The 124390-nt window shown below is 38.4% G+C and overlaps 1 protein-coding gene across 3 annotated transcripts; it reads left to right on the top strand.

The window, feature by feature from the left end:
- Positions 1–26677: 26677 nt before the first annotated feature.
- ppfibp2a (PPFIA binding protein 2a) lies at positions 26678–76267 on the top strand. Of its 3 annotated transcripts, XM_037539752.1 has the most exons (28): positions 26678–26694; positions 27666–27823; positions 33873–33977; positions 39567–39772; positions 43918–44004; positions 47782–47895; positions 49937–50068; positions 55554–55646; positions 56644–56772; positions 58263–58374; positions 60632–60664; positions 61317–61378; positions 63436–63511; positions 63719–63813; positions 63922–63989; positions 64178–64238; positions 64346–64375; positions 66894–67011; positions 67882–67914; positions 69328–69463; positions 69561–69689; positions 70867–71017; positions 71450–71561; positions 72164–72252; positions 72366–72488; positions 73839–73964; positions 74286–74474; positions 75571–76267. In XM_037539752.1, the coding sequence occupies exons 3-28, from the start codon at positions 33914–33916 to the stop codon at positions 75772–75774; spliced, it is 2772 nt and encodes a 923-aa protein (XP_037395649.1). In that variant the 5' UTR covers positions 26678–26694; positions 27666–27823; positions 33873–33913; the 3' UTR covers positions 75775–76267. The 3 variants fall into 3 exon arrangements, with proteins under 3 accessions (XP_037395649.1, XP_017564530.2, XP_037395650.1); XM_017709041.2 differs by lacking the exon at positions 56644–56772; XM_037539753.1 differs by lacking the exons at positions 26678–26694; positions 27666–27823; positions 33873–33977; positions 39567–39772; positions 43918–44004 and adding an exon at positions 49640–49708 and having other exon boundaries at positions 47840–47895.
- Positions 76268–124390: the final 48123 nt, after the last annotated feature.

Below are 124390 nucleotides of genomic sequence, written 5' to 3'. Positions count from 1 at the left end.
ACTTCACATGCAAGTACTATTCCAAATAAATAAAGGATGAGACAAGCAAACAAATAAACAAACATGAGCTGCAAATTGAAAACATAAAAAATAAAAAAAGGAACTAGAGTTATACGCAAAAGTTGGAACACTCATCAAACTGTATGTTGAGCATTTTGCGAAGTTATTACACCCTTTAAAGGGGCAAGCTTAAATATGATATTTTCTGCACACGTCAGTATTTACAATTTCCACTTATTTGCTTGGTTTAACAATGAAAAAATATGAATAACATTGTAAAGCGCAATTTGCTCAATTTACAATATTAAACAGCAAAAAAAACATAATATATACAATATACAATTACTTTTACACAGGTTGCATTTCATGATCTATCTGTTTATTTATTCATTGACAATATGTTAATTGCAGAACAGTAATTGCGCATAAAATGTGCAGAAGTGTGTTCTCTGTAGTGTTTTCACTTTAATAGGGGTGACCAAACTTTTGCATGACTGTGTGTACTAATTAGACAGTTCAGACAATCATGCAGTTCAGAAATGAACCAATTTTATTACTTATTAATCATTTCTTATGACTTATTGCTAATTATTTGTCTTTTTATAATAACTGTAAATTAGACAGCAGATTGCCACATATTTTACATTCACAGCCTGATGCATGATATATATGTATAATGTTTGGGCTAAAACTCCACATGAACATGTCTGGAGAACTCGGTGAGCTCAGACACACATTCCAGTCAGCTCTCATCTTGCTCTTATCTTAGACATGTGCATTAGCATCTCCCCAGTATAATTACAGCTCTGCTGAGGTTGCTAAATCTTGCAAAGGAAACACTCTCCAAGGCCGGCATCATAACGTGTTCATAGCTATCAAAATCCTCACAGCTCATGCAAGGGTTTTTTAGGGCATCAAAGAAATGGATACATGTCCTTAGACAGATAGTATTACCTATGTCAGCCAAACACAGTGTAATTTGGCTCCAAAGTGAAATCAAGAAAATAAGACAGGGCTTTAAAAGTGTATTCATGTGTTGTTGTTTTTTTTAAATAATTCTGCATTTGTCAATCATTAAGAAGGTCATTCAAAGTGGTCTCATGTGAAATGGTTCACTGTAGAGCTCACTTACCAGATTGAATTTCTTTACAATAGTGGTGACAAGAATCAGGGGTCTCAATGTGTATAGTGTAAACAGAGTTATTTAATGTATCCAAAACAACCAGTGTACATACATGTGTTCTGAGCTTCTGTATGCAGTGTTGATAATGGTAAATTAGAGGTAAATCCAACAAAAATCCTGCACTTCTACATATACTGGTATATAGTATCAAGTTCAGCTCCATCCTCTGGAACTGCCGATTCAAACCAGTGTCTGTTCTAGAATCTTACTTACTTGCCATATTACCCCACTTATCTGACTGTCACCTCATTGACCCCTTTCTCTGCCACTATACACCCTTTAACTGCTGCTGCACTCAGCACTTTAACTTTAGACCCATACTTTTCACATTGTAAGGTTTACAGGTATGAATGTGTGTGTGTGTGTGTGTGAGTGAGTGATGGTAGGAATGTATGTTTTATTTTATTTTGTTATATTTTATATTTATTTTATCTTATTCTCTACATGTGAACGTCTGTCTGATACCATGCACCGTGACCAAAACCAAATTCCTTGTATGCGTAGCATACCTGGCCAATAAAGCTGGATTCTGATTACGAAATAAATAAATAATAATATTTGGGGTACAATTTGCCTTACAACAGCCTGCATAGACCTTTTCACACAGGAAGGTACTTTTAAAACCATGTTTAAGGCCAACGTATTATTTAAAAACTATCATAAAAAATGTCTCTGGCATCAGGGAGAAAATTCATAACCAGCATATCTTCAAGCCAGTTTTTAAAAGCATTAAACCTTTCAGATGTCTGGCTCCTATCACCACTGCTGTTGACATTTCTGACTCTGTAAAGTTCTTGAGAATGGAGCATTTCACATGAAACCATTCTGAATGACTTTGTTGATAAATTAAAGGTTGAATTATGCAGGAAATTTGACAAATTGGTGGAATACCCCTTTAATAAAATTCAAGGGCCTGTATGTGAGCCCGACCGCTGGGATAGGCTCCAGCACCCCCCTGCGACCCTGAGGGAAAAGCGGCTTAGAAAATGTGTGTGTGTGTGTGTGTGTGTGTGTGTGTGTGTGTGTGTGTGTGTGTGTGTGTGTGTGTGTGCGCGTGTGTGTGTGTGTGTGTGTGTTTGTGTGTGTGTGTGTGTGTGTGTGTGTGTGTGTTAAGCCCACACTTAAATTCCTAAGTCTTATGACCACATAGCTTGCATAGCTTCACAGTAGTTATAAAATCATTGCTGCTGGAATTAAACCTTGAAAAAAAGTTAACTTTTCAGAAGAAGGGAAAGAAAACATTCTCAACTTATGATGGAACTTAACATTCTTAACATTTTGTTTCCCATGTAATTTTGAACTATTTCTATGGCCCATTCATTGTGAAATGTTCACACAATACAGAGATCAGCTAGTGTTTATAAATTATGTAAGAAAATAAAAAATGACAGCAATGGAAATAGAAGGTGTTGACAGCAACAAAACAATACATGTTACTCACTGGAGAAAACATCTACAATGAGTAAATCTGTACATACTAGTAGTTTCTCTGTAATAGTAGACTAATTAAGAAATAGCACGTTAAATAGCACGTTAAATAGCACGTTAAATAGCACGCTATCGTGCTAGAGAAAAGTGGCACCTGGAAGAGTGATCAATGCCACTGGAGTAGTGGAAGTTTGATCCTGCTCCACTGTCCTTTACACATCAGCTAATCAACTCGTGTTGCTAAAGGTGGCAGCTCCATCTAGTAATTAACATTTTTTGTTCAAATTGAAAGAAGGAGCGCTACTGAGTGACAAGATAAAAGAACACCTAAAATATGGTGTTCGTTAGCTGCTGTGAGTCACCCTGTTAAGCCTGAAATAATACTTCAGGATAATAATAAGTCAGAGGTGTCGGGTCAGATTTCACGGGAGTTTCTGGACCACATTTAATGTCTTTAAATATTAACATTCCATGCACAGGTTAAAAAAGAAGGTCTGGCTTGATGTTTAGGCCTCAAATGCAAAATCAACATTACATTGATAAAGACATGCTTACCACAGTAGATAATTCACATACATGCTTGGAAGACACATCCTTCAGCAGGTTTCAACTTCTTTTTGAATACTTTTTCAATATGCTTTTAAACATCAGATTCATCCAGGGGCACAACCAGCATTAGAGAATGGTCTTCTGCACATTGCATGCGATTACATTTACTATACATTTTGATTTATACTATACTATACTATACTATACATTTGGAGACAGAGAGGTCTCCAAATCCCCAAAAACGTCTGTCTGTCTGATGCTCAATCGGTCGGTCGGTAGGTAGGTCAGTAGGTAGGTAGGTAGATAGGTAGAACTTTGTTGATCCGGGAGGAAAAATGCACTGTAAGACATATAATTGCACAAAAACTTACATATACTATGCAGAAAAATAGTAATAAATCTAGACATAAGTTAAAGTACAAGAGAAATGAAATAAAAATAAAAGTAGTGCAGCTTTAAGTAGATTTGATTTGATAATAATTATGCACTTACAATTATTACGCTCTAATATCATCCTGCCTTTTCTTCACATGACCAAACCTTACAAAAATAAGCCACACATCACAATGCAAGCCATGATGGAAATAGCTACACTCAACTGCTCAAACCACTGTTTTGCTGACCCAAAGTCACTAAAAATGAGTCAAGCTGGTCCTGCTATCATATTTCAGCCCACTGCCAAGCGATATCTCACACTGCATAGATACTAGAGGATGGTTCAACCCAGATGTCATTTAAACATGAATGAAACATGAGGATAAAATGTTGAGCATATATATGCAAACCGCAGCTTTTCACAGTTTCACAGTTTTTAAACAGAAACAGTTGTGTTATGCCCTCTTTGCTTGAGGTAGAGTTGTGCTTGTGACACAGAATAAGAGGATAAACTCTGTTGGAGACACAGAAAAACTTCCTCAATCATTTCCCAATCAGTCTGATTGTGTGGTTACTTGGCTATTAGTATGTTCCTCCTAAGCCAGAATGGTAGGATTGGACAGAGATCAAATTTATATTTAATAAGACTGGGTCAGCCATACTGCTCCATGGCAATGTTTCTTTATTCCTTCCAATTTACATGATAAAGAGAATTTAATTTCAGGGCCGTTTTCCACACAGGCTCTGCTATCAATAGGACTCTGAAGTTTGCTGCTTATGTGGGACTAGGGTGGGAAAAATTGTAATCCGCTTTGTATCTCCTCATAAATTAGATTTTTTTCATATCATATCATTCAGACATATTTAGATTAAAAAGGTGGCTCTACATAAGCACTGAACGTCACAGCAGCTCTAATCTCATTGTCTTAAATTAATGCTATTTATTACAGAGTATTGTCCAGGGTAATAGTGTCACGAGTATCATCATTATGTCTGTAGTGACAGTCTCATGGGCTCCACCAAAGCCCTTTCATTTTTTCGCACAGCCTTAGTGTGGTCAGAGAAGCATCATTATTTGCATATGACCAAAGCCCAAGTGAACGGCCAGCATGCCAAACTGTGGGCTCAGCCCATACAAAAATGAGAGCAATGAGAGGATAATGAGAGTTATAAATATGCCACTAAGCTTTTCTTGCTATGCCTAAAAACTGAAAAATATTCATCTGACCCCAATAAAGGCATGAAAGGCATGGACCCACAGGAGCTAAAGGAAAGAACCTCTTGAGTTCTGAGTTCAGAAACTCTGTTCAGAGGAATTTCACTGTTACTTCAGTGCATTTTATTTTTTTCCCTGAGGTTCACTTAGGAATTCTGTGTACGTTTACACAGACAAAACAGTCACAGTTATTTTTTTATGACACTAAGCAACCTCTTATTGATTATAATCAAAAGATATTTTGGATTTTTTGTTCCTTTGAGACTGATATATATATTTAAATCAGCATTGTGATTGGATGTCCAGTTTTGTTTGTCATTCAAAAAGTAACCTATGGGTAAGAAATAGTCTTCGAGGCCTAGTCAAGCCAGAGACCAGATTAAGACTTTTTTTTTTTTAGAATGAGTTAAATTTGTTTGCAGTTAACTGTACATTTACTGTCATGAACTATAAATGATATATGTACAATATTACATTTAGAATAACATTACATAAAATATAGCCTAGAACATTATTAAACATTATTATATTATATTATAGTTTTCTAGAATGTGACTATTGCACCTTTTAAAGCAGAACATTTGGAAAGGTGGAAAATTTGGTGTATGGTCTCAAGACCAAGACCGGACTGCAGTATTACAACACTATCCCACATATGCTGAGACCTAGTTTATTTGAAAATGGATAATAATTTATTTTTTTATTATTTTTGGAAATGCATTCATATATAAAACTGATCTGCACTATTAGTATTTGCATCATTTTATGTATTTAAGCTTGTAGATCAAATGTCTTTCAGATAAAAACATAGATTCAGTCAGGTTTGTCGAAACTTTTTATTGGTAATTTATATATAATACATATTGAACACATTAGTATGCACAGGATGTTAAGCCTATGTGTAAAACATATGGGGCAAACACTACATTGGCAAAAATATGTAGACTCTCACACATCATATCTGTATGCTCTTGATGAATATTTAATTCCAAAATGATGGGATTTAATATGGAGTCAGCCCCCCATTGCTACTGTAACATCCATGAAAGGCACATTTTATTTAGCCATGAGAGCATTAGGGGATCAGGAACTGGTGTTGGGCAATAAAGCCTGGCTTAACGTTAGAATTCCAATTCATCCCAAAGGGGTTCAATTGGGTTGAGGTCAAGACTCCATGCAGGCCAGTCAAGCAGTGAAATTCTTCCACACCACATTCAGCAAATCATTTCTTTATAGACCTTGCTTTGTGCATGGGGGTATTGTTATGCTAGAATAGGAAAGGTCTCACAAACCTGTTTCACAATGTTGGAAGATTTCAATTCTCTTCCACTCCTCCACTAAACTTTACATTAAGCATTTAAGGAGGTTGTGGTCTCCTGGCATCCATCAAACTCAGATTTATCCATCAGACTGCCAGATAATAAAACTAGGTATATTGTGCTTATGTTGGAATTTGGTTGTCAGCATTGCTACTGAATACAGATTATTTTTAAGCTCTGCTTCTCTTCTGTCAGCTTCACAGCTTCACAGCTCACTTGTTGTTGGTAATATACATTTCCACTTCACATTAACAGCACTTACAGTTGGCTGGGGCAGCTCTAGTATACCAGAAATGTGATGAACTGGCTTGTTGGAAAGTTTGCATCCTATATGTCCTATGCATCCAGTATCATGCTGAAAGCTTTCCAGCACTTTTCAGTCATTGGACAGTTTTGGTCTTTAGAGAGTTACATGTCTGTTCACTTGATTTAAAATCTGTTAGCAACCTGGGTCTGTCTGAAATAGCCAAAGCTACTATTTATAAAACCACTAATAATAATGTGTTAATATATACAATAATGCATTTCATCATGTAGTGTATGAATGACCCCATGTCCTGACAAGGTATAAAAACAACGTGTGTGTGACTGTGTGTGTGTGTGTGTGTGTGTGTGTGTGTGTGTGTGTGTGTGTAAACTCTTATCAGCTTAGCAATGTTAATTGTAATTCGAGTCACTGCTATTATGTTGTTCTTGTTATGATTCTAATTATCACCCTGGTAAAATTACAGCACTCATCATTATTAGTCATGGACATAACCATCATCAATGTCTATTGTAACCTTAATTAAAAGTGCCATTTGAAACTGCAGCCAGTGTTTTGCAATACATAGACTGCCACCTTTGCTTCTGAAAATACCAACCATCGTTAGCATATTATTCATTTTGGGCCAGCTGTCCAGAGACTGACCAAACCTGATTAAATTACTCTTTGACAAGTGATGTCCAATTAAAAGCTAGAAAAATGTCCAACCAAATCCTCCCTGTGTTTTCTTTGAATGGGAAAATGAACCAGATGCACTGTGTCCACTGAATTTGTTTAATTACCACACAAATCACCTTTTGCAAAGGTCACAGCCATATTTCTCTTGAGATTACACATTCTATGTATCTGGAAGCCCTCACTACACATTTAATTATTAGCTTAACTGAACGAGGGAGACAGTTAAGAAACGCTAAACATACTGTTCTAGTCTATGGAAAAAAAATGTGACTGTTCCTTTGTAACGGGGAGCGAGGAGGCGGACACACGTGCTGAGATAAGCGAGATTTATTATGGGCAAATCCAGGTTCAAGTAGCCAACACAGAGAGAGTGTGGGGCAGACATGACAGACACCAGAACTCAACAGAACAAGCAGAAGAGAACAAACACCACAGCAGATAACGCCAACATACACCAAACAAAGATTCAAACAACAGCAAACAAAGACCAGCCAAGACAAGGTGCAAACACAGGGCTTAAATACACATGGAAAACGAGGGACAGGTGGAAAACAGGTGGAGACAATCAGGGGCGGAGTCATGAAAGGAGGGGGCTAAACCAAAACAAATGCACATGGGCACATGAACACATGGACAGGACTGGGAGGGGCCAATCATGACAAACTTCCTTTAACATTCCAGGCTTATTATACACAAAGGCTTATTGTTCAGTAACCACAGGGACTTTAATGCAAACTAATGGAGCTATTTTTAGATTATATAAGCGTGTAACAAAACTTTGGGCCTGCTGGCGGGCAATCTTATGAAAAATCAAATTGACCCAATTTTGGCTTACCCCAAATGCAGTCAATCAGCCAAGAGAGTTTTTTCTGTCCATAGCTTGCTTTTTTAGTTTTGTTCTGTAGCTACAAAGCCAATGGAACTAACAGGCAATGAATGTTTGCAAGCAACCAATTATTATTTTGCAAGTTACAGGCCTAAATCCTCATAGTATGGGCCCACCTAATCTCAAGTAGACTTGGTATATGGTATATGGTATATACCTGTCACTGTTTGACATACTGTTGTCTAAAAATTGACCCACTTTGCCCATTTTCATAGATTATTTTAAGCCATACAGTGCCAAAAAGCACATAGGCAAGTCTGTTTGAGATTACTTAGCCACTTGATATGGTTTGTGTGAAGATTTAGGTATGCAGCTTGCACTGTGCTAATTGCAAGCCAGAGTTCTGCCTATAATCAGAGAGTCTGGTATGCTTTGTCTCTTAACATGCCAAGAACTGCCTACTTTAAGAGGAAAGGGCCATCCAACTGACCTGCAGAATAGCCAACAAACACAGTAAACATGCAAGAATATTTGTTTAAAAGCTACTAAACGCTTGAAAGAACACTCATGAATAACTTTTAAACACATTTTGCCATTTTGCCTCACAAACTGTTTTCAATCTGGTGACTATATTTTGCTTTGAACGGCGCAGTGATGGCATGCAGAGATAACTGCTTGCAAACGTTTCCCATTGAAGTCCTTTGCATTGAACATGCATACACATGGACATCAGTGGTGCAGTACTAAGAAAAAATGTGGATATACAGCCCAGCACACACACTCAATAAATAAACATATATGCAGAGCTGTACAGAGAGACAGAGAGAGATTTGAATGTTTTCAGATACTGAAATTGAAATACCAAAACACAGTTCTTCATTATGCATACAGTTTACTCTACAGCCATGGTGTTAAATGGGTTTGCATCTCTGTGACAGTGATCCATGAACTCACATAAACTACTCTTCCATTCTTCCTTCTATTCATTTTTGGAAGGATACAACATGAAACAATTGCAAAATAAATGGTTAAATCTGAGAATGTAATTGTTCACATGGTCCTACTTAGCTGCAAAAACATTGTTCATTATACAAATACATTAGCAAATCTTACCCAGATTAAAAACTCGTATGCAAGACTAGCATGGCTGCTAATATTTCTCAACATCAACATTTACAACAGTTTTTAATCATAGTGTGTCTGGTTATACCTGCCATCATGTTGACTGTCTGAGACTCAGAAACCTACAAAAATGAGCCAACCAATATTGTTTATTAATCATTGATATAAATGGCATGCTGTTTAGGGAGTTATTTAAGATTAAGATTAATTTAAGTGACCCACAAGTGACCCACAAAGTCCCACAGTGGGGAAATTTCACCTCCGCATTTAACTCATCAGTGAAGTGAAACACCACATACACACTAGTGAGCACACACACACTAGGGGGCAGCGGGCACACTTGCCAGGAGTAGGATATATGTAATGAAACTTGAGAATACGGAATGATATGTGATGTCATCAAGGTACTTGCACCATCTTCGATGTGAGGGCCAACATAATACTAAAAAGAAACATGCCTTCCACCTCACAGAAGCAGCCCACAAGCAGCCTAGAGTGCAGTAATGTCACCCTCCCATGTTAGAAGAGGGGCTGTGGGGATGGGATACAGTGTTGGGGTTTAAACGTCACTTTAAATTAGATCTTATTTTTTTTTGGCTGCAATAATTAGTCAACTTAGTCGACTAAAATTGATTAGCTGGCAATTCATTTAATGGAAGTTCAGTTGGTGACGTCATTACGCTCTCACTAGGAATATGTTGACATTACTGCTTAGTTGTTGACAAAAGCACAATGGCAGCCTGGAAAACAATGATTGATACATATTATATATTGTACACACCAGTTGCCCTTTACACTATATAAAGATGTCATAACAAATGGACAAATGAGTCACAGAAGATGCTATACAAGGCAGACACACAGACATATACACAGCCATATACAATAAATCCCAGTAGTTGTGATCAATTAAGCATGCGAAAGATCATATGCACTGAGTGGAGCATCTTAGGCTGACACCACTGTTTTGTAAACTTTGCATAGCTATATTAGCCTCATAGCTCCACCGTAAAAATAAAGAAGCACATTTTAGGCACCAAACATATTAACTGTTTAAAACTATAATCAGGAATCAGTGCAACTCACAGTTCAGTTTTATCTCCATGTTTTCCATGTTCTCCATTAGCTACACAGGTGCTATTTCAGCAGTCTGGCTTTCATATAAGGATTCCTTTTATTTATGAATGCTAAATTGAGGCCTGTGGGTCTGCTGAGCTCTCCTTACTCTTTTTGATTGTAGATTATTAAAGAATGACAGTGTTAAAATTGACTCTTGTCTATATCATGAAGTATGAGGGGTATAGGAATAATGTTGAAAAATCCTATGACATTTTATATTCATTTTCAGTAGGCAGCTTTTACTGCTATCATATACTAATGGACAGCAGTAGTATACCTAAACATAACAGGTTTGATGGCTTGAGTGGTCAGAATGAGTAATGTATAGTCAGTACTTCCATAAATTCACTTGAGACATTCTTGTGGCCCTAAGTACCACTATTGCTAGCTACAAATATACTGCTTAAAGCCTATATGTCATTCACTACTAAAATCAAGTGATATACAACACAGCAGCATGGGGCCTCTATAGCCTAGCCACTTTGTGTGGTCAGTGAGCTGTTGAATGGAGCGGCTCATTGATTTCCTCCCCTCTGTGAAGACTACATTAGCGAGAGCACATAATCAGAGAGAAGGTCAGGTGCATCAGACTGACAGAGTGCCAAGAAGAAAAAGGAGCAGCAATGTGCTCAAGAGACAGTGCTCAGCCTTGAGCTCAGAAACCACACACACACAACTTTTTTTAGCAGACTGATCAACAATAAAATACATCATCCTGTATGAATGGGTTAATATGGAACATTTGATCACAATCATAGTTCGCAAATGCTAAAATATTTTGTTTGTCAAGTGAATGGGTGAAGATTGTAGGTAGGGATTGTAGTGGGTTCTCCTGTGAAGTGGAAGGCATGTCTCTCTCCGCATTAATGGTTGCCTGATTAACGGTAATTGCCTGGCCTGCGAGGTTCACTGCATTCTTCCACAGTGAAACAGTGAATAAAGTTAATTGAAGACAAAACAGTATGATACATTTTGAACAGCTTTTAACATGCTTTTAAACTTATATATATATATATATATATACATATATATATATATGTGTGTGTGTGTGTGTGTGTATGTTTATGTATTATATATAAACGGATTGATTATATTTTAAAACAGTAGAATTATGTAATCGTGTGCTGTGATTATTTTTCTGAATAATGTATTTAAACACTGTATTATTACTGCACTGCATTCGATGCTTCTGCACTACGTGTGTTATATATTTGTTTTGGAGGATGTTACTAGTATAAAACAAAAGTACAGTGTAGTATGTCTTTCAGTGGAAAATGGAATTGCAGCATTTGTTCATAGCAATGTACCTATGAAATAAGTATGTCCGCATTTATGCTGGATTGACATTTGCAAAAAATCATTAGTATTTTTATGCTTATTGTTGGTATTATTGATAATATTGATAATAGATTGTTAGTTAAATGCCAATCAAGCATATGATAAAGGTGAAACTCATGAATAACAAAACAGTTGGTGGAAGTTGCACACATTCTTTTACTGAAAGATTTGACCGTGCACAGCTTTGATGAAGAAGGCTGTATCTCCTATAGGATTGTCTTGGATTTTGTTTATCTGTCCAGGAAAAATGAATTTCATTCCTGGACATAAAACGAATTGTTTCTTTATATGCAATCAAATCATTTGCATACAAAAAAATGTGTCACACTGAACGTGAGAGGGACAGACTCCAGAGCTGTGACAGAATGGGACTGATTGGTTCAGACTACCCTCAAGGTTGTTTCTGAAAGGTGAACAGTACTCTCTTTAAAAAGGTGGCTCTTCAAGGGTTCTTTACTAAAATAATGGTTTCATATAGGACTACAAACACTCTACATAGCCTTTACATGATTAAAGGGTTCTTTTTCTGAAAAAGGTTCTATATAGCACCAGAAAGGGTTATTTTATTGTTACAATGTCAAGCTTGTAATAAAAATGACCCCTTTTTTTGGTGCTGTATAGAACCTTTTCAGATCAGAGGGACAGTGAAGGTGGAGCAGTTTGGAGATAAAGCCACAGAGGCCAGGTTGAGATGGTTTGGACATGTGTTGAGGAGGAATAGTGGATATATTGGGCAAAGAACGTTGGAGATGGAGCTGCTGGGTAGAAGGAGAAGAGGTAGACCTCAGAGAAGGTTTATGGATGTAGTGAAGGTGGACATGGAGATGGTTGGTGTCAAAGTAGAGGAGGCAATGGATAGGGCAAGATGGAGGCAGATGATCCGCTGTGGCGACCCCTAAAGGGAGCAGCCGAAAGAAGAAGAAGATAGAACCCTTTTCAGAAAGGTTCTATATAGAACCATCTACAGCACATTGTCCATCAAACTGAAAAACCTTTGTTTTAATGGTTCTATATAGAACAATTTTCTTTACCTAGTTACTAAAGAACCCTTGATAAACCATTTTTAAGTGAGTAGGTAACTGCAATGCGTTAACTTGCTGAACTGACTATTGATTTGAGCTGGTCTACCTTAAACTATATTTTGAGCTCAGCTACTTTTACCTAAAAACAAACAGCCGATCATATGGCTGTTTATTTCAAAATAAAGGCATGTCACCCCTCTGCCTTTATTCTGAAGAGGACAACCAGTTGGATTATTAACAGCTAATGTTATATAAATATCTAGCCAATAGAAACAGTTAAAAACAGTTTAGAAACAGCTGCCTTGAATACATGTTTGCCCCACACATCTGTGCTAGGTATTCAGTGTTATTAATGACTTAGTTCACGTGTGTTTGGTCCGAGCACCCTAAGAGCGTAAAGGTTGAGCATAGCCTTCTCCTGACTATCTAGTATCTTTCTGTTTCTACTTTGACCTTCAGTACAGCATGAATTTATCTAGCCGTGGATTCTAGAAGACACTCAATGCGTTGTGCACCAGTGTTGCACCATGTGGAAATTATTGTTGTTGCAAATTGGATGGCAGCGCATTCTTGCTGTGAACAGCTCTTTCCACCTTACCCCACAGATGCTGGTTAGAGTTCAGGAACTGTAGATGTGCTGCAATGCATAATCACTGTCATGTTTCTGGAATCATTCAGTGAAGATACATGCAAGGTGAATTATCCTGCTAGAACTGTTCAGCTGATTATTCTACATAAATTATACCAATGAAGAGCTGAAATTCAGCAATGATGTTCAGATACAAAATGCTGTTCAACGTTTTTTCTAGTGGTACTAAGGTTCCTGTTGTGTGCCAGGAAAACACACACCCCATCTTTATACTGCCATCACCAGCCTGTACTGTCATCAACAAACATGGGCTGAGTGCATGCACCAAACTTTGCTGCTTTCATTAGAATACTAAAATGAACCTTGATTCATCTGACCAGGTGATATTTTCTTATCGTTTTTCAGTTTTCTATTCATGGTCTCTGCTGACAACAGCATCTGACAATGTCTTTAACCATTGTAGCCCATTCCAGATAGAGATTGATAAGTTGTGACGTCTAAGATTACATTCTGCATTCGGTTTGACTGGTAGTGACCCATCTGTTTGCTTGCATGATTCTCATAATATTTTGACCACTCCGATCTGCAATATACAAAGTATCACCAATAACTTAACAATATTTTTTTTTCTTATACACTATTCACAGTATGTCTTTTTACAGTTGTATGTCAAAAGTCCCAGATAGACAGGAAAGACAGGCTTTTGGGAGAAAGCAGAACCAGAACATCTCATGCTAACTATACCATAACTCATACCAACATCACTAAGGTCACTGGTTTGGCTCATCTGAGTGCTCAAATGAACACAGACTGATGCTAGAAACAGTATTCTTCCTGACTTATACCACAAACCCATGTCACATGAGGTAGGGCGTCTTGGAAAGTATAGCGTGTATCTCAGTTTTTAAACGTTACTGGAACAGAATCACCAATTTGTGGCTCAAGTAACATAACTAATCTTCAGTGGCTGTAGTTTGTTCAAATCCATCACTAGTGTTTTCATTAAGATTCATATTGCTAATTTAACCACTATGGCTCTGCACACCACAAATCCATTAGGAAAATGAACTAAGAATGAAAAGTATGTGATAAAATGAAATGATAGCTCTTCATTTTCATTTTCCAATATTTTTTTTCCAGGGTTAATGATCCCAAGTAGTTAAACTCTGTTATTCTGCATGCTCCCTCTTTTACATCTAAGGCACTACTGACTTTAATGGTTGTGCTGTTTGAAATAAGTGAGCTATCAGAATGTGCCCTGTGGCAATGCTAGGATTTCCAACATTAATTCTCTATATATCTTGCTCAGCTTTTCATTATGCTCATTTCTAATTTGATGCTGGGGAAAGAATGAAAAGAAATCCATATTTTATCAGTGTTGCAACGAATGGCACAACACATCAGGCCAGTGACATCTGACAGAATCAAGCGAAGACTTGATTTTACTAAGATATAGAAGCCATTATGTAAAAGATATATGAACAAAGTGTGTTTATGTGCTTCTTTGTGTATCTTTGTGTATCATTTCAGTTTTTAGTATTAGCTTATATGAGGTTGCAGCCTCATTGTGTTCACAGGGTTTAGTTTCTCCATCAGTTTATCCATGGACAAGTTCTGCTTACTGGTTAGGATCTCCCCTGAAGAGCTGAGGGCTAGCATATTCTTCCTCCAACACATGTGAAGCCAGCCACTGACAACTCATGCTCAGCACGCTCATCAGAGAACACTAACTGCCAACTAACAGATGCCCAAGTTGGTTAGTATTTTCCTTACTGCTGGGGAGAGATAGAGGGCCATCCTACTACTCAGAGAGAGAGAGAGAGAGGCCAATTATGCTCTCTTAGACTCCCAGCACAGATTGCTCACATTCTCTTGATAATAGGGCCAATGCTTAGACGATTGTGCCACTCAGGAGCCCACTGCTAAGAGCAGTTCTCTCAGAGTTGACTACAACAACAATGTTTGAAGTGAAAAGAACAAATGTACTTATAACACAACTATTTACATATAATGTTCATTTACATTTATTGAACAGATGTTTTGAACTATCCATTTCAGATAATTTATTCAAATATCTTATGCAATGATGCATTTACAAGCCAAATCAACTTCATCATCTCCTCCATATAATGCATAGGCAGATCAGAGAGCGTGGCCATTTCCCATTAATTACCAAAAACTGAGAATGCACTGATATGAGAATCGTGGGTGGACATTTTTCATGAACATAGCTGCTGATGATGACACATAGACATTTATAAAAAGATCATCAAATGATATTTCCTTGGGCACAAATGTTTTGTTGGCCCCTATCTGGAACCTTTCTGTTTTTGGTGATCATGGACATTTCTAAGGTATCATAACAAGTAACATGATATCTTTGTAGCAACACAACGCCAGCACACTCACAGGACAGTTGGGCATCATCTTTTTTTTCTTTTTTGGAAAACATTTGTGAATATTTCAACTGTTCTCTTGTTTTTGCCTAAACAGTTCTAGAAACAAATCTCTTGATTTGAATAATTCTAATGTGGCTTAACATAAAGTTAAATTATTCCTAATTAAGTTGAAATGTCTATTTAATATGATGTTTAAACTGTATTTAACTATACAAGTCAATAAATGTACACAATAAAATCTAAACAGGTAACATCATGTACCAGGTGTGGTATTAGTAGACTAATACGGTTATTATCTCCTCATCCATTCTATCCAAAAGGATCTGTGTTGACCTGAAATAGTCGCATATAAACCATAACAAGTTACCAGACATTGCAGGTTTCAAAGGCATTGTGCCACACAGCTGAGATGCAACAAAAACAAAGGCAAAAAAATACAGCAAATTAACATAACCATCAAGCATCCAGGCTAAAGCACATTGGCACCATGGGTATGAAGAATGCTAATGGAGCATTTATATTGTACCTTTGGAGAATTTATATGCTAGATAGATTTGTATGCTTTATAGACAGTTCGCTGATCACTGCTGAGGTTTTTCAGTAACTCAAGCTAACATTTTTCATGTGTTTGTGTGCGGATTTGGAAACTGGCATCTTCTTTACCCCAAGACATTCCATTATCCCCCATTAGTTGTACTTTATCAGGCTATCAGGCCTCGTTTTCACAGATCCCCCAGGCACATCTTTTGAATATCGTCACTGCTGAAAGAAAAACAGGTATCTCTACTTTTTTATTTTTCTGCTTCATTTGAGCAAAGCAGCAGCCCTTTACATCATGTCATAACTACATGAAAAAAGACCAGAGCAGAAATGATCTGAAATTACTTTTAAAAAAATTATTACATTAATTTTCATTAAAAGTAAAGAACATTTTTGTCTTCTCCTGTAAAGAAGTTCATTTTGTAGATAATCTTTTTTTTTTTGGACATCGACAATATCTGGAGCTTCAAATTCAAAATACATTAAAAAATACACCACTTAAAAAAACTGAAAGCTTGACTAAGGTAATGGCAGATCATGGGACGGTGGCTAAGTGGTGATAGGAAGTGAAATGAATGATGTTCTGAAATGACAGAGCATCAATTGAAATTAGTCTGTTTTTTCATTGTGCCACTAGAAAAGCTGTTTAGATTTTGGCATAATTGCTCGTGGGGACCCTCTAGTGGCCCGGGCTCCTGGGCACGCACCTGTAAAACCTGAGATGATCTAGGCCTGAATTGGTAATTGGAATTGGAAAATGTAACATTTAATTTTAGAGAGTTATGAATGCAGTTTGTTAAAAAACCTAAAAATGAAAATCTATTTCCAATTTGCTATTCCGCTCAGTATGTCTGAATTGTGTGTAAGTTGAATACATTTTGTTTAGACTGTTAATGCAATTGTTTCTAAAGGATTTCATGGTATAATCAGTTAATTTATGCTTACCTGTGAACAAATGTGAGCTTTAAGAAAGATAAATGATCATGCATATTGCTGCTGTCAGAAGAAAACCTTGTATCTCCATTTTTTACGTTTTTCAGTTTTTGACATAATTTGAAATTGCCTGTTACCTTTTACTTTGTATATAAACTCCATGATGAATGGACTAAAAGAAATGACCCAGAATGACTTGGAATAATTCTGGTTCCATTGACTTACATTAAAAGTAAAGCAGGTTTTTTCCTTTTTCTGTTAAGTCATCATTTGAAGTTTTCTTCTGACAACAGCTATATTTTACTTTCTTAGAACAATTGTAGATTATTGATTGATCAGCTGCATTCACCTGTGTTGTACTTCTTCTCTTCTTTGCTTGAGACTAGAGACAAATGCTGATGACATCGTAATGTTGAAATATATCCTTGTTTACTTTTCACTCCCAAACTCTATCAGTTATCAAAGTGACCTGCAGAACTGTATTGCTGAATGCTGGTTTCTCGTATATTTACTACATTGGAGCTCAGTTTAACAGCAGAAGGCTTTGCATTTATTTTTGTGTAGGTATCATGCTCAAGCAAAGCATCAATCTAACTTTTACTTTGTTTTTGTTTTCTGGCTACAGAGAGGGTCGTGCTGGTCCCTAGTGAACACCTGATGGACAGAATGTGAGTTTTCATGCAGAACTGGAGGCAGCGCACACTCTAAGTTCCAGTAGATAGATAGATAGATAGATAGATAGATAGATAGATAGATAGATAGATAGATAGATAGATAGATAGATAGATAGATAGATAGATAGATAGATAGATAGATAGATAGATAGATAGATACTTTATTGATCCCGAAGGAAATTTAGGATTCATCCAGCATCATGTCTGTGTGAGACTCTGGACTCAGTGACTCATTATTCTTGATCAGCCAGGGCAAGTGGTTAATTCTTTTCATTTTTTTATCCATTCCACCTTAGATTGTGCTTTATATATAGACAAGTTCTGTTTTTTCAGCATCTCAGCACTACTTTGTCAGTATCCTGGACATTTTATTGAATCATGTAAGAAAAGTTTTTTAAAGTTCATTACTATAGTCTGTACCTTGGATTGTAATGGATGTTATTTGTTGTTTCCTTTGTAATTTACCATAAACAGTTGCTGACTGTTAAATACATGCTAACTAATTGTAATCCCTTATGTACTGTATTTTTTTTCAATTAAATTCTGGCAACTACAGCTGCTGGTAATTTGCTGTATACTATAACTATAAAATACTGTAATGTGTCATACAATTGTAATTATAATAAAGACTGTAATTATGTTAATACTATATCTGTTGTTTTCAAAATAATTTACTTTATACAGATTACAGAATATGCTTTTTTTCACAGTAATTACCATAAACAAACAACAGTTCTCAACAGAGAAATATATGGTTGAAAAGCATACCTTAATGCCTTATACTTTTCCATTATATATTTTTACTGCGAAGATCTGGCAACCACAGCTGTAGTAAAGTGTAGTAAATATAAAGCAGTTTTCACCAGATATTTTGTAGATGTAAATACATTTTCCCCAGATATTGAGTAAATATAAAGCAATTTTGCTCAGACTCTTGGTAGTTATTACAAAACTTTGCCTTGTTAAATTAATGTGTATTTAATCAGCATTTGTGGGCTACATTAACTCATAATGTGGCATACTATTACTAAGTACAACACATTTTAACTGTTGTATTTATTAACATTTACTTTTTTTTTTTTTGCTTAAATTTAGTTCACTTATTTAATGCATTTTAATCAAAGTTTAGGCAAGTAAAATCTATTCAATTATGTGTCACTTGTTGCCATAATTTTTTTAAGCAACCAATTAGTATGTTTTTACAGTGTGTTTGGCTGAATCACTTAAAATAAATCCCCAATCATTCACAGAGCTGTGAATCGTTGAGACAGCTGTGAGATGATGATGTCAAGGCCTGCACTGAAAACGTTGAGTCTAAAGTAACTTTTGGTGTCAGGTAAACATTCTCTTCACAGATTTGATGGAAATGGCACTTTGTCCTCATTTCTCTCGAATCCTGAAAGGTTCCTTTTACTCCCTGTTTTGTAGCTAGCATTAGAGAGTGCATGCTTTTTCCTCCTGGAAATTGCCTCAGTATTCAGACAGGTTAGCAATTGCGCTGTTAAGTAATCTCACCGCTTTGTGAAAGTTGACATCCTTTGAATGTAGTGACTTCTGTTTGTAGGACGAGGAGAAAAATCAATTCAAAAAAGTCTACATCAATCTTCTGAAAGCTATTTGTACCTATAGTCATATGCAAAACTTTGGGCTCCCCTGGTTAAATGTCATGTTTTGTTGATTTTTAAAAATAAAAATAAGTAAAAATATCCTACAAAAGAGCACACTTCTCTACATTTCAATGCAAAATTGTATATTTGCTGACTTTGACATGTTGGAAGAAATATAATACATAGGATGTGGCCTCTGGAAACGTTATGGCACATTTTATTTTACATTGATATTGATTTTAAAATGCAATATTGCTTTTAAAATGCAGTGTTTAAGTTTGGCCGCTGTAGAGGATGCATATTTATTTTCATTTAGAAAGCCAATAAAACTTGTAGTTTAACAGGAGGTGTTCAAACTTTTGCATAGACTGTATTACCTTTTTTTTGCTGATCAGAGAGATGTTTGTTTGGCCTTCAGCACATCAACATGTCTGTATTTAATTAAGAAAATATCTGGACGGTGTTACTTTGCATACATTCTCCATAATGTGACACTGGACTTATTTCATTAGCCTTTGCCAGTAAATCAGGCAGTAAATCCCTTCTCTTGATACTCTGTCAAAAGGACATGTATGGGCTTTTCATAACATAAAGAAACTATGACCTATACAGCTACAGGCTTTACTGAACCACTGAGGGTCAGAGTCACATTATGAGCAGCACAATGCATGTACATTGTATTTGGTTGTTTTGGTTGTTTTTCTTGTATCCTCACCTGAACACCTGGATATATTCCTCTCATATTCCCAGCAGTGTCGAACCCCAGGCCTCAGCATTTTGAGATGTTTGGTCACTTTTCCTCTACACAGTTTATAATTTCACTTGCAGTTGGTCCAGCAGATGAATCAGATACTTTATGAAATCCTCTAAAAGGCTCTTGCTGTCCTCTCTTTATTAGGACATGTTGACAAATCTGACTGATCTGCTACACTTCAGATTGTGTAGAATGAATAATTACAGAACGAAATGTGCTGACTTCGTCATCAATTCATTCTTTTTGGAGATGTCTGTTAGTTCGTTCTGAATTTCTGAACTTGTTCAATTCTGATCAGTTCCTTCAACACGGGATCATACTTAAAGGGCACTGATTTTTCAGTATTCCTGTACTACTAAATGGTTATTAGGGGCAAATCCAGGGTCATGGTCAAGACAGTCCAGGGGTCAAAGAGCCAACACGGAGAGAACGGGGTTCAGACATGACAGACCAGAATACAATGAACAACACAGAGATTCAAACGAAGCCAACAAACAGAACGATACATCGAACAAAGACCGGCAAAGGCACATGGAGTGGGAGGAGCCAATCGTGAAAGATCATTGGATTTCTACAGTTATCTGATTACTCAAGCGGTCATGTAAACAGCATACTCCAAAGTCATGGACTGAATTAAGGCCTAGAAATCTGATGAGGAAATCTGATAAAAAAAGAACTGGGTTTTCAGTGACTATATACCCTTACTCTGATTTCTTTCGTTATCCTCAGTCTGCACATGGGCAAAAACAGACCACTGTTCTGTAAATAGCAAGCAGAAGGTTATATAAAGCACCCTGGTGATGGCAATGAAACACTTTTGGAGCAATGCTGAAACCAACAACATGCTGTCAAAAGAAAGAACTTAAATAGTGTTCATCTTCTAGATAAATCTTTAAAAAAAAAAAAAGCTGCGGCATGACGGTGAGTTTTGTGTTATATCACATCTTATTCTGTGAGTTTATTGGCAGGTTGTGTTATTGGCAGGTTGCCAGACAGAAAACAGACTATTGCCTGGCTCATGCAGACCAGGATTTTTCCATTGTCTGGTTACCCAGGTGCTTGCAAACGTGTTGAACTGATTACTGACAAAATCTGATTTTCTGCAGTTATTACGTACATGTAAACGCCCTTATTGTTTTACAATAGTTTTGAGATAAGATTTTTGCCTAAAACATTCTTAAAACCCCTTCACGACGCACCGTTATATGCTGATTATAGGGCAAAGTAGTCAGTCTGGAGGTCACCAGCATGGTTCACAATATGCAGTGTTGAGCTTGGGCAAGTACTGAAGTCAAGCTTTCTCTAGCTCTATCCCAGTTCTTGTTGTTGTGGTTGCATAAGTCTCTTAGTAAGGCATCTCTCGGGAAAGAGCAGGGGGTCTGAATGAACTCTAAGACACTAGAACAGGTTTAACTTCTGTCTACAACGTCTGTTTGAGATGGGATCAGAATAATGGCCTTTCTGTTGGATAGTCCAGTACTGCTAAGGTGCTAGCAGGCATGGCAGCATTGTTTAGCACTGTTGCGAACCCCCTCCTCTGCTGCTGCCAAAAATGTTGCTAGCAGGGGTAGCAGCAGCCTTGTCATTTTCATCAGTAATGGCCACACTTCTGTTGTTACTGCCAGCATGAGAAAAATTGTCTATCTTGGGCAGTTATCCCACTTATCCCTTCTGCCCTTTCCTTTCTTTTCAGTGTCCTAGTTTTTTGTTTGTACTGTTTGTCCACAATGTTAAGTTTTTTTACTTTTCTCTTCTCTTCTTTCCTCTGAATAATTCTAGGTTATATTAACTGGCCATAATTCTTTAATATCTCAGTTTTAAAGGGCCTGTATCATACAGTTTCTAACCCTTCCTAAAATTGAACTATTTTTTGTTTCTGTGCCTTTAAGACTGATCTATGTAAATAATCTTTGCTCTGATTGGTTGCCCAGTATTACACCTCATTCAAAAAACAGTTAAGGGTGAAACACATAACTTCAATGTGAACATGCCAGCTGAATAGGCAGATATATGAACATGTGCTGGTTTTTGTGACATCACAAAAACAGTTTTTTTTTTTTTGCAGTTAGTTTCCATTAATGGGCTGTATGGATGGGGGCATGCACAGTATGTTTTAAAACCGTAGCAATGTTCAAATGCTATACTAAACGTATTTAGAAAAGTGAAGAAAACTCCAGTTTTCCATGATATGGGCACTTTAAATTAATAAGTAATTAAATTAATTAGCAAGTAATTACATAAGCAGCCTGATATAATGAGTTTATATTTATTAAGTTTTAGTAAAAAAATATGATAACTTGAACACTTTTCAAGAGGTAAGGCATGGTTCCACTCTTCACATCGAACCCAGGCGATTCCACTGCTATGCAAAGTTTCAAAGGATTACTGGCCCAAAATATCTGAACCAGCCTTAACAATAAAACAGTGAGCTGGCTGAGGTGCGTCGGGGCAGAGAATACTTGAACCATTTGCTCTCCAGGGCTGGAGATGAGAACCTCTAAGTTAATAATCACACATAACATAACAACCTCACATTAAGCATGTTAGACTGAGCAAGGCTGACTTGGCACTTACAATACAGGGTAAGTGCCAGTAAGACGGTACAGTAACGGGGATAATCAACCCCGTTTGAGTATCTGCTCGGTATGCACAGCAAATTTAGAAATCTGTCTCCACCTGGTGGTCAAATCATAGGACTACAGTCTAAAGTTTGCAGACACTTTTTTTTCAGAGCCAAAATCATTGTTTTTATTTAATGTTGTTCTGTCATTAAAAACTTGAACCCAACTGTAAATGGGAAAAGTTCTGGGTCCACACACGGGCATTCTTACTGGTGGACAGTAGGAATGGAGACAGTGTGGTCACTCTGTGATGATCTTTCAGTGCAGTTACAAAGTAAACGAATCTGGGGGCTAGTTATATATTGGTCATTTTAGTTTATTAAGCCAATTTCAGCAAAGACAAGTTAATCAGAATATAAAAAAATGTTTATTTGGTCAAACTGGCACACTGTAGATCTGTCCCTATGTAGTCTGTATTAAGCACATTGCTAGTATATCAAATACTACTTACAACAGGCAAAGATCAGTCAAAGGTGCTGAAATCAAGCAGTGCTACCTCCTTTCTCTTAGACAAACTGCAGGGTCCTAGATATATCATTCAAACAGATTATAAATCAGTTCAGTCTCAGTTGGTGCCATCTGAAATGAAAGAGTGTGATTTTACTTAGTAGGCATGCTCAACAAGCTCGGTGACAGAATTTCATGGTCATGGTGACAAATATTACATTTTCTCAGTTGAGATAAATTCAACTCAGTACTGATTTTAACCTCTTGATCACTAACCTCCAGCTGATCTGCTGCTTCAGTCCAGCCAGTCTCCTTCAGCTTCTTTCTCTCCCTCTCTTCCTGCGTTTAGTAATCAGTCACATTAATTTATTGATCTCAGATTTACAAAAATATTAATCAATTTATTTATTTTCATTGTGGTTTTAAATGGCAAAATTCTCATCTGACTGGCCTTCGACAGAGCTGTTGTCTCTTACACCGATCAGACATAACAATGACCACCTCCATGTTTCTATGCTCATTGTCCATTTTATCAGCTCCACTTACTCTATAGGTGCACTTTGTAGTTCTACAATTACAGACTGTAGTCCCTCTGTTTCTCTGATACTTTGTTAGCCCCCTTATACCCTGTTCTTCAGTGGTCAGGACCCCCATGAACCCTCACAAAGCAGGGACTATTTGGGTGGTGGATCATTCTCAACATTAACAGTGCATTAACACTGACATGGTGGTGGTCTGTTAGTGTGTGTCGCGCTTGTCTGAGTGAATCACACAGCAGTGCTGCGGGAGGTTTTAAACACCTCAGTGTCACTGCTGGACTGAGAATAGTCCACCAACCAAAAATATCCAGCCAACAGCGTCTTATGACAACTGACGAAGGACTACAGGATGACCAACACAAACTATGTTGACACACATGGGCTGCTGTCACTGAATTTACATCTACAAGGTGGACCAACAAGGTAATAGAGTTGAAAGTGAGTGGACACAGTGTTTAAAAACTCCAGCAGCACTGCCGTGTCTGATCCACTCATACCAGCACAACACACACTAAGCTGAACCAGTTTCTTGTTTGAATTTTCCGGTTCCACCTTAAACACCTTAAAGGCTGCAGCAGTTTCATTCTGGTGCCTTGCAGCAGGAAACTCAAAGAAGAATCTGGTGAATAGGAAGCAACTTCAGCCTCGTCCTGGTGTCATTATTTCCAAATACGGAACAGAAATGAACAAGCAAAGCTACGGAGCTCCACTGGTGACATCCTGTATAAATAAAAATAATGCATGGCCATGACGTAGTAAGGCGTTGGAATGAGATGATTAAGTTGTAGCCACGACTTAGTAAAGTGTGGGAACGAGAACAAGTTAATAAGGTATGGCCACGCATTATTTTTATTTACACAGAATGTCATCAGCAGGGCTCCACACGAAGCATATAAAGAGCTTTCAGTAACATTTCTTCTGTCCCTCTGGTTCATTCACACTCTCACATTCACTGTGAAGTGAGGTCAAACCGTAGACTCAGTGGGTTAAACTAGTTGATTTGTCAGCTAGTAAGGTGATGTTAAAGTTAGCCTAACTACCTCCCTTAAGCCTAAAGTTAACTAAAGTTTGCTAGTTGGAGTTAGCAAGCAATCAAGTGAAAAACAGATATCCAGCTATACTGTCCTTTATTTTCCACAAATCCATATTATATTGGATGTGTTCACTCTGTTTCACAGTGTTTCAGTTGGTATATTATAGATTTTCAATAAGGTCTAACGTTTTATTTCAGTTATCTTTTTGATCCTTCAGCTCGGCTACTTTACAGTGCATGAAGAAAGCCCCTCCCCCCAGGTCTGATATGATTGGCTTACAACAAATGAGGTCTGATATGATTGGCCAAACATTATGTTAGTCAATCTCTGGTAGTACAGCAGCGACAGCGGCTTCCCCAGGTCGTGCCCTGCTATTGCAGTATAGTAGTGAATTAATTGTGAATGAGTCTCTACTCCAGATGATTTGTTTGGACTAGGGTGGTACAGTGGGTAGTGCTGTTGCCTCAGAGCAGAAAAAAGGGCGATGATGGGTCTAGGGGTCTTAGGTGTGGTTGAATATTGTCTGTGTGTCTGCCCTATTATGGGAGCTGAAATATGATCTGACTGCATAATATGATGTGTAAACCAGTTAAACACAATCTGTTAGCAGGAACCAGTGATGTTCAACAGGCAGCTCTTCATTTGGCTGGATTTTATTGGCATGGATTTCAACAACTGGGCTTTTTCAAGGAGTGATTATGAAGCCATGTCCTTAATGTGATGTAACATTCGATGAAGGGAAGTGATACATTCTTGTTGTTTCAGTCATTTACAGCACACCTACTAGGTTTAAAATAGCTTTTTTATCATTTGTATCAAAGTACAGGCCTACCACAACCTTCCAATCCAGCTCTACTCAGTGAATAGCAACCACATAAAAAGTGACGTGAAAACAAAGATGCTCTCCCCGCTGCCTGAAAATGATCTCATGTTCCTCACTGTCTCACATATTCCTACTCACCTGTCTTTTTCAATGCAGTGAGCTAACTGTGATGCCCTGCAGGTAAACATGGCTATACTGTCGTGATGTACATATCTTTGCATGGCAACATTCGTTTTGGCTGTGAATATTAACGTCTTTCTGTTTGAAACTACTTTTTGAATATTGCACTGAGCAGCTTTCTACCTCTCCTATGGCAGCGTATCTCAGGGTGTACATACTTTTCACAAGTTGCTGATTTTGTTTTATAAACTTTGTTTTAAATCTATTCCTCCTAGCAAGATTTGCGCTGCTCCGTTATTGACACTCTGGCCACTGGAGGGCGCAAGAGAGGCCGAGCCGGGCTCACAGCAGTGCTGCCTGAGACTGACTGATCTCCTCACTGCTCAGCTGCTGTGTTACTCCAGTTCCACTGGGAGAAAAAGAAGTGGATCACAGAGCCATGCGCTCATTGGTAAGTTTACCTTTTCTTTTCAGTCTCTCTGCTCTTTTAAATCCAGCAGTGAGTGAACGGAGCCTGAATGCTGGGACTGCACTCACTCACCCACACAGCCGGGTTTAAAGTTCACAACTACACTAGAAACGGGCCGTTTTATTCATGTTTCGTTATTAATTTATCCCTTGTGCGCTCGTGCTCACGGAATGAAGATCTGAATATTTAGCATGCAGAAAGTCTGAAAGTACTGAAAATGGTTTTACAGAGTCTGTTAGTCTGAACTGGCGATTAAAATCCATGCAAATTATTACTCGAGGACAGCGCAGCATCTTAAAGTAAATGTGATGAGAAGTGGAAGACGAAATCAGTTTTTGATGAGACTGATGGGGTTATAGTTAGAGGGGAGCTGCGCTGGGCTGCGCTGGGCTGCGGGTTCACAATAAAGTACAGGATTCTTCAGTAGACTCTCTCTCTCTCTCTCTCTCTCTCTCTCTCTCTCTCTCTCTCTCCCTCTCTCTCCCTCTCTGTCTCCCTCTCTCTCTAATTGGCTAATGGCTAATGTTGTGGGTCTGGAACATTTAGAAACTTCTCTTTTTGTTTTTCTATCTGTCTTTTTATTTTCTTTCTCTATATTTCTGGTATCTTTCCTTTATTGCTTCTTTCTTTTTCATTCTCACTCTATATCAATCTTCCCCCCCCCCCCCCCTCTCTCTCTCTCTCTCAGATGGGCTGCTGTTGCAGGTGTTCACAGATGCCTTTGTTTCTTTGTTTCTTTCTTTATCTCTCTAATGTTTTGGATCTGGAACAAAACACGCCTCTCTCTTTCTGTCTTTCTATCTGTTGTTGGTTTCATGCTTTTTTTTCATTTTCTTTGAGACATTTCCATATTTCTCATATATTTCCTTTATTGCTCCTTTATTTTCTATCTATCTATCTATCTATCTATCTATCTATCTATCTATCTATCTATCTATCTATCTATCTATCTATCTATCAGATGGGCTACTGTTGCAGGTGTTTTCTCTTTCTTTCTTTCATTCTTTCTCTCTCTCTCTCTCTCTCTCTCTCTCTCTCTCTCTCTCTTGCGTAGCCCACAGTCGATGGCACTCCTGCCATATGGTGTCATTGTGAGGGAGCTTGCCCATTGCAGGCTGCCTGAGGAGATTGAGCTTAATTGCTGTACTATCATTAAAAGCACCACAAGACGAAACGCATGGCTGCATGTATTTGTGCCTGGCAGTGATATGCTAATAGTGAAGGGTGCATCTGCCTCTTTTCTGGGAGAGACAGATGAGTCATGATCATCTAATGAACATCCTCAGGATTTCTGTAATTGCATAAATTTATTAACAGCCCGCTTCATTAGCCAGTCACTGCTCCCTTCAGAACCCCATGATAATTGCTGCATGGAGATTGAAAAGACACAAAACATTAAAACATGCTGCCATCACTAGAATGAACATGGTATGAATCAGGGGTCGGAGAAAGTGAGAAAACACAGTAACAGGCGTGTTTCTTCATTATAAGTGTTGTAAGTTTAATTCCTACATTTGCTGTCTTTGTATTACGTCACATCCTTCCTCTCTCACAGTACGGAGTTTGCCATAAAACTTGAGGATAAATTAAAACTCCTTAATTTATTGTAATTTATTCTGTTTAGTGAAGGGAAAAGTCTGTGGCTCAGCACTGCTCTTGTTCATGTGCTCCTCTAGAGGCCAGGCCAGACTGTCAGCTTTGGTTAAAGCAGGTGAGCACACTGAGCTCAGGCTGCAGGAGAGCTCTTATGAGCTTTAATCGCTCTGGCCTTATTCACGCTGAATGGATGCAGCGACAGCCCTGCTGTGGTTCAGAGACTCAGGACACTTCCCCAGTGAGTATAGGACATTTTTTCTTCATTATTTGGGTGTTCTTGAAATTCTGCCGATTGACTAATACATACTATTGAGTACCTGACTGTCATGCTTATTGTTTCAATTGAGTGAATTTTTGATTTGCCACCAACTTCAATTAAAAAGTGCCAGGACAGCATGTGATATGTGAATAAATACAGAAAGCAGTGATTTTTAAATCCACTTTGATGTGTATTTATAAAGAAAACAGTAGCTAACATGTTGCCATCAAAACTTCTCTATGTTCAGTACGTCGCTCTTGTTTCATGTCTGTGCAAATGCCGCTTATTTCACATCTTGCATGCACACTTTGCTCCTCCTCCACCGGCACTGAGAGCAGACATATGCAAGCTACAGTGACAGAGAGCATGGCAGAGAGAAAGAGAAGCGTTGTGTGGAGATGTTTTATGGCTGTAAATGAAAACCTTACAAACTGCAGGAGAAATCCCTCAGACAGTCTGAGACCCCCCCGCACAGAGACAGAGATCGCTGGCAGAGTCCTTTCTGAGAGGCAAAGGTTGTCCAGGTAGTTTATATAGTGATACATTTTTATTGTTTCTGAACGAAAACTAACTGAGAAGGAATTTAAGTTTTACAACATTCGTTCCCCAGTCATTATTCTGTGCACTTTTATATTTCACAAAAAGTCAAGAAGTGCAATGAAAGGGAGAAATTATGTTTCGTTATTATTTAATTGTTCCTGAACAAAAAACCTGAAGTTTTAAAACATACATTGTTCTCTAGTAGTAATTTTGTGCACAATTCATGTTTGTAACTTAAGTTCATTGCAGTAATAAAAAGATTTTATTTGCCTAAACGTTTTGCTGACCTGTGTTTTAGCATGAACATCATTAACTAATTAGCAGTGGAAAGCAAAAATCACACGTTTATATATTCAGATTTAGCATATTGATGATCAATTCAACTATATATTATGAAATGCTACTCTTCTCTACACAAACTGCTTTTATAAGTAAAAAGTATCTGTATCAGTACTGGTATCTGCAATACTAGACCTGTATTTACAGTTTTTTTCTGGTATTGGATTGATACCAAACTTTGCAGTATCACACACCCTGCCACAAGAGCTCTGGAATACTTTGATAAACTGCCAGTAAACATTCCTCATTCAATTTCATATAGAAGATAACACACTGTGCTTGTCAGTTAAGGTAGGAAACGAAAAGGCCAAGCTATGTGTGCACCATTTATTTGTGCACTTTATTAAATGTGCTGTGTAAGACACTTTGTATGTAAAACCACATTGAGTTCAGCAAGTACTAATTCCAAAGACTTCGCTGTTCAGAGGGAACTATGATAATTGCTACTTTCCTCTATTCTCAGTGTTTCAGGGTCTAACATTTCTGTGGCTCAGTGTATTTAGATATATTTATATCTAAATACATATATATGTGTGTGTGTGCTCGGTGTGTGCAGTGATGGGAATTATTTAGACAGCTATGATGTCAGGTGTTTCACACATTATTTGCAGTAATGGCTGTCAGATGCTGTCACTGAGGTGTCTGTGTAATCTGTGTTGCCAGAGTGATTACTGCTGGTCTAGCAGAAGCTGACATTTTGGAGTGTGTGTGTGTGTGTGTGTGTGTGTGTGTGTGTGTGTGTGTGTGTGTCCATGGGTTGTGTATGTTTGTGTACCTCCTCATTAAGGTCTGGTTCCCTCCGCTTGACTAGCCCCCACTTCTCTCATTTATCAGGCTGGTTACCAATGACCTGCCAGAAGAATGGCCACACTACTCACTTTAAATTTCTGATCATTGTTTCACGATAGATGAGGCTGAGAGTGTGAGAGCACTCTGGTCACTGCTGAATAAGAGCACCTGCTGATTAGCAGACTGTAACTGAAGTGCCTCTCTTTCCTGCAAATAAGGGAACAATAGAGAAGAGAACATATAGTTAACATTAAAATATGAAAAGCCTGAATAACTGAATGTAATATCACATTTTTCAATATTTAATGTGTCCGTCTGTTGCTTTTATCACAGCTTCCATTTGTTATGAGACTTGCTTTCTTCAGGGATATTTCTCCACACCTCCCAAGTTCAGTCTTAGAAGTTGGCTAAGTTGTCTGCTCACAGTGGAAGGATGGACAGAAACACTTGTGGACCTTATCAAAGAAATGAGATTTTCTCCCATTTCTCAAAGATGAAAGCTATGAGTACTGTTCATCTGATGGTGACAGCTTTGGTGGTGTACCAGGTTTTGCAGTTATTAGGAGTTCCATTTTCTTGTTAGTTTTATAATAATTTCAGAAACTCCATTTAGTTTTTTCACATTTTATTCTTTGACTTTTCTCTTCGTGATGCATGTGAAGACTACTTAAGATAATTATCTGGGCAGCAGGCATGATTTATTGCTTTTAAAAGCACTGAAACATTACAGTACATGTAAACAAATGCATATTAATGCATAAAAGGAAATGGAAAAGGCAAGGAATGTTCTGGTCTTGTGAGATAGTTAGAAGAAGACAGGTTCAGTTCTTCTTCTGAACAGTGCACAGCAGTAATTCAATAATTCAATTCAATAATTGTGTGTGTATTAAATTCTGTCTATGGAAGTCCAAAGAGGTCATGTTGCTAGAATTTTCTGGATTGTTACACAAAATAAGCAAATTGTTATTTTAAAATAACAATTTTGTTATCTTGAGATAACAGGGTAATTAACTCATTATCTCAAAATAACAACCCAAAAAATTATAACCACCTTATGGCCCCATATATATATATATATACACGCACACAAACACTATATTGCCAACTGAGTATTCACTCACCCATCCAAATCATTGAATTTATCATTTCCAATCACTTCCCTGGCCACAGGTGTATAAAACCAAGCACCTAGGCATGCAGACTGTTTCTGCTAAAATTTCTGAAAGAATGGGTCGCTCTCCAGCATGGTACCGTGATAGGATGCCACCTGTGCAACAAGCCCAGTCGTGAAATTTCCTCGCTACTAAATAATCCACAGTCAACTGTCAGTGGTATAATAACAAAGGGAACAAGAGCAACTCAGCCACGAAGTGGTGGGCCACGTAAAATGACTTAGTGGGATCAGCCGATGCTGAGGTGCATAGTGCACAGAGGTCGCCAACTTTCTGCAGAGTCAATCGCTAAAGAACTCCAAACTTCATGTGGCCTTCAGATTAGCTCAAGAACAGTGTAGAGAGCATTATGGAATGAGTTTCAGCAGTGTTGAAGTTGTTATAGCTGCAAAGGGTGGGCCGACATCATATTGAACCCTATGGATTAAGAATGGGATGTCACTCAAGTTCATATGTGTGTGAAGGCAGACGAGCAAATACTTCTGGCAATATATATATATAATATATATATATATATATATATATATATATATATATATATATATATATATATATAATATCCACACACACATATACACACATATACAATTTGCTGCTATCAGGACAAAACATTGTATCTCAATCAAATTTTCATTTTTTGACATAATTTGAAAATGGCTGTCCCCCTTTAAATTATAAATGTATAAATTTCATAATGAAATTACACTGAAAGTAAAGAAGGTTTTATATATACATACATATACACAGGGTGAGTCAAATGTCACAGGACAGGTTTAATTTTATTTAATTTTTTATTTTATTATCGACTTTTATCTCTAGGGTCATCTCAAACAAATTGTGTATGCTGAGAAAATCCGCAGCAAACACCACCTGCAGCACCGCATCGTGGAGGCTTGTGACAGCATTTCTCCATAGATTGGATCCTGCACCTTCACCTCTGTGTTCAGCACCAGGGACAGCACATTGAACACGTCAAATAGCTGTGTATCACGGGCAACGTTGCCAGTTCTTGTTGCAACTTTCTGTGTTGATAACTTTTGAATGACAAGAGATATTGCAAATTTGATTGTGGCAATCGATTTCTGAGACAATTCTCGTCTTCGTTGATATGCTACATGACCACTTTCCCATTGGAAAAACTTGCCCTTGGTCCAATATGGCAGCTTTCAAGATGGCGGCCATGTTCCGGACATAGCCTAAAAGATAGGCCCCCCCACCCATTACTTGCTGGGGCATTCAGATATGTCACTTTCCTTTTTGTTTCTATATATATATATATATATATATATATATATATATATATATATATATATACAGTATCTCGCAATAGTGAGTACACCCCTCATATTTCTGCAAATATTTTATTATATCTTTTCATGGGACGACACTATAGAAATGAAACTTGGATATAACTTAAAGTAGACAGTGTACAGCTTGTATAGCAGTATAGATTTACTGTCCTCTGAAAAGAACTCAACACACATCCATTAATGTCTAAACAGCTGGCAACACAAGTGAGGACACCTCACAGGGAACATCTCGAAATTGTGCCCAATTGTGGCCTGATGTCATGTGTTTCAAGTTACAAGGTTCCAGGTGTGAATGGAGAGCAGGGCTGTTAAATTTCATGTTTTGGGTACAGTTTGCTTATACTGACCAATGGATATTAAACATGGCACCTCATGGCAAAGAACTCTCTGATGATGTGAGAAATAGAATTGTTGCTCTCCATAAAGATCAGACAAGGTCATGCAGCAGTTTTCCAGGACAGGTTCCACGCTGAACAGGCCTCGCCAGCGTCAACCAAAGTAGTCCCCATGTTCAGCGTCATATCCAGAGGTTAGCTTCAAAAAATAGACACATGAGTACTGCCGGCATTGCTGCAGAGAAGAAGTGGGAGGTCAGCCTGTCAGTGCTCAGACCATACGCCTCACAATGCATCAACTCGGTCTGCATGGCTGTCATCTGAGAAGGAAGCCTCTTCTGAAGCTGACGCACAAGAAAGCTCGTAAATAGTTTGCTGAAGACAAGCAGTCCAAGAATATGGATTACTGGAACCATGTCCTGTGGTCTGATGAGACCAAGATAAACTTGTTTGGCTCAGATCGTGTCCAGCATGTCTGGTGGTGCCCTGGTGAGCAGTACCAAGACGACTGTCTCTTGCCTACAGTCAAGCATGGTGGTGGTAGCATCATGGTCTGGGGCTGCATGAGTGCTGTTGGCAATGAGGAGCTGCGGTTCACTGAGGGAAACATGAATTCCAACATGTACTGTGACATTCTGAAGCAGATCATGATCCCCTCCCTTCAGAAACTTCACCACATGGCAGAAGACCCCAAACACACCTCCAAGATGACAACTGCCTTGCTGAAGGTAAAGGTGATGGATTGGCCAAGTATGTCTCCAGACCTAAACCCAAGTTAGCACCTGTGGGGCAACCTCAAGCAAAAGGAGGAGGAGTACAAGGTGTCTAACATCCACCAGCTTGGTGACATCATCATGGAGGAGAGGAAGAGGATTCCAGTTGCAACCTGTGCTGCTCTGGTGAATTCCATGCCCAAGAGGGTTAAGGCAGTGCTAGATAATAATGGTGGTCATACAAAATATTGACCCTTTGAGCACAATTTGGACATGTTCACTGAGGTGTACTCAGTGAGGTGAACTGTGTTGCCAGTTATTTAGACATTAATGGCTATGTGTTCAGTTATTTTGGTATGTTAACACATTGACTCCAGAGAACACACTTAAACGTGGTATTTTTCTGCACATTTTAGTGCTTTAACTTATTTTCACTTAGAAACAAGTCAAGTAAATATGTACTTTGTCCATGGGAGCCCACACTTATGCATATGCGTTTTTTTGTGGAAAATGGGAGTGAAGGTGAAGTATTGTTATAGCCATAGCCACAACATTTTCTATAATGAAACAAAGCTTGGAAATAAATTGATTATGCAAATAACTTTTTTAGATATCACGCCCCCATTCCACCGCAATTGGCTAGAAATACGGACAACAGCAGGAGTGGCTGCCACAAAATGAGAGGAAAGTCTAAAACCAAAACCACTTCCACTGTGACTATACACAACACAGTCCCCAGCTTATGCTGTTGTTTTTCTCTGGGTGGATCTGATCTTGACTTTATAGTGCGCCCTTTGATAGCTGCATGGATTTTTCTGAATGTCTCCTAGTGCACAACAGAGCAGTGAAGCAGGCAAGGTAGTTCATCACCATGGCATCAGATGCCAGTTCCATGCTGGAGGCAGCCTTGGAGCAAATGGATGACATTATAGCGGGTAAGAAATGCACTTCACTTGCAAACATGTTTTTTATCTCTTTCAGGGATCACTTTCATTGATGTGTGCACACTAGTATGCTGTGACAAATGTCTGTAAAAGTTGCTTATGTAGAGCATCACTTTGCCCTTCATTGCTGTATTTGTTATGCTTTTTGTTTAAAATTGCATCATGGTTGTGACTTTTTCATGAGAGTACCAACATATTCAAAATGAATATAAAATGCATAACTTTTTAAAAGATGTCTGTGAACACATTTATATGAAGGTCCGCTCTGTTTTTTTTTTTCCTCTTTACATTTCTTTCTTCTAGCACTTCCCCTCTAGCCTCTGAGGTGCAAGAAGCATTTCCTACAGAGAGCTGCTTTTATGACAACTTTGCTTATCACAACTAAAGTAGATGCTCAAATGGGCTTTGATGGTGCCAGGTTAAAGCAGAGTACTAAAAAGCACTAGTGCACTGATGAGAAAGACAGAATGACATGATTACTCAAGCAAGCCTCTTTTATGGGTCCCACACACATGCTTATGAGAGAGGAACTCATGAGGGAGGAACAAGTTCGAGGAAAAGAAAAAGACCATGAATATTAACACTTATGGCTTATGTGCATTTAAAAAAAAATAGTTTCTTGACTCTCAATGCAAGAGCATAGTTATTTGGTACACACAAGGCACAGAAGAGTAGGGTCATTTACTGTTACTGCTATTCTTACAAGTGTTTTTCATTTTAGACATTCAGCAAAGTGTTACATTTAGAAATGCTAATGTGAGGTTAACTACTTAAAAATGCATACATTTGCATATTAAAAAACAAACAGCAGCCCTTTGGATGTTGGAAAATGTTGTAAAAATGAAACTGCTTATTTCACTGCAAAGAAAAACTATAGAGAGGGGAGTTTACAGAACAGATTGTAGAAATTCTAGGATACATCCTTGAGAAATCTATGAGAAGCAGAGTAGAAAATCCCTCTGTGATAGCCTTTAGAATAAAGTTAACAATGAACATGTTAAATTTCATGAAGGAAGGTGTTCTAGAAGCTGAGATTTTTGGTTCTGAATCAGTAGTGGCATTATGGTTGGTTCTGGTTCTGAATCAGTAGTGGCACTATGACTGTGTTTAGTTGGCCTAGGCCCATGCATTTTTTGTCACTGATCCACTCAAAATGGCTGCACAAATGTATTAAAATTTTATAAATAAATAACCAAAAATTAGAAAAAGTGTCTCACTTAGTTAATGATATTCAAAATTCAGTGTTTGACACTGACCAATCAAAATCCCACTTTAACCAATAACTGTAACTTTACATGTGGCAAAATTTTTCAGCACTAAATATAGGCACGAAATCCAAATAGTGTATGAAGTGCATGAACATGGCTTGTTTTAAGCCTGTAACTAGCTGAGCACAACATAAAGCATTAAATAAATTCTACAGTGATCCAGATCTGGACATGGCGCAATCATCAACCTGCTCATTAAGATGAAGTCATAAATGGTGGAAATTGGCAGCTTATTAAATGTCATAATATGGGTCATTATTGCTATTGAAAAGACAGAAGCGGGAGTTTCCTGTGTCAACTGTTTCCTGTCTCAAGCTCTGAGCGTTATGTGTTCTGGTTGATTGGCTGAGTTTTATATGTTTTGAATGACACTGAGCAAATGCCTCAGTTACATTATGTTATGTGTTTTGTAGCCAGTTCACTGAGATCAACTATGCAAAATTGATATAGTTCAAAACTAGACTGCTGTCCTGGGATTTTGTTGATTCTGTTGTTTGCCCTGCTAATGTCAAAAGATCAATCTGGTACAAATCTTTTGAGACCGCTGATCAAAATAATTACAAACTGAAACCATCCTTTATTCACGATCTGCTAAAAGACCTGTACTGGCTCGTAAAGCTTCATGTTCATGTGTTGTGCTTAGACTTTTTGTAAGTGGTGGATGCTCCCTTAAATTAGTGGCTTTGACATTCCATGAAAATCAACCTGTACTACGAGTTCAAGAAGGAAGTTTCTTGCTAACTTACTACATCTAACTCTATCACTTATGAGACTGCTCTCTTCTCATGGTTTTAACAAACAGTTAATATTAGCTCACCTCTGCATTAAAATCTGGCACATTATGCTTTTCAAAGGTTTGATTTGCAGCCAGTTCAACTGTAATGTACTTTGTAGGAATGCAGTAACAAACAAAAATAAAACATCTTACATTCAGATCAGTTTGGTGCTGTAGAATCTGGAATTTTATGGAAAACTTAAATAAATAAAATATCTAATAAAATTTCTGTAGATTGGCTGAATCATAGGAGTTGTTGCCTAGAGGGGCATTTTTCAGAATCATCTGCAGGCAGCTGGACTCCTGCTTTCTTTCCCAGATGCCTTCAGATGCCTCCAGATGCCTTCAAGAAGTCTTCAGATCTACATAACTCATATGACATATTTATCATTTAAAGCAGCAAATTTTGACAAAATGTGTTGAGTTCACATTTTTAGAAATTCAGCAGGAAGAGTCAGGAGATTGAATCTTCAGATTCCGAGTTTTATTTACCTGCATGCAGAGAATCGTGCTCAGACACAGCCTGGTCATCAGTGTGTCACCAGTCCAGTCTAACAAGAATATTTTACATTGAAAATTACATTGAAATACATTGAAAGCTGTGGGGGAAGAAGGAGGAAGAGAAGAGGAGGGGTAAGGAGGGGGATGTAGAAGGAAAATATGAAATGAGATGTAGGGGGTAGAGATATGGGGGTGATGGTTTTAACCTTCAGGTTATGAGACAAAGGGTCATTTCCATACAAACAAAGGAGTGAGTTGACAAGGTAAGAGTTTTATCACCTTTCACCTCATCCTTTTCTGCAAAGGGAGAGTGGCGAGTATTTATTTCCTACAACAAAAGGACATTTGCTAAAACTCTACAGTGAACATGGGTAAGAACCTGTGCGAAGTGCAGCTAAATTTTTGTGTACTCTGATTACGTAACGCTGTTACATGTATTCATTTGCTACCCAGCCCTGGTCATACTACAGCAAAGGTGAGCTTTGCATGTGGAATCTATTCACCTCAGGAGTCTGTGATGCAAAATCACAGCAAATTCCTTTGAAATCAAGGTTATTTCGCTACCGAAATTCACTGGCAAACACAAGTATGACTGGGCCTTCAGAACCAAATTATTCACTGAGTTCTTTGTGGGAAGGTTGTCTATAGAACAATGGAAATGGACATAAGTAGATATTCTTTTTAGAAAACATGCTTCACAGTGATGTGTGACTTGGTGTGGTTGTGCTAAGTGTGGGCAGAGCTAAGCCTTCATTAAAATGGAAGCTTTTAACATACAGTTAGATGGAAGCGAGAATGAACTGGCTAAATACACTGATAGAATCATGTTGCTGTTGGGTTTTGATATATTTTAACATTACAGATTAGGAGAACACATTGTAGAGCTATTTGTCAAAAAATCTGAATTGATAGACGGGACTACAATCATGCTTTCTGCCTGTAGTGTTTCTTACCTTCAGCAGCTTTAACATGTATACATTACCACAGTAAAATGTTTTCAGGTCAGATGTTTTGCAATAAAGAAGCACCCAAAGAGTGAAATTCCTCACTCTGTTGAAGTGAAGTGTTGTGCACTGTCACACTGGATTGTGACTGCGCTTCACTCTGACTTCATGATAGTGCAAAGAGGAATAGTTGGCTGACATGGCGTGCAGTTCTTAGTGATGTGGTTGGTTTTGTGCAACGTGGTATTGCAGTGCTTTTCTGGTTCTCTTATGTAATGACTGTGTCTGTGTCTGTATGTGTGTGTGGGATGGAGCAGGGCTGTGTGAGGGCAGAGTCTGGTAAGATACTCTCCTACATAGTTCAGACATTACCTCTGACATCTCTCTAATAGAGAAGCCTAGGAGGCACCCAGCCGTCTTCTCTTATGTACCAGCAGTCTTTTTTTACCATTGAAAATCAAAGCTACCTTCACAAGAATCTGTTATGACACTACAAAGTACTTTTTTGTTACATGAACTGTGAAGACTTCTTGCTGGAAAACTGGCCTGATTCAAGCTACGAAATGGCATTTTGGATATGGTACTATCTTGCTGTAATGTGCAGTGAATTTGATTGCTGTACATTGCTAAAACAATGTCTCTGCAAATCCAATAACATAATTTCACAATGTACAATTACTTAAAACAACTACAGAATGTCGTAATACAGTGCTGTGAGAAAGACAGAGACCATCCTTCATTTATTTAATGTCCAGTCTGAATGGCCTTTAAGTACATGCTATTTTTTGGGGAGATATTTCTGAGGAGATCGGATATGGTAGTTTCCTTGCATAAGGAAGGGCCCAGTCACAAGAAAATAAGGCAAACCAAGCCTGTGTTCTTCTAACCATCTCTCAAGACCTCAGTAAAAGTAGTAGTTACATTTTTACATTGATGTGCAGTTGTGTTTATGTCTCCGCAGGAACATATCGTAGGTAAATAACATGTGTTTAATGGCAGGTTTCGTTGTAAATTAAAAAGGTGAAAAGTGGTCTCTGACTTTTGCACAGTACTTTAGGAGCACCTCATAAAGAGGGCAGTGTGTGGAAGGACAAAGTAGGAGTTTGTTATAAATAGGACTCTAAATGTACTGAAAAATGAAGTCCAATTGAGTCTGTCACACATTGTATTTATTTGAATGTTTCATGCTTCTCTTGCTATGGAAATATGGTTAAATTATAAACACAGTATAAAAAATTATTTTAAAAAATGTAATATTTTCTCTGTGATCCGGCATCTTTTGAAGTGTCTTTATAAACATGGTAACATGAGACATGGTAAATGTGGATAGAATGTTTTAAAATATGAAGGGCCATTTGTTTTGAGGGTGGTCCTGGAGAGCAGCTCTTTAAAGTGGCTTGCAATTTAACTGCCTAAAGACAGAGTTCTAAAACTGCGGTCTCCAGTCCAGTCCAACTCTCTGAAGGAATGGAGAGAGTGCCATCTTGTGGATAAAGTCAGTCATTATTCTTGTGACTGAAAATCTTCTTTCAGCTTCCTAATTTTTTTTTTGAGGTCACTTAAAATAACTAAGAATGTTGTAAGAGTTTAATTGTAAGTAGTTTAAGAGTAGCATGTGTTTGCTCTCTTAAAGATGAAACAGGACATACAGCCTCACTAAAAGCTTATATACTGCTATGTGTGTGGCCTCTCCCCATGCCATTAACCACAATGGAAATTCCACTGATAAATGAAGCATGTTCTCACCCAGACTGTAGGTTGCAGTTTGTCTTTAATGAGATACCACTGACTGTGTTATACAAGCTCCAAGCTGCTAACATAAGCAGACACAGACTGTAACATTGACCTTAAACAAGCGCTGTACCTTTCATGTACACATCAATGAAATGAAAGTGAGTGGAAACTTGTATTCTGGTGCCAAAACTACTTCTGCACTGAAAATAAAGAATGCATTAAGTGTACATGAATAAAACATTATACCAGCATTATACCAAAAAAAGACAAAATTGTGTTGGGGTAATATTTTATTCATGTGGGGAAAATGTACCTGTTTGTATCAGATTGAATCAAGCAAGATGTGTCTCCACTCCAGGCTCCAAGGCTGTGGTGCCAGTGGGTGTAGCAAGCCATGCCCTGGTTCCACTGCCTTCTGAGGACTGTTGCCCCTCAGCGAGGGTCTTGCAGCTGGCTGAGGAGCTGAAAGGTGCTCTAGATGGTCAAGAGGACAAGGACTCTCTGAGGAGACAGGTTCCCTCCACCACAGCACACACTCTCCTACTGTGGCTGGACAAAAGCCTGGTACGTACTGTTATGTTTCACCACTGCTCTGGGAAAATACTGAGAGAATAGTATACTTCTAACAATAATCTTATTTGTTAGGTATTAGTAATCTGATCAACACATTTACATGCACTTAATGGTAAAACTCTGGGTCTACATGAGCCAGTAACTGGATTTTTGCTTTGCAACTGGCCAATAAGCACACAGAATAAAACATGACATAAATGTAAAACTTTATGCAGCAGCTTTTTTTTTTAACATTGGGCTACTTGAGCTGAAAATATGAGCATACATCATCTAGAAGATGAAGAATATTTAAACATCCATTTTGTCAAGCATATAGTTGGTTTCAGCATTGCTACAAAAGTGTTGTGCTGCCAGCTCACAGCAATGCTGCTTGCATTTTTCTGGTACATGTTTTCAAAGTCTCTGACGTCAGGTACTGTATTTATAACCATTTTGCAAAATAACTTTTTTTGATGTAGCTTTGAGAGATATTAAACGTTTTAGACGCTTCTATCATTACCTTTGTAAGAAATTCTGATTCCATAAGTTTCTCTAGAATTTATCATTTCACAACTGCTTTGAATGACTTTGTTTACATCTTAACCATTCAGCCTTTCACCATGTAGAATGAAACATCAAAATTCCCATCAAACACACAGCAGTGAATAGCAAAGTGAAAAAAGCATTATTGTCAGTTATTGGGAAGGAAAAAATATTTATTCTGGCAAAGTCACTATTGCTTCCATGTTTTTGGCCTGTTACAAGATCAGAGTCTGTGGTTCGGCAGATGTGTTTAAATGTAAATGTAAGGAAATATCTATGACACCAATAATTGGTATTGTTTAGGCAGACAATCTAAAATCATACTTACTTATAAAACTAGGAAATATTCAAGATGGGGCTATCACAAGACTTGGCTTTTTTTTTCACCAATCTTATTTGTCCTATGTATATAAATGCCCATCTGTAAACCAGCTACTGCCCATAGTGAGGAGTTCTTCATAGTGCCATGTAGCTTAATGCATGAGCACTATACCTCATCCATATATTCCCAAGTGCTGTAGAGTGTACTGGGGCCTCTGTGTGAGGGTGAGGGAGTGAAAGGGGTTCCCCCTGGGGTCTTCTGGGTAAGCAGCCCACCAGTAATGAGAGACAGGCTGAAGGAAAGGGGGCCCTCTCTCCCCCCTTTTTCACTCAACCATTTTACTTCACTACATTCTACACTGGTTTCCCCAGCACACTCACATACATCCATCTCTCTCCTCTCCTCCTGTCCCTCCATTTCTTCCCCTTTTTCCCTTCCCCCTTCTTTTACCTCTTTTTCTTTTTTCCTTACCTCTCTCATCTACTCCCCTCACCTCACTTATTCTATTCTCTCCTTTCTTTCCTCCTCCTCCTGCCTGTCATACAACACGTGTGTCATGGGCAAGCGTGCTTACCACACAAAGCCATACAAAGCAGGCGCAGCGTTCAGACATACTTGCTAATGGGATCTAAGAGCGGACAGACGGAGGTAGAGGGCGACTGTAGATTTGTATTAGGACGTGAATAGGTTGAGGGGTATAAGGAAAAGGAACAGATTTATTGTAGGAGATGAAAAAAGAGCAAGAGAGGTTAGTAGGAGGGGAATGAGGCAGGAGAAAAAAGGGAGGGAGGAAGAAAGAGTGCAGCTGGTAGGATCTGAGTGGAGACTGAAGGCTGATATTAGAGACTGCTGCTTTCTCTGTGCTCCAAACCAGATGCTGAGAACTCTGAAGCAGCCTCCATCTGGAGATAGATCGACACAGACACACTGTGTAAAAGAGAGAGAGAGAGAGGAAGTAGATTACGTTCTGCCCATTGTTGTATTTAGTTCTGTGTTTAATTTTATCTCTGAGGCAGTCATTGTTCTAGTATCAGAGGAGAAAAGCAGACAAGGAACATGGCCCTGAGTCATGGAGTGTGACAATGATTTTTACAAACATTTTGCATGGCTTAAAAAGGTAAGCCTGACTGTGCTGATGCTTTTTCTTCAACCTCTTTTGCTTATGAATTGTTCTACATTTGTTGTTCACACTGTTTAAAGGTGTAAGATTGTGCTTCATTCTTTCTTGGTTTGAGAAGATGCATTTGGTTTAGATCAGAGGAAGTTATATGATTGAAAAAAAGAAATAAACTTCCAGTGGTGGATTAAGCATGAATATGTGAGGAATAAGGGTGCTCTGTGAAAGGAGGAGGAGCTTAATAGCACCTCTCAGAGCACAAGTGGCAGCCTGTACAAGCTGACAAACATGAGCACTGTGCCCATCCAGAGATTTGTGCTTTTAAATACTTTAGACCCTAGGCTTACTATCAATTATGAATCTTAAGACACTGAGTATCTACTATGAAATGAATATGCAGTGTTAGTTGCATTTTAGTTATGATTGACTGATGGAAGTTATGACTGTTAGGAATTAAAGTGAAGTGTGGGCCCACATGCAGGTCCTCTGACTTTACTGAGATGAGTGCAGTAGGAGTCTGTAGGCACTCAGCAGGATGAACCTTCTGATTCATTGACATAGTGAATGTGAACATCAAAGAGGTATATATAATTTAAACAGCAATAGCACACATGTGTTTATCACACAGTCATTTTCTCATAACCTTTGCCCCAAATAAACCATATTATGTTCTATTGTTGATAGAGCTTTATTCAAGACTATAGTGCTTGCCAGATGGTAATGAGACATTTACCTACTGTGTACAGTAGACTAGGCATGTCTCAGGCATGAAATGTTGAGATATAAATAATTATGATTAACCTAATTAATTTGTCTTTTATTCATTGAATACAACTATTATAGTACAAACCTATAGTGACCAAACTGGCTGTGTTGCTTGCTAGCTGTTGGTATTTAGTAGCTCCCAACTGATGCCAGAAACAGCTTTAGCTCAAATAAGCAAACATTTCACAACTTTACCCTGTTACAGTTATATACAATGGTTTGGCTCTCTCTGGTCAAATGACATGTGTTCCTGACATACTAAGAGAAAATAAGTTAACACATCCTTTACAGAGAACACACATATGCACACCTGTGTGTACAAGTAATGCTGAATTTAATATATTGTGGACAAAAATGAAACATAAATTGTGACCTGCGCAAAACACAGAATTTGACAGGGTCTGCTTTTGCATACAACTGAATAGCAACAAGTTAGAACTTTTACTGTTTTTTTTGTAAGACCCATGATGTGTCTCGACTGCATTTTCTTTATTCTTTTATTTGCGTGCCTTTGCCTCAACACAGCAGATGAAAACACACCAATCCATATCCTGTTTCTTGCAATAAACATACAATGATTAAAGTTAACAGCTGTGGAAAATCATCGCAGTCGGCTTAAGCAGTTGTAATCAGCTCAAATAACTGTGGTCAGGTGATTATGTACCAATTGTGACAGGCTGACTGTAGACCACTTTTTTCATATGTTCTTGAGAACAGTTGTGCATTTATTTGTCAAAAAAGTGTTTGAAAACAAGTTGTTCATTTCTTTATTTGTGGAGACACATTAACCATGTGTTTGTTATATAGCCAGTTCACTTCTGGAAGGTTTTAAATTCCGACCATCCTCAGATTGTGATTAGGGGAATTTTACTGCACATCTGAATCCCTTTATTCCACTGTGTTAAAGAATGTAAGTAACTCCTATCCTGCCCTTATGCAGTGCACAATTCAGTATTTCACAATACAGCTTCTACACTTTGCTTTGTTTCATCTTTTTAAAAAGCAGTAGCTCAGATGTGAAGTTCAACAGTATATCAATCATCACACACAGATTCCACAATCTCCCACATTCATTTTGCTTGTGTTGGCTATTAAAACCCTGAAAGTAAAACCTCTTAGGAAATTCTTCTGTCACTGGGCCATGTAGAAGTGTGGGCAGGTCTGAAGCTGAGTTTTTTCATCCAGCACACGAATAGAATTAGCTGTTGAGCTTAGTTTGGGACTGAAACTGGAACAGCTGATGGATAAGCCTCTCTCTGGGACTGGAATTATGGGTCATTGCTGCTGTGGGCTTCTCAGTCTACGCAGTTTAATATGGGCATATTTCTTCTGAACATTTAAAGTTTTAGTAAACGTAACTGTAGCCATATGTAAATGTAACACTATCCATGGCTGACCACTGGTCCACAGGTCAACCTGCGGGCACTCGGAAACAATGAGAGCTATCAAGAGCGGCTGTCTCGACTAGAGGGAGATAAAGAATCTCTAGTGCTGCAGGTAAGATGTGGCAGTGAGTTATATTGTTATGTTTGTGTGTGTGTGTGTGTGTGTGTGTGTGTGTGTGTGTGTGTGTGTGTGTGTGTGTGTGTGTGTGCACATGTGTGTTTGTTCTTGTATGTTTTCAGAAAACAGATTGAACCTACAAACAAGATGATAAAATAACTTTTTACAGAAGCTTCACGTTTCATTTTTCAAAACTAAAATGGCCAAAATTAAGATGGTCATTGTTATAAGATTGTCATAATGTTTAGAGTGCAGTAAATTATTATTAACATCACTAATTGTTTTTAACGTTAATGCATTTTCCTGATTTGGCCCTTCAAACCAGAAGTAGTAGTGCAGGCTGCAGCCCAGTTGATCACACATTGTATGTTAGAACATACTGTGCACACTCCATGATAGAATCAAAATAGTATTTATAGAAATTAAATACAGCTTTTAAGCAATACCTTCAGCACCTTTGGGAGACTGTGCTGGACAGTGCTTACAGGAGACCTGTGAATAAATTAACAAGCACCAAACTAACAAAAACATTAAACACTAAAGTCTGTATATACAGTCATTGGTTGTAGCCACTGTGGCTCACACCAAATGTCAATAATGAAGGTAATTTTGTTCATATATAGATATAACAAAATAAAATGCTTTTTAAATATAAAGAAATCTTTCTTTATGGTGAAATTTAAGCAAATAAGATGTGATTAACTCAAATTATAATAATGTATTAATCTTAAATAATTTTGGTTAAACTTTGGGTTAGCTTTAGGATTAGAAATGTATTTTATCTCCCTGGTCAAACGATTGTTTTCTAAAAAAAATAATTGTTTTGTTGATTTTCTAAGTGAAAATAACCCCATCTACTGACATTGTGCATCTATCAGTGAGTATTTATGTCGCGTGTCTTCATTTTTTACATTATAGCGCTTTCATTAGCTTTTAAAACATGTTTTGGACATTACTTACAGTCCTTATGAATAACTACACTACTCCTAATTGTCTACTAAATAATTCAGACAGTCCACATATTTAGTATGCTGTGCCGCCAATGTCAGTACAAATATTAACAACCCCAACTGTAAATCTTTGTATAGCCTGACTTCTGTTAGAGGGGCTGATTACGAGTGTGCTCTATAACATCTTTGAGGTAGGCCTGAGAAAGAACACCTTCCAGTGTCTGTGTGTAGTAGTCTTGTGAAGCTGAACTGTGCAGGAAGGTTAATATTACTCTGCTTTGACTCATGTTTGAATGGTTATGATTGTTAGTGATGAGCACCTGCACCTGAGCCAAGTGCTGGGAACAATTAGGCAATCCACAGAGTTGCTTAACTGGATGTCATGGTTCTGCTAGTCCTTTCAGCTTGAACTACATTATAGTGTCATCATGATTCTTAAATTTAGGGGCAAGTCTTGTTTGTTTTTCTCAGGATTACTAGCTCAGACTGTATTGTATTGTTAAAACACACAAGACCTGACTTGCTGTGGCTTATTGCGTGGTGACACACTTCTGTGCGTGTATGAAACACAGAAAATCTTCCAGAGAACAGCACCTGGTGAAGGAGACATCTTGAGCCTTTGTTTGAATTGGTGTAATTTGCTTGGTGAAACAATACACAGATTTCCCAATACAATATATTTAGTAGTTTTTACGTTTTCAGTAAGTTAAGAAGAAAAACCACTACTCATTTCACGATCATGTTAATTTGTCAAATTTCAACTCCCAAAAGAAGACCACAGTGTCTGGCAAAACCATAATTAACACAAATAAGTTATTTTCTTCTGCTGCAGGGGTCTGTACCATCAAGGACCTCCCTGCGATCTGTTACTGCCTATATGGCACTGCACTGGTCACCCATGCTGGACCTTGCGGGTAGTGGCGTGCAGAGCCCGGCCGAGTTATGTGGCCCCTCCCAGGCAGGGTACGCGGTATCTTGTTTCCCCTGATTATGGATTTTAGATTTTCTTCCCCAGATGGAGGAGTTTAAGTATCTCAGGGTCTTGTTCACGATTGATAGGAAGAGGGATTGTGAGATCAGCCGCAGACTGGGACAGCGCAGCTGTAATGTGTTCACTAAACTGGACTGTAGTGGTGAAGAGGAAGCTGAGCCATAAGGCAAAGCCCTTTTTTTACCAGTTGGTCTACACACCAGCCCTCACCTATGGTCATGAGCTTTGCATAATGACGAAAGAAAGGATTGCAGATACAAGTGGCAGAAATGAGCTTTCTTTGCAGGGTGGTGGGCTTCACTCTACATGACAGGGTGAAGAGCTCAAAGTAGAGCCACTACTCCTCCACAGTGAGATGAGCCAGTTGAGGTGGTTCGGGTGTTTGATTAGGATGCCTCCTGGTCGCCTCCTGTTGGAGGTTTACCAGACACAGGCCATTGAACCTGCTGGAGGGATTAACTCCAAGTTGTCCCAAAGGAGGCTCAGGGTCCCCCCCAGAATGAGCTGGAGGAAGTAGCAGGGGACTCTGCTTTCCCTGCTGCCACCGTGACCCTAGATGGACCAAGTGGTTTAAGATGATAATAATGATGATTAAGTTATTTTCTTAGAAGAAAAAAAAATCTCCTGAATTCCCAGGCTTATTACATCCTAAGGCTTATTATTATTATTCAATAACTGCATAGAGTACTGCAGTAGCCCTTAATGCAATGCAATACAACACTGTAAAAATTAGTCAGGTCCACTTCACAGCTTGTTTGAGTTTGCTCAGTTTACTGTAGTCGAAAGTTTTCCTAGCTCACATTTTTTTTTATTGTATATCAGTCAACCCTCTGGGGCCTACAAACGCGTCCATGCATTTGTTATGATGTTTTCTATATATGTTTCTCTCTCTTTGTTATCATATATCACATAAATACAATTCAGACATTTCCTAAGACTGTACAATCTGCCCTTTCTATTCCATCTCAAGAAATCATACAAGACTTGCATCAATTTACTCAGATCACTGAGATGTGTGCTTAAATAGTTCATCTTGCTCAGACAGACAGCGTTTGAAGTAAAATGTTCAATATTCAAGATTTTCATATGCTCCCATTATTTCTTGACCACTGACTGATGCAATTGTCTAACTGCTTGATCATTGGGAGAACATTTGTTCAAATCATGGTGATACCACAGCCCTCCATTGTCAGTAATAGTAGTAGTCAACAGTAATTAACAAATTACTGGGGGAGGGTGGTGTAAGTAAAGCTTCAACAACAAAAAAAAATTAAGCCATTAAAGCTTAAAATGAGGCAGCACATTCACTGCTTAACTTCACCTGACCTAATTAAGATGCAGTACTAAAAATGTAAGTTTCACTGAAGTAAGTAACTCAAAAAGGCTTTTCATTTTTGGCTGATTTGATTTTTACATAATTTTGCAGTGAATAAAAAAAAAAACAGAGTTATTCTTAAGTAAATATTTGAAGATGTAGATGCCAGACAATCAGACTTTATCATGTCTGATATGACATATTTTCATTGCATAAAGTCAAAATGTTTGTCACATCATGCATTGTCTCACTACCCTTGATCCAAAATAAAAATTACTAAAAGAATAGCAGTATGTAATGTAATACCTGAATGCTATGTAATGAAAGGTAATGGTGTTGAGTAGGGAAAGGGCTGACTCAGCTTGACTCACGCTCCCTCTCTCTCTCTCTCTCTCTCTCTCTCTCTCTCTCTCTCTCTCTCTCTCTCTCTCTCTCTCTCACACACACACACTCTCTCACTCTCTCACTCTTGCTTTCACTCTCTCTCACTCTCAAATACATACACAAACACACAGGTGAGTGTGTTGACAGACCAAGTGGAGGCTCAGGGAGAGAAGATCAGAGACTTGGAGAGTTCTTTGGAGGAGCTCCAGCACAAGCTCAACTCCACAGAAGAAATGCTACAACAGGTAATGTGCACGTTCACTGTTTACTATATGCTACCGATAAAATCAATCAGAAAACGCCTCAAGCCTTTATGGTGTAACAAAGTGAAGACTGTTATATTCGCCTGCAGTTACAAAAGGAGAATCTTATCTGTTTTGTCTCATAACTTCAAATAAACTCAGACACTTTGTGGCTGTTGATGTCTGTTTACTCTGACTGGTTTACAGTAACCTATTTGTGATGGATTATTTGTGTTCCCGGTTTGTTTTTCCTTTTTTTCTGAAGTTTTTTACCTCCATTTTTTTCTTTCATTTCATGTGTTCTTTGCTTTCAAATTCTCGTTCTTTGATAGTGTTTTTATTCAGAGATGTGCCAGACTTTTAGTTGAGAGCTTATTCATTACTCTAATTTTAGACTATATTTGAGTTAGATGTTTTGCTGGCATCTTTGTGGAGCATATGAAGAGTTCTCAAGTTTGGAGCTTCATGGACGGAAATTCCTCTGTGAGATTCCAAAGTGTCAGTGCTTGCATTGCCGTGACAACCCAAATATTTGAAGGGGATCATGGTGTTCCAGGGTCGAGACATGACTGGGTTGGTGTCCAGTCTAGACGGAATGGTCAGGCCATGTAAGCAGCTTCAGAGCTTCATCAGTCAGAACTGGAGTTGCTCAGTCCATGCTGAAGAAACAATTCACATAACATAAAGCTGCCACCCCCATACTTCCCTGTTGGGATGGTGTTTGCTGAGAAATGGGCAGTGTTAGGTTTGTGCCACACAGCGTGTTTTGAATTATGGCCAGAGAGTTAATTGTTGCCTCATCTTACTACAAAATCTTATCCCACACTTTAACTGGGTCATAACATAACACTTGCAATCCAGATGAATCTGGTGACATTTTAGGGGGATTGAATACTTTAGCAAAGGGTGGCAAAAGGCAAAAAACACTGTTATCTTATAATGTAAGTAAATGTAAAGAGATTTTACTCCAAGTAATTTTAGAACATTTCTATCACATTTAGAACATTTCTATTCTTTTTCACACCACATACATGAAAGTATGTAGAAAAAAAAAATCAACACAAGTAGACATACATGGATCTCTCTGGACAGCAATGATTCATATATATATATATATATATATATATATATATATATGTGTGTGTGTGTGTGTGTGTGTGTGTGTGTTAAAGGGCAGCCACCAGTCAGAATATTTGCCTTATAAGAAAGATATCTGGTGCCTTCCAGGACACTGCTGAGATGTCATTTTGCGCAGTTTAAAAGTTTTCCATCTAATCTCGAAATGAAGGTGCATTTTCACTTTATACTGCATGTGCAAATCTAGTTTTTCCTGCAGAGTTAATTGCACATTTCTGTTTTATTTTCTTTCCTTTAAAAAAAGTGCTGCTCCTGATTGAATCTGCAGCTTTGGCTTCTGTGATGGGAAGTATTTTTAGTGCATTTGCCTGAGATGTGGTCATTATGAGGTTTTGGCCTTCAAAAGTAAATCTGATTCCAGTGACACAGCTGTAATATTTTCCATGTGTAGTCTCTGAAAAGTACAAAGCATGCTTAAAGCTGAACTGTACGGCCGAGCTTCCTTAGGCTGCTCCATCTGACAAAATGTATTGCTGCTTAGAATCACCTTCAGAGCAGTCAATGAAGTCAGTGTCTTTTAAACAGAGAGGTTAAAGTCCGTAGTGTTGTTTTAGTCACTGATATTCACTGTGAGTTTTAAGTGTGTTTATCTGAACTTTTTTCTTCACAGTGATTGCCCACAGGTCTCACACAAATGGAAAACCACCTGTGTTTCTGCCCATGTGCTAACCATCTCCAGGTCTGGAGGAACTTTTTCTCTCCAGCTCTCTCTCATGTGTCATTCCCTCATAGAGAGGGGAAGTAAATATAGCACTCATAGTCTGTGTATATTTAGCCAAAGTGAAGCCGAGTCTCACTAGAGTTCAGGGATTTGTTTGAACTCACTGAGCAAAGGTCTTTGAACAAAGAGTTTTGCGTCTGATTTTACATGTGTGTCTATGTGTCTGTGTGTTTATGGACTTCTTAGGAGCTTCTGAGCAGAACGTCTCTTGAGTCCCAGAAACTGGATCTAATGGATGAGGTTTCTTATCTGAAACTGAAGCTGGTGGGCATGGAAGAGAGACAGAACCACAACGTAGAGAGACAACACAAAGCTGAGGTACTGCACTGCTCATAATCCTCTAATAAACCAAGGCTTGGACAGCCTTATAGTCTGTATAATGAAGTATGAGAAAGTTGTAAAGTTCATAATAGGGCTGTACTTTGGCAAATTAGTCATAAAACACTTAATATAACATCAATATAATTGAGTTGTATGTGCTTTGGGGACTGTTTTAAATGTGTTAAGCTTGGGAACATGTCTGGGTCTAACTTCACTCCAACTCATTTTTGGATGCTGCAGCTTAAAGTTAAAAGTCTTTTTCCTGATTGGTTCCTCAAGGCAGTGAGTGAAATGTCCCATAACCACAGGTTCAGGTTCAAATCCACACCCAGAACACTGAAGTCTAAGATTGTAGGCCATTACATATGAGTTCTGGTGTCCCTATCCGTACACTCTTGTTGCATCTATAAATAAGATGTCTTTTTTTTTCATTTTCACCACTGAACCTCTTTAAAAATGTTACATTTAACACCAAAGAAGAGTTAAGTGTTATCTAGATAATCTGAGAAAAACATGATTTAACAGTTCATGTTAGTAATTTAAGTTAGTAATTAAATAAAGGATAATAAAATAATCACTTATTAAATATTAATTTGTGCTATTATTAACCAGTAATATCATGGCTTACCTCTGCCTCCCACCACCTTTCTTATTTCTTATTGACTTCAAATAGTGTTTGTTTTTTCAGTGTGTGTCTGCTCTTTCTAGGGCACACATTAGGCAAATGTCTTTACATATGAGCCTTTTTACAACAACAAATTTGTGGTTTTCTTACACTAATTACAGTTTTTGTAAAAGAAAAGGGTGTGTTTCAGATGTAATTGCTGTGTTGGCCATGACAGCTAGTGTGTGTTGATGTAAAATATACCTTGCCTTAGGGTCTGGGTTTTGTGTGTGTGTTTTTGAAGCTGTCTCTGTGTTGACAAATTACATTCATGGGTGAAAACAGCTAAGTTTTATTGGGGGACCCTACTAATATTTGGTGGGAGGGGAAAACTGTGTCTTTGGAAATGAGTTTGTGAGTTTTTTTTATGCAAAACCAAATTCCCCTTGCTTTGAAGTTTGAATTAATATGTAATCATTCACTGCCCTGTCTAGTCAGTCCACATATGTAAACTAAGCCTTAAAAACAGCCTGTTTTATAGTCGTTGTTTCTGTGATGCCACGAGAACAAACTCATTTACATATATCCATCTATTCAGCATACAGGAGTTTAGCTCTGCCCATTCACTCTGAAGTTCCAGGGAGTTTCATTTATCATATCAGTCTTAAAGGCATGGTAAGAAAAACAGGCTGTTTAATTCTAATTTGGAAAATGGTCAAGTAAAAATATAGTCTGGATTTTTTTGGTACATAAAGCCAAACAAATATTCTAATGTAAAATAAAATAAAATACAAGAAAAATGTAGAAAAAGTCAAGAACTAAAAGTTGAATTCTTAGCAGCATAAAAGAGCAAACAACTTGTCAATTGCTATTTAGACAAAATACTGAACTGTATTACTTACATATGATGAGATTCACTAAAGAAGAACAGCAAAAATGTCCATTGGCCATTCAATTATATTTAAATAGTTTATATATATATATATATATATATATATATATATATATATATATATATATATATATATATATATATATATATATATATATATATATATATATATATGGCTCACATTAGTAGGCTAGTTAGCACAGTATCACTCATTACTTACTCTTCGGGTTCTATTGGCTAATGTGTTAATTTGTCATGGACGTTTTAAATGAGCTTTTCTTATTTACTTATTATTAAATAGCTTACGTGTTGAAATTTTCAGCAAACATATGTTTCATCCAAAAAAAATTAATTATGTAGAGTAGACTAGATATTCAAATGACTACAAAAGTTTGAAGACGTTAGAAAGCAGCAGACCACTTTTAATATCAAATGTGGTAGAACACGTTACCATGGAGACTGGGATGGTGGACCCTGCTGCACTGACTTTCCATTGACTGAAAGGGCTGTGGGCTGGATTCAGGGTGTGTTCATGCACATGCTTTGAAACAGAGTAAAACAACTATGTACGTCTCCTCTATAAAAAGAATTGCCTAGATTTCAAAATATAAGCCTAAACACCATTCTGTCCTGACTTTTACCCCCGGAACGGCAAATTTCCACCCCTGGTTTCACCCGCAGTTAAACCAGTCATGACCATTATTACTATTTCAGACGCAGGCCTTCAGTTTAATGTGGTAAGGTTTCTGCCTTTTTGTAGTCTAGATATAAATGCTGTCTTGAGTGGTTGATAGAGTAGTTGTTGAAGTTGATCTATATTTTAATCTAGATGCAGCACACAAGCTCTGCCAATCCTCTGACAACTGCTGGGCTGCGTTCAAAATGAAAGAATGGTAGCAATCTGGCTCTGAGCATTCTCCTGGCATGCTGTCCCTCAGTCGGGGGGAGTAGCCCCTGCCCCTGACCCAGTCTGCTGGACTCTATAGATAGCAATCAGCGGCCAGTCATCTTGTCTGCTGTTTTCTGTCTCTCTCAGTATCACATGAAACTTCCTCCCCTTACTTGCCAGTCATTGCTTGACTGATGTTTACACTAGTGAGAATGTAGCTGATACCTCTTCTAGATTTACTTGCAACAAAACAGACACCCAAAGTTTTGGTCATTGCACATAAGCTTATTCATTTGTTTAGTATTAAAATGTACTTGTTACATATCGACTATGTCTACCATTGATTTTGATGAGCAATCATTTCTTTGGGAACATTGTAGTCAGTCCATGCTGCTTCATTCAGTCGAGGCAGGCTTACCTCAAACTGCTAGAGTCACTTACAGCTCAGTTGGTGGATTGTGTCTTTGTTTTTCTCTCCCAAACTGGAATATCATTTCAGAGAACATTAGGAATGCAAGCTTGATGGATAAATTCTGATTAAAAACATGCATCTATAAATCCAGCAAGCCTAGTTAAGCATCAGTCATGCAGACACGTCAGGGCCCAGAAGGCCTAGAAGACTGTCAGCCAAAAGAAGAGATATGCAGAAAAATATAACCCAAATAAAAAATCAAATACTAACTTACATAAATAAAAGAGATGCTAATGTTTGTCCATCTAATGTTTGAGTACTTCCACTTGCTTTACTTAAGTTCGTAAGGTTAAGTCGGTTAGTAAACCTGATCATTATTGCTGAGTGTTATTAATTTTTTCCAGTGGATGTAAACAGATTAAATGATAACATTACCATGGAAAGTAAAAAATAAACAAACGTAAATTGTCCCAAGACTACTTTTAAGCACTTTTCCATTTTTAATTTATTTTGTAGCTAAAATTAGACATGCTATACAAATAAAGATTCTAGACTTCTAAAAAATTATAGATGAAAAATCATAATAAAATTATTATAAATATTATATGTTCAACAAACTCATAAAATATGTACTAAAACATCCTTAATCAGATTCTTTAAAATTGCCATTTAATCACTGTTAAATTTTTATCCATATACTTTTATAAACCAAGCTATTGAGTTTAATCCTGTTATCATATAACCTAGTTATTTTTATATTTTATTTAGTTTCACAGAGGAACTTTTTATTTTCCTGTTTTCCTGTTTTAGACAGCTTTATACACCTTTTAATAGAATTAAAGGTCAACTAAACATACAGTACATACTTGGTTATTTGGCTTTCCAGACACTGAAGTCATATGAACACAACATTTGAAGCTGGTTCACATTTAGATTCTAAATGCCCACACCGTATATCCTGGAAACGGGATATTGCCATTTGGCTCCAAAACAAAGGACCTTATACTGGAAGCCTTGGCTTGCAAAATTTAGGTCAGGGAGCTGTTTACCCTGGCTGTTCAGGATGATTTCCCATGGCTCTGCCAATGGCAGTACCTTTGAGTCCTTCCTTAGCCAGTATTCCATGGTGTTTTCTCAGTGTGGTTTATTCTAGCCTTATAAATGTCCTGTTGTGGGACACACTTGCACAGTCCTGAGATATTCAAGCCAGTAAAAGCTGGCATGTGGCATAAGTCAAAGATCCACCGACATAAAGGAACTGTGCCTTCCTGAATTCATTTGACCCTACTCAAATAGGCATGAACGCACTCACATATATACAATATCATGCATGTCTCCTGAGTGCTGCTCCGATACCTTGTTACCTCCTTTTATCTTTTATCTACATTTCTCATGCTTGCTCTCCTGTCCAATTCTTTCTCCCTGACAGAGTGTAGTGAATCTGATTAGCGAGCTGCAGGAACAGATGTGTAGGATTCAACAGGAGCTCTCTAGTAAGATCCAGGAGAAAAAGGCCACAGAGAGCCAGGATGTGGACCCTGGGCAGGGAGGGGAAAGTATCCCAGCTGAATCTCCTCTGAATGGGTCAATGAAGGCTGAGGACAGGCCTGTGGTGGAGCAGAGCAATCAAGATTTAGGGGCTGAGCAGCTCTGTCGCTGTGGAAGAGAAAGAGTAGGCACTGTATTAATCTAATTGATTTCAGAGCTCTGTTTCTGATGGCTTGTTGGACTGCTGTCAAAATTGACCTTTGCTGCCTTCTCATTTGTTAACCTGCATTAATACCTGCTATATATCCATAGGAAGCACAGTATGCTTAGTGTGTTTATGGTTTTTCATTCTGGTTTGTACTTTGGTCTGGGATGTCTAACAGAGTGCATGCATGGCATTGGTTACATTACAGATGATTTTTTTTTTATAGAACACTTAAGGGGGCACTCCAGCCAAAATGAAAAAATGTAAACATTGCTGCATCTGTTGTAAATGTGCTTACTCATCTACTACAGTGGTGCCACAATGGCCTTAAGAGTGTGATTTTACAGTTTAAAAACTAGGAACCCCCCCTTTCTGCTGATGTATGTTGAAGGTTGAGAGGAACCTTTAAAAAACTACAAGCACTTCAGTGCCAATACTTTAGAGCAGGCTATTTGATTTGATGCAGAAGCAAGCAAGATAGTTAGAGAGCCGTATCATTGGATTTCATTATCACGTTATTTTATAGCCATAAAGGAGGGTGGTATCAAGCATTTGCATGATGAGGAAAACTTTATGAATGAAAACACAAAAAAGGATACAAAACTGAGAATTCTGTCAAACTGGTGACATTGAATGAGGCGACATACTAAAGGCAGATTTTAAGCCAGAATGTTCCTTTAACTAAGTAATTAATAAATTAAGTTCACAACAGCATTTTGCAAACTCTGCAATGCCCTAAACAAGAAGGAGTGTGAAACTGAAGCCCTAGCATTGCAGTTGTTTTAGCTTAAGATCTTTATCATTAGCTGATGAGTCAAATGAGGTATGTTAAGGGGGTAGAAAGCTAAACAGTGCTGTGTCCAGCTTAAACCAGAGTCTGAATCTGCTGCTCTAAACCCTCTGGAATGATTTGAGCATGGATTCAATATAAATACTTTTCTTTCTGGGCAGTTCTCTGTGATCATCTCCTTATGCTGTGTTGTTCCAAACAGGGTTTGCTCCAGGAACTGAGGTTGCTCAAAAATAAAGTCGATGAGCTTGAGGATGAGAAGTCCCAGTATGAGAGGAAGCTCAAAGCTACGAAGGTACTGCTACAGAAGCACCTTATTACAAGGGTATAATGACCTGATTCACACACAACACATGCCTGCACCACCTCATTATTTTACATCTGTATTTTAACTTTCCTTACTGACTGTCTTCAGTGCACAGTCTTCTTTTCAGAACTTTCCCGGTCTGCGCACTATTCTTCAAATGTTTGGAATCATTTGCCATATTATATTATATATTATAAACTAGGCACCAAAGGGTATTTTTAGATGTACTAGTATATATCATGTACATTTAGAACAAGACGTCATCATTAAATAATGTAGTTTCATACTTTTTTTATATTTGCTTTGAGATTTAATTACCACTATTTAAATATGAAGCATTCTGGTTTAACTCTTTTTATTATACATAGCCTTTTCAGTGATTTTTAGAACTCCTTCTTAGCTGTGAAGTTGCACAGAACTAACATATTTGAACTATTTTCTACTTTTTATTACTGAAAACATTTATTCCAAACTTTTGAACTGTAGTGTACACTTAACTCTGCATCTCTCTCTCTCTCTCTCTCTCTCTCTCTCTCTCTCTGTCTCTCTCTCTCTCTCTCTCTCTCTCTCTCTCTCTATCTGTCTCTCGCTCTCTCTCTCTCTCTCTCTCTCTCTCTCTCTCTCTCTCTCTCTCTCTCTGTCTCTCTCTCTCTCTCTCTCTCTCTCTCTCTCTGTCTCTCTCTCTCTCTCTCTCTCTCTCTCTCTATCTGTCTCTCGCTCTCTCTCTCTCTCGCTCTCTCTCTCTCTCTCTCTCTCTCTATCTGTCTCTCGCTCTCTCTCTCTCTCGCTCTCTCTCTCTCTCTCTCTCTCTCTCTCTGTCTCTCTCTCTCTCTGTCTCTCGCTCTCTCTCTCTCTCGCTCTCTCTCTCTCTCTCTCTCTCTGTCTCTCTCTCTCTGTCTCTCTCTCTCGCTCTCTCTCTCTCTCTCTCTCTGTCTCTCTCTCTCTCTCTCTCTCTCTCTCCCCTCCCGTCCTCCTCTTTTTGTAGTTGTCTATCTCTTACTCTCTTCACGTATGTTACCAGTCTCTGGTGACTCAATTGTCTAATCTGAGGCTGACGGTGGAGCAGCTGCAGGTGGAGAGGCAGCAGTGGGAGGAGCGCAGCAGAAGCCTGCAGGTGCCCCCCACCTCCTCACCTCTGCCACCTCTTCTCTTACCTCTTCTCCCACCTCCTCCACTTCCTCCTATCCTCTCCTCCTCTCCCACCTCCTCCACTTCTTCCTTTTTCCCCTCCTCTCCCACCTTCCCTCTTATCTTCTCTCCCACCTACTCCACATCCTTCCTTCTTCTCCCACTACCTACATTTCTTTTCCTTCTCATTTTCCTCTCCTCTCCCACCTCCTGCCCTCTTCTCTTCCTCTCCTCCCTCTACCATTTCCTCCTCTTCTCTACTTTTCTCCCGCCTCCTCCACTTCCTCCCCTCCTCTGACCTTCCTCCTGTCCTCCATCTCTTCTACCTCCGTTCCCACATTATCTAACATCTCTCCCCCAGCTTTTCTCTCAGCTTCTCTCCAACCTCCTTCATACCCTTCTCCCTATTTCCTCTGTCATATCATTTACCTTCTCCACCTCCTATATCTCACTTCTTTCACCCTCTCTCCCACTTCTCCACCTGTGCTCCTATGTCATCTATTATGTCCTCAACCCATTAGCTCGCTCCTCCCTTTTTGTCCTCTACAGCTCATGTGCCATTGCTTTGTCATCTTCTGTCCACAGTCCTCTAATTTACTGCATACTTTGTCCGTCTTTGATTAACAGAAACACTCTCATCCTCCCAGATACAGCTCTCTTATTCTTTAACATTGACATATGTGCTTTAACACTAGCTGCCCAGTTCACTGCCCCTGGCCCTGCAGCATGACATCGCCTGCATGTGTTAATTGTCCACATGTCCACGCCAAATTGCTGTAAGACATGAAGTCATTGCTACAATATTCAGATGGTTTTGAGTGTTTAACTCTCACATGGCTAGATGTATTATTGATTGATTGAATATTCATATGTACTTAGAGAATTACCTAATTATGTAATTAATTCATTTTACATTCAGATTCAGTTGGCATTTACATTGCACTTCTAGCCTTTTTCCACTTGTTTTAGTGTTAACAAATGACAAAAAACATGGAAGAAAGATATATATATATATATATATATATATATATATATATATATATATATATATATATATTAAATGAAATATATCTGTTGTTAATTCTACTGTATTGACTGAATGTTCAGAATCCACACTTCAGTGGAATTTCTCAACTGACATAAGTAGGTAAGCCATAACAAAAATGTCAGAAGAGGTCATATACACTATGGTGGACCTATAAGAGGGTTATGGGAAACTCATGTGCTGCATACTTTAGTTGCTATTTTGTGATCTGCTTATGTTGTAAATGTGCTAAGGTTCTGTGTTCATGTTCTGGATATTGTTTCTTTGAAAAATTGTGCTAAATTATTTATAACCTTTTCTCTTTGATCCTTTCACATCAACCCATCCTCATTCTTCAGCCTTCTAAATCCATTTGCAAAGACAGTTGGCCATACTTTGCTTATTCACTGGAACATAACAGATAATAAATACCTGCTGTGTTTCACCTCCAGGCGGAGATCTCGAGCCTACAGCAGCTGCTGCAGTGTAAGAATGCTGAGATTGAGAACCTTCAGGCCCAGCTGCTCTCCAAAGCGCCTGTGTCTGTGGACAGTGCAGAGAGAGGTACCTCATTTCTGCTTTAGCCCTTCAAAGGTGAATTCCACTGATTTTTCAACATTTTACGTTATTAAATCATTAAAATGTAAACAAAAAGTGGTGAAACCAGATCTCTAAAAAGGTTCACGACAGGAAGTTATTACATGAAATGGTTATGAATACATTGCCTGATCCACCTTGTTTTATGATAGTTTTGAGATTTTGTCCTAAAATTGTTTTTTTTTAAACACATACACATTAAGTCAGGAGGTACATGCAGTGTGAGGCAAAATAGTCCCCAAAGAAAACCTTTTTCAGATTTTCCTTTACTTTGGCACCATCAATATTACATATAGAAGCTCATGTAGGATCCCTAGTGGTTTTCAGGTAATATTTGCACTGCAGACATTGAGACCCCTGGTTCCTGTCACCACCGCTGGAAACAAATCTGAGTCAGTATTTTTCCCTGCAATTAACCATTTCACATCAAATTGCTCTAAATGACTAGTTTTGAAATTTTTTGAAAAGTTGGTGGAATTGCCCTCAGTAATTGAGGTTACTAATAAAAATGATGTATGCTATAAGCTGCTTTCTGTGAGTGCCATAAGAGCAAGCCAGTGTATTATAAAGATAACTAATGCATTCAACATAAGACACATATGACACATGACAAGGTTATTTATTTATTTTTTTATGTTGTCTCATTTACCTAACTTTGTAACTGCATTGGACACCACAGGGCAAAAAGGGAAAAGAATGGAAAAAATATTATGCTGGTTACATTTATGATGAGCACGGTTTGCATTTATTGCTCTCACAGAAAGATCATAGTCCATGCATGGGCCTGATCCTGGTATTGAACAGCCTGTTTGTTGTTACTACATTTAAGTTTGAAATCCTTTGTCATATTAAAAATTGCTGCTACATTACTCAACTGTAACATATACAGAGTAGATTGAAATATTATAAGCCAGACACTACAATGCATTTTATGATGTTTTACTCAACATGAACACCAAGAAGTGACTAAATAATAAATTATACTCAGTAATTATCTAATTTTGTAGTAATTTCTTGGAAAGTTATGTGCCTTTGATCATTCTCAATGTTATTCAGCTTTTTATGTCACTATTTTGTAAATAAATAAAATAAAGTTTTCTTAATCTTATATGAATAAAGTTTTCTTTTACTTTAATATTTATCATTCTGAGCACATCTAAAATCTCTTACAGCTTTTTTACAGCTTCCTACTAATTAGTAGAAACCTATAAAGCTCTAGAATATCAGCAATATATTCTAATAATTTAATAAAAATTAGTCTTTCTAGATGTTTAAAAAGTTGTGTCTCATGGAACAGAAGCCAAACAAACTTGATTGAAAATCACTCCTTTATGAGTCCAATAGCAGTGAGAACAGTTTCTGGCATCTACAACTGCATGTGTGTGGAGTCTTTACAGTAAGTGTTTGTGATGTGTGCTTAGTGTTTGTATAGTGTACAGATGTGCATTCTGACTAATTTTGGTATTCAGGCATCTGTAAAACTCGGAATTTGATTTAAAAAGGGCTTTGATTGATATTGTTATGTTATAAATTACATTCTCAATGCAATGTAACATGACAAGACATACAGTACTGGTCAAAAGTCAGAGACCACCCTTCATTTATTTAATTTTTTGTCAAATGGACAAAAGGACAAGTACAATCTTTTCATATTCCAGCATCAGGGAGTAAAATACAGGTCTAATTCTTTTCAGGAGACTTTCAGTTTTCCAGGGAAATCTGCAGGGATGTTTTTCCACATCTCCAATTCAGTCCTAGAAGTTGGTTGCATTTTCTGCTTCTCACGATCCAAATGATCCCAAACACATTCAGTGATGTTGAGATCTGGACTCTGGGCTGGACAGTCCATAGTACTGAGAGCACCTGCAGCTTATTTGTCTGATTTGCAATTGTTCTTCAGTTTTGACTATTTCATTTTCTCAGTAACACATCTTAATGCCAACACATCCTTTAAAACCCATAGTGTTGAGTTGTCTTCTCGCAGAGGAAGGATGGACAGGCACTGAAGGGTGGTCTATGTATAACCTGTACAACCAAAATAAAGTTGGTTCAATGAATCCAGTCATTTTGGCAATTGAACACTGTTATCTGGAACAGTTGACTGAGTACTCAATTGTCAGGGCACACATCTTGTGTAGTGTGATGCTTGTGTAATGCTTGCACATGTTTACGTGTGATGACTAACAGCATCTCTATATCCTCGTCACCTTCCTCTCACCATTAGAGGAGATATACAGGAGAAGGCTCAACACTAAACGTAAGGATGTTCATGCATTTGCACGCTGACACAAAAACACAAGCACATGTATGAGGTTCTTAACCTGATAAGCACGGCCTCAGCTATATATGACACCGACTTCCAGTGCCGCTACTCATCTTCTGCACTGTTTCCACATTTGAAAATGTTTCTGTTCTGCTGTTGCTTTTCTATGGATATAGAAATGAAGGCAGTGCCTAAGCTCCTGTGCTATGCTTTCTCTATGCTTATATAATAGCACAACAAAAGACACTTGTCACTGTCAATTCTTAGACCAAGAAAATGACTTTGTCAGTTCATACTGCATCAAAGTGAGCTTCCAGTCTGTTATTATTATGTAGAATATAGTATAATACTCTGGCTTAAGTTTGCCCTTCACTGAAATCAGATGGATTAAACTGGCTTATCCTCCCTCAGCAAAGCTGCACTCTAGCACTGTGACTCAATCAATACCAGTGTGTCACAACACGACTTTCTGATCTTCTTGTGCATGCAAAGAGAATTTGATCTGATTTGTCTGGAGGCATGAGTGCAGTGTGCTTGTTGTGAAAGCCATGGTGACTATAGTCAAATCACCATGAAGTCACAATAGTGAAAGGACTCTTTTAATAGATTTTCTACAAAGATGTTCATTTGACCTCTTTCTCAACAGATCAGGAGTTACAAAAGCTAAAAACAGGAATGGAATTATTAATCGCTGCCAATGATGAAAAGGTAAATTGGATTCTTGTTCTCCGTATTCAGAAGGAGTGAATATAGTGTACATACAGTGTGGTGTAATTGGGTAGAAGGGCTTTTCTGATATGAAAACTTTGTGACCAGAATCACTTTAAAAACACTCCACTAACCAATAATTCCGATAACCAATAATACTGCCTGATGTAATTGTATATGGTAAAAAAAACAGGTATCAGTATCAAATGAATCTGACAATATTTTGTGGGAATAGCACACAAAGTATGTTTTGTAAAGAAGTTTAATGTTTGAGGGCACCCTTAAAAAAGTGGTTTTTTAAGGGTTCTTTAGTGAAGGAAGCAGCTTTATAGAACCCTGACGACTCAATCATTTGAATGCGTAAATAGCTACATTTGGATTGGACTATTGTTACAAGCTTTAGAACTCTTTTATTATTATACATGCAAAGAGTAAAGTTTGAGCATGATGGCCTACTTTTATATGCTTGTTATATGTGAAGTGCTTCATTTTTAAGCTTAGTATTTTTTTTTAATCAGATTGGTCTCGAGTCAAAAAGAGTCTTAAATGGTGCTTTACAAGCAGTTACTTGTCAGATATTATCATCATTTCCTAAACTCCAATACATGGCAGAATTGCACAGGTCTTAAATAACATAAATACTGTAGTGTATGGTGTGGAGCTCTTAATGATTTTTATAATCTCTGTAATTTAGGTCTTATTTTTGCTTACTTTTTATTTTTCATATATAGTTTTTCTGTGTTACAGCATATTGTTCATTCATACGTTAATCTTAACTTAGAGCATAGAATTTCACTTGCTTTCATACTATATTGCTGTAATAAAGATTGGTAATTGGTAATTCATTCTAGCATAAAACAAGTTCTTCAATATGCCACTAAATATATAACAAAATGTCAGATGTTAATATTGGCTAGTTTTGTTGCCAGTGTTATGACATGTTGATTGGGTCTTTGGAAACAGTGACAGTCATTAAATACAGTAGGAGTGTGAATATATCATTTGACCAAATGTTTGTCTGAACAATACTTTATATGTCCATTTGGGCATTTTTTATTGTTTGTGTAATGTGTAAATGACACATGCCATTTACAATATATTCAATTTTCAAGATGAATGGACCAATAGAAATTCTCTAAAACAGCTTGGGATAAGATCTTGTTCCAATAACCTCCATTCAAATTTAAGAATGTTTCTCCTTCTCCTGTAAGGTTACCGTTTTGGGTGTGTGAGGTTTTGTTGAGACAGCAGCGCTATGTAGTTATGTGCTTGTAGCCATTACAAAGTCCCATAGCAGTGCTCATTGTGAGGGGCTTAAGTTCTACAGCAGACAGCTCTCAGTCAGAGCAGTTTTCAGAACTCCAGCCAAAGTCGTTTCCCTCAGCCCAGTCTTCTAGGTGCAAGCCCCTGCCAAACCCCATCATGGATTTGCAGTAGGAGAGATGTGGCAGGGTTTGCCCCGAGGCACCACTTCAAAATGCACCCACTCCTCTGAACTCACTGCCAAATCTCTGCTTTCCAATTTAGCTTAAGTACCATCCAGCTTGGCTGCCATGTATGTTATATATGACTGGGGCAAGGAAGCTTAGTAAATAGTAAATAGTAATCTAAAGAATGACTCATATGTTGTAATATATACACATACTCTCTCCATTCCTCCAAAGTTCCTTTTGATTTGACCTTATTGTAATTATTTTCAGTATCTGTGATACATAATACTTGTGTTTTTATTGTGGATTTTTTGCCTTGTAATCCATACCATCATCTCCAAAATAATAACTTTACTGGAGAAGGTAAAAAAGTTCATTTAACTAGTTTTTTTTTTTTTTAAACCAATTTTGGACCAGTTCTGTCAGTTTGTTCTTCATGAAGTTTTAACACAACTGAAAGTGTTTTGCATGACAGTGATGATTTACTAAATACAGTAAAATACAGTAATATATATATATATATATATATATATATATATATATATATATATATATATATATACACATACATATCTATATCTAGAGAGAGAGAGAGAGAGAGTCATAAATTGTATTTCTTTTTCTCAGGATCGGCGTATAGAAGAACTCTCCCTCCTCCTGAGCCACTGCAGGCAGTTCAGAGATGGCATGACCTTGGTTCAGCGTAAGTCTTTGCTTTCAACCTTGTACACAACAATTTCAAGTTGTGTAAGTGAAAAGAATGTAAGAAAAAGTCAAATAAATCCAATAAATCTGGATGGCATATTTTCTAGCACAAGATGTTACATAAGCCTGGTCTGAATTCCAACTGTCTTGTGCTTGAATTCATTTTCATTTTAATTTTAATTATTGATCTGTTTTCACTCATAAGCCTCAGCAACGATATCTCAACAAGGCAGCAGTGAGGAAGAGGAGCCGAGCGGAGGAGTGAGGATGAAGGCTCTGACTGTTAAGCCTCACACTGAGGTATAAATGGGAACTATATGGATATGGCTATATGATCCTTTTGCTGTTCTTATAAACAAGTCTGCTACTGCTGCTTTGTACTCTAATGTTTAGCTGTCTTTATTTAAGCTGACATCCAGTGCTTCTTCTCCACTTCTTGCGTCCACACTGTCCAGTCAGAAAGAGACAGAAACCAGGTACAGCCATTTCATTTAATACTCAGGAGGACTGCAGTCTGTACATGCATGCAGTGTGCACAAAAAATAGATCACAGTTCATAGATCTTATTTATACTGAGCGTCTAAAAATGCCATCACGTGTGAAGCAATCACTAAATGGTATCCTAGTTTATTTGTGTAAATAACACATTGTCTTGTTGTCTCAGGCCACATACAAAACCGCTCTCCTGCAGCATGGAAGACTTGAAAGGTGGAGCATCACAAAAGGTCAGCTGTCTTTTTCACTCTGGAGACTATACAGATTCTAGCTCTGGTTCTGTCCTTGTTTCTTTGTTTTCTGATCTCATTGCTGATTTGTCTTTTCCAATCTGTAGACTCCTGTGGAAGTCGTTTCTTCAGAGGAGGTATAGATTCTTGTGATTAACCCCTTCACTGCTTCTTAAAATGAGACTGCTGATGATATGCTGACACATACCTCAGTGAAGCTTATAATACTCAAACAAGTGCATTTCGTGTGCTGCTAAGAGTAGATCTACACGATATACACAGATCAGGCATAACATTATGACCACCTCCTGGTTTCTACGTTCAGCGTCCATTTTATCAGCTCTACTTACTATATAGGTGCACTTTGTAGTTCTACAATTACAGACTGAAGTCCATCTGTTTCTATGCATACTTTGTTAGCCCCCTTTTACCCTGTTCTACAATGGCCAAGACCCCCATTTACCCTCACAGAGCAGGTACTATTCGGGTGGTGGATCATTCTCAGCACTGCAGTAACACTGATGTGATAGGGGTGCATTGGTGTGTGTTGTGCTGGTATGATTGGATCAGACACAGCAGTGCAGATGGAATTTTTTAAACACCTCAATGTCACTGCTGGACTGAGAATAGTCCACCAACCAAAAATATCCAGCCAACAGCATCCTGTGGACAGCGTCCTGTGACCACTGGTGAAGGACTAGAGGATGACCAACACAAAGTGTGCAGCAGATGGGCTATCGTCTCTGACTTTACATCTACAAGGTGTACTAATGGGGTAGGCGTGTCTAATAGAGTGGGCAGTGAGTGAATATGGTGTTTATGGCACAGTCCTGACCACTGAAGAACAGGGTAAAAGTGGGCTAATAAAGAATCATCTTTTCTCAATAAAATACTGCCATAATTTAAGTACCATTGGTCAAGCTGTGAAAAAAAAGACCGACGAGTATTTTAAGGAAATTAAAGATAAAGTTAGAGAAGAAAATGGGCTACAAATTAATATTCAAGTACTTGGATATCCCAGTGAGTGCAGTTTGATCAATGAGGAAAAGGAAGCTGCATCATACTATCCAGCACTGTCTTAATAAGGCCATCCTTCAAAACTATAAGGGCACCTGTGAGGGAAGCGACAGAGAGGTCAACAGATCACTCTGAATGAGCTACAGAGTTCAGTGGCTGAGACTGGAGTGAAGGTGCCCCAGTCAACGATATTAAGAGCGTCTCATACATCTGGCCTGTATGGTAGGGTGGCTAGAAAGAAGCCATTACTGAAGAAAAACACATTAAAGCACATTTGGAGCCAAAAAACATCAGAGTGACCATGCCATACTATGGGATAAGGTTTTGTGGTCAGATAAGGCAAAATTGAGCTTTTTGGACAACATTCAAAATGCATTTAAAACGACGTGTGTGGCACAAACCTAACACTGCCCATTTCTCAACAAACACCATCCCAGCAGTGAAGTATGGGGGTGGCAACATCCTGTTGTGGGAATGCTTTTCCTCAGTGGGGACTGGGCATCTAATTAAAATTGGAGGACAGATGGATGGTACAAAGAGGTTGTACATGACGACCTGCTTCAGCGTGCTTAAAAACTAAAGCTTCAGTTAATTTTGACTTTAAGATTTAAAATTAAAATTACTTTAAGAGCATATTGGTTTGCAATAAAAGAATTGACTGGATCAATCCAAACAAATCTGATGGCTTTTAAGGTGGAACCAATAATTTTGCAAATTACGGTGTAATGTTTATTAATCATTTTATATCAAAGTTGTAATTTTAAACAATTTAAGCAATTTGCAAAGTGCAGCGTTGTCATAATTGACATTTTTTGTAAGCTGGTGAATGCAGAAAGCCAGATAACTAACATTATTGCTAACAAGCTTAACACATTATTCATCAGTTGAGGACTAAAGATAGCAAGGTAGCTACTTGGCTATCTGCATATCTTACTACAGTTTTCACTCCTTTCTGAGGTTGAAAGGGTAAAAAAATTAGGGTGTCCAATTTATTCTAAATCAGGATAATTGCTGTTTTATTTATTTATTTTTATTGTTTCACTTATTTTGTTTGATGTCTGAGGTAATAATTAGGCTACAGTAGTGCCAGCTTGGATGTATTTATTAGCATTCATTTCAGTGACTAAGGTAGCAGTTAGGATTGACTAACACCACAGGGATTCCCAGTGGCCTTGTGATGTTTTATTGTAATGCATGCTGGGTATTGTAGTAAGAAAAGGTTAATTAACAAAAAAAACTAATTTTAGGCTGGAGTTCCCCTTTGATGTATAGAAAATATTTTGCAGTTAAAATATTAGAAAAATTGCAATCAAATATTTTTCCCCAACTCATTCAGCCCTGTGAGCTTCTTGACTCAGATGTTCCAAATAAGTGTTTCTATGGGTTTTTTGATGAATCGGTGCACTCTTGTAACCAAATTAGAAAACAATTTTTGGTTTAAAATGTAGACGAGTCTTTCATCGTGTCATATGAATGATACATCAATAAGTTTTCACTGTATTACAAATGCAATAATCGCACTGCTACAGTTTTGTACACATTGTACAGCCCTACCTGAGCTAATACTGTCTGTACAACCTTGAATACCAGCTTAACATTTTAACATGTTGTTATTGTTGATTTTACTGTACTTTTCAGAATCAGAACTCAGACTCCAAACAGCAGACTGGGAAATCCTCTCTAACAGAGGCTGGGAAGAGCGATAGCTCAGAAGCAAGGTCTCGAGAAGGGAGTGAGGACGGAGACCTCAACCTGCGTATGAACCACATTACACTCATGCCATAAACAGCACCATAATTTAACCATGAACTCACTCTGCACTGTCAGTAAAAACAGTAGTTCACTAAATAAGCACTTTGTTATACAATAAGTAACACTCAAGCCCGTAAACTGAAAGGCTACACACGTCAGTTTCTCACTTGTAACTGCAATGTTTACATATTAATTTAATAGTAGGTACTGAATAATCAGTGTATAATAATATGCCCTAAACTTAATAAATGATTATTAAACCTGTTTAAACCTAAAGGCATTAAAGGGCCCATATTTCTTTCCTTTTTTTTCCCCTGAGCTTTCTCTGACTTTTCCAACCTCTCTTTACCCTTAGAAATAAAACAAGCTGTTTGTCACTTTCCCTTTAAGGCTGATATATTGATCTCTGTCCTGATTGGCTGGTTTATATTGTGCCTCGTTCCAGGCTGAAACATTACTTCAGTATAAATGGGTAAGGGTAAGTTGGTAGGCTGAATAGGCAGATCATTCTAAATGTGTTGGTGGTTCTGTGGCTTCACAAAAACAATACATTCAAAACAGGCCACTTATGCAGTTGGTTTTCATATATGGACTGTATGGCCTGGCTGAATGGTAGGTTTGGAAACTTTAGCCGTGTTTACATGCTATATCAAACTTTTTTATTTAAAAAGTGAAGCTACATTTTTTTCCATTATATGGGCCCTTTAATATCCCATGTACTGCTTTATTAATCCTGCTTGTGCTCTCTACTAGTAGTATTCTCTTGCCTCAGCACTGCTGTAGCTAGCTTTGTCTGTTTTTAAATGTTGTGTATGTCTTCTGCTCTTTTTTCTTCTTCTATTATGCTTTCTAAACTCTTGGCTATGGCATGAAGGTCGCTGCAGGAGTGCAAGCGCTCCAGTTTTAGGTATCTACCACTGGTGTCTGCTGAAACTCTTTGAATGTATATTTCTGGCCCCTTCCATCATCCACCCTTTCAGCAAATGAAAACCACTTGGGCCACTTCTACCACACCAAGCTTTACCCATTTCTTTGATCAGGTAGTGTAGTGGGGGGCCCCAAGGCAGGGCCAGAGTTAGCCCTGTTTCCCTCCCTTAGTCTGTTTCAGACAGAATCTCTCTCTCTCTCTCTCTCTCTCTCTCTCTCTCTCTCTCTCTCTCTCTCTCTCTCTCTCTCTTTGGGGTGGTGCCATCACTGGAAGGAGACCTGTGGCTACAGCTGCTTTATAGCCTTAACCAGGGCCAGATGCTCAGGCATCTGTTAGCGTTCAGGGCAGACACTCACAGATGCACATTCACTGTAGAACGCCTGTCCTCTTGGCTGTACTATCTTCTGCTCAGAATAACAGCACTTTATTTGGACTATTCTCTGATTTCCCAAGGACGTTATATCGATTTCATTTCTACTGTTAGTACATTTTCTGTGTTGTCCTGGATAAAAGTGTGTGTTAAATAAATACACATAAAGTGAGTGTATTCATTGTTGTGATAAAGTATTTGGCCCTTCCTGATTTTCTCTATTATCACAGCATATTTATCACAATGAAAACTTTTAGATCGTTAATCAAAATGTAATATTTGACAAGGAGAATCTTAGGAAAGTCTATCAAAGATATCCAGCATGTGAAGAGCCCATGTGAAAAAATGATTGCCCTTATAGTCAAATAGCAACTTTACCGATTTCATTTATCATGAGATTCGACTGATTGAGCACAGCCAGGCTTGAATGCCCCGTGGAATGTAAGCCTCTCTTATATTGAAGTGATATATTCGCCAAAACATCTGTGCAAGCAAACAGGACCATACAAAAGAAAATACAAAAGAGATGATTGGTTATGTTTGTCTGGTATTGCATTATGTTTAAATATCTAAAAGCGTTCACTGTGAAAATATATAATAATGGAGAAGTTCAGGAAGGGGCAATTACTTTTTCACAGTAGCATAAATGTCTGGCATGATTCTTTTACAAAATAACAGGATACTAATCAAACAGGACAGAGAGGATATAACAACAATAGCCTTTATATTCAATGAAATGCCCAAGGTCACTTTTAGTTCTGTATTTTGTTCTTAGTTTGTGTAAAAGACTTACTGTTTACATTTAATGGTGCTAAACTTAACAGTAAATGGGCCTTAAAACAGTAACATAGCTGCGTTGATAGCATCACACATGGCTGGCTTGTGAAATTCTTCTCAGTGGCTTGGAATGGTAATAAAAACAAACTTTTTTCTGGCAGGGATTTTTATCTTGTTTAAATGCCAGTGATAAATATTCAGCACTTCACTCGAATACATACGTGTTGTATTTACTTTTCATGCAGGAAAGACAGAGAGGATGGAGGACACAAACACATCAGATCTTTCGCCAGTGTCATCTGGAGTGGATTCTGGACAGCAGTCTCCTGTCTCACAGGAAAATCTGAAGAACAACAAGAGCATACGCAAGCTGTGGGGAAAGTGAGTGAGAGTGCATGCCTGTGTATGTGCATGTGTACCTGTGTCATTGTGTTCTATTAAAAGCTGTCCTTGCTCACGCAAAAGTCTCTATGTTTAGGATCAGGAGGACTCAGTCAGGGGGTCTGCAGGGAGATGACCTAGAGCCCACTGAATTCAGGAGGGGGGGCTTCAGAGCAACAGCTGGACCCAGACTGGCCCGGACACCGGACTCGGGCCGCTCAGTCCGGTAGGTTTCTTCATTATATAGCAAAGAGTCTTTGTTTTATCTAATGCCAAGTTAACACTTATTTCATTTTAATGAATTTACTTGATTAAGTATTTCACATGGCCATTTAAAGGCCTCAGTTAATCAGATTTTAGAACTGGAAAGTATAACTGTTCCATCGCTTCTTAACTTGACCAGTCAACATGCATGAGGCTTATACACTTGAAGAAAACAGAAACATGTGGGAGAAAATGGCAAGAGAGAAGAGAGCACATCATATTTTTGCAAAGTTTGTGAGGTGTCAGTTGCTCAACCAATCAATTAAAGTCGGTGGACAATATAGCAAGAATTAACAGGGAAATTCACCAATTTTTCAACATTGTTTGCATAATTAAATGGTCATGCAAAACCATGTCAACAAAATCATTCAGAGCGGTTTGGTGTGAAATGCTTTGTGCTAGATAAACATACAGATTCAAAGATTTAAGAAGTTTAATACCTCCAAAAACTCCCTCCCCTATGATGGTGGAGAGATACATGAGGGGTGTTCTAAGGAAAGAGTGCCCAAAGAAAACTTATTTTCAGGATGACTATTATTTTACCTTCATCGACATTACAAAAAAACCCTCAGAAAATAGTTCTCAGAATAGTTCACTGGGGGTTTTGAATTGTAAATATAACGGCTGTGTTTGCATTGTGGACATCAGGACTCCTGGTTCCTATCACTGCCACTGTAAAGAAATGTATAAATAGTAAGTTTCTCTACAAATGATTGATTTCACATCAAAGTACTCTGGTTGACTTTATTTATATATCAGCCACTGAATTATCCAGAAATTTTTAAACATTGGTAGAATTCCCCTTTAAGGTTAAAACAGGAACTCTGTGCCACCACAAAAACCAGTTCCTATGGCAAATGCCTTGTTGCCATTTGGCCTTTTTTATTTATTTATTTTTGACTAGGTTGGGAGGCAGTGAGATATTTTCCCCATCCAACACTTTGATTTGAGGGAACAACTGGAAGAATGAGAACCAAAATAACTGTTATATTATAGTCTGCAACTATAAGTCTTATTGAGTGACTTGTAGAATTCTAGAGTCTGTCTATTACTCTGCATACATTGTTTCAGTGTGGACCCTCAGCTTCAGTGTATTCATTAAAATTGGCATTCAAAATATGCATTCTTCCTCTCTTTAGGGATATGTCAATGCCCTTCTCTAAGTGGACCACAGAGCAAGTATGTGGCTGGCTGGAGGACTATGGACTGGGTCAGTATGTTAATCTGGCCCGTCAGTGGGTGGTCAGCGGTCAGACTCTACTTTCTGCCACACCACAGGAATTTGAGAAGGTATACCTTTTTCAAATTATCTTTCATGCGTTATGTTACAACCTCTGTCGCTACCAATAGATTGAAACTAATTTGACTGTGAAATGGGTCAGGCAGTATAGCAAAAAAGACATTTCCATAATACATGGAATATATCATGATAAAAAGTATTCAAACTTTTATTCAGTGCCTCATACAGTCTATCAATCTCTCATCTGTGCTACATACAAATAAACATAAATAATTATGCTCTCTTTGTAGTGGAACATATATAGTGGAAGTATTGATGATATTCAGCAGATGCTCAGAAAAGCATACTGTAATGTATTGTGACACCTTGTAACATCATTTATCACAATAACAATGAATATTGTCATATTCTTTCAAGATCCTGAATGATTTTGAACATGTATCAGTATTTTACTGTAGTGTTTCATTTGTATATTGTCATAGGAGATGGGGATCAAACATCCCCTCCACAGAAAGAAGCTGCAGCTGGCTCTCAGGTCATTTAGCAACAAGGCAATGGAGAAATCCTCTGAGCTCGATCACATCTGGGTTACACGTGAGTAGTCAGTAATAGACATGAGAATTAATTGTACTAAAACACAAAACTAAGGCATAATGTAAGACTGTGAGTTAAAATATAAAATTTTTTCTTTGTTCTCTGTGAGCTAGAATATTTTCTAGGTGTACAGTTGAGTTGTTTATACAGAACATTAAACCTAATAAAAATTGTAGTGCCGTTTTCAAAACAAATTTAGAGTTATCTGCAAATCCTTTGGCTAATGGGTTGGGTTACAATGGTGAAATTCCTGTTTAGCCTTTCAATTGTGTTTGTACCTAAAAATCTTGATTACATGGCATAAAAACTGCATCTTATATGTGAACTTTCACATTCATACAAAAAAGACATTTAAAATTAATAATACACCGTATTTTAATAAAAGACTGAGGTGTGTGTAATAATTTCTCAGTGCTAATACCTAGCAACCTAGTAACAGCAGCTACAAACAACATATTTGTAGGTTGTACATGGATAGGTCAGTTATTGAAAATGTTAAATTAGCATTTTGATTGGGCAAACTTCATTCCCTTTATCATCAAAAATACATACTTTTGAGTTGATGTTTGCAAATGTTGTTTTCTCCTGGTTTCTGAACTTAGGGTGGTTGGATGACATTGGTCTACCTCAGTACAAAGACCAGTTCCATGAGAGCAGGGTTGATGGTAGAATGCTTCAGTATCTGACAGTGGTAAGGCCAAACAGCAGCTGTTTCCCGCAACCCCTATAAGTGATACTAATGGAACGTGAAAATGCTGCTGCATGGACCTTTGTACCTTTGATATTACTTTCACCTTCTCTCAGAATGATCTTCTGTTCCTGAAAGTCACAAGTCAGCTTCATCATCTCAGCATCAAATGTGCCATCCACGTGCTCCATGCGAACAAGTTCAACCCCCACTGCTTGAGACGGCGACCAGGGGACGAGGTGGGAATGTCTTGATGTATTTATGGTAGAAACTTAAAAAACTAAATGCTAAGAGACTCAAAGCTTAATGCATAAGTTTATGCAAAACTTTAACAAGCAGTTGTGTTAGAAGGTATACACAATATACATTATATTGCCAAAGGTATTCACTCACCCATCCAAATCATTGAACTCAGGTATTCCAATCACTTCCATGGCCACATGTGTATAAAACCAAGCACCTAGGCATGCAGACTGCTTCTACAAACATTTGTGAATGAATGGGTCGCTCTCAGGAGCTCAGTGAATTCCAGTGTGGTACCATGATAGGATGCCACCTGTGCAACAAGTCCAGTCATGAAATTTCTTCGTTGCTAAATATTCCACAGTCAACTGTCAGTGGTATTATAACAAAGTAGAAAAGATTGGGAATGACAGCAACTCAGCCACAAAGTGGTAGGCCATGTAAAATTTCAGCTCATGGTCAATGGATACTGAGGCGCATAGTGCGCAAAGGTCACCAACTTTCTGCAGAGTCAATCACTACAGACCTCCAAACTTCATGTGGCCTTTCCATGTCAGGTTTCCATGGCCAAACAGCTGCATCCAGGCCTGACATCACCAAGCACAATGCAAAGCATCGAATGCAGTGGTGTAAAGCGCCGTCATTGGACTCTAGAGCAGTGGAGACATGTTCTCTGGAGTGACGAATCACACTTCTCTGTCTGGCAATCCAATGGATGATTCTGGGTTTGGTGGTTGCCAGGAGAACGGTACTTGTCTGACTGCATTGTGCCGAGTGTAAAGTTTGGTGGAGGGGGGATTATGATGTGCGGTTGTTTTTCAGGAGTTGGGCTCGGCCTCTTAGTTCCAGTGAAAGGAACTCTTAATGCTTCAGCAGACCAATTTTGGACAATTTCATGGTCCCAACTTTGCGGGAACAGTTTGGGGATGGCCCCTTCCTGTTCCAACATGACTGCACCAGTGCAAAAAGCAAGGTCCATAAAGAGATTGGTGTGGAAGAACTTGACTGGCCTTGAGCGGAGACTGTGAGCCAGGCCTTCTCGTCCAACTTCAGTGTCCTCACAAATGCGCTTCTGGAAGAATGGTCAAAAAATTCCCATAAACACACTCCTAACCCTTATGGAAAGCCTTCCCAGAAGAGTTGAAGCTGTTATAGCTGCAAAGGGTGGACCAACATCATATTAAACCCTATGGATTAAGAATGGGATGTCACTCAAGCACATGTGTGTGTGAAGGCAGATGAGTGAATACTTTTGGCAATATAGTGTATATTGACAGAAGAGATAAAATAGTAAGTAAAATACTTGCATATACTACCAGTGTGTTTGTCTCTCTGTTTCTTTGCAGAATAAAACATCCCCCTCAGAGGTAGTGCAGTGGTCTAACCATCGGGTAATGGAATGGCTGCGCTCTGTGGACCTGGCTGAGTATGCTCCAAACCTCAGAGGCAGTGGCGTACATGGAGGCCTCATAGTGAGTCATCCAGTGACATCCCCCTTTTCAGAAAAAAACAACACTGCGGTTGTTTGTTCCTTGAACACCCTGTTCACTTGAAAATTTCCCCTTACCCCAACTGTATATAGTCTGGGGCACATATATGATGATTTAGGTGCAGTTTGGGATTTTAAGCTTCCACTATTTTTTTTTTTAATGTGATTATTGCCCAAACTATCACAAATCCCATATGTACACTATATAGACTGTATAATCACAATATTTCTATATTTTCTATCATATGGTCAGATTTTTTGAAATACTGTTTTTAAAATAATATTCTTTGTGATTCAACATCAGATCCTGGAGCCCCGTTTTAACTCTGAGACCTTGGCCATGTTGCTGAATATCCCTCCTCAGAAGACGCTCCTCAGACGCCATTTAGCCACAAACTTCAATGCTCTGGTAGGGCCCCAGGCCCAGCAAGAGAAACGGGAGTATGCCAATGCTAGCGGACACACGCCCCTCACCACCACTGCCAAAGTCCGGGTATGGCATCAGAAAAACTCACATTCACTGTGTCCAAAATTGAGTACAACACTACGCACTACAGACTTATTTGCAAAGTTAAAACTTTGGTATACTCAGTATGGAGTTACAATGAGTGTGGAAATTTTTGGACAACAGAATTAAACATCTAGCAGCTTATAGCTCCATGAGCTCTAAACACGGAACTAGTTTGAACTGTTGCCAGTAAGGTTTGAATTGTTGCAGGGAAGTAAAATTTTGAAAACCACAATAAATTCACCTGAGCAGGAATAGTGCAAGAACAATGGCTAGTGTGTTTTCACATGACATGTGTGAAATAATCTGGGTACATTTATTGGAGATGGCACAGTACAAATCTTTTCATTTCATTTCAGTTTTAACAGTCACAACCACTGGCACTTTTTGTTGCCATGTGATGCTGTGCTGGATCTCTTTGCTACCTACTGGTGGATGTTTCTGCCATTACTCTAATGAAAAAAGAAGAGTATTCAACATATTTGTGGCAGTAAACACTCTATTTGTTTCTTACTGTAGTTTAATGTTAAACCAAAACTTATAACAAAAAGAAAATGCAGAAATATATTTTTATTCTTTTATCATTTTCTTGTATATGCACCAGTCATCCATACAAGCCAGCAAGTTAGCTGGCTCACTCCCATTGGCGAGCTAGCTGTGTTAGCAAGTAATCTGTGTAGCATGCAGTGAAATGCTTTTCTTCCACATCTTCTCTCTCAACAGTTATGTATAAATCAGATATTTTCATTATTATCTAGAACTGTTACGGATTCAAAGAAGACAAAATATCTTCACAGACAGTTTTATGTTTGCCATTCGTGACAGACGAGTCTGCTCCTGCTTGATTGCCTAAATCAAATGCAGCAGCTGGACTCATTTGCTTAGAAAAAAAATCTTCATTCTTTTTTTCCCCTCCAATGTCTGATCTAGCATCTTCAGAACTATTTCAGAACTACTATTTTGGCTTACTGTTTAGAATATGTGATTTCAGATATAGCTGTTAACCTGTATAACCTGTATTTCTGGTATTTTGTGAGTTATCATATTGATTTATTCACTGCTTCATTCCTTCTTATTTCAGCCAAAGAAGCTTGGCTTCACAAACTTCAGCCACTTAAGGAAGAGAAGACCTGATGATTCCGCAGACTACATCTGCCCAGTAGATGTGGCCATCTCACCTGTATTAAACGGAAACCCTCACCGGCCCCAAGGAAGCTTTAGAGGTCTAAGCCCCATCGTGGACAGAGACACGGATAGACTGGATCAGATTGGGCCAAAGAGCTGATCCTCCCGCTATGCGCTCTTAGCCAGTAACACTCCTCTTCAGCCAATAAGTCTATGCTTGCTCCTTCACGTACACTCAAATGGACAGCTCCACAGAAACCCCAGCCCATGCTGCTTGATGAATTAGGGATACGATTCACAACTGATTCATCTGGACATAACTTGGTTGAGAATCATGTGGACTTACTAGTGAGCTGTGTAATTTGAATTATGTTATTGTTAGCATGCTGTAAACCTGAAAGCTGGTGTACAGATTCCTTGACGAAGCATCCAAAATACTGAATCAGCAATGCTAAATGTTTTACATGGTAAATAGCAACAAACATACAAACTGCAATTGTCTGTCTGTCTGTCTGTCTGTCTGTCTGTCTCTCTCTCTCTCTCTCTCTCTCTCTCTTTCAGAGGCTAATGGTCAGTAAGTGTAATTTTCCAGCTTTAAACCTTGTTAAAACGTTAAAACAATAAATTAAAATATACTTTAACAAGAAGACAAATATGGGTGAGACTTGTTTATCCATAATAGTGACCCTCAAACTGAGTACTTCATTTTTGAGTCTGATAAAAAAGAGATGGCTGCTTATAGTCTAACAATTGGGAATAAATAAAGACAAAAAGGAAATGGGATGACCCATCTGCTTAGTGACAGTTATGATCTTTCTCATACAGATGAATTTGACTCTAAAATGTAAAGAAAAAATCATTTAAAATGGGGGGATCGGGAGGGCCCAAAAATTGTCTGGTATTTGTTGTGCAATACTGCCATCATCTGGCTGGTAAAAAAAAAAAACTGATTATTTTGAAATTGTTGACATGTGTTGTTGACAATGTTGACAACAAAGTACAGTTAGTTGTCTATGAAATCACCCAGCTATTGCAGCTTAGTTGATTGTTATTGTAGCTATTGTACCTCAGCCAGAGAGCAGGACATGGACCACCAAGAACTTCGTAACAACCAACTTGATTCTGCAAAACCTGAAGAGTTAGCACACCTCAATGACTATATATTTTATATATGTATGCTATATAAAAAATATCTTTTATTTGCTTCTATGCAGTTTGCATTTGCCAGGTCTGAAAAAAAAAACATGTTAAAACAAAATATATATAATTTTTTATGTTCCTAACTGGTCAATGCATCTATAGATGTATGTTGTGGAGCAACTATAAAACCTCTAGAAAGATCCAGGAGCAGGTAAGTTGCTGCACAAACTAAAGACAGATGTGTAAATTGTCTAAGATGTGGAGATTAGGTGTTCAGCACCTACATTAGCCAATTATATCTGTCTTCTATCAGGGCCAGATTAAGATCCTGTAGTGCCCCCGGACATTAGAACTATAGTGCCCTTTCACTATTAACTCACTGATAATAACCTAAGACTATTTGCTGAAAAGGTCTAGGTTTTGCTAAAGACTCGTTCTATTAATTCTTCAGAAAATACTAAACTGAACCAGGGTGAACTCCTCAGTTAAGACCATGTCAAAATTGGTCCGATATGCTGATAGTGAGATGATCAATAGTAGATGCCTAAATGATCCTGTCTAGATGTCACTATCTGGCAAAAATTACACAGTTATAATGCTTTTTTTTATATCAATGGCTGGATTATCAGTCTGACACTTGCAGTGTGTGAGTAGATTATGTGTTAGTGAATGTTTCAGATGTTTAAAATCATTTATGATTAAAATAATTTAAAACTGTCCACTTTTTGAGCAACTTTTTGGGGTCAAGCCTGTGCTAAATAGAAGAGGTTTCCTAACTTCTATAGCCTACATTTCATTCTTGTTTTCTTTATATTTTCCCTTGAAGTCTTTTAATAACGTTTGTGTGGTTTTATGAACCAAAATATGGTGTTTTTGTATGACCATTTTCCAGCCTCTGTCTGTTTTTATTGCTGCATGAACAGTTTTTTTGTGTCTGTGCCTTTAAGATGGACATAGATAAACGAGCTCTGTTCTGATTGGCTGTCCTGTAAAACGCTTCATTTAAAAGTCACGTGCAGCTCGAAGTCACGTGGAGTTTGACCTGTTGTTGGCTGAGTGTGTCATACATGTAAAGGTTTCTCGTGACATCACAGCAACAATTCAAAACGGGCTGTTTTTGCAGCATAGTTTCCATATATGTGTTAAGTAGTGAATGATACGTTTGTATGATACTTAAAGCTATTTCTAAGTGCGAGAGAGAAATCCTGCTTTCCATTATCTGGGCCCTTTAATTCATAAAGAACACGCCCTAGTATTTACGCTTAGTATTTCTCAAGTTAGTATGATTAGTATCATCAGCTCGGTCACTGAACATTCGTAAGCAGAGGAATAAACAAGATGCTATCATGACATACAGGTAAGAGAATGTCAAATCTGGCTTTGTTATTTGGCTCAGTCTCAGCCCAAAGTCATGAGTGGGGAGCTCCGATTTTCCTGCTCAAGCACATCCGATTCAACTTTTCAGTTCATTGCCAAATTTAGTCGGTGTGTTCGCTACAGAGGAGACACCATCAGATCTGCTGGACTCCTGCCCTCAGCTCCCCACCCTGGCCTAAAGCAAGACCTCCGATAGCTCAGCTCTGACTGCAGGAAACAACGGCTAATAACGTGAACAACGATTAGAGGAAAAATGAGCAAATCAACAAACACCCCATTTACTGTAAAGCATTATGGTTATCCTGATAGATTTACAGTAAAAGAAACATATGAAAGCATAATAAACAATAGTTATAATAGATTTTGGATTTGCAGTTGTTTTTTCAATTCAATTAAATTTCATCCAAAATAAAAATAATATCCTCAAAAGATGTGTGACGGCCTTTGGAAGTCGCTGCACATGAACTAGCTAACCTAGAAGGAGGTCAGCTTCTCCACGTTGCTCAAAAAACACATTTCTGGAATTTTTTCAGGCCGCAAATCGTTTGCCATTGTTTTTAATTTACACAAGAGATAATGGGTTTAAAAACGTGCGTTTTCGGGCATAAAGAAATGCGTGGACGGTGACTCAAAAACTCAAAAAGGGGCAGTCGTGGGCTGGAGGTTAGGGAACTGGCCCTGTGACCAGACGGTTGCCGGTTTGATCCCCAGTGCTGACAGTCTAAGTCCATGACTAAGGTGTCCTTGAGCAAGACGCCTAACCTCCAACTGCTCCCTAGGCGCTGTGGACAGGGCTGCCCACTGCTCCGGGAAAGTGTGCTCACTGCCCCCTAGTGTGTGTGCTGTTTCACTTCACGGATGGGTTAAGTGCGGAGGTGGAATTTCCCTGTTTGTGGGATAATAATAATAACAATAATAAAAGTATCACTTAAAAACAGTTTACACCAGAGCACTGGGTGCTAACAGCAACATGTAGCCAGGTAGGAAAACGAAAGCAAACGGTTCTGTTTTTTTTTTTAAAGCTTTTTAAGAGTAGTAACATGAACTGAGGTCTGTGGGGGACGAGTGGATGTCGACAATGATTTTTTTTTTTTTTTTTAAATCTTTTTAAGACACAGAGACTTGAGTTTAGGTAGCTATAAGACTGTAAGAGTTAGAGCAGCTTCTCTGCTGGAAGTTGTTAGCTTGCTAGCTACAATTGTTATGGCAAACTGCCTCTCTGGCTCTTAATGAAATTTAGCCTACATAAAAATGTACACTTAACAGTGATGGGTGTACAAAATGCAGAGTTGAGAACTCCAGTACAGTATTAGCTGTGATGGGATAAAGTGAAATTGATAAAATAACATTAAATGGAATGAAAGATTGTAGAACTTCATAGACCTGTTATGTCTTGGAAATTGGCATGTCTCCCTTTTAGTGTAAACAAGTGAATGTACATGGTAATAGGGAAGTTTTGTTATTTGATATTTGAAATAGCAAATAAGTCAGTGGAAGTCTGTAAAAATAGGCTATACAGCGGTGGGTGTACAGAATAGCTCATGTTATGTTTAGCAGAACAGAAAAACATGAATTAGAAATAAAAAAAAGGAAATAAAAATGTGATATTTTTTGGTATGTGTTAGCCTGTTGCATTTTTTGTGGACTGTATGATAATGAGTCAAGGGCAATTTTGTAGGGAGTTAGGGCTGAGTAGCTGGTAGGTGAGTAGTGCTTATTCCTCAGTGTTTTTATCAGCCAGGAGGAGGCAGTCTTTGTCTACATTTCAATAATTGGCAGCCCAGTGAGAAAAGGCTAAAACTTGGACTATAACTCTATCATATCATATTATATGATACAAGTCATTCTCTAAACTTACCTATACTGTATGTCCAAAAAGTATTCAGTTCTCTCTATTTAGTGAATTCAGCTACTTTATTGTGCACCCATTGCTGGCACACAAAGTGTGTAGAATCTCCATAGAGAAGCATTGCAGATAAACTGGGAAGGTCTGGAGCAGCTTCACGTGAGCCTAAAGTCGTCATGCCCTCCAGAATAGGCCTGTGAAGCAGTAGAGCTGTGTTTTCTGGAGTGGAGCACCATTGGATTAGTTTGGCATGAGCTGCGTTTGTTACCCAGAGCATCAGAATCTGAGCTCAATAATACTCTCATGCTGAATGCAGTCAATTCCTCAAAGCAATAAAGCATCTATTGTAAAGCCTTTACAGTGGAGTGGAATCTGTTACTGCAGCAAAGGTGGACCAAACTCTGCACATCGAACATTTCTTCTGAAATCATAAGTGTAGTCATCTGCAAACTTTTGGATATGCAATTTGTCTAAAATAGATTGAAAATGTAGCCTTATGAGAGAGTCCCTTAAATTGAGTATTCTTTGTCCACTACCCTTCACAGATTAACTTCACTATTCTTCATTATATGTTCATTTGAAGGCAGCACAAGTTTTTCAGGGCCTTTATACATCAGTGAAGAGATTCATGCCTTACTATTTCTTTTTCTTGTGACAGCTGTGGTGTAGAATGCTGTATGTGACAGACTTGTTGAGTGGCTCAACAGTAATGGTGAGTACCTGATCTTCACTACCCTTCTCCAGCGACATATCAGATGGCCTGGTTGATGGCATGGCATGAACTGTGATCATGTTATGAAAGCTGAGGTCAGAGAGATCACTTATTAAATGAGACTTCGCTGGCCTGTCTTGTCAGATGAAGAAATGGAGCATGGATGCTAATAGAAGGGGTCATATTGTTGTTGTTGTTTCTTAACTTTGCCACTGACACTGCTGTGTTTGGCTTCTCTCAGTACTCTACAGTGGTCTTGTTTTTCTGACCACTTTTTTCCCAACTGTTATTTTTCTTTTTGCATCTCGCAAAAAAAAGGAAAACGTAGGCAGCTCTTTTCACAATGGTGCATGCTAGCTAATTTCAATAATGTGGTTTGATGCCCATTGCTTGGCATTTTAATGGCTATTATTTATGCCAGCTTTCCACATAAAGAGACTGCAAAAAGTTGCACTGCACAGGAAACAGGGCGATGAATGACACCACAATTTGCTGTATGATATCTATTGTTTTAATTAAGTGAAAGCAGTTGTGACATTTATTGGTTTTGAAGTTACATGTTAATGGCTATGGGAAGCAAAGGGAAAACACAAGTAAAATATTGCTGCGTTTACATAAATAATTTGTAGCCGCTTAGCTAATGATTACCTATTATTTTTCTCACCGAGGCTGTCCATTCTGGTCGATTAATAGCAAACACAGTAATGCTGGATGGTCTATTCAGTGCCAAAATTACACTCCTGTGGCCAAGGCATTGTGCTTGGGTATATTTTGCATGAATAATTTTGCTTATTTTACTTCTTGCCTTGATTGCACCGTTACATTTTGCAACAAAAGGCACACTGTATGTTTTCATGTGTAAAGATAAGCAAACAGAACCTTGCAGCGCCCCTGTCTGTATGATCCTTTAAAGAAGCACACCAGAAAAGAGGAGCATAATCATGTTTTTGTAGCTTGTCACTCGCTGTTGTTGTCATTCTGTGGCCACCAGCTTGATGGTTTGGGAAACATATTCCCTGGGCGGGTGGGTGAGCATGTCAGGCACTGCCACCATACCACGACGAGGGCTAGATCTGTCCCCCTCAGTGCCAGCATAGTCTGACAGCTATGCCACAACGATGACACCCCGCTGCCGACACGGCTGAGACTAGTGAAAGGCAACCCTAGTGCTCCATCAAAAAGAGCAGTCAGATGTCTCTGTGTGCATCTTTCTAAAACGTCAAACCTCTGTCTATCCTCTCAGAGCATGAAGTGCTCTAGCGCAAAACAGTCCTGATGGGAAATGATTTAAAGGGCCGTCGAGGTCCTAGTGGGCTGCAGCTCACTCTCTCTCTTTCTACTGCCTGGAGGCCTCATCTTGATGTCTAAGACAACTGGCTGTCCACTGTGGTTAGGAGTTGAGAAAGAGCTGTCCTTTTCCCAGCCTTAGAGAGCGTTCTGCAATGAGAATAAAAACATGGGGGCAAAGAGAGAGGAGATAAAACTACACCCTTAAAATGTAGGTGGTCTAAAGGGTTTTTACAAGAACGTATGATTGTGCGGTTTTGTGTACCAAAAAACTTCATTATTATACATCTGTGTGTGTGTGTATATATAAGTGTGTATATGTGTGTGTGTGTGTGTGTTTTTTTTTATATATATATATATATATATATACCCCCATTTTCTAAAAAATCTTTATCCAGACCACCACTGTTTATAGAAATCTGTCCTCACAGGGATGCAAAAATACTTCATACAACCCCAGTTCCAATGAAGTTGGGACGTTGTGTAAAACATAAATAAAAACAGAATACGATGATTTGCAAATCCTTTGCAACCTAAATTCAATTGAATTCACTACAACGACAAGATATTTAATGTTCAAACGGATAAACTTTTTTTTTTTTTTTTTTGCAAATATTCACTCATTTTGAATTTGATGCCTGCAACACGTTCCAAAGAAGTTGGGACAGGGGCATGTTTACCACTGTGTTACATCACCTTTCCTTTTTAACAACACTCAATAAGTGCTTGGGAACTGAGGACACTAATTGTTGAAGCTTTGTAGGTGGAATTCTTTCCCCTTCTTGCTTGATGTACAACTTCAGTTGCTCAACAGTCCGGGGTCTCCATTGTCGTATTTTGCGCTTCATAATGCGCCACGCATTTTTCAATGGGAGACAGGTCTGGACTGCAGGCAGGCCAGTCTAGTACCCCCACTCTTTTACTACAAAGCCACGCTGTTGTAACACGTGCAGAGTTGTCTTGCTGATATAAGCAGGGACGTCCCTGAAAAAGCCGTTGTTTGGATGGCAGCATATGTTGCTCCAAAACCTGCATATACCTTTCAGCATTAATGGTGCCTTCACAGATGTGCAAGTTACCCCTGCCATGGGCACTAACACACCCCCATACCATCAGAGATGCTGGCTTTTGAACTTTGCGCTGACAACAATCCGGTCAGTCCTTTTCCTATTTGACACAATGTCCATGATTCCCAAAAACAATTTGAAATGTGGACTCGTCAGACCACAGGACACTTTTCCACTTTGTGTCAGTCCATCTCAGATGAGCTTGGGCCCAGAGAAGCCGCCAGCGTTTCTGGGTGTTGTTGATATTTGGCTTTCACTTTGCATGGCAGAGTTTTAACTTGCACTTGTAGATGGAGCGACGAACTGTGTTCACTGACAATGGTTTTCTGAAGTGTTCCTGAGCCCATGTGGGAATATCCGTTACAGAATGATGTCGGTTTTTAATGCAGTGCCGCCTGAGGGATTGAAGGTCACGGGCATTCAGTGCTGGTGTTCTGCTTTGCTGCTTACTTACAGAGATTTCTCTTTTGATGATATTATGGACTGTAGAGGATGAAATCCCTAAACTCCTTGCAATTGCACGTTGAGAAATGTTGTTCTTAAACTGTTGGACTATTTGCTCACGCAGTTGTTCACAAAGTGGTGAACCTCACCTCATCCTTGCTTGTGAACAATTGAGCCTTTCAGGTTTGCTCCCTTTATACCCAGTCATGACACTCACCTGTTTCCAATTAACCTGTTCACCTGTGGAACGTTCCAAACAGGTGTTTTTTTGAGCATTCCTCAACTTTCCCAGTCTTTTGTTGCCCCTGTCCCAACTTCTTTGGAATGTGTTGCAGGCGTCAAATTCAAAACGAGTGAATATTTGCAAAAAACAAAGTTTATCCGTTTGAACATTTAATATCTTGTCTTTGTAGTGTATTCAATTGAATATAGGTTGAAAAGAATTTGCAAATCATTGTATTCTGTTTTTATTTATGTTTTACACAACGTCCCAACTTCATTGGAATTGGGGTTGTAAAAGCTTATCAAACATCTCAAGAAGAGCATTTTGACTATGCGTATTGCTCAAAACAGAGAGGGCGCAACAAAACTGAAGCAGATTGTGGCATATTGGAAACCTTTGATTTGCAAGCCAGCAGGCAAAATCTGATTTCTGCCAGAAAACCAAAACCTAAAACAAAAGCAAGAGGGATTACTACAAGCTGCCATGCGGTTGTTTACATTTCCAGGGCTACACTACTGTCTCTGATGTCCACCCAGTCCTTTTTCTAGCTTTTCACTCTATTTGAATTTTGGAGCTAGGATGTTTTTTCAAGCCTGACATTGGTTAATGATGAAGTTGCAAATGTTTAGTATATTCAAGGTATTTTTAAGATTTTCAGTCAAGCTAATACTCCGTTTAGAAGACCCAAGCACAGTAGTGATGCCTCTGTACTATGGTGTAATAGAAAAGTAAGGGTAAATGAAATTCTAAACATGCAACACCTCCAATCACATTTTGCAGTTCTACATGCTCAGTAAATAAAAACAGCAGCAGACATGCATAAGTTAATAATGATGTTAGCATTTTCAGAAAGCTGCAATTTGCTCGTCCACAAGTAAGCACCGAAAATTTAGATTGCAAAATCTTTACCCTGGAGAGCATTTTCAAAAACATTTTGTGACTGAAAAAAAACACAAAACAAAAAAACACTTTGTGTGTACTGCTGGCCAAATCATGGTGAAAGCAAAAGCTGTGTTTTCAAATAATAACCAGGTACATGTGGATGGGGCTTAACTGTTTACTTAACCCTTTACAGAACTGTCCATTCAAAAGTTCATATGGGAACTAAAAATCGTTCTTACTGTAGAGAATTCTTTTTGGCATGTTTTATTTTTAAGCATGTGTATATAAAGGTGTTGATTAGTCTTTCAGCTTTGAATAATTTTTGTTTATTTATTTCACTCTGTAGTGGTGGGGTGATTTCAGAGGGGTGGGGTAATAGGTCAGTTCCTGGCATCATAGCAAATGATTTAAAGACTTAAGGATGGAATGAGTATGTAACCGGCACTCACCTTTCAGCTCAATTAGCAGCACCATTCCTCATTAAAGCCTTTGACTCACAGAATAAACAATCATGGAGGAAGCGTCTCAGCTCTTGACCTCACGCTGGCCTTTTGAAAAGTGTGCTCTTGATGGCTTCAGGCTTCTCTGCGAACTCACTTCCCACCTCCGTGCCCATAAACACGGCCCAGCAGGAGCTGCAGCTGTGGCAGCAGGCTGGAGAAAAGGTTCTTTATCCGCTGCGCCAATCTGCTAGGCTGGACGGGTGGTGGGGGCGGCCAGGGTGCTGGCGCAGTCAGCCTAGTCCAGCCAGGTGTCTGAGACATCAGTGAACACACCCTGTTATGATGACCTCTCACCCATGTTTATGCAGCTGTGGCATCGCTTACGTCCATCCATGTTAGATGCTACTAGGGAGCTGCACTCGTGAGGTAAGAAGTTCAGGAGCTGTTTTCTTTTTAAATGGGGGCTTGGTAATGAACATAAAAACAGGTACATTTGGCCTGTGTTTTGTTTTTGTAAGTAGATCTGAAGATTGTTGATATTACAGATGCCTCTGTAAAAAGCTACATTTGACAGGGTACAGTATGAAATAAGCTTTGGGTGCTTGTGTGGGGTTCTTGTACTGAAAAATATGCAGTGCTGGAGTTTATGGTAATAAGGCCAAAATGTAACATTAGAACACTTGAAGATATTTTTGATACATTAGACAATATTTATTTATTTATTTATTTTTAAGGATTAAGTTGCACCAGACATAGTGGATCATTAGTGCCACATAAAAATCTGAGCACAATAATTTTTAATTAAACTTTTCACACTCTGCAACACTACATCCAGTCAGGGCCAGTTGTTCTCCCTGGACCTTAGGGGTGGGCAGTACAACCATATATCATTATTGTGATGCATTATGGCACATACAATACAGTATGCATGTGTATTGTCATTGCTTGTAGAGGATTGACTAACTGCATGTTTCATTATACAGAGAGCAAAATTAGTTCTGTTTAAACTGGATTTAGTGCAGCATTGTATGCTAAATATTGATTCCAATAGATCATTGTATTCACAGTGTTTGATAGTATTTTTTACTTACATTTAGCATTACTGTTTGTTCTTTTTTTTCAGTTGTTTCAAGTGATCAGATGTCAGAGAAAAATATCAGGACATAGCCTGTATCTTGAAAATTTCTTGAAGTATCACAATGTTTTTGCCATACCGTACTTGCCATATTATAAATGACCTCCCAACATCATCAGGACCGTCTTCAACTCGATCTGAAATTAAAATTTCAGTTTAATAGATGTGCATTGGTTTTTCACTTCTTCTAAAGCATCCTCTGGGTTTTGATTGTCACTGTACACAAGCAAGTGGGTAAAATATATTTAACCAGTAATGTTTTATGTCCCTTTCCCACTACTGCCACTGCTTATCCAGCAAAATACACAACTACAGCACTGCCAGTGGTTTTCTGCTTAATTGGATGAGTTTTTTTTGGGGGGGAAGTGCTTTGGTGAGGACAAAATTTAGCCAGGTTTGTCATGATTTTGGCAGGTGTTAAAATGTATAAAATTAATAAACTACATTGCTGAACAATGCTGCCCTAATTTCTCCTCTGAGATCTAATCAGTGTTTAAAGCTTTGACATGTGTTTTCTTCACTCCTGTTAGGAGGAGGCAGTTGCTGCTTTCTTCAGCATCCTTCACAAACTCCAAGACGACATGGTTATTCAGATCCCAGGGCTTACACACTTCTGCAATATTAGAAAATTAGAATTGCCTGTAATGTGTTCAGTGCTGCCAATAAACCCAAGCACATTTTGAAAACGTATGAAAATAGGTTCTTTCACCGCTTGCAATAATAGTTGTTTATTTGCCGACTGCAGAGGGTAATGAGTCCTATCATAAGAGATTTATATTAAAAATGTTAATGCTCTGAAACCAAAAATTAATTTGTGCTGTAAAAGCAAACAGCTGCAAGTTATTAGTAAGATATGCATATCAAGTTACTGAAAGTAGTTTTTGTCAAGGTGTTTCTCAGATATTTGCCAATTAATCTAAAAATTACATACATTTTAGTTCTTTGTTTTAGTCACAGTAAACACAAGACGGTGCCACAGTGACTAATATACAAATAATAATCTACAAATTTTAGAAATCAGTTGTTAAAGTCCTTACCAGTATGTTATTATTCACATCATGTTGGTTTAAATGCTGTATTATTCTGTGTTATTGTTGAAATTCTTCAATTGTTATTTGTACTTTTTTGGTTTTATGCATTTTTTAATGCATAAATAGTAGCTGAGCCAGCTCAAACAGTCTCCTTGTTTCAATTGTTCATTTGGAAACACCACTAAAAGTGTGTTTAGGATTAGAGAGCATCAGTCTGCAACCTGATATTGATAACAGAATGAATCAGCAGTAAATTCTGAATTGGATATCTGAGGGTTTAAATCCAATCCAGATTCAATTCGTTAATAAATCTAGCCTGAAATAGCACACTGTGCATGTCTTTGTTAGGTTTACAGTTCTTCCTGTGGGATAGTAGTGTTTGATTGTGATAGCCTGCTTTTAAATGCTCATCATAAAGAGCCCATATCCTACATTTTTAAGTTTCTTTTTACTGAGGTCCATTTATGACCATGTGGCTTTATGTAATGAAAGCAGTTGTGTTTCATTTTTAGATGATACTTTTCCAAGCTCTCTTTATCTGAATGAAATAGGCTGGTTTTATTGTTTTACTTTTAAAGCTAATTTACTGCTGTTATTGGACAAAAAACTCATAATTTCAAAATAATAACTTTGCAGGAAAAGGAAAGACTGCAAGTCAATGGAACCAGACCTCCTATTTTCCGATCATATCTGTGGGTCCATTCATCATACACACAATATATAGGACCACAGGTACTTTCAAATTATGTCAAAAATGGGAAAACATCAGAAATGGAGATACAATGTTTTCTTCCAATAACAGCGATATGTAAATGATCTCTGATTGGCTACCCTGGCTTGTGTTTTGTTCAAAAAGCTGTCTAGTCTGAAACACTGTTTATAACTTCAGTATGAATGGTCTGAGTTAAACTGATGTAGATTGAATAAGTGGATATATGTTAATACAGTGTTTTTGTTTTGTGATGCAAAAATAATGAATTCAAATGGGCTGCTATTGCAACTTGGATTTCATATGTGATCTGTATGGACTGGAGAGTGAACAGTACTTTAAATTTCCATTATATGGGTATGTCAAGCAAAGTGCTTCACTGAAGAGCTCGTTTAAAACCTTCTGAATAGTATCAGCTGATACTCAAGGTTTCAAATTTGGTATTGATAAAGAATAAGTGATGCCGTGCCATCTGTTGGTCAGTGTTGTGGAAATACTGACAGTACCCACAATATGCATAAAAAAGCTTATCATGATATGCTCTATCACATCATCCTATTGCCTAGCCCCTGAGTTCCAAAACTGCAATAATAAGACTTTGTTCAAGCACAGCATGTGAACCATCCAAAACAGACACTAAAAGTGCTGAGGAGAGAGACCTGACCATAAGGAGAGAAAGGGACAGTTCTGTGACCTGCAGCCATGCACACTGTTGATCCACCCTGACACCCATCTCTTACAATGAAACTGGCCCTTCACATTCAATGCGAACACCTGTCTTCTCCTCTGGGAAAATATGAAGAGAGCAGTGCCTCTCTGGATTAGTTTTCATAGAGACATGTTCCTCTGTCAAGAGTGCCTGCTGTCTGTAAGGCTAAAATAACAGTGCCTGGCTCTCTGTCACTGAGCCATCCCTAAAATGTTTAAGGGCCATTACCTGTGTGCTATGACTGCAGTTTATCAACAAAGTGTGCACCTCTAATAGGACCAACTACAGTGAGGTCAAGGGCAAAGATACTGTTGTATGATCTAGTAGGGATGTAAGACTATATTGTGATGCAATATATTCATATCATCAGGATGTGTATTGTGGAGATGGCATCTACAGTAGCATTGTTTGAATACCAACGGTTGCATTCAACTTAACCCACACCAACATAATCACACTTGGGGTGTTTGATACACACAAAAATGTGCTGTATGATAACGCTGTAGATGAATATTGCAATGATGTAATGCTGTCGATAATGGTAATTCTGTTGTCAAAGTTTTTTTGCAGTGTGTTTATGGCAGAAACTCATTGCAGTGATGGCAGTACAAGAAAATGTTCATACTACAGGTCTACTGAACAAACCGAGCTGGACTGAGATTGGCAGTGTGTTGGGTTTTGGGCCAATTGTTCAGGCTAAGGTTGTAGTCTAGCTTGTTTTATAACTGGTGATTTTATTTTATGTAGTAGGTTTGTTTTTATTTGAAAGAATATGCCTATATATTTTGCACCCTCACACATTTCTCTCTAGTGCACAGTGCTCTCTCATTCTTACACTGTCCGTTTTGTTCTTTCTCTTTCTTGCACTGAAAAGAAATCCATAGTATGGCAAAGCTTACTAACTGTTCGCTATAGATAAAATAAAAAAAAAAACCAAACAAAACACCTTCAAATGTTTACTGGTGAGTCATTTTGATGGAAATCTGCTATATATATATATATATATATATATATATATATATATATATATATATATATAAAATACTTTTTATTTTATTATTTTTTTGCAGTCATTTTATTACTCGCAAACAAAGTTAATGAAAACGACTACTGATTTTCTGACTTGTTACATCAGATGGAAATCACACTGCTCATGTACAGTGTAGAATTTGAAGAGTATCTTAAGCTGTGATGGCAGGAGGACTCTTAAGTCACAACGACAATGTAGTGATTTTACAGCAACACAGGTGGGTTTTAAATTTAGCAGTGCCTGTGTCTGTCAGGTCTCAGAGGTCATGCGTTTGTAGACCTCTAGTTCATATGACACTTCCAGCACTGGTATCCTTAGTAAGTTACACATACATACAGTTAACGTTTTTGGTCCATCCTGTTTATTCAGAATTTTATGTGAAAATTTGAATCGCAAACCCAATATCGAATTAAGAGCTGAACGTATTGTTACTTTGTAATCTGCTTCTTGTCAAACAAATGGACTTTTTCAGCACGAATAGTTTCCTGCGTTTGTGGAATAATGTTCTAATAGAAATATCAAATGCGGACATTAAGGATGTTTAATCAGAAGACTGTAGAGTCAGTTGGGAATCTTGTAGAATGCTCTGTGGCTCGAAAGTAAGCCATGCTGATAGAAAATGAGTCTTTTCTTTGTATGTAATGGGTGACATCAAGGGTCATTGAGATTTAATGGTGCTGTGTTTTCAGAGAGCTGGATCCTGTTCAGTGCTCACTCTCGCTCATTCCCCCATGGGTACTAAAGCATGGATCAGGGTTATATAGGGCTCTGTCTCGTAGCATCTCTGTAGTGCACTGCAGACTTGATTGGAGTAGCAGAGAGAGGCAATGGGCTGAAGCGAAAGCCTCTTTTACCTTGATGGGGGATTTGTGCCTTATCAAAGCCATCGACAGAGCTAACGTGCAGGCTTCTAAGGCCTTTAAACAGCTGTTATATACATATCCCTCTTTTAGAGCATACGCCCATGGATGTGCAAGGACTGTATAACCGTATGAAGGAGATCTCACTGTATATAAGAGAATGCCATGTCATGATTATTATTGGTCTCCATGTTCGATTCATGGTGGTGGCTTGTTCAGGCTGGTGAAGTGGCCAAAGAAATTAAGCAATATGTGAAAAGCATTCACTAATGAGCAAAATAAAATGTAACTAATCGCTATGTTCAGGAAATTTAAAAGGCAAAAAAAAAGCCTCAAAAGAATTGCCACTTAATTACTGCTTGATTAGCATAATTATGCATGCTAATAGCTTCTCTAATGAATTGCACCATTGAGAGGGAAGATGCATTCATAACGGTGGCAGACATGCATATTTTGTAATTTCAAAAAAATGGTTGGATAACGTACACCCCTGAGCCATTAATCGTCTTTAATGGGCACAAATTCAGAACTCTATAAATTATAAATGACAGTATGGCCTGTATCCACTAGATTACCTATGACAAGTATTTCAGTTGTATTTTGTTATGCAGGTGTACATGTAGTAGTACACAGGCCTGTTATGTCTACAGTAAAGTGGACTAATTATGTTTAAAAAAAATGACTACTGTAAACGGAGAAAAAGAGATATTGCAGTACCACTTCTCTTCCAGCAAGTGGCATCTCAGTCATGCAGTACAGCACCATTTATTACTCCATGATTTTTTTTGATGGACTCCTGCCAACTACACTTTTGCACTCCAAGTATTTGTCTTCAAATCACTGTTAATTTAAAAGTAATCTGATCTCACATTGTACTACGCAGACCAACACATTTCCATTGGAATCATCCATGTGTTGTTTCTGGCCACATTTTTACACAAATGCAGGATGAGTTTAACATCAAGAAGGAGAAAAATACAGCCCTTAATTTGGCAGATGTGTTTATATATTAGCCTTGTGTCAAATCAAACATTTCAGCATTTGCAAATGCGTGGAATGACCGGATCAGTGATGATTTGTTCTTAGAAGTACCCACTACCCTTTTAATTAACTGTCATTATATCCTTAGCCTGCTTATGTTCCTTAAACAGACCTAGGTGCAATGAGTTTATTCTTTGTACTGTGGCTATTTTTTGGCATCACCCTACAAGTGTGGCCTGTATTTCTTCCCAAATCTGCAAGTAGTTTATAAGAGTTAGTTGGCTTCTGTCTTTTGTGCTGTTTATTTAATGTCTCCTTTTACTTCCTTTCTTTCTTCAACAGCTCATTGTCATAGTAAATTGTTTTATTGGGACTTTATAAAATCTGTTTTGCCTTAGACACTGTTTCCGTTCTTGCTTTGTAGTCCTTGATTTTTCCATATTCTCAAGATCAAATGTTTTTAAAAATCTTTAGGAGCCATACTTAATGTTAAGATTCATGTTGAGAGCCTCAGTGGACAGGTTTCTTATAGTGAATAGCTATGTTCATTTTTACAGATTGTGTAATAACGAGTGGTGGCCTGACTCGCGACTTGACTCGAACTTGCCTTTAACTAGCTTGTGAAATTTCAGTCTGAAGAAAAAAAAAAGACAGATTAAATTTTGACCACCAACTTTAACGCAGTAAATGAATAAAATGTCTCCAAATTTATGTGTAGAACTTCAGCTGTCAGTTTTGTCAGTTTTGTCAGTCATGCGCAGTCATTGATGCTGTCAGGTGATGCTGCGTGGTTGGTTAGTGTAGTGGTTAAAACCTCTGCCTTCTACACTGTAGACTGGGGTTCAATCCCCACCTGGGCAAACACCCACTATACCACTATACCAATAAGAGTCCTTGGGCAAGACTCCTAACACCACCTTGGCCTACCTATGTAAAAATGATCAAATTGTAAGTCGCTCTGGATAAGAGCGTCAGCCAAATGCCATAAATGTAAATGTCAGGTCAGGTTCAATACGGCTTCAAACGAAGAGCCTTCAAATATTGAAAGAAACATTCAGTATGAAGGACGGAGCAAAACTATGCAAGTAGTAAATGGTGTTTAAAGGTGTTTGAAGAAAAAGTGGTAGATCTAAACTTGAAATGATTGGCTAGCATGTAGCTTGCATAACAATAGCTAATTTAACAACTGAGCTCAGTTACTAAAACAGCTGTTATGCTAGCTAGCTAGCTAACATTGTTGCTATACAAACTATAGACTATCGGCGGTTTCAAGTTCTTTTGCCTCTTTTCTTTCAAAACCTCATTTACTGCGTGTACCGCTTCACTTAGACTGAAGGTTGTTCTGTGGGAAATGGCTCATTATTTGAAGCTGTGTCGGACATGACATTTTTTGTTGGGGTTTTCTTTTGCACAATGCAGTGCCAGCAGATAATAATGAGACTAAACTAAAGCTCCCTAGTGAAGACTTGAGACTCACACCACGGTGACTCGAGGGGTGTTTTCAGGCCTCTTGAAATTGTTTCTCATGAATTCAGATCATATTGCAACATGCAGTTCGTTTCATTAATAGATTTAGCCACTGTCCACTGTTAAAGGCCAGAAATGTAGACAGCAACCGAAGTTATGGTGGGGGTGGACATTTCCTTCTGTGTTCCCTTTCTTTGCTGTGTGCATTATTGACCAGCCAAGCAGTCTGGCTGCCTTTTGCCCTGCACATTATTGGCAAGCTCAGGAGAAGCAGGGGTGTCTCAAGGATACAGGCAGTCTGATACAGTTGTATGGATTGAGGTGGAGCTTTGAGGTCAGAGAGGCAGCCAAGACTTCACCAAACTGTTGGTTTTGTAACAGATGGATAAATGTGCATGAAAAACAAATTTAGCGAAGCACTATTTCATCTTGGTGTTTTACAAAAGCAGCCAAGGGATCTAAACATCAGTTACAAAAGAAAACATCTAGGAATCAGCCATATATCAGCTTATATTTAGTAACTCGGACTGTTTGCTTTGCATTTATGATGAAAAATGGCTTTCTAAAGAAATGTATACCAAAGAAGACGTCATTCCAACTTTTTTTCCCAGCTATAGCCAACTTTTCGTAAGGACTTATTAGGAGTGAAAGTATATTCTATAGGGCCTTGATTTAAGAGTGCATATTGAGTAACGCCTCACAGACAGTGTGGTCCTTCATTCCTTTAGACTGGCTGCTAAAGGACTAAGAGGCATTTGCATTATTGATGAGGCAACCCTGTCACCTCAAACATAGACTATTTAAAAGGGAACAATTTTATGCAAAATGCATATTGATGTACTAATGATCAGTTGACCTCTGCAGCGGTATTAATATGCAATTGTTGCAGTGTGATATGCATTTCCAATTACCCCTTGATTTTATTTATTTATTTTTTTAATCATTCTCAAACAAGTAGTATAGATGCATGGCACTGGGGCAGATTTGATAATCTGCAGCTTTTTGATTAATGGACAAGCACTGATGCCTTTACTGTGTATTATGTTGAATGTGAAATGTAATTGCATGACAAGCCTACAGGGAAACAATATACATGCCCAGAAATACTATTATCAGTTTCTTTATCTAAAAATTGAGCAGGTGATTTGATTGAGATCATTTGTTCAAACAGAGTAATAATGCTAATTACTGCTGTCATAATGTAATGCATCATAAAATCAGTTCTTGTTTTACTTACTGATTTATATACATTATGAGCAATAATTCATCATAAGTCCTGCCAGTATGACTGGAGTCATTAACAAACAAGGGCTTGACTGATAAATTGGTTGGCTCAGAAATTGGGAGATATTAATGTTTTATACATATTTATTTGTTTCACAAAGAGATCACTTTTATTCCTTTGATGCTATTTGTTTTATATTGTAATGAAAAGGCAGCTTTTAACATGCCATTTGTTTTTATGGTCTTTACAGGGATACATAAACTGATAAGTTAGCTGATTATTTCATTCTCTTGTTTAAAATTTCCATTATGGCTCTGGAGCAAACATTTTCTGGGTATTTGAGTCTTTAACGTAGTTTAATGTGTGGATTCTTTAGTATAGCGTTGCCTGATGAGCTTAAGCACGTTGTGGAGCTCACGTTAACGTACATGTACAATTCAACCAAGTAGAGCACGCACCCAAAAGCTTCCTGTACCTCTCTGCACGATCTGTGAAGTCGAACCTGTACCTTTGCCTGAATCTGTAAGACCTACTTGACGACAATCTAGCCTTCGGTTGTCGGGTACATTTTTCAATCATAGCATGTGTTAATTAATTTGTTAATACACATTTATAATGGAAAACATTGTCTAATGATGTATTCCATTATGGGCATGTTGGAGCCGGAATGCTAGCATACAACAAACCTGTAATGCTTTGCATGCTCTTTTGTCTTTGAGTTGGAATTTCTTTTTTCTGCTAGGTGTCCAAGAACTGACAGACCTGCATTTTATTGAGAGTATTTTGCGCTAAACATTTGTTGCTAACTGATATCTCGCCACAGAGCTACCCACAACCACTCATGGGGTTGATGGCTGGGGCTAACAGGTGAAGATGTTTGAATCTATGACTGTTGGATAAAGAACTGGATGTCTTCTCTAGTAAAAAGAATGGGAAAACAGATCTATATTCAGAGTTTGGCTTTTTTTTTTCCTCTCCAAAATAGTTATAGCACATGCCTGTCCCTGTTGGTCATAGTAAAATGGAACATGATTTATAGGGGTTCTGTGTTCTTTTATATTCATCATATAAAGAAACACAGTTCAGATTTATTGCTAAATACAACAGTGGTGGTTTCTGACCGCGCATACCTAAATATTTAGAATTCAATACAGACCACAGACGGCTTATTATTGATTTGCATTATTACAACAATAATATAAGGTGAAAGTATGAAGTACAGACATATGTTAAAGTTTCCACTCTCTCCAGGCCAAGTACATGTGTTTTTTTTTTTTTTCCTCCAATATGTTAAATAAACAAATAAATAGAAATTGTGTTCAAACTTTTCCATAAGATGGTATCACTTATTGCAACAGTTGATTTCTTAATTCTTTTAGTATGGTCAGCATTCATTCCACTTAGTCATTCACAAAGTCACCAAATCATGTGATCATAATTTTATTTTTTTATACATTTTTTAAACTCACTGTAGTCATCCACATGTGCATGTGGACCTAGGCTGTACAGTACAACATGAATGCTGTGTTTTGTATTGTTGCTATATAGAAACCACCAGCCTGTTGCTTGTGCACAGATCAACATAGCACATTGTGGGTAGTGCAGTAGTGGTGCTTTGCGGAATTAATGTAATCGCCTCTTCTGGTTGATTCGTAAACCGGTCAGTGTTAAAATGGCTGGAACGAACGAATGAAAGTACAAAAACAGCAGCAATGCTGTTTCTTTCTGTTATCTGAAGAAAAGTAGAGTTTTTTGGTGGAGTCAATGGGAAGACAACTGCCGTTTTGTTTATTGGGATGGCAGTTTGGTACGGTGTTTGTTTATCTCGTGTCATATCGGTTTGCTTTTAGTTAATATGAACACTTCTTCACCCCTGAGGTTCAGATAGAAAACAATGGTCATTATGTCATGTCCCGTCAAGTTGGCATGGAGATAGAGGCTCACTCGACTGCCATTGTATGCATTGATTGGCTTGATGAAACTCACTGGCGGCTTTGTGTAAAGGAGGTCTCTTTGCTTTGCTACATATAAATGGGAAATTAGTGGGGAACTGACACGTCAGAGATAATTAACTCTCTTTCACATTCCCTCAATTGGCTGTCCATTAGGCTTGACATTTCAAAATGAATATTTAAAAAACTCTCTTGTCAAGGTTGGCAGGTAGCATTGGCTGATCAGATAAACATTTTTTCACCCTTTGTGTGGATGTTTGGATGCTTGATTACTCCCCTAATTTTCCTGCATGCTTGGCTCATCCTTACCCTTCTTCTCTCCTCACTGTGAGTGACAGCAGAGGTGAATGTTTTGTGTGTTTGTGTGAAAGCGCTGTGTGCTTGACTCTTGTCTGAGGTTGGCATGTATGACATTGGGAAGAACAATAAAGAGAAAAACGGGGGGGAAAAAATATTATTTACAGTGCAAGAATATTCTGAACGAAACTCAGGATAGACTAAATGAATCGTCTACACTCATAAAAATAACAGTGCCAAAAAGTTATTTGAATTAATACCACTGGAGAACCGCTTTTGGTTCTTAAAGAACCTTTCAGTGGATAGTTCTTTTAAAGAACCCTTTTTTGTTAAATGAGATCCATGAGGAACCTTTTTAAAGTTTAAAAATCTCCCAAGAACATGAAAGTTGTATATTAAGCCAGGAACTATTTACCTTTCATTTTAGTAGTGTAGTAATAGCAGGGCTTAAATGTTTTATACATTTTAAGCAAATTTCTATAAAAAAGAAAGTGTAAATTAATTAGTATTTCCATTAACTTATGCCCAAATTCCCAAAATAATGCTGTACAAGGTGAGAAATGAGTTTTACTGTGCACAGAGGAATTTAAACCTTTATTAGTTATTGCCCTCTGTCAACTGCACATAGCTGCAGCCCTAACAGTTCAGAGTTGTGGAGCAGAGCAGCTAGTGGCCCATTTAATAAGGGCTGAAATCGCTGTCCCAGTTCTCTGTTGCCCATTGAACCCCCGTGAGCAGTCTGAACATAGTGGTGTCATGCTCAATTCACATATACTGTGTTAAATATTATGCTCAAAACAGTAACTGTGGTAATTTGACTATATATATATATATCTTGCTGCTTGTTGTCAGATGAGTGAAAACACATGACTTTTTGCCCTCCATTATCATTACTTAATAGAAAAACCTGTTTCCATCACAGTTTTTCATATTTCTGCACAAGAAACGTTAGCTTTTCCACCTTATCCCAAAATTTTATTTAGGTATTTATATATTGGCTTTTATATTTCTGCGTGTATCCGAAGTTTTATTTTGCGCATTTTCAAACCTTACGTAAGTATGATTGGATGTAAAATCCTCCGCTGTGTAGCTTAGCTGAGGTCTTCCACTTTTAGATCAGCCTGACCATTCATAGAAGTTGGCAATCTTCAGAAGTGTACCATGCTTGTTCTTTGTGTTCAGAGGGCCTGCTAGTACAAATTTCCCTACAGTCTCTTTACTTAACAGGTGGAAAGCAAAGCACATTCATCTCCACAGGTTGATGACTCACTGTATAAACTCAGTTATCAAAATTTACACATTTCCCAGGGCAGTGGTGGAACATAATGGAAGCTTATGCATGGATTCACAGTAGGCGATACCCAGTAGTCCAGTCCATGTCTTCTTGACTGCGAGAAATTGTCAGGAATTTCTCAAGTCATGCACACGGTTTGTACTGATTAATATTACAATATTTTCCAAAGTTGCCACATTTTATGGTAAGTTTACATTAATGAAGGTATAGAACTCATATTTCCAGGTTGTGATTTCTTATGCTGGCTGAACATGTTACAAATCCAAAAGAGCTTGTTCAGATTAGACTGTTTTGTTCTGTTTTCTCTTCATTTGACACCAAAGGAAATCCTGCACAGAATTGTAAACCACATTTTTAGAAAGGAAACTTACTATTTAATTTTGTACTATTTTATAAATAGATAAATCTTGTTTCATTAAAGGTGGTATTGGTGTGGTATCCGTGGAAAGTGTAGATCAGATATTAAATCAAATATTGCAAAATATTGGCAAAAAGGGAAAAAAAGGACTAATCTGTTCCAGTCTTGTAACAAATCTAGCCTGAAATAATAAACACTCATGTCATTTGTCATGTTGTTTGCTGTGCATTCCTGAGCTGTGGTTTAGTTTTTAAAGAAAAGAAAGTTGAATCTGTATTGGGTGACACTCAGGGTCTGTTTTGGTATTGGAAAAGAAATGATGCTGTTGTGCTATCACTTCTTTTTATGCTTTTTGAACTGTTCTTGGAAAAAAAACCAGCAAATGACTTGCACTGAAGTTTGCTTCCAGGTCTTGTATACCATGTGTAACATACAAAATGAAATTTAATAGACTAAATTTAATAGAAAACAGATCGCTGCGTGGACGTGGTGCTCGCTACCCATCAGTATCAATATTTAAAACTGATATCAGAGTATCACCTTATAGATTTAGTTCCAGCACTGATTTGAGGTGTTTTTTTTTTTTTTTCATTAAATTTTGTGAGAACAATCTCTGATTCTACTAATATTTGATTAATCATTAATTTGTCTGCATTTAGCTTGTCATGCTACCATATTATTCATACGCGTAAGGGATGAGAGCGGGCATTACTGACCAGCTGCTAGGTGGAATAAGGGTTACATGTGATATCTTTATGGCTTTATGTGTTTCTTCCACTCCTCCCTTAATCAGACTTTCGATATGAGGAAGATAAAAAGCAAAAACATTATGTAATCTTTCTTTCTCTGGCGAGAGTATGTGAAAACCCTAGGTAAAAAAAAATAAAAGGTCTTATGTAATGCTGGTTCAAAAATGGGAATATCTACAGTTTGCTTGTTTGTTGAGCCTTGAACCACGGTGTTGTTTAGGCTGTTAAGAGCAAAAGGTGGAAAATGGGAGGTGTAAACATTTGTGTTGCTTTATAAGTAAATGGAGGTAGATGAATTGGATCTTTATGACGGGTGTAGTGTAATGCTGGGAGTCTCTACTGTGTGAGTGTGTATGGCATGGATGCTGCTGGATGATGTCACACCTTGGACTGACGCGAATAACATCTTCATTTTGTACAGTTTCACTGTGGAGCTCAGTTGAACAAGCCTGATTGGTTTAGTCTGGTAAATCCTGCCACATTATGAGTCCTTTGACATGGCATTCATAAAGAAAAGCTGCTTATCAGAAATGTTCACTCAGAAATATTGGCCATCTGATTTCTTTAGGTTTTTTGAGCAACTGCATTAGAGATTCAGTTCTGCAGCACCAATTAGAGCTACTAGTCATGGACATGTAAGGGTATCCCTGTGTCTTTGATCTACATGCACAGCAGATGCAACTGTCAAAAGATATGAGCAGAATTGGCAGCAGTACTGGTAAAAATGACTTGAAAAATCCTGGATAACATAGCTCAGGGAATAAGAAGGAATCCAGGCTGATTCTGTAATGACCCTAGAATGAAATGAGGCAGTTGCAATAAAGAGTGATAATGCCATGTAGCCTGATGTTGCAGGGTACATAACATGGAAAGAGTTTGAGGTAGTTTATAAAGACGTTTTAAAATGTGGCCTTCACACCCTAGTCATTAAATGGTAATGCTTTTTAAATGGTCATGTGAAAATTAAATGACCATTTTTGGTGCACCACAAAACCACACAGTCATTATAAGTGGACATTTCAGGAAAAACAGTATATGGGCCCTTTGACACTAGAACATTGAGTTCTTATTGATGTGAGTTACTGTTATGTAGGGTCTATGGGAAAACGTTGCACTTGTCATTGTAAGTAAAGTTTAATGTAATACCTATTAATAATTTAATTGCAATTAGATGTCACTGCAATGGCACTTCGTGTCCACTTATTTATCTCTGCTGCTGTACTGAACCACTGCCCCCACTATATCACCCCTAACACATGTCACTTTATACATTACCAGTATTAAGACGTACACATTCTACCTCGCACTCATGCTGCTGTGGTTCATGTTGCTGTTATTTGCACCCCTTTATTTGCACCTTCTATTTATTGTTTATGTTACTATGGGTGTTAACTGGACCATGAGTACAATGTTTCGTTCCACCTCATGTACCACATGTGATGCGAATGACAATAAAGCCTTATCTTATCTTAAGCCTAGCAGATTTTAAAGATGGGGAAAAATCTGAACAGAATCTGTATCAGCCAGTACTCAAGGTTTCAGTGTTGAAACCACTTTTTCTTTTCTGGCATCATGTCTATCTGGGTATAAGACAATACTTTTTAGTCAACTCACTCATTTAGCATGAGTAGAATATGGGATTTACAAATGCTATTGATACATGCAAATGAGTGGTATGTAGAGTTCAGCAGCTTCTCTTCTGTCTCTGTAGCATAATGCAGTTTTGTTCTAGCAAACTTGCTTTTTATCTGTTAGTGATAAATCTGATTTTGACAGATATTTTCAATATTCATAAATGCAGGAGGACTTGTCTGCATTTACTTACAAGTAGCGTATTTTTCAGACTTTTCAGACGTAAAGGACCCAAATTGTCATGTTTGTGTCACGTAGGCCTACATACTGCATAACCTCCCCCAGTTAAATATTTCTCAATGTTCTAAAACTTTATTCCATTGTGTGGTTTATAGCATCTTAGATAGCTGCATCTAATTGAAAGAAAAAAACATGCCGTTAAGCCATAAAAGCAAGGGCAACTACTACCAGTCCCTGGAATGCTGTAAAATGCATATCTTCTCGTCTATCCGATTGCCCTGATAAAACAATACCATGTCAACTTTGGACCTGAATGCTAGAGACATTTCAAAGTCAATTTGGCTACTGAGAGCTATTAAAGCACATTAGTCTTGCAAAAGATGCAGACAATAAGTATGTAGATTTAATTATTTTATTCTCACTGACCTACATTGTGCATCTCAAGATAGCTAGGGCATGCCCAGGTCGTTATAAGTCCAGATAGACTATGTTTAAATTTTTATTTTTTATTAATTGTTATTTTTTTATTTGAAAATTGATTAAATAGTCATAGGTCTCCATCTTAATTGTCAAGTGACCATTGTGCCAGCCCAGCCTAGTTGTTACCTTTTCATTGGTATTACATGATGTGTATTATAATAGTCATACCCTGTAAAGCAGAGAAAGGGTTGACTAGTACATCAGAGGATGTCTGTCTGTTCCTCGTGGGTACCTACAGGTATTAATCAGTCAACTGATTACCTGTGATGCTGTAGTCAGTCTCATGGTCACATTTTGTCCACCACCCTGTAGAGCTGAACAGTTTTGGGGTAAAAGTCACATTGCATTATTTTAGGTTTTGGTAATTCATTTGGATTTTAAATGGGATTAATTATTGTTAAAAACTATGTAATTGTAATCAGTTTGGACACCTTAATTTCAATTCCAATTCATGAGTGATGTTTTTTTTTCCTTCTTTTAAATACAAAACATAATGCATAAAACAGTTTGTGTACATGCATTGTAAAAATCTGTGGACTTTTTTTTCTTTTTGTCTCTTTCCTTTTACTCAGTAACAGCTTGACAGCTACACACTTGCAGACAGTGAGTTGTCTTCTCTCAGTGTAAGGATGTACAGAAACATCTGTTTTTTCAGATCTGAAGCAGTTATTAACTAGAAAATAAATGGACAGAGTGTTACTTTTGAACAGTATTGTAGGTACTGAAGTTTTGCATTTTAGAGAGAGCGGTTTTGTTTCGTGGTGATACTGAAGTATTTGATGAATACCATAAGGGTCAACTTTCAGTAAACAGCCCAATTCATAATATTGGCAAAACAAAAAAGGCATCAAAATGTATCCTGATAAACTGTTCCCAAATCATTATAACATTATAATAAAACACATTGGTGTGCCTTTGACGTGATTGTTCCATTTGTCTGCATTGTTTTAGAGAAGAGTATCATTTATTAATGTGAATGCATAAAAAGTGAAAAAAAATATAGATGGCTTATTTTTGTCAATATTGCAAAAGTCAGTGTCACTTAAATTTTTAAAAAGCAACAATTTGCAGCCCTACCACCTTGTACAGTAAGTAATGACTCTGTAAAGTAATCAGTCCTGCAGTTACATTGTCCATTGCTGCATGAGAGTTGTTTTGGCAGTGAGGGATATCTTCCTCTTGGCTCATGTGGTCTAGCGTGCAGCAGGGTGAAAATCTCATGTGATTGTGCTTTGAACCTTGACACCCTCATTACTTTAATAGCACCAGCGTTACTGTCCTGTTTCAGAGCTTGGTCTTAGGCACGTTTAAGAATAATTAACAACGCTGGCTGGGTAGCACGGATGAAATGTCCTCAGCGGATTGATAAAGAGGAAGTGACATGATAGCAGCGCTGCCCATGAATGAACTGAAATGAATAAAAAAAAACCATTGGCTGCGAGAAGAGTCATTAAAAGATTAGCTAGAGAGGGTCAGCCACCCTGCAGGTCATAAAGGTGGTGTTTCTTTAGTTATTGAAATCCTTGATGATCCTTGACGTCATTTTTAGTGTGTAGTAACAAGCAAACAAAAACATCAAATGAAAGAAAATGTGACGGTTATTGTTTCAAAGTGATTTTACGATTTCTTTGTGGTGATCCTTGTTATGGCCTGTCATTGGCAAGGAGGTCTTTCACTGTAAAATTATATGTGATTGCAGTATAAAGTCACGTTATGGTATCGCCTAACTCATTAATTCAGGTGTAATTGACCTTTGTGTAGATGAGCAGTTTTACAGCTTTTGTTCATTTAATGTCTGTTGTAATGAGTTTGTGAAATTTTATAAATTTTTTTTGTGAAATGTAATTTTTTTTTTATCAATTTTATTGTTTGTAAATATACATGCATTCTGAAATTGATCACTGAGCCATGTTCCAAAAAGGTTGTAACAAGGCAGTTTAAGACTGCAAAGTTCTAAAATGTTTTGCTTGGATATCAAGTTATGCTTGGATATAAAGGAGCATCCAGTAAAGGCCTAGTCCTTTATGAGCAAGAATGAGTCAAGACTTTCACCGTTGCCAAAAATGTGTCCTCATAATACAGCATTTGTATTATAGCATCAGAAGATTTGGGGACTCTGGAGAAATCACAGTGAGTAAAGCGCAAATCCTGAATGTCCATGCCTTTGATCACTCGGGTGGCATTTAAGAAAAAAAAAATAGCATTAGTCTTTGATGGATATTGCCACGTGGGCTTGAGAATACTTTAATCAACCATTGTAAGTAAACACCACTTGCTACATGCACAACAATGCGAGTTAAGACTGTACAGGTGCTGGTCAACGAATTAGAATAATTTGAAATAGTGCAATCATGAAATTCTTTGAATGCATTTTTTGTGCAGAAAGCAAATCAGGTGTTCACCGCACCTGTCCTACTCGTTAGACTAATCACAGAACTCGTTACCTGTAGAAAATTTGCTCAGCTGAGCTTTCCAAAAGGCCCATTTAGGCCATTTAACTGTGACACTGTTGTTTTATTGAATTAGAATAATGGAGAAACCGTTTCATTGAATTAGAATAATTTTTATTATAATTACAATCATCACTTTCTCAGTATTTTGTGGCTGCCCCCTTGGCTTGTATGACTGCCTGAAGTCTCCGCGGCATCGATTTGACCAGCTTGTCGCAAGTTTCCGCACTCACAGCTTCCCAGGCAGTGGCGATGTTCTGCTTCAGTTGGTCCAGCGTAGTAGGCTTTCTGTCGCGAATTTTCCACTTGACGATGGCCCAAAGGTTTTCAATGACATTGAGGTCAGGCGAGTTGGCCGGCCATGCCAAAACTTCAAGCTGTTTTTTAGTGAACCAATCTTTGGTCGACTTTGCCGCATGAGCCGGTGCAAGATCCTGTTGAAATATGAAGTCTTCTTCGCCGAACTGTTCCTCAACAGTCGGAATCAGGAACGTTTCCAGAATATCTTGATATACGGCAGCATTGACAGTCTTCTTGAGGAAGCAGAGTTTCCCTACACCTCGAGCGGACATGCATCCCCAGACCATAACGCTCTGGGGAAACTTGACGGATCTTTTCACGCACTCGTGGTTGTAGGTTTTGCCACCACGACGCCAGACACGAGGACCTTGGTCACCGAAGGAGATGCAGAAGCGTGATTCGTCACTGAAGACCACTTTCTGCCAGTCTTCAGCAGTCCACTCGCTGTGTTCTTTGGCCCACTTCAGCCGTTTCTCCATTTGTTTCTTGTTCAGCATCGGTTTTACTGATGGAACGCGAGATTTGAAGCCGAGTTCGCGCAGACGACGGTAAGTGGTTGATCTGGAGACGTCAGCGCCGGTCTGCTTGTTCCACAAGTCGGTGAGCTCGGAAGTGGACTTGAACCGGTTGCTGACTGCGATCTTTCTCAGCTGCTTGTTGTCACGAGCAGAAGTTTTTCGGACGCCGGAACAGTTGGTGCGCTTGCTGCAGTTTTTCTTGAGAGCTTTGCAGACGGAAGACTGGCTGATGCCGAGCTGCTCAGCAATTTTAGTTTGGGTCAAGCCTTGTTGGCGAAGGGCTTGAATTTGAGCCACTATTCCGGTTGAGAGGTCGCGCTGCTTACCCATGATTGATTTTACAACTTAGAAATTCTACTCAACCCTGACTTTATACTGCACAGTGAACACTCTTCACAGAAAACAAAAATTCGAGCATTTATTCTAATTCAATGAAACGGTTTCTCCATTATTCTAATTCAATAAAACAACAGTGTCACAGTTAAATGGCCTAAATGGGCCTTTTGGAAAGCTCAGCTGAGCAAATTTTCTACAGGTAACGAGTTCTGTGATTAGTCTAACGAGTAGGACAGGTGCGGTGAACACCTGATTTGCTTTCTGCACAAAAAATGCATTCAAAGAATTTCATGATTGCACTATTTCAAATTATTCTAATTCGTTGACCAGCACCTGTACTATGCTCAGTGAAATCCATGTCAACCAAGTCCAGAAACACCACTGACTTCTCTCAGCTTGAGTTAAACTGAAATTGACTCATTCACAGTGGACATTTGTATTGTGCTCGGAGGAGTGAAGCTTTCTGATGAGACTATACTAAATTCCGAAACTCTTATTTCCACTGAGCAAGCTTTTTGGCAACTGTGACAGAAGAACATCTAAACAACCTGGAATTACATAGAAATAAACGGAATACCCTTTGCCAAACAAAATGGGCTGTAAGATGCTTTACAGGCTGGCTGGAACAAAACAACATTAATTCTGCTCTAGCAAAAATAGACAAAACTGAGCTAAACTTGATATTGCGGCGGTTTTATGGCTCAGTCCAATTTGGTCAGACTCTGAAGATGAGACTACACGTTTGGCGAATGGTATCCGGTTAATTTCTGGCTAATTCCAGGTTGTTTAGGTGTTCTTCTGTCACAGCTGCTGACTGAAAAACTTGCTGGGTTGAAATGAATTTCGGAATTTAGTGTATGGAACTGGAGAACGAACTGCTGGCTGTGCAGTGAGTGAGCGGAGTTCGTTACTCTGATGTAGCAGCAAGCTGCTTATTAATGAACTATAATTTGGAGGAAGGAATTGCAAACATTAAAACCTGTTAAATGCCGCATTCACGGCTCACTTTATTTATTACTTAAAATTTTTTAGCGGTTGTACAAAAGCAGTAGAAAACTCGGAAGTTGTGTCATCACTCTCCTTCAGCTCGTGCCTGCGACCAAATCACAGCTGTGATGCTATTTCATGAATAGCACACTCCCTCTCATGTTCTATTGCCCAAGTAAACAATTCGTAAGGTAAAACATCATGTCATAAGATTTTTGAATGGTTTTCTGTTTAATATGAGGTCAAATAGAATTTACCAATCAGTGCTTTTGTAGAAGAGGAAGTTGGGAAAACGGTCATGCTGTTCACCAAGTTGTCTCATAGACTGCATAAGTCAGACATTTTTCCACCTATTCTAGTAGTCTCATCACCATTTTGCCTCACAACTGCAGAAATAATTCTTAATGTTTTTATTTTCTGTTATATCATGTTATGCCTTCTTTTAACTAAATGTCTTTATTTCACAGAGCTGTTTTTACATTTGTTTGCATTTTGCATAGATATTAGATTTGGAGACATAGAGTCTGGAGTGTTTTTGATTGACAAATTTTAAAAACTTTGTGGTAATATTATACATATTAAATGGTGGAATGTAATGTTTAGTTTGGGTATTTATTTAATTTTGAGTCCTGCTGGCTTTCACAGTTGAAAATGTTGATTCATGTCTTTTTCTGTGGGAGGCTCATAAGGTTCCATTTAGAGTAAGCCCAGTAAAATCCCACCAGTGAATCATCCACAGTACCAGGTTATGCATGTGTTTGTATGGATACTTGAGTGCAAACCTCACATTTTATTTGGAGTATAATCCTGTGGCTAGTCACAAAAATATATTGATGTCTGGTTATTAGGAATCTTCAGTGTGTGCTGTCTAAGCTTCATACCTGTCAGTAAGAAAATACTTTATAAGCCTGTAGCTGGAGGATAAGGTTAGGCATTACGCATTCATGCTCATGCTCTCCGGCCTCATGGCATATATTTTGCATTCATTTGCCAATTAAAAATGTGTTTTGTATAGATTTTAAGAAAAGGTATCACCATTGTAGACAAAGTGAGTCCCCAGGGAGCACTTTGGTATTGAGCAACTAAATAACATGATTTATGATAATACTAAAGACTTAAAAAATGCAGCACAACCTCTAAGCATTAAAACCACATGGGACATTCTTTTATTGTGGTTTTAACGCTAGTTTAGAACGTAAAATGTAAAATGATGGTGCAGATGGTTTTTGACAAATTTTTATAGGTCTTTTTTGGTGCTGTGTACATGGAGATATTCAAAAGAGATGATTCATATTGTCATTCGATTTTATGGTTGTGCTATTCACATCTTGCATATGTTTGTGGCCTGTTTGCTCTAGTAAGATGTGCAGTAACGTGAAGTTTGTCTTCAGTAGGGAAATTTAACCCAATAACAGAACTCTTCAACTGCACATACTATAGTCAGACCAATCCAAGCAACCAAAGACACCTATGTGCTCTGTATGTGGCAGCATAATGACCACTAACTTAGTCTGGTGCACACGTTCAGCTTTCAGACCAGAGAAAAGGTATGTGCTAGTATTATTGACCAAAAATTAGTCCTGAAACTTGAATATGTAGGAAATAATCACAGTTTAAATCAGTCACAGTATTGGAGATCACAGTGACTTTCTTTATATTATTTATCCCATAAAGAGATTAGACTGGCAAGTGTCGTCTTATTTCTGCAGTGTAATCCCAGACTCACTTGGGGCCGGTTACACCAACAGGTCTTAACTGCTATTCAAGTGCTCCGATTACAGTGCTCTGACGTACAGTGAACTAAATTGTTTAACTCTGTTATGATAGCCTAGAATTTGCCTCTTTGCCTCATCCTGCTAGGAGTAAATTTAGTGAAAATCTTGGTGAAATTTCACTTTACGAACAGTTAGTACAAATGTCTTGAACTTACACTGTTACTGCTGACTTGGCTTATGACTAGGAACAAGCCCTTTTAACCCTTGTGATTTACTTCTGTGTTTGTTTATTAGTAGAGACATTATGTATGCTGCAAACTCCACATTACTCCTCATCTCCCTGTAACTGACCACAAACTTATCATTGCTGTCTTCAAAATTGTAACTATTTGTAAAATTAAGATTTTTTTTTTTTTCCTTTTCCTCAAATACTTAATGAGTGTTGTTTCAGTAATGCTGATTCTCTGCTTTACTACACAAGAGTCAATTCTTATAGTATATGTGCAGCAGGTCTGACGGTAGGATTCTCTAAACCTACCCTCCATACTAAACAGACTTCACAGACAGAGCCTTGAGAAGAAGGAACGAAACGGGAGCATTCTCAGGGCCTTCTGTTCTGAGGCAAAACCTTCACATGATGGAGCAGTGGGTGAACTGACAGGTCCAATGCCTTCTCACAGCTATGTGGAGATTTGGGCCATGATTACCAGTGACGGCAGGGTTTAACTCTCTAATCCCATCTGTGTGGTGAGGGAATACCCCCGACATATAACCCCCCTTTCTCTTAACTGTGATACATTCACACATTTATGCAGTGAATTAATGAATCTCTTAATACCAGCTGCTTCGTGTTTCTCATTTCATTATGGTTCTGCAGCACACATTTATGTTCATACAAGAATAATAGATACCCTTAATCTAGCACAGTGATCGCATCCCTTGTTTTTTCATAGTTTTTGTTTATAATATGCCTAGAACAAATTGCTTATTTCCTTTCAGAGTATTTTTTTTTCTATTGCAGTGCAAATGAGATGGAGATTGTATGAGAGGATCTTGAGCAATCTGTCTGACTTCTGTCTCTGTCAGACTGTTAAGACCTTTCTTTGTGAGCGTTACAGAAGTTTAGGTGAATTAGTGTTTGTCTTAAATGACTTCTTTGTCAAGGCTCTTACATCCAATTACTCATATATCTCTGTTTTAACCTCCCAGTGTGCTTTATTCTGAGTGAAAACCTACTAGATCAGGGGTCGGCAACACGTAGCTACAGAGCCACGTGCAGCTCTTTTACTTGTTGTGGCTCCACAGCAGAATTAGATTTTTAGGCAACAACAAAATGATCCTCCTTTACAATAAAATAAAGCTCAGCTGATGGATTCTAACAGTTTTAACAATAAATGGTCTTAAACGCTATAGTTATTGTAATCTGTAGTTAAAGTATATCTGCTAATTCACCCTTTAATCCTGAAGATCAGCACTTGGACTGCTAGTCACAGCAACACAGACAACAGTCTTGCCTAGCTAGTAGATAAAGAAAAGGCAAAGAGAGAGATTTAAGACGAACATTGATAATTTGGAGATGAATGGACTTTATAAGCACTCCAGCCATTTTCCTGATATGTTTAATCTGTAGTGAGAAAATGTCAAAATATAAAAAGTAACAAAGCTGAACCCTGGTGCCGAAATTTTATTCTGGTGCCTCAGGCACCATTTGAAGTGGAGCGGGAAAATTAGAATGAGAAGCTGACTACAGCCTCGTAAAAACAATCAAATGTTGAGACATTTTACAAGAAATTATTTAACTTTTGAGGGGAAAGTTTCCTGTTGGAGATGCAGGAAATGCAGTTATAGTCTGCATTTGTATTTTATATTTTTAGTGTATGCTAGAACATTAAGACATTTATAGCCAAGATGAATGAAATAAAATGGATATAAAATGTTGTGGCTCCCAAGGTAGTTTGATTTTTGTTGAAAGGGCAAAATGGCTGCCGACACCTGTGCTAGATGGTCAGGCTGCTACTTGTTAAAGTATTTTTTGTGAGCTGTGTTCAAAAGTACAAATAAAACTGCTGCTTTTTCTCCATTCACTACTTTGTCCATTTATTGTTCTGCTTCTCCTTCCAAAATTCAGTTCCGACAGGGTTATGCAGTTATGCTGCTATAGCTCATGCATAATGTGGCCTGGCATTGCCTTGTTGGAAAAAAGCATGGACGTCCCTGAAACGGATGTCATCTAGAAGGCAGCATATGCTGTTCCAAAATGTTTATTTTTCAGCTAAAGTGGTACCTTCACAGATGTTATTGTTCAAGCCATGGGCACTAATATACCACCAGTATCATGTCATACACTGGTTTTTAAACTGTATGCTGGCAACAGTGTGGATGGCCTTTTCTTCGACCCACAGAACATAATGCCCATTATTTCAATAAACAGTCAAAAAGCTTGAGTCATCAGACCACAATACATGTTTCCACTGTGCATCAGTCCATTTCACATCAGCTTGTACCCAGAGAAGTCAACTGCGTTTCTTGACACTGTTGACAGATGGGTTGACCTACTGCTGCCAGTGTGCACAGTACACATATTTGTATGTCAAAGTATTCCTGAGCCTGTGTTTGACATCCATCACAGAAACATGTTACTTTTTAAAGCAGTGCTGTCTGACAGATCACAGGCATTTAGTTTTTCAGGTTTCCAGCATTTTGGTTCATGCAGGACTCTAAGAATTTTTCTATATTATTATTTTTTTACAACACCAAAGTGGCGAGTCTAAACCCTTATTCTTAAAGGGTCTAGACCTTTTCTGGGTACTCTTTTTGAAACCAAGCATCATCACTTGTTTAAATTGTTTTAAACACTTCACTGCATTCCTAGTCTAAAATTGCTCCTGTCCCAACTTTTTAAAATGTTTTGCAGGCATTCAGTTCAGAATGAGTATATTTTTTGAAAACATGGTGGCAATGATACAATTATATCATTTGTATCTCTACTGTTTTTGTTTCAACACGGGTCAACACAGATTTTCAAAACACTTTATTTGTGTTACACAAAGTTTTTTGGAATTGAGGTTTGTATTACTGTTCATGTTGGAAATGTGGTAGAGGTTCTGATTTGATATGCTTGAGGAGTTAGCTCTGTAGTATGAGGTAATGCCTGGAACTGCTAAACTACAAGAGATGTAGTTAGCTTTTATTTCCCCATAAAACTTGGTCAGGAACAGTCATGAGAGCAGTGGGATTACAGCTGTGTAGCATGAGAGGATATCACCAGTGGTGTGGTAACAGTACCTAGGTTTGGCTACATACTGTTGCTGTCATATCAAAACCTCAGAACCCCTTTTTGCCTTTTTTTGTTTTTAAGAATGACAGCTGTCCTTTTATATTGAGTGACATTTTAAATAGTTAACCATTAGAAATGATCCAAAATCTGTCTGGCCATTATGTGTGTTTACATGTAGTTCATGTGACAAGCTTTACGTACATGTACTAAAAGCTTGTCACATGAACTACATGTGTATGCACACAATGGCCAAACTGACTAGTCTAAGATATGGGGCTGGTCCTGGGGAACTACCTTCCTGCAGAGCCTAGTTCCAACCACAGTTTGCCACACCTGCTTCAAGTAGTCAATTACTTCGCAAGCCCCAGATTGACTGGATCAGATGTATTAGTTAATTAAGGGGGCAGGGCAGCTTAATGGATAAAGGCTGGAACTAAACTCTGCAGGAAGGTAGCTCTCCAGGACCAGGGTTGGAGAAAATAACTAGCTGTTATGCATGCCAGCATGGTTTGACGTATGTGAAACACTGTCTTTATGATGTTTACAGTTTGAAACAGTTTAGCAGAAGGGGTGTAACATGTTGAACTTGGAAATTGAGCACAAAAATTAGCATAAAAATATTGTTTGTTCCCTGTAGATGTGTTTATTTATTCTTAAAGTGAACATAACCAGAGATGTTCAAACTTTTACACCACTGTGTAATGGTCTGCTTGCAATTATTTTAACTGACTATAATTATTTTTCAGTTGTTAGTTTTCACAATCATATGTTCACATTGAAACAAATAGAATGTGGAACGTTTATTTTTCGAGGCAGATGCACGTCAATGCGTCAAACAAAGTAAAAATGTCTATTGAGACGCATCATGGGTCTCACAAGAACACCAAGTTTGAATCTCTGAGTGGTGCTATAACGCCTATAGATTGCAGGGGTGAGTAATGTTTATGTAAGCTAAAACTGTTTCAATCATCACAAGCTTCTAAATATCAACACTTATGAAGGTACATAGATAATCTGGCAATTTTGCCACTTTAGGCTTGTACTTTAGTTGTATACAACCAAACAACAAAGAGAGACAGGTAAAAATAGCAATTATTTGTAAGGCAAACCCTTTTCGGCCAAAATTTTTGATTAATAATATTAGGTAGGCTAATATTGAACTGTTGGTGTACATGAAATGACCTATCATGTCAGAGTCCTGATGCTACCAGCTTGACAACAGTGGTACTCTATCAGTGGGGAATAGGATTTGGTGTGTGTGTGTGTGTGTGTGGTGTGTGTGTGTGTGTATGTGTGTGTGTGTGCTAAAAAGCAGACACATCAGCTTGATATTGCAACATGAAAGTGACCTTTTGTGTAATTCCGTCATATCTGAAGAGTTGTGCTCCATTCTTACTAATCTGTCTATGAATGTTGAACAAGCTAAAGTCTGCAATCTGACCTTTGATCCTACGTTAGTTAGTTAATTTCTCAACTTTTGGATAGAAAGCATAGTTTCCTGTTGTCTGCCTTAAGCTTTGCCCTGTGAACTTAATGATCAATGGAAGATAATGAATAATGGGGATTTCAAGCATCAGGAGCCTTGCAGCCTTTGAGATTGACCATTACAATGGAATCAGTAAAGGGTTCTTATAATTATGATAAATGCTCTTCAAGACTGTAACAATGCATAAAATTCACAGTGTGGTGTCTAGGGCTGTGTGTGTGTGTGTGTGTGTTTGTGTTTGTGTTTGTGTTTTTCTCAAAACCAATCAAAGTTGCATGCATTAATGAAAGTTCAATACTTTTTCAATATTAGAATGTGGCAAGCAACTCTGTTCTTTAGTACTGTAGTTCAATTCTTGCATCTTTAATTCAGTGTATAGGCAAATCAAATTGCACATGCTAATCGTCTCCACCGAACATGTCATGTTTACATAGAGCTATGTTTAACACATTCATGAATATTTATAAAATATGTAAGTTTTGTATTTTTGTATATTGTTTGACTACTTACAACCCCAATTCCAATGAAGTTGGGACGTTGTGTAAAACAAATAAAAACAGAATACGATGATTTGCAAATCCTTTTCAAGCTATATTCAATTGAATACAATACAAAGACAAGATATTTAATGTTCAAATGGATAAACATAATTGTTTTTTGCAAATATTCACTCATTTTGAATTTGATGCCTGCAACACAAGAAGTTGGGACAGGGGCAACAAGACTGGGAAAGTTCAGGAATGCTCAAACACCTGTTTGGAATGTTCTACAGGTGAACAGGTTAATTGGAAACAGGTGAGTATCATGATTGGGTATAAAGGGAGCATCCCTGAAAGGCTCAGTCATTCACAAGCAAGGACGGGGCGAGGTTCACCACTTTGTGAACAACTGCGTGAGCAAATAGTCCAACAGTTTAAGAACAAAGTTTCTTAACGTGCAATTGCAAGGAGTCCATACAGTCCATAATATCATCAAAAGATTCAGAGAATCTGGAGAAATCTCTGCGGCAAGGCAGAAAACCAACATTGAATGCCCGTGACCTTCGATCCCTCAGGCGGCGCTGCATTAAAAACCGACATCATTCTGTAACAGATATTCCCACATGGGCTCAGGAACACTTCAGAAAACCATTGTCAGTGAACACAGTTTGTCACTCAAACTACAAGTGCAAGTTAAAACTCTGCCATGCAAAGTGAATGCCATGTATCAACAACACCCAGAAACGCCGCCGGCTTCTCTGGGCCCGAGCTCATCTGAGATGGACTGACGCAAAGTGGAAAAGTGTCCTGTGGTCTTCAAATTGTTTTTGGAAATCATGGACATTGTGTTCTCCGGGCCAAAAAGGAAAAGGACTGTCCGGATTGTTATCAGTACAAAGTTCAAAAGCCAGCATCTCTGATGGTATAGGGGTGTGTTAGTGGCATGGGTAATTTGCATATCTGTGAAGGCACCATTAATGCTGAGAGGTACATACAGGTTTTGGAGCAACATATGCTGCCATCCAAACAACGTGTTTTTCAGGGACGTCCCAGCTTATTTCAGCAAGACAATGCCAAGCCACATTCTGCACGTGTTACAACAGTGTGGCTTCGTAGTAAAAGAGTGTGGGTACTAGACTGGCCTGTCTGCAGTCCAGACCTGTCTCACATTGAAAATGTGTGGCACATTATGAAGTGCAAAATACGACAACGGAGACCCCGGACTGTTGAGCAACTGAAGTTGTACATCAAGCAAGAATGGGAAAGTGTTTTGTTAAAAGGAAAGGTGATGTAACACAGTGTAAACATGCCCCTGTCCCAACTTCTTTGGAACGTGTTGCAGGCATCAAATTCAAAATGAGTAAATATTTGCAAAAAACAATAAAGTTTATCCATTTGAACATTAAAAATCTTGTCTTTGTAGTGTATTCAATAGGTTGAAAAGGATTTGCAAATCATCATATTCTGTTTTCATTTATGTTTTATACAATGTCCCAACTTCATTGGAATTGGGGTTGTAGGTACTGGAATTTGGTATGAAATGGAATTTTTAGGAAACATTAAAAGTGAGTTCAATTCAACTAATTTCAGTCAGTGCTATAAAGGGGTCTCATTAAAGCATTTAACATTATAAAAGTACAATATTTGAGACTTAACAGCGACACCCTGGAGAGCTGTTGTATCCATTTGGACTGCTTTCTTAACAGTGGTTGCACATATGAAACCAAAGCTTAACTTTATAGTTAAACAAAATCAGATGTGTTAAGTGACAAAGTAGATGTTGTCTTAGCTCAACATAGCACTGAATTTCCTTCTAGTTCCACTGACTGAGCAAGAATAATGATGTCTGTGCAGATATGCGGACATGCTGACACGCTAATGTGTTGGTCACAAGCTCATTACTACTATCGTGCTAGCTCTTTTTATTATTTATTTTTTTATTTATTATTTAAACAAAGGTCTTACATACCTGATGGAGCTTATTTTAATCTAACATTTTCTTTTTTTAAATGACATCATAGGGACACACATAGTATTTTATAAAACGGATAGTTCTGGTCCTAGAATCTGATTGGCTGAGCTGCATTCAAAGCCGCTGTAAAATCCATGTTATACCATGGCTGTGACCACCTCACAACAACGGAACTCTATATTACTGTGCCACAGCTCAGAAAAATCCTTCTGCTAATAATAGATTAATCTTTGACTCTAATGCTGATTGCATGGAGTACTGAATGTACTGATGGAGCAAGTACCCGTTTGTCTTTAAACTGAGAGGCTGAAAATGGAAACTAGAACTTGGCTCGTCAGCAAGCCAACATGCTACATAATTCCAACATTAATATCACCGGCTTGAATTAAAATACTCACAATATGATTCTCAGAAAAATATCAATATAAGTCTATCACCCATATGGTTTACACGCTTCAGATGTCCATGTTTCAGTCAGAAGTAGCATCAAACCCAGGCTAAATCACAAATCTCCACACTCCCTAGCTAAATGGTCTCATGTGTAACATTTTAAGTTTAGTTATTCTAGCTTCTGCTGTCAAATAGTTCACTGCTTGGTGAGTATTTATGTGGATGAATCCCAAATGACCATTTTTAGTGATATTTTGCATTGTTGGGGTGCGGTATTTTAATCCCTACGTAGTGCACTATATAGGCAGCAGTCATTTGAAATTCAGCCTTGGCGTGAGAGAAGTGGCATTGTCAGACTGGCAGAAAAAGGCTTGCAGTGGTAATTCGGTGACCAAAAAGTATATAAAAACAAAGTTTTTGCATTAAATAGTGCTATTTTACATATTTTCACTATTATGCAAAAAACTGTTTTAAAAATCATGAAATGTCTGCTGTTTACAGTAATTGGTGCATGAATGATGTTCTACTCATTCAGTGGTGAATGGTTGCTTACCCATGATACCATACTCCAAAGGAACTACATTTCTTGGCAGAATACATGTTTTATGTCGATTCTTTTTTAATAGCTTAAATAATTATCTATAACATTGTTAGTGGATATATTGGGCGAGAAGGAGAAGATGTAGACCTCAGAGAAGGTTTATGGATGTAGTGAAGGTGGACATGGAGATGGTTGGTGTGAAAGTAGAGGAGGCAGTGGATAGGGCAAGATGGAGGCAGATGATCCGCTGTGGCGACCCCTAAAGGGAGCAGCCGAAAGAAGAAGAAGAATCATCTATAACATTGTGTATTTTAATATATTTTATGTTGGCCGCCGGTTTATGAAAGCAGTAAACCACTCGAGGCAGCGCGTGTGATTTTGTCATGGGGAAGGGAACTTTTTTAGCACTCAGCTTTACATAAAATCACAGTAACCCACAATAGTGGCTTATTACTTTATTACGTTTAAACATGACCACAAATAAATGTTCTAATTCTTACATTTTTATGGATTTAAAAATGTAACTCCAAAGCTTTCTGAAGCAAGCTGTAAATGGCAAACATTGAAGTTTTCAGGTCCAAGATACCATGAGTAAAGTGCATAAAATAGAATTAAGTAGCTAAACACAAACTAGGACACCTGGAAAAAGGAACACTACTGTTTTGTGGAGACTTTATCATGGATGTAGTGCTCGTTATCTTTCAAAAAAGCAAAGCAATGTGAATATCGCAGTACACTGGTAGATAGTATATCACCCAGCCCTGTGTTGAATGTATTGATCGATGCCCCATGCATGTTGAATCATGACCCTCATCTTCAACAATGGAATACAATACAACACAATGCATTGTTACGTTCTTGTTCTCATTTATCAGTTATAGAATGAAGTGTTTTATTCAAGGTACTTTGATATGGAAAATAAAAAGATCTACCTGCCGACTCTTTGGCCTGACATCCTAAATAGTGAGTACTGCATCATAAGAACCCATAATGATCAGAGCATAGAGATGGACCTTAGCTACAGGGTCAGAAGCCAGCCCCTGACGGAGAGGCTTACTGCAGTGCAGCTTGGTGTCCATGCTGACAGAAAGCATCAGACAGCGCAGAGGACGCCAGCAGTACATGATTGGATTAGATTTGGCCACTTGCTCACTGGCCTGCTTCTGAAAGACAGCAGGTGCTTCCTGTTTCATGCCACCATGTTCATTCCTCATCACTATCAGGGTGGGAGGTAGTGGAGGAATGCTGGAAGCTTGTAAAGTGGAGAATTTTGTATTCAGAGAGGATGACCTCACCAGGCCAAATCCTCCATCATTGGAGAAGTGGATCATTGCTGGTAGTATGAGAATGATGGTGGGTTTTGTATATGCCAGATTAGTGGGACTTAAAAAGTGGATATGACTGAATTGGGATTGATATGAAAATAGACAAAGCAGTGCAATCTTTAGTCCTAGCGCATTAACACTGGATATATTTTCTATGAAGAAAGTGAATAAAGATATGCTAAATATGAGAGGCCATCACTCTAACTGACCACCCAGACATTGGCTGATAAGTTTTCACTTGACGCCGGAGCTCAGAGGGTGTTAAAAAAAAAACCCTGTAAAAACAGCCACCTCTCCAAAAGTGCCCCGGTATTTTGGCTGTTCGTGGCCCCTTGCCTCCGCTGCCCCTCCGTGTCTTAATTAAAAGTCCTGTGCCAGGCTGCATGCAGTGTCTCCACACCCCCCCCCCAGCCGGTGGGATTAGTGGATTAGAGCCTGGGGAGGGTCTCGGTCGTCATGGCTTGGTTATGTGGTGATCAGCATGGCGCTCTGGGCTGGCGGCACCTTTCTAAATTAAGATTGGTTGAAGGAAGGATGGAGGATTCTGTATACACCTGCAGGGGGTTGAGAGGGAGAGAGAGAGAGAGAGAGAGAGAGAGAGAGAGAGAGAGAGAGAGAGACATAAGCTTATGTATACACCGGTTCCAGATTTCATTTAGTCAGAAAAGCCTGGGTTTCCCCACTAAAACGCACAACCAGGAGCTCTGAGGTTGAAGGCTCTTCGGAGCAGCAGAATTAATAAGACTATTACCCAACAATTACCGCCCTGTGCAATAGTGGCAGATTCGTTTCACTGGAAATCCGATGCCACTAATTAAAACTGTCGCCCCTCCTCGGGGCTCGGAGAGTGATTGTTTCAAAAGATGCATTCCTCGCCAAATTACAAAGGCAACTTTACGGCTCGGAAAACTGAGAGCAATTATTTTAACGAGCATAAAGTATTTTCTATCGAGCGGCATCCCTGGCTGATCTAATATTAGTGTTGCCACTCTAAGCAGAAAGAGCAGGAATGAAAGAGGCTTGGCAGCAGAGGCCGGCCCTAATAAAGAGGGAGGTGTCAGACCCCTGCTGCTACTCTCTGTGTGGGCCACAGACAATCTGGCGATGGCCCATACATAAGTAGAGCACACTCGTGTACACACACTTTCACACAGAAACACAAGGCGCTCAGACACACGCCTGCCTTTAAAGAAATGGAATGCAGTCTATTATGCTATAGAAATATTATGCTCTGAGGCAAGAGCTACACTCATAGGTTCTTCGAAATAATGCCGTGGATCACTTTTTGATTCACTATGGGAAACTCCTTGAAGGCCCCCCTCCACTCAAAAAAAACAAAAACAAACATGTTTTTAAATGATTATCTCCTCTTGGATGGTTTCATCTGATTATATATTTGTGTCAAATGTGTTACCACAGTGCGGAGCTCAAAATTTCTGGAAACCAGCAAGCAAAAAAACTTTGCATTCTTAATGAGTATTAAGGTATTGGGATGATCCTATGCTATTTTTTAGCATTTTCATGAGCATAGTAATAATGCATAAAATATTTAACATTATGACTTTTGAGGTATTTTACAGAACAAGTTTTGTGAATGAAATGTGAGTGTGAAGAGCCTTTTAAAGATTAAAGACCCTCCACATAATTTATTTCTTATCTTTTTTTCCTAAAACAGTATATTGAAGCTAATAACAATGTAAGAACCTTATTATTAAAATTTAGAGTTAATTATTTAGTAATCTATTATTTCAATTAGTTCTAGCAATAATTAGCTCAGACAGAACTGACAGATTTCAGTGCTTTAATCATTGATTGAGATCATCTTTATATTTAACCGCTTAAACCTGTTGACTGCTTAAACGTTAATATAGGGCGCTAAAGCTAGGCAGCTGTAGGCATGGTACTGTAGGAATGTTCTCATCATGCTCACATTAAACACTACCTGTTTGCTCAGTTTTTTCTTTTTGCTGCTCTTGGTTAACTGAAATGCCAAATGTGGTAGTAATGTTAAATTGTAAAAATGGCTTTCATCCAACAGTCAGTGATCTTGGAGAGTATGTACTCCTCTGAACATTTCAGGGAAAAAATCTGATAAAGGCAGTACACAAATAACCCCTCCTTTTTTCCATGCCCACACCTTTGCACACACTTAGTGTGACTTCAAAAAAGTGACAAGCACTTTTGCAATTAGGCTTGTCTTGGCACAGAGGGATATGTGAAGTTGTCATTACTGTGGTGCAAATTAGTGCTCAGATGACATGCTCGACAATTAGTCACTTTGTGCTCATAATTAACACGCATTAATCTCAGACGTGCTCTCATTGGAAGCCCAGGCCAAGCAGAGGGATCAAATGAAATGAAAAAGTAGCAGGGGGGACAAATTACAGCATGGTGGTATTTACTCATTTGATATGGGTTGGCACAGTTCACTTCTTGGTTAATGCTCTTAAGGGGGGGTGGGGTGGTGGGGGTCCCCATCACAGTATATTCAGTGTGTGTGCGTGTGTGTGTGTGTGTGTGTGTGTATATATCACACACACACACAGTATGTCACAACAGTGAGTACACCTCACATTTCTCTGCAAATATTTTAGATATTTTCATGGGAAACTGTATAGAAATTAACCTTGGATATAACTTAAAGTGTACAGCTTGTGTAGCAATATAGATTTACTGTCCTCCGAAAAGAACTCAACACACAGCCATTAATGTCTAAATAGCTGGCAACACAAGTGAATGCAAAACACAGTGAACATGTCCAAATTGTGCCCAGTTGTGTCGTTGTCCCTCCCTGGTGTCATGTGACTCGTTAGAGTTACAAGGAAATGGGGAGCAGGGCTGTTAAATTTGGTGTTTTGGGTACAATTCTCTCGTACTGGCCACTGGATATTCAACATGGTACCCCATGGCAAAACACTCTCTGAGGATGTTATAAATGGAATTATTGATCTCCACAAAGATGGCCTAGGCTATAAGATTAACACCCAGAAACTGAGCTGTAGTATGGTGGCCAAGGTCATAGTGATCCAGGACAGGTTCCACTCTGAACAGGCCTCGCCACGGTCGACCAAAGACGTTGAATCCACGTGTTCAGCGACATATCCAGAGGTTGGCTTAAAAAAATAGATGCATGAGTGCTGCCAGCATGGCTGCAGAGGTTGAAGAAGTGGGAGGTCAGCCTGTCAGCGCTCAGACCATGCGCCTCACAATGAGTCAACTCAGTCTGCATGGCTGTCGTCTGAGAAGGAAGCCACTTCTGAAGCTGACGCACAAGAAAGCCTGCAAACAGTTTGCTGAAGAACAGCAGTCCAAGAATATGGATTACTAAAACCATGTCCTGTGGTCTGACGATACCAAGATAAACTTGTTTGGCTCAGAGGGTGTCCAGCATGTGTGGTGGTGCCCTGGTGAGGAGCTGCGATTCACTGAGGGAAACATTAATTCCAACATGTACTGTGACATTCTGAAGCAGAGCATGATCCCCTCCCTTCAGAAACCGCACCGCATGGCAGTTTTCCAAAATGATAACGACCCCACACACACCTCCAAGATGACAACTGCCTTGCTGAAGAAGCTGAAGGTAAAGGTGATGGACTGGCCAAACCCTAAACCCAACTGAGGACCTCTGGGGTATCTTCAAGCAGAAGGTTTAGAAGCGCAAGGTGTCTAATGTCCACCAGCTCCATGATGTCATCATGGAGGAGTGGAAGAGGATTACAGTAGTAACCTGTGCAGCCCTGGTGAATTCCATGCCCAAGAGGGTTAAGGCAGTGCTAGATAATAATAGTGGTCACACAAAATATTCACACTTTGAGCAAAATTTGGACATATTCACTGTGAGGTGTCCTCACTTGTGTTGCCAGCTGTTTAGACATTAATGGCTGTGTGTTGAGTTCTTTTCAGAGGACAGTAAATCTGTACTGCTATACAAGCTGTACACTGACTACTTTAAGTTATATCCAAGTTTCATTTGTACAATGTGTGTAATGTGATTATATATATATTTATTTTATTCATTCATTTTATTCATATATATATATATATATATATATATGTATGTGTATATATGTATGTGTGTGTATATGTATATACACTGCTCAAAAAAATAAAGGGAACACTTAAACAACACAATATAACTCCAAATAAATCAAACTTATGTGAAATCAAACTGTCCACTTAGGAAGCAACACTGACTGACAATCAATTTCACATTTCTGCAGGTGGGGACCACAGACCACTTCTCAGCACCTATGTTTTCTGGCTGATGTTTTGGTCAGTTTTGAATGTTGGTGGTGCTTTCACACTCGTGGTAGCATGAGACAGACTCTACAACCCACACAAGTGGCTCAGGTAGTGCAGCTCATCCAGGATGGCACATCAATGCGAGCTGTGGCAAGGTTTGCTGTGTCTGTCAGCGTAGTGTCCAGAGGCTGGAGGCGCTACCAGGAGACAGGCCAGTACACCAGGAGACATGGAGGAGGCCGTAGGAGGGCAACAGCCCAGCAGCAGGACCGCTACCTCCGCCTTTGTGCAAGGAGGAACAGGAGGAGCACTGCCAGAGCCCTGCAAAATGACCTCCAGCAGGCCACAAATGTGCATGTGTCTGCACAAACGGTTAGAAACCGACTCCATGAGGATGGTATGAGGGCCCAACGTCCACAGATGGGGGTTGTGCTCACGCCCAACACCGTGCAGGACGCTTGGCATTTGCCAGAGAACACCAGGATTGGCAAATTCGCCACTGGCACCCTGTGCTCTTCACAGATGAAAGCAGGTTCACACTCAGCACATGTGACACATGTGACAGAGTCTGGAGATGCCCTGGAGAGCAATCTGCTGCCTGCAATATCCTGCAGCATGACCGGTTTGGCAGTGGGTCAGTAATGGTGTGGGGTGGCATTTCTTTGGAGGGCCGCACAGCCCTCCATGTGCTCGCCAGAGGTAGCGTGACTGCCATTAGGTACCGAGATGAGATCCTCAGACCCCTTGTGAGACCATATGCTGGTGCAGTTGGCCCTGAAGAATTTATTTGTAAATTATGGTGGAAAATAAGTATTTGGTCAGTAACAAAAGTTCAACTCCGTACTCTGTAACATAACCTTTGTTGGCAATGACAGAGGTCAAACGTTTCCTGCAAGTCTTCACCAATTTGCACACACTGTAGCTCATATTATGGACCATTTCTCCTGCAGGTCTCCTCTAGAGCAGTGATGTTTTGCTCCCACAGTTGATTTATTCACACCAACCTGCTTGCCTGTTGTAGATTCACTCTTCCCAGCCCGGTGCAGGTCTACAATTTTCTTCCTGGTGTCCTTTGACAGTTCTTTTTTCTTGGCCATGGTTGAGTTTGGAGTCTGACTGTTTGAGGCTGTGGACAGGTGTCTTTTATACAGATAACGAGGTCAAACAGGTGCCTTTAATACAGGTAATGAGTGGAGGACAGAAGAGCTTCTTAAAGAAGTTACAGGTCTGTGAGAGCCAGAAATCTTGCTTGTTTGTGGGGGACCAAATAATACTTTCCATCATAATTTGCAAATAATTTTTTTTTTAAATCCTACAAAGTGATTTCCTTTTTTTTTTCTCATATTGTCTCTCATTGTTGAAGTGTACCTATGATGAAAATTACAGACCTCTCTCATCTTTCTAAGTAGGAGAACTTGCACAATCAGTGGCTGACTAAATACTTTTTTACCCCACTGTATATATATGTGTGTGTGTGTGTGTGTGTCCTATTTGTTTCATCATGAAACTGTCACATAAATGTAATAAATAAATAAATTGGAGAAACTACTATTAAGAATGACAGCTTAAAGTTCTGCAATAAAATTAAACACACATGTACATTATATATACATTATATTATATATATATATATATATATATATATATATATATATATATATATATATATATATATGTATATATGTATATTTAAACACATACATATAAATATAAATATATATATATATATATATATATATATATATATGTACATGTGTGTGTGTATGTGTATATATATATACATATATATATATATATATATATATATATATATATATATATATGTACATGTGTGTGTGTATGTATGTATATATATATATATATATATATATATATATATATATATGTACATGTGTGTGTACATTGTGAAGACGGTCATTGCAATAGCAATTAACAAAAACTATATTTCCAAAAGTATTCAGTCACCCATCCAAATACCAAGTATAAATGTATAAAACCAAGCACCTAGGCATGCAGACTGCTTCTACAAACATTTGAGAAAGAATGGGTCACTCTCAGTGAATTCCAGCATGGTACCGTGATAGAATGTCACCTGTACAATAAGTCCAGTCATGAAATTTCCTCACTACTAAATATTCCACAGTCAGCTGTCAGCGGTATTATAACAAAGTGAAAGTGATTGGGAACGACAGCAACTCAGACACAAAGTGGTAGGCCATGTAAAATGACAGAGCAGGGTCAGCGGATGCTGATGCCCATAGTGTGCAGAGGTCGCCAACATTCTGCAAAGCCAATCACTACAGACCTCCAAACTTCATGTGGCCTTCAGATTAGATCAAGAACAGTGCATAGAATGGGTTTGGAATGGAATGGGATTCCATGGACAAGCAGCTGCATCCAAGCTTTACATCAAGTGCAGTGCAAAGCATTGAATGCAGTGATGTAAAATGCCACCACTGGACTCTAGAGCAGTGGAGACATGTTCTCTGAAGTGACGAATCACACTTCTCCGTCAGGAAATATGATGGACAAGTCTGGTTTTTGTAGTACCAAGAGATTTTGGACAGTTTCGTGCTCCCAACTTTGTGGGAACAGTTTAAGGATGGCCCCTCCTGTTCCAGTTCACAAAGCAAGGTCCATAAAGACATGGATGAGTGAGTTTGGTGTGGAAGAACTTGACTGGCCTGCACAGACTCCTGACCTCAGCCCGATAGAACACCTTTGAGATGAATTAGAGCGGAGACTGCGAGCCAGGCCTTCTTGTCCAACATCAGTGTCTGACCTCACAAATGCATTCCGGAAGAATGGTCAAAAACTCTCATAAACACACTCCTAACCCTTGTGGAAAGCCTACCCAGAAGGGTGGAAGCTGTTATAGCTGCAAAGGGTGGGCTTACATCATGTTAAACCCTAAGAATGGGAGCTCACGCAAGTTCATATCCGTGTGAAGGCAGTCGACTGAATACTTTTGGAAATATAGTATATGTGGTGTGGGTGCGGCCCTATCCCCCACAGTCCTGACTCTTAAAAGACTCTTTGAGAATCCATTTTATTCCTTCCCTGGTGTTCCTCTCTGAAATCTTCACTTTTGGCTTATATCCTCATATGGTAATATCTAAAGGTTGGTGTGTACATTTCACTATATCTCGTCATTGTGGAGCTCATCAAACAGTATGTTATGTGTTCATGAGGTTCCTGCCGTGCTAATTTCCTTCTGTTCTACATCCATATATGCATCAGTGTCACCA

Source organism: Pygocentrus nattereri, chromosome 7 (genome assembly GCF_015220715.1).
Source record: "Pygocentrus nattereri isolate fPygNat1 chromosome 7, fPygNat1.pri, whole genome shotgun sequence".
NCBI classification, from domain to species: Eukaryota; Metazoa; Chordata; class Actinopteri; order Characiformes; family Serrasalmidae; genus Pygocentrus; species Pygocentrus nattereri.
The sequence above is the reverse complement of the archived record's forward strand: the minus strand, read 5'-3'. Positions and strand labels throughout refer to the sequence as shown.

Coding starts and splice junctions, on each gene's coding strand:
- ppfibp2a (XM_037539752.1), top strand. CDS start 33,914: ATGGCATCAGATGCCAGTTCCATGCTGGAGGCAGCCTTGGAGCAAATG. Junction 63,814..63,921: donor CTGTTAAGCCTCACACTGAG/GTATAAATGGGA, acceptor TCTTTATTTAAG/CTGACATCCAGTGCTTCTTC. Junction 63,990..64,177: donor CAGAAAGAGACAGAAACCAG/GTACAGCCATTT, acceptor TTGTTGTCTCAG/GCCACATACAAAACCGCTCT.